This window comes from Balaenoptera borealis (assembly GCF_965194805.1).
Source record: "Balaenoptera borealis genome assembly, chromosome: 3".
Classification (NCBI taxonomy): domain Eukaryota; kingdom Metazoa; phylum Chordata; class Mammalia; order Artiodactyla; family Balaenopteridae; genus Balaenoptera; species Balaenoptera borealis.
In genome coordinates, this window is record NC_138866.1 from 120,201,309 (window position 1) to 120,328,512 (window position 127,204).

The window sequence follows — 127,204 nt, forward strand, 5'->3', positions numbered from 1 at the left end:
CATGTGAAAGAGTGAAATTAGAACATTCTCTAACACAAACAAAAATAAACTCAAAATGGGTAAAGACCTAAATGTAAGACTGGATACTATAAAACTCCTAGAGGAAAACGTAAGCACAACACTCTTCGCAATAAATTGCAGCAGTATCTTTTTGGATCTGTCTCCTAGAGTAATGGAAATAAAAATAAACAAATGGGACCTAATTAAACTTCAAAGGTTCCGCACAGCAAAGGAAACCATAAACAAAATGAAAAGACAACCTACAGAATGGGAGAAAGTATTTGCAAATGATGCAACTGACAAGGGGTTAATTTCCAAAATATACAAACATCTCATAACAGCTCAATATAAAAAAAAAAACCCCAAACAACCCAATCAAAAAATGGGCAAAAGATCTAAAAAAGACATTTTTCCAAACAAGACATACAGATGGCCAAAAGGCATGTGAAAAGATGCTCAACATCGCTAATTAGAAAAATTCAAATCAAAACTACAATGAGGTATCACCTAACAACAGTCAAAATGGCCAACATCAAAAAGTCTACAAATAACAAACGCTGGAGAGGGTGTGCAGAAAAAGGAACCCTCCTACACTGTTGGTGGGAATGTAAATTGGTACAGCCACTATGGAGAACAGTATGGAGGTTCCTTAAAAAACTAAAAGTAGAGCTACCATATGATCCTGCAATCCCACTCCTGGGCATATATCCAGAGAAAACCATAATTTGAAAAGGTACATGCACCTCAGTGTTCATTGCAGCATGATTTACAATAGCCAAGATACAGAAGCAACCTAAATGTCCATCGACAGATGAATGGATAATGAAGATGTGGTACATATACACAATGGAATATTACTCAGTCATTAAAAAGAATGAAATAATGCCATTTGCAGCAACATGGATGGACCTAGAGATTATCATACTAAGTGAAGCAAGCCAGACAGAGACAAATATATGATACCGCTTATATGGGGAATCTAAAAAAATGATACAAATGAACTTATTTACAAAACAGAAAGACTCACAAACATAGAAAACAAACTTATGGTTACCAAAGGGGAAGGGGGGGGGAGATAAATTAGGAGTTTGGGATTAAAATATACACACTACTAAATATAAAATAGATAATCAACAAGGACCTACTGTATAGCACAGGGAACTCTACTCAGTATTCTGTAATAACCTATAATGGAAGAGAATGTATCACTCTGCTGTATACCTGAAACGAACACAACATTGTAAATTTCAACAAAAATTTTTATAAAAATCAGTGAGGAAACAAAAAATAAAGAAAAGAGCTTTATACAAAAGGACTAAATACTGTATGATTCCATATCTATGAAGTTCCAGAACAGGCAAAACTAATTTATGGTGAAGAAGATTATAGTGGGTGCTTCAGGGGTCTGGGGTTGAGGGTGAGGCTGAGGATAACTTGGAAGTGGCCTGAGGGACCTATCTGAGAGGATGGAAACATTCTGTATCTGGATAGGCACTTGGGTTAGATTAGGTATATACATTTCTCAAAACTTACCAAATGGACTTAAAATTTGTAGTTTCACTGTTTGAAAATCTTTACCTAAAAAAAGACCAAAAAATAAAATGTTAAATTATCATTGTGGTAGCTTTTCAATGATTTTCAGTAGTCCTAAAGAGACCCAGAAAATTGCCTGTTCAGTTTAGTAAAAGTAACTGACAATTATTAAACTTTTATATACATGCCACATACTGTGCTAATACTTTGCTCCGCATTCCTCTTTCATTAAGAACCCTACGAAGGTAAGGACCGTTACTAGCCCTGTTTTAGGGATGAGGAAAAATGAGGCTCAGGAAAGGTACCTTGTCCAATGTCATACAATACTCACCACCTCAAACCCTGTACAGAATTTGGATTTCTTCTGCTGATGAATAATTACCTCTGTCCCACTCAAACTTGACAGAGTTAAGAGAATAAAATGCAAACTGAATCTGCGCAATAAATATTACTGAGTTTTGGCTGAATTCTTATCTTCTGACAGTGTTTTGTGTGCTGCAGCTTTTCCCTGGGTGTTAAATCAATTTCAAGGGAAGGCAAGAGTGAGTGTTAGAACATTTTTAGGAAGGATCATTTTTCACCGGACACCCTTTCCAGGCCAGGGGATTTTCAAGCTTTTCTTCTTCATATAAAATCATACATGGAAATCTCTGTAAAATATAGTTCAAAGCAAAAGGGCCTGAAGCTCCACCTCTTGTTTCTCCTGCCTTTCCAACTCACTTCTGGCTCCACCTGTCTGTCCTGGGTGATACAGCCCAGTTAATCCTACTTCCAAAGCTTAGCCTACTTCTCAACAAGGTGGGACGTTCACAGAGGGGTGCATGTATATTCATATCCACACACACACACATTCAGGAATACAGAAAGTTTTTACAAAACAATACTTAAAATAATTATCCCTGTAATGTATGATGCTCTTTGATACCTTCTATAAACACCAAGTTGATTTAGTAATGATTAATTGTTCAAAACCCACCTTTTGAAAAACACTGCTCTGAGGTACATGCTGCCCACGTCTCCTGAACGTCTTCCTCGACATCACCAGTGAAAACTGGAGAAATGTTGAGAATATGCTAAGGACAGGGGCTGCCTGTAAGAAAAAGGTCACATGGAGAACACTGCTGCTTAGGTTTAGAACGTAAGTGATGAGTTATTCTAACTCTTCTTGGGAAAATAGAAATCTCTTCTCACTTAAGCTTTTCTAAAAATAGACTAGAAGGTGGTTTAATTACTTTTAATTGAGCTTCAAGGCAGACTGATGAGGTAGCAGCCGGAGATTTTAATAAGCTACTTGCTTTGAATTTCAAGCTGCATAATTCTCTAGGCTTAAGTTGTCTTTGAAGGAGTAATCAAGCCTTTCCTTCTCATGCAAGGCAGGGGGAAGGTCATAAATGGAGAACCTGAGGTAGCTTTGAGATTCCAGAAGCTGCTGCTGTGAGCCCAGTGTGAATGATTACCTGTGACCTAAGCTGGCCTGCCACCAGATGACACGTGTCTATACTGCTCTTTGAACACACTAAGAAGGCTCACCACACTCTTTCCAACTGCTGGGTCATACTGGCTTGACTACTTGATACTAGTATCTTCTGTCACTTTATTTTTTAAATTTTTTTGGCCGCACCGCACAGCATGTGGGATCTTAGTTCCCAGACCAGGGATCAAACCCATGCCTCCTGCATTGGAAACACGGAGTCTTAACCACTGGACTGCCAGGGAAGTCCCTCTTCTGTCACTTTAAACCAGAGGACAGACCTACAGCTCAGACTCAGTGTGAGGGGCTGCCTAACCTAGTGATGGGGAAGACAAGATAATCAAACACCTCAAGAGCAGAGGGACATGTAAGTCACAAGTCAAGATCAAAATGATTTACATTTTATATGGCTCCAGAGTCGTGGTAGAAATGAAATCAATCACAAACTGACTTAGGATTCCTGAAATGTAAATTGTTTTTAATATTTAAAAGCACGCTGAAGTTTCCTTGATTTATAAAAAATACATAACATGACATTTATTCATGATCCTGGGACTCTTATGAGGTCAAACTCTTTAATGGATGTGATGTGTCAATGTAAAACACACATGATCTGTTATACACCCAGAAGCATATTCCAGTTGTAAAATGCCTTCAAGGACCAGAAAGAACATAGACCAGTCTTCTACTGCAGAAAGCACGTCCAGAGCTGGGCAATGAGGTTGGGCCCAGGCACAGGAGCCTCTGACCAGCCAGCCTACAGTTAAGGAGCCAGGGCAGGAAGGCGCAGCCCTTCAGCTCACAGCGCCACCCTGCAAGCCAGCCAGGCTCCTGAACTGCAGAGTGACTGGCTCCCCCAAGGCAACCACGAGGCTCCCAGCCTCTGCTGTGTCTCTGAAGCACAGGAGGGCCTGTTTTGTCCTTACTTGTGGCTCTGCCCTAAGTTTGAGAGCAGAAGACTGAGAAGGTGTGCTCATTAAATTTTTTCATTAGAACACTGAATGGAAATCATGATCCTGCCATGGGCGCTGAGCTGAGAGAATGCGAGAACTCACGCTGCACTTCACCAGAGACAGGGGAGCGGGTGAGTGAGCATGCGCTTCCGAGGTGGGCAAGGAGGAGTGCTTTCTCCAAACCGACATGCTCTCGAGGGTAAAGAAGTCAGGCCTAAAATACTTGAAGAGGGGATCTGGGAATCAAGTTTTTACCCCTGTAACACACAACATAAAAAAAACAAAAAACAAAAAACAAGAAGAAAAATCCAGTCTTGTTAGTAAATAGCTGAACTTTGATTAAAACCTGAAATGTTTCTGTGTAATCGTCAACTGGCTGGAATGTATCTGGTACAGTTTAATCTGCTGTTGTTTCTTTGGCTGTCTTTCAATTAGATCTAGAAACGGTTTTGACACTCTCAATTCTGTTTCCCAAACCACTTAATTCCTGTCATTCTTAGGTTGGCTAGTTTTCCTCCTTCAGAAAAATGACCCACAACAATCTTCCTACTAGTGAGGGTGTGCTTCTGAATAAAAGAGTCCTTCGGCTGAAATGGCATCTCCGAGGCCCACAGTTCGAACAGGATCTTTACACACCAACACTGGTGTGAAGTGGAAGGACACTCCCTCCCTGTGCCATTTGACCACTGGCTCGTTTGGGTTTAACATGACCCTGGAGCCGGCCTCCGAACGGGAGGTCATGAACTCGCGGGGCGCCTTCAGAGACACTCGGCGGGTGTCTATGGTTTCTGTCGCGCAGGCCTGCGTCCCGGCCACGCGAGCTCCTGCAGCCACGGCCGCCAGCTGGTTGGCCCAGTGTCCATCCACAGTTGCCAGGATGTGGTAGGCCAGCGTGTGGAAGTGGATCCTGGTGAGGTCTGAGGCTCTGCTTTCACTCTTCCCATGTTCCTTCAAGATCCAAAAGAGGATGTCGCTGACCACGCCCACATCAGGAACACCGGTCCAGGAAGAGAGGGAAGAGTGAGGTCCAGATGCCGACTGGCTGAGAAATAACAGCTCCTGTTCATTCAGCCCAAGGGAAGTCACAGCAGAAAAGACCTGCTAACAAAAACAAAATGCGGGTCTTTTTCTGATGGACATCTAGCTCCTAAGTATCCTAGGACACAGCCAACGACTAATGTCAGGGAAGGCAGGTAGGGCCGGCCTCTTTCTTCTTTACCACAAGACTCCCTGCCCCTGAAGTCTGCGGGGGGGGAAGTGACAGATCAAGGTCCCTGTTTTGGCTATTACACCTCTATCTCCACGCTCATCATCACTTGCGGTAAACTGGAAAGTTGCAGTAACTCTGTATTAGAGCCAGTCTTCTGTTTATATGCTGGGAGACAAAGGCAGAGGTGTACGCTCTGTATTGCTTTCCACGGTGCCCAGTTTTTGCCTCTGCACACACAGCAGAGGCTCTCACCACTGACGGAGCCTGACTCTCGGTTCCTGAATGTCAGCAGGTGTCACACCAGTACAGTGGAGAAGCCCACAGGCAGGGTTGTAAGGGTTCCTCGCACACAACACCAAGAAGCAAGGAGAGTGGCTTCACGTCTGATCTAAGCTTTCTAGGCAGGTGTGGGTTAGGAAGACTGAATTTAGTAATAACACTGTGTGTGAAAGGGCACCAAACAAGAGCCATGGTTTTCTATCTTGAGGGGTACCACTATGTCCACCTTACTATCTTTCTTACTTAGCACTTCCTTCCTTAGAGCCAGGGACCTGCATATGGTGAATGTTTGTGCAAGAGAGATGAGCCCTGTGGGTATGTAGGGGTGTGTGTGCACGTGCATATATTTTTTAAAAAATCAAGGGCCTGGGAATTCCCTGGCGGTCCAGTGTTTAGGACCCCACGCTTTCACTGCCGAGGGCGTGGGTTCAATCCCTGGTCTGGGAACTAAGATCCCGCAAGCTGCGTGGTGTGGCAAAAAAAAAAAAAAAAAAAAATAATCAAGGGCCTGTCCCTTTGCTAACGTAACACCACTTCCGTTTACTGCATGTTCTGTGTTAAGACATTGAGCTACTGGCTCTATTTCATTCACTTCTTACTGTAACGCTCTGAGGGAAGGAGGTATTGCCTCCATCTTACAGATAAGGGTACCGAGGCTTAGAAAGGTTAAGTAGACAGTTACACAGAAAATGAAATAAAAATGGCTTTTTAAAGAAGTGAAAAAATAACCTCAAAAAGAGAAATACGAGAATAAAAATTATACCGAATGGGACTTCCCTGGCAGTCCAGCAGTTAAGACTCCGCGTTTCCACTGCAGGGGGTGCGGGTTCGATCCCTGGTCAGGGAACTAAGACCCCACATGCTGCAAGTTGTGGCCAAAAAGTAAAAAAAAAAAAGATACTGAAAAACACCAGGAGTGAACCCTAATGTAAACGATGGACTCTGCGTGATGATGACATGTGAATGTAGGCTCACTGACTGTTGCAAACGCCCCACTCTGGGGCAGGGGATGTTGACGGGGGAGGCTCTGGGTGTGGAGGGCAGGGGCTACATGGGGCTCTACATTCTGCTCACCTGTGCTGTGAGCCTAAAACTGCCCTAAAAAGTAGTCTATTAAAAAAAAATTATTCTGAAATACCACTTTTTACCTGTCAGATTGGCAAGAAAGCATGTTTTTAATCACATTCCAGTGGCAAGGATATGAGGAAACAAGCACTTGTAGAGAATTCTAGTGAAAGTAAACTGGTACAGTGCTCATGGATGAGAATACTGCAATACCAAACTTACAAATGCTTTTTGTGCCCCAATCTAGCAATTCTACTTCTGAGAACTTATCATACACATGTACCTGCTCATGGGCAAAATAAACTCATGTACAAAGTTACTTGCTGCAGCGCTGTATGGTACAGCAAAGGGCAGAGAGCCAAATGCCCAGCTTTGGTTGGAGTTAAAGACACGGGATGCACCACACGCTTCTTCTAACCATGTGATGACAAAGAGGAGATCTCCAAAACGCATCCAGTGAAAAAAAGCAAAGTGTACAACAGTGTATGCAGTATGCTATGCTATCTTTGGAGGTAAAAAGGGATGAAAAAATAAGGCTATATTCCCATATTTGCTTATATATGTACACAATAACTCTGGAGGGATCAGGTGAAACTAGTAAAGAGGTTACTAACAGTGGATACAGGGGGCAGGAGGAAGCGAGACTTCACTGTATATCTTTTAATATTCTTTGAGTTTTGAACCACATGAATATATTACCCATTAAAGAGGTTAAATAACAATAAAATGAAAGGTTAACTAACCTGCCTAAGTTCACAAAGCTAGCGAGCGGCAAAGCTGGCATTCCAACCCTGGTTTCCAAAGTCCGTGCTCTTAAGCGTCACACTCTTGGATTTATCTGATCATTGCTACTGTCCAAAGGCTGAACACCTCAGGGCCTGATGGTGAGGGAGTGAAGCATCCCCCCAAACTTCCTTTCTCTGAACTTCTTGAAGTTCAACTGAAAGCACCCAAGTTGGGCTTTCAGTTTTCTCCTTTGAGTTCTGCTGCAAAAGGCATTCACTTCCAACTTCCCCATTCCAGAAGGAGAAACACACCCCAAGAACCCATCAGTAACACCGCCATATTCCTAATCTAGTAGGAGATCCTGTTCCAGCACAGTCCTGGCTCCTGGACTTGGATCTCATGGACCCAGGTCTGAGTGAGACAACACCCACACCTCAGTGACCCCTGCGTGCTGCCCGTGGGTTACCTGATGCACAATGCTGCTCATGAGCTCCCTGTTGGTCATGCTGGCCAGCTCCAGGTGAACTGGAATACCCGTGGGGATGTCAGAAATGGAGGTCATGACCTGCAGAGACAAGAGGAGAGCACTGCCATCAGAAACAGAAGGAAGTCAGGCAAGAGGGAAGGAACAGGTCCCGAGAGGCAGTGCATCCTCATGAAAGCTCCCGGCCACGTGGGCGGCCACAGACACTGTGGACAAGGGAGGCTTTTCCCACCAGGGAAAACCAGGCTCTGCAGAGAGGCACTGGGGTTAAGGACTCAGAGTGCACAAGGAACTGCCCCTGCACGTTCACGCAGCCAGCCTCTTCCTGGGGACCTAAACCGAGCAGTCAGCTTCAACTGCTGTGTGAATCTGCAGCACAGCTGATGTGAATGAGATGATACAGAAAACATAAAGGACACAAACTACAAACACTGCAGTTTGCAGCCACGTTCAGTTTAGCACGGGAAGCAGAGGCTCAGGCAAGACGATGTTCTGATCTGTCCTACGCAAGATGCTGCCCGTGCCTGAGAGAACCCCATGAGGAGCCTCGCTGGAGCGGGAGGCAGGCTTCTCGGCTGCCACGACACGTCCCAGGAGGCCAGGACCCAGGGCAAGGCAGCGCAAGCTGCAGAGGCCAAGGGAGGCAGGGATCTGAAGGAAAACACTAGCTGCAATCTGTGAAATTCCGTAACAGTGCTATTACCTCCAAGAGTCTCTTCCTCTGGAACTCCTTGCTTTGTCCCTCCATCATGTGCAATCCAGAGAGGACCACCAGGTCTGGCTGAAACTCCTCCAGGCTAGACACAAACACCTCCAGCATATTCATGGCCCCGTTGGAGAGGTCGTGGGAGAAGATGAATCGGTTGGCATGGGGAGCTTTTAACTGGCCCCACTCCTCCCCTAGAAAAGCCCAGTCAACACAATGGGAAGAAAAGGAAGAGGCTTTAAGTCTCCTAGCTGTGCGGGGGCTGGCGGGGGCCTCACTGGAGCCTTGGCTCTGGGCAGGCTGGCCTCTGGCTGAGGGGACCCTGGCTGCCATGGCCTAAGGGAAGCATGGTGCCGCAGCCAGGAGGATGGTGGTCAGAAAGAAACAAACCCAAAACCCCCAACCCCAGCCCCACAAAAACACAGAAACACAGCACGGGTGCTGTGTGCCTCTGTCAAGGAGCTGGCAAGTAGCTCCCCTTGAGTCCCAGGGAAGCTCTCCTGTCCAAACACAGGGTGCCCGTGTCCCCCCCAGTCGCAGAGCACAACTTCCAAACACCGGTGCACAGTGGGCACCATGTGGGTCCCTGAACGTAGGACATGCTGCCTTTCCCAAAGCACCTTCCACCTCACAATAACGCCCCAGCACCTGTCATTTAGGTGGGATCTAAGGAGGCTGGAATGACTGTACCTCCTCCTCCCTGCTGCCCACTGGTGGTTCCTGGGCACTTGATCCGGAAGCTAAGAGTATCTGGCTGCTCTAGCCTCCCGTGAGCGAGCTGCTTGGGAATAACAATTGGAATAATGAATAATGAATAATGAATAAAAGACTAAGTTCAAGTGTTACTACTTCCCGAAAGGGTTGCCAACCGCTCCAGCCTGAGGTGCACTCTCGCTGCTTTGAGGGTCCACAGAGATTTTCCTTTACATGGTTTGGTGATTCATCACTTTGCTTTGAGTCCTCTCTCCTACTATGTTAACTAGTACTCAAACCTGTGTCATTACTTCACTTTTCGCAGGTTTGTGCCCCATCCCACCCAACACCGTACGTCCCTGATTCCCACAGCCTGGTCACAGTCCCCTGCACAGAGTGCCCACTCAGCGTTCACTAATCTGATTCAAGCAGAGGGAGGCCAGACCCTCCCCGGTGGCGTCTTGGGTGGGGGGAGGAGCTGGGAGTCTGTGTGCAGCTACAGGAGTGCCCCTCGGCACCGGCCAGGAGGCCGCATCTCGGGTGGAACCTAGTTTTTAATGTGCAGGTGACAGGGCCCCACCCCTGGAGACCCGGATGTGCAGTCAGGTGGGGAACTACCAACTGAGAGCCCCCAGCTGCCAAGCACTTGAGGGGAGTGCGCTAGTGCCCGAGTCCTAGGAGAGGGGGGCAGTGGGGGGTGGAGAGGCCTCCCCAAGCTCACTCGGTGCCATCCCATGCGCATCCCACATTCCTCTCCTTAAAGTCTTGAAAATCTCAAAACTCAGCCTGAGGCAGTGTCTTCGAGGCCACATCCCCCGAGCACCAGGAGGAGCAGTCACCCCCAGCCTGGTGCGCTGCCCGAGACTGGGGGGGGCAAGGATTTGTGACCTAGGGTTACACAGCTCTCCCTCCACGCAAAGGACCGGTCCCATTTACAAAATCAAAGTCCATATGCTGAAACCTAGTCTTCCGTTGGTTTTATCATTTACTGGTTATTCCTTCAGAAAATTTTTCCCCACGGCAGCCACCCCAGCAGAGGTTCTCCTCACGCTGCCGGCTGATGTGCCCCCGGTCAGCGCCCTGCTTCCTGCTTCCTCCGCTGGGCCTCTGCCAACAGCAGCCCCGCCTCCCTGCAGAGTGCGCGTGGGGGGAGGGGCGGGGCTGACTCTAGAGCGGGTGTCAAGGTGGGGAAAACCCATCCTTCCTTTGCTCTGAGTTAGTTCACCTTTACCGAATCCATTCCTCTGAAAAACACTTCATACGTGGGTCATCTGTATAACAGGAAAGAAAACATCACCTATTTCCTAAAACCTGATGCAATGGTTATACTTGTTAAAACACCATGTTCCTTTCTTAACTCCTGGCCCATGCTTTATTATTTGTCCAAAGAAAATACCCAATGGTGATCCACAGAGCTGACAGCAGCATTCCAACTCTGCTTCATCTCTGAAGACCCAACGCAGGGACGGCCTCCCCTAGGAAGCCTTTCCGAACTCTGCCACCTCCAAGCAGACTCGATTACAGTACGTCCTTCCCTGGGCCACCAGTGGGCCTTACTATAGGGCTTGGCACGTAACTGTGCAATCATTTATTCAAGACTCCACCTCCTGTAGGGAAATGTGGACTGAGGGTAGGGCCTGTGTCTTCTTCTATCATCATATTTCTACTGCTTCACACCACACGCAGCATATAGCCACGTGACCGAATCAGCAAAAGAACGCACGAGGAAGAGAACAGAACGATGACTCCAATGTCCATGACACAAAAGATGCGGGTATGAATTCTAAACGAACACTTCCCCAACTAACAAGACGCTGTACAATGGGAAAAACACACAACATGAGTGTTCTCCACGAGGAGAGACCTGGAACTGCCACTCAGAGTGAAACTGCAAAGAAGCACTATCTAACTCAACCTAGGAGAGAAGAGCCACATGGCATTCAAAACAAAATAATTTCCTCAGGGAACAAGTGAGAGAGGCAAAAATAAACAGGCTTCTGCAAGGCAAAGACAAGGAGGGATGTGAGAGCTGTTCGTTGGCGGTTTCCACAGGACGCAGGACTGACTGATGGAGCGGCCCGAAAAGCAAAATGACTGAAACGTAGACAGGGTGAGCCCGTAATAATATTCAACGCCCCTCTTTTCTCACTAAGCTTTGAATTTATTCCCTTAAGTGATCCCTTCTCTCAATTTATGATCTTGCCCTTCAGTCAGTAAGTCAGCAAAACCTATTCAATGACTCACTGGATCCCCAGCCCAAAGCCTGAAAATAAGCTTCTCTGGAAAGGTCTGGTAGGAGAGAAGGAAAAAAAAGTTGACAAATCCCCTCTGGGAATTTATTCATTTAGGTTAGAGAGAAGCAGCGGATGGATTTCTGTTAAGAGAGCTGACCTGAGGGCTGCTAGACTAGGTTTCCTCCAGGGGCCGATGAAAATGTAACTTTACCTAAAGTTGAATGGAAGGCCACTGCTTTGTACTAAGAAATAAGGCATTGAAAAGAAAAACTGAAATGGGAAGCTTGTAAACCCAAGGATGGAGACAATCTCCTTTCAAGATAAGCTGTGCTGTCTTCTGAACCACATACAAGGCACAGCTGTCAAATACAACAGCAAAGTCTTGGTGAAGAAACTAGTCTCTCTACTCTGTAGTCACCAGGGAAAATGACAGGCACAGGGACCAGAAAGGTCCCAAGTTCATGATGTGAGCGCCAGCAGAGCGGACGTGAGATGAATCTGGAACTGGCAGCGGCAGCAGCGCCTCAAAGGCATACCTTCAGCTCTTCTAGATCCTTCCAGTCAACAGACTTGCTCACGCCTTTCATTTGAGCAGCTCGCTCCATACCACTACCTTCAGGCAGTAAGAGCCATCATTCTGATTTCCCACTGAGAGAAACTCAAAAACTGTGCAAATGGGAACTGCTCACTCCAACATCTTGTCTCTAATATTCTGACCCTGCCCTTCCTAACTCCCTCATTCTAGTAAGCACCCAAAAGAGAACCAGAAACAAGAAACAATTCTTTTTTTTTTTGTACTTGGCGGAAGGCATAATTTTTAAGATACACTATATTTTGTGTCTTATATTAAAGTCAATTACTCTAGTAGGTGAGGTTCTCTTAATCGTCTGACTTGGAAGCAGTTCACTGATGCATATTAAGCAAGTACTGCTTTAAGGTACCAATTAGTCTGTTTAGATGCTTGAATCTTTAACGTGAATTAATAATGTGTTGAATCAGAAATTCAAGAGTCTGAGTTTTGAGCAGGGAAAATACACGGAATCAAATAAACAAAATCAGAATACGTTCAGGTATTTAGGATTCTCTCAGAAATCAGATCTGTAGTCTGTATAACACACAAAATCTACTGGGGGTGGGTAGGGTGGGATGGGGTGGATTTGGAGTTATAAACATTGGAACATTATGTAATGGGAAATAATATGTGTTGTTATATACAAAACACTTCCACTTACACACCCAAGGGAAAATAAAATGCTTCACAGGAAGTTTGCCAGAGGCCTGGTATTAACCCTAAGCAGCTTGGAACAGCTGGCCAGAAAGCGCTAGGGCAGAACCCAGCACAGAGCTCAGCCGATGTTACCTGCCCTTCTCTCTTCTTAGTAATAAAGAAGAACTTTATATATATGTGTTTAACACATTTTCATTTTTATTCAAGATGCTTGCTTTCCTACAGCCTGATATCTCTTGGGTTCATATCAATTACATTTGCAGACCTGGGAATTTTCTTCAGTGCTGTAATACTCTATATCACTCTCCCTTGAGACAATGGTCAGTATCAACTCAGTAGAACCAGGGGCCAGGAAGCTTTTGGTAAGGCAAGAACAGGATCCTGCCAATTTACAAAGATAAATGTCTAGCACAGTGATACCCCCATCTGACAACACACAGCCCTCTGACCAGGTTTACACCATTACTTACTCATTTCCTCTTACCTGCCTGATACTCTAAAATGAGGTGGAACTCATCCACTTCCTGCAGTGACTCTGGTGGAACAAATACATTGTCATCAAGAAGTTCATGCAGCTTTGGACCAACCGGACCACAAAGAAGAATCTGGAGACAAGCAATACGAAGTCTATCAGGAGATCTGTCCCTTGTCCCATGGAATCTGTTCAGTAAGGTACATCCAGAAATTCTATGCATTTCAACAAAACACTGGATTCCAAATCCAATTTTGAAAGCTTTTGGTTTGGAGGTACGGACTAGAAGGGCTACTACCAGGGCCTGGGGGCTATAGACACAACGTACCCAGAAATGAGAGGCTGACAAAAGACCCACGTCACACATGTTACACAGGTACCTATGCTGCTGCTGAATCCCATGCACCCTATTAGGGACTGAATGTGTCTGGCCTCCCCATCCCCACCCCAAGTTCCCATGTCGAAGTCTAATTGCCAATGTGATGATATCTGGATAGGGTTTTCAGGAGGTAAATGAGGTCATATGGGTGGGTTCCTAATTCAGTAGGATTGGTGGCCTTATAAGAAAAGGAAAAGAGAGAGAGAGATCTCTCTCCACCACACCTGTTAAAGAAAGGCCATGTGAGGACACACAAGTCGGTGGCTGTCTGCAAGCCAGAAAGAGAGCTCTCATCAGAAACCAAACCCTGCTGGAACTGTGATCTTGGGTTTTCCAGCCTCCAGAACTGTGAGAAAATAATTTCTGTTGTTTAAGCAACCCGGTCTATGGCATTTTGTCATCAGGGCAGCCTGAGCAGACTAAGACACACTGTACCTCACTTTCTCTCTTTTCTTAACTGACTCACATCCTGTGTAGGCAAACAGATACAGGATGTTGTCTGCTCAAAACTGCCAGATGAAAACAACTGTTTGAATTTACACAGTATAGAAAAGAACCACAATAATCAACCAGCTGACCTAATTTGTGGGATCAGGCTCCCTACTATACTTAGCTGCTTTGTGAACAAGATAGCCTTCCAAATAGAAGAATTAAAGAGCACCTCGATTGGGCTTCCCTGGTGGTGCAGTGTTGAGAATCTGCCTACTGATGCAGGGGGCACGGGTTCGAGCCCTGGTCTGAGAAGATCCCACATGCCACAGAGCAACTGGGCCCGTGAGCCACAATTACTGAGCCTGCGCGTCTGGAGCCTGTTCTCCGCAACAAGAGAGGCCGCGATAGTGAGAGGCCCACGTACCACGATGAAGAGTGGCCCCCGCTTGCCGCAGCTGGGGGAAGCCCTCGCACAGAAACGGAGACCCAACACAGACAAAAATAAATAAATAAATAAATAAAATAAAATTAAAAAAAGATAGCATCATGTAATGGCAATTCTATAAATCTGGGTTTTTGTAAGTGATTTCAATGGAAGACCTGTCTCAAAAGAAATTAAGAAATAAAAGTCTGGAATAAATCTCTTCAAAACTCATTGCAAATAAAATCCTCTTAACCTACAACAGTAACATATTAAAGCTCAGAGTATCCTATAAAAAAAAAAAAAAAAAAAAAAAAAAAGAGCACCTCGATTCAGAAAGTATGGGGGGAGGTGCGCTGCAACTTTTTAAAAACCTTTTCTTCAACTCCAACCTGGGCCTCTTCCTGGGCCTCTTCCTGGCTTTTCCTTCTAGAAGCCACGTCACACCTGCTGCTGTTTCTGCCATGCCAGCTCTGGCCCCACTCATGACCAGGTTAACAGACTCAAAGCCCCTGAACCATGAGGGCCTGGACCAGGATTCGAAGGAAAGTCCTCAAAGATGATTGTCACCATTTCAGATTTGGTATGCCCCATCCAGAAGCTTCCAAAGGCATTTTTACTTGCTAATTAACTGCTTGTTTGTACACAGGCATTTTCATGCATCTAAGAAATCCCAGCTTCTGGGTGAAAATACACTTCCCTCTCGACACATGCTCGCTATTTGCCAATTCTGAAAAGTCTTGCCCCTATAATTTTATTTCTTTTCTCTAATTCTTGGCTAGAACTTCAGCTTCCAAGATGAGATAACAAGGGCCAGGTTTACCCTCCTGCCTGAAACAACAACAAAACAGATAAAATTTATGAAACAATGGTTTTCAAAACATTTAGGCACTGGGCAACAAAGGACAGTGATCCCTAACAAACAGAAAAAAACTGAGTAAGCCCTACAGATCCTGCTGCAATTTAGCCTGAAAGAGTTTCCAGATATACAAAATCTGAAGGAATTAATCACCAGCAGATCTGCACTACAGGAAATAGGAAATCCTTTAGGCAGAAGGAAAATGATACCAGATGGAAATACTGATGTAAACAAAGGAATGAAGAACGCCAGGAATGGTAACTCTGGATAAGTATATAAGATCTTTTTCTTATTATTTAAATGTCTTTAAAAGATAATTAACTGTTTGAAGAAAAATATTAACAGCATAGAATGAGATTTATAGCCTATCTAGAAGTAAATATATGGCAATAATAGTATAAAGACTGGAGGGGAGAAATGGAAGTACACTATTTTAAAGTTCTTACGTTCTATCTGGTGGTTTAATAATATCACTTGAAAGCAGACTGTGATAAACTAAAAATGTACATTATAAACCCTAAAGCAACCACTAAAGAAGACAAGTAGCAAGGTGTCAGATTTAAACCTATCTGATATAGCAACAATCATATTAAATGTAAATGGTCTAAACACCCCAAATAAAAGACAGAGAATGTCAAAGTGTATTAAAAAGCAAGCCCCAACTATATGCTGCCTACAAGAAACACATTTTAAATATAAAGACACAAATAGGTTAAAAGCAGAAGGATGGAAAAAGATATATCATAACACGATTCAAAGCTGGAATGGCTATTTTAATCAAAATAAATTACACAGCAAAGAATATTATGAAATTATTTTCTTTATCCCTGGTAATGATAAAAGGGTCAATTTGTGGAGGGATGTAACAATTCTAAAGAGTTATGCATCTAATAACACCTTAAAAATACATGAAGCAAAAAGTTACAGAACTGCAAGGGAAATAGACAAGTCCATAAGTATAGCTGAAGATGTCAATACCCCTCTCTCAATAGTATTAGATAAATCAAGTGGACTGAAAATCATTAAGAATATAGAAGACTTGAACAACATTATCAACCAACTTGGCCTAACTGACATTTATATATAGAACACTCCACTCCAAAACAGAAAAATATGTACTTTTCAAGTGTACATTGAACTTCACCAAGATAGACTATATTCTAGGTCATAAAAAAGTCTCAATAAATTTAATAGGAATCAGAGAAGCACATTCTCTGATCACAATGGAATTAAAATAGAAATCAATAACAGAAAGATATCTGGAAACCCTCCCAATATTTAGAAACTAAATAACACACTTCTAAGTAGTCCATAGACAGTCCATTAAATACCTCATCTCAAGAAATCAAAGGGAAATCAGAAAGCATTTGAACTGAATGAAAATAAAAACAAAAAGTATCAAAATCTGTGGGATACAGCTAAAACAGTACTTAAGGGGAAGTTTATAGCACTAAACACCCTGTACCAGAAAACAAAGGTCTCAAATCTGTGACCTCAGCTACTACCTTAATAAACCAGAAAAAGAAAGTTAAATTCAAAGCAAACAGAAACCAATGAAATAGAAAAGAGAAAAATACAGGAAAAAAAAAAATCAGTAGAACTGAAAGCTCATTGTTTATTGAAAAGATCAATAAAATTGATAAACCTATAGCCAAACTTATCAAGGAAAAGAAAAAATGAAAAAGACATAAATTACCAGTATCAGGAAAGAGAGAGAACATCACTACAGATTCTACAGATCTTAAAGGAATAAGGGAACATTATGACTAACTTTATGCCAATAAATTCAACAACTTAGATGAAATGGACAAATTTCTTGAAAGGTAAAACTACCAAAGCTCACTCAAGAAATAAAAAATCAGAATTTCTCTTTATCTATTAAATCGAAATTGTTAAAAACCTTCCCGTATCAAAAACTTCAGGCCTAGAGGGCTTCACTGGTGAACTCTACAAACATGTAAGGAGGATGTGATACCAATTCTACACAAACTCTTTTTTAAAAAAATTGAAATACTTCCCGATTCATTCTATAAGGTCAGTATTACTCTGATACTAAAACCAGACAGATATACAAGAAGAGAAAAATACAGACCAATATCCCTCAGGGAAATTGATATAAAAATTTTAAACAAAATTTTAGTAAATTGAATCCAACAATATATAAAAAGGGTAATACATCAGAAGCAAGTGAGGTTTATTCTGGGGATACATGGTTGGTTTAACATTTGAAAATCAATGTAATAACCATATACCAAAGTAAAAAACAAAAACCACACGATCGTCTCAAAAGATGCAGAAGCAGCATTTGACAAGATCCAACATCTACTTCTAATTCTTGGCTACATTCCAAAATATATTCCATAAAGACACTGCTCTCTTCTGCAATCTGGCTTCTATTTCACCATTCCACTGAATTTACCTTTACTATATTCACCAGGGTCTATTTCTGAGACAACATAGCTTGGCTGTAAAGAGCATGGACGCTGGAGCTGGACTACTTGGGTTCAAATCCCAGCTCTACTCCTTACTAGGTATGTGACCTTGAACAGTTTTAACTTCTCCATGCCTCATTTTTTCTATCTACAAAATGGGGATAATAATAGACTTCCCTTATGGGGCACTGTGAGGATCAAATGAGTTAATTTAATGTAAAGCACTTAAGACAGTGCCTGGCATACAGTAAGAACTACGCAAGTGTTAACGATTATTATTGCCTTTGGAAAATATCTAATCCTTAATCTGCGGTCGTTCTCAGATGATCACTTGGTCCATGTCGAGAAGCATTTCAGCAAGTTAAATTGAATCTCTCTGAGAGAGCAGTATAGGGTGGTGAGGTCATGGCAGAGCCTGAGTGTTTGTATCCTGGCTCCATCATTTACTAGCTAGGTAAGCCTACGCACATTACTTAATCTCTTACATTACTTAACGTCTCTGGATCGCCTATCTTTTAAACAGTGATACCTTAACTTCATCAGATTGTTGTGAGGACTGAGTAAGAGATATCCCTTTTCTTTCCTCAATCTTTTACCAAGGCCAGACTTTTTTTTTTTTCTTTTTTTTAAATTAATTTTATTTTTGGCTGTGTTGGGTCTTCGTTTCTGTGCCAGGGCTTTCTCTAGTTGCGGCAAGCGGGGGCCACTCTTCATCGTGGTGCGCAGGCCTCTCACTATCGCAGCCTCTCTTGCTGCGGAGCACAGGCTCCAGACGCGCAGGCTCAGTAATTGTGGCGCACAGGCTCAGTTGCTCCGCGGCACGTGGGATCTTCCCAGACCAGGGCTCGAACCCGTGTCCCCTGCATTGGCAGGCAGACTCTCAACCACTGCGCCACCAGGGAAGCCCTTTTTTCTTTTTTTAAAAATCAGAATGCTTTCCAGTCGGGCTGGTCTCAGGCCCAGCTTCTCCAGAGACCAACAGCAAATACTGGTCCCAGACGAGGGCAATATTGAAAGGTCAATCTAACCCAGGACTTCCCGGGCCAGAATTACTTCTCAGGGTCAAGAGAGCGGCCTTTTATGGACCCATACAAATGCCCAGGATTCTGATGGAAAGGGCCTGGGTTCTCTCTAATTAGTTTATGACTGATCTTTTCTTCTCTGGTAATACTTCTGAAAGTCAGCCCTGTAATTTCTAATTTTCTCTGTTTGGGAGTTAATTACTATCTATAAAGATAATGACTATTTAAAAAAAAATTTCCCACACCCTAATATTTTATGAAAACTTTAATTCTTACTAAAATGTGAATGTTCACACTTCAATATGCTCTCCACATCTAAGCACATCCATCCCTCGGTGTACAGTGTGGCTCCATATGAATTTTTTCCCCTCAAACTGTTGAACATTTATCTGAATTTTTGGGCCCATCTCTGGGCTTCTGATTCTGTGCCCCTGAGAACTGTTTATGGTTTCCTTTCTCTGTCGTCAGTAGCCACGTCTATTCTGCACTTCTCAAGTTCACTTACTCTAGAATCATCTTTGTTAAACCTATCTTCTTTGTCCCCATATACGATCTAGCATCAAGTGATCCCATTTTAGTAGGCTTTAGATAGGCTTCTCCTCTTCTGGCTACCCTATCCAAACCTCAATCATTTTACAGCAAGACAGCAGCAATAACCTCCTTGCTGTCTTTCCCCCTCAGACCTATTCCACTTGTAGCAAAAGAACTTCTTACTCAGATGTTATTTTGAACATAGCAGTAATTTTTAATTCTACTTAAACCAAATGGCTTAAGACTTGAAGACATGTCCCTACTGACCCCCATCTAGTGGCCTTCATTTTTCAACACTCTGGATCCAGGCTCACAGAACAGCCAATTAAGTCTTCTCTCATCACTGTACAATTCCCAGCCTCAGGCACTGACTCCAGAGCCCATGTGCTCTTAACCATTACATGATAAGGTACTCAAGAACATGGACTCTGGGGTCCTAGGTTAGAACTGTTCTATTTCTTTTCTTTCTTTTTTAAAATATTAATTAATTAATTTATTTTTGGCTGCATTGGGTCTTTGTTGCTGCACGCGGGCTCTCTCTAGTTGTGGCGAGCGGGGGCTACTCTTCGTTGCGGTGTGCGGGCTTCTCATCATGGTGGCTTCTGTTGTTGCGGAGCACAGGCTCTAGGCGTGTGGGCTTCACTAGTTGTGGCATGCGGGCTCAGTAGTTGTGGCGCACGGGCTTAGCTGCTCCGTGGCATGTGGGATCTTCCCAGACCAGGGATTGAACCCATGTCCCCTGCATTGGCAGGCGGATTCTTAACCACTGCGCCACCAGGGAAGTCCCTGTTCTATTTCTTATTAGCTATGAACTTCCCTATGCCTCAAGCTTCATGTGGAAAGCAAGACAATAGCAGTACCAGCACGAGTACCAACTAGCCTTACAGGTTGTTGCAGGGATTAAATGAGGTAATCCACATCAAACACTAGAAACAACGTCAGGCACACAGTAAGCACTCAGAAAGCATTAGCTACCACTCCTCTCCTTCCACTAGTATATTCCTAACAAGAGCCCCAGGGTCTGGCACAAGTTGAATCAAGGAACAGACAGAGACTCATTCTTACTCCTAAAATTACTTAAACACTAGTGAAGGACACAGGTTTTAATCTGGGAATTTGACTTACCTTTAAATCTGCGTTGGCTGCAAATTTCTGTCCAATTAAAGCTGCATTTCCTCCTACGTAGTGCTATAAGACAGTTCAAGGTTATTAGACAGTATTTTAGCATAACTATGTTACCCAAGCTTAATAATGTTTTGATTTATTGAATTAATTTACAGTCCATTTTTTTCCAAAAAAAAATTCATGGTGACTTTGTAAGTACACACAGATGAGGTTAATAAAAACATTAAGCCCATAGGTTAATAGACAATGAGTTATAAGGAAAGGTGGAAAAAACAAATTGCTACGCCTGGAAATTAGTATAATTGCCTTAACTGTAGATCAAATTTGGCCTTGAGCTTCCAGGCAACTGGAACAGATAAGGAAACAAAAGGAAATATGACAAGCATGGATAGAGCTTATCTTCAGCACTGCAACCCTTCTAAAATGAGTATATGACTATGACAGTCTCCTCCTGAAAATCAATCAATAAATACTACAGTGAACTAAAATCCAACTCAATTTTTTTTAATCAAAGCATAGTTGATATATAATATTATTTAAATTACAAGTGTACAATATAGTGGTTCACAATTTTTGGAAGTTATACCCCATTTATAGTTATTATAAAATATTTTCTAGGGCTTCCCTGGTGGCGCAGTGGTTGAGAATCTGCCTGCCAATGCAGGGGACACGGGTTCGAGCTCTGGTCTGGGAGGATCCCACATGCCGCGGAGCAGCTGGGCCCGTGAGCCACAATTTCTGAGCCTGCGCGTCTGGAGCCTGTGCTCCGCAACAAGAGAGGCCGCGATAGTGAGAGGCCCGCGCATTGCGATGAAGGGTGGCCCCCGCTTGCCACAACTAGAGAAAGCCCTTGCACAGAAACGAAGACCCAACACAGCCATAAAAATAAATAAAATAAAATAAAATAAAATAAAATAAAATAAAATAAAGAGAAATAAGACATCCATCATTGGAAGCCTAGCAAATATACCCTATCCTAAGGATCCTGTTACAACGCTTAGCAACTTTGTGGCTTTCAATATCCCAACTTTAGAAAAAAAAAAAAAAAAATTTCTATATTCCCCATGTTGTACAATATATCCTTGCAGCTTATTTTATACCTAATAGTTTGTACCTATTAATCCCTTACCCCTTTACTGCCCCTTCCCCATTTCCCTCTCCCCACTGGTAACCACTAGTTTGTTGTCTTTATCTGTGAGTCTGTTTTTTTTGTTATATTCACTAGTTTGTTGTATTTTTTGATTCCACATATAAGTGATATCATACAGTATTTGTCTTTCTCTGTCTGACTTTATTTCATTTAGCATAATACCCTCCAAGTCCATTCATGTTTCTGCAAATAGCAAAACTGCATTCTTTTTTATGGCTGAGTAATATTCCATCTCTCTCACACTCACACACACACTATATCTTCATCTGTTCATCTACTGATGGACACTAAGGTTGCTTCCTTATCTTGGCCATTGTAAATAATGCTGCTATGAACATTGGGGTGCATGTGTCTTTCCGAATCAGTTTTAAAATCCAACTCTTAAGTGAGACACACACGCCTTTCTTTATCTGTCCCCTGCTTTCCTTTCTACTTGCATCTCCCGCCCTCCCTTCCGTACCATGCCTGCAGCTCTCCAAGTCTGCCTTCCTCCCTGTCTCTGTGCCTTTGGCACATGTTGCTTTCTTTGACTAGGATGCCTCCCCATTCTCATTCATTGGTAAGTCCCTGATCACTTTTCAAGTATCAGCTGCAGCATCACCTCTTCTGCAATACCTTGTCTCCCTTTTCCCATGGCCACCTCCGCCTCCACAACCCCCCTTCCAGACAGGATTACAGATCCCTTGCTACTCGCCACTCCTATACTCAGAACAAACCTCCATTACAGCCCTTGTCCGCTTGGGCTAATGTCATCTGGGGACATGTCTAGCTCTTTCAGGGCAAGGACTGTCTTCTTCTACAATAAGTGCTCAGTAAACGTTTGTTGCTAGATTTTGAGAAAGGAAGAAACACACTGATGCATCAGGAAACATAAGAGCTTTCCTGGGAGTAAATTCTAAAGGTAACAGACTCTAATAGAGGACAATGTTTTCTCCTAAAACACCACACCTCTCAGCTGAGGACCTAGAGCAGGAGAGCAGATAATTCAAGGCTAGTATTCCATTGTGCCGAGGACGGATTCGTGTGTTTTGGAAACCTGACAAGTAGGAGATACAGCGGATGCTCTATTATGGAAGTTGAGAAACCTCATCCACAGCCTTGCCTGGGAGGAATGCTACCACCTCACCTTCCTAGCCCCCAGTCCCACGCAGAGGCACAGAATAAGTAACTCAACTCTGCGTGCTAGACATCACTTTCAGCCCAACCAAGGTTTGTGGTGACCGATCACTGGATTCAGGTGGGACAGTAATGGCTTACTATAGATAAATTTAAAACTTTCTGTGATATACAGGCTGAAATTTGGCCTTTTAACATGTTAACCTTAATTTTTTATTTACTATGGTGGCTAGAAGAATTTACTAAAAATCTTGGGTGAAACATTAAGATTCCATGAAGTGGATTTTAGAGTTTTCATGTAATAGTTATCATTAACTGCTGTTTATCAGTCAATCTGCCTTATAGTTTAAGGGAGTTTGACAAGGCACCAAATGAAGTGTCACACTAGTGGAAGATAAATAACACATTTTAGGTTTTACAATGTTAAGAAATAATTTAGATGATGTAAAAGCTAGATAAAATTTCTGTAGAAAAAAATGTTTGCATTATGAAACAAAAGGCAGAAGAAACTAGAATAGAAAGCAAATTGGTGGTTTAAATACTACAATCTCAAAGACTTTTAAGCAGTAGACTTGCCATCTTTTTAGAACTATCAATATTCTTTCATAAAAGAATCTCGGGAGTTCCCTGGTGGTCTAGTGGTGAGGATTCGGTTGGGGAACACTGAGATCCCCCAAGCTGCACTGTGCAGACAGAAAGGGGAAAAAAAAAAAAAAGAGCAGACTCTCACTACCAAACTCAGCTGTCAAATTGATTGTAACTGAAGTTTTAATAGCTTGCTGTTTTCTTTAGAAACTCAGCTGGGTAATGCCCATGCCCATTTCTAATGTTCAAATGGGTGGCTTTAAAGGGAAAAAAAACTTTAAAATCTTAATAGTTATCAAAATAAGTGGTCATAAAGAATGGTCTATGAAAGGTACAAATCAAAAATGGCATTAAGAGCTCCCCCTGTGAGAAGTACACCCAGACTGGGGTGATGGGCCAAAGGAAGATTTTAGGTAAGAAAATTTGGGCTTGAGATGCGGTGGGGTGGAGAGATGCTTAAACAAACAACCAACCAAAACTTGCCGGTAAGAGGTGTGAGGGCAGGTGTAGCAGCAGGTGTGCGAGCCTTGAGGAAGTGTCTGGACCATGCAGGCCCCAGGGCTTTGTTTATGATCACCAGGTGGGCTTGGGGAGCTCTAAGTTCTATCTCTGAGAGGCTCTACCCTGTAGAACAATGGCTCTCAGAACAAGGTGTTCAGAACCACAGCATCAACACAACTAGGAAACTAGCTGGAAGGGTAAATTCTTGGGTCCACCCCACAGACACTGAATCAGAACTCTGGAAGTGCGGCCCAGGAATCTGTGTTTCAATATCCCTCCAAGTGATTCTGATGCACACTCAGGTCGGAGAGCCACTGAACTAGGCCAGTGGTTCTCAACCAGGGTGATTTTGCATCCCTCCTCTCCCTGACCCTGGAAACATTTGACCATGTCAGGAGACATTTTTAACTGTCACAACTGGGGAAGAGGAGGAGTGAGACTGTCATCTACTGGGTGGAGGCCAGAGATGCTGCTGAACACCTTACAATGTGCAGGACAAACCCCACAAGGGAGAATTCTCTAACCCTAAACGTCAACAGTGCTGAGGATGAGAAAACTTGCTCTGGACCAGCAGAGCAGAGGTAAGGACCCAGCTCCCTCGTTCCCAGGCAAAGGCTAGAACTCTTTCTCTGTGGGTTTGGCCTTGTTTTGCTTAGGAAGGACTCAGCCATATTAAGATTACTGCAAGTTATCAACCAAGCGACACCCAGACAAGTTTGGAGTAGATATCTTTCCTACCTTAAACCTGAATAACACGAAAAAAGAGCAATTTAATGGATAACCCAGAACCAAAATTTCAGTAAATATGCTTCATAAACGCTGGCTGAATTGAACTGACTAGAAACAGCAGAGTTAAAGGAAGGTCAGATACAGTTTTCAAAAAAGAGAAAAACATTGTAGAACTGGATTCCTAACAATTACCCTCTTAGGGCAAACTGGAGAAAAAAGTTGCTTGGTTGCTTTTAGAAACCACACAAACAAGGTGTCTTTCCCCACCCTAACTTAATTTACCACTGGCAAACAGACCTGGGCTCCTGGGAACTCTGATGCAATCTGGGCGATGTTATGGAAAGTTTCCTTATCACTGAAGAAGCGTTCAGCAGCTGCTCCCTTCCCCATGAAGTGAACGAAGGCTTCTTCTAGATCATTCCTCGAACGCAGCTCAGTGTGATCTTTCCCATTCCCAGGATTCAGGCCAAGTGCCTGCAAGAGCTTCACCCCTGACAGCACTACATCCACACATGCATTGACTCTGGAAGGAAGGAAGAAAGAGACAGTGTGTAAGAAACAGAAGCACTGGGGCAACTACTTTGCATTTAACAACAGGGAAATGTTTCAGAGGCCTGTATTCAAACAAAAAAACAGATGAAGTGGATTTGAAACCTGAATTGGAAAGTAAATAGCATATGGCAGAAGGAGGATTACTTTATCTGGATGTATGTCTTAGGATCAGAACACAGGACTCTTGGCAACAGTTTGGCAAACTTTTACACTAGTTACAAAGAGAGAAGACAGGTGCTCAGCATTTCAGAACAAAGTATCATGATAACACAAATTTAGCATTTTTGAGAAAATGGTGGCAGAACCAAACTGTCTGGATTCACCTTGGCTGTGTGATGTGGGCAAGTCACTTTTAATTTCTCTTTGTCTCAGTTTCCTCATCTATAAAATGGTGTAATATGAGTATTTAACTCATAGAGCTGTTGTGAAGATTAAGTTAATAAATGCTTAGGAACACTGCTTGCTGCAGAGTAAGCAAAATAAAAGTTTTGGTCAAAATCCACCTTCCCCCGAAAGATATATTAGGATGGTGGTAAAATACACTAAATACCTAAATGTCTAAATACTCCCAGTTGAAATTCTTAGAGCTGAGTGGTGCCTTAAAGACTGAAGTGCACCTGCAGCCTGTAACAAATCATCACTTGGCAGGTGTTCACTGGACCCACCCATGAACTTTAAAGGCTGATAAGAAGCCAGTGCGACATCACTTGGTTGGTGCTACAGAAATTATAAAGTACATATAAGGCTATCTGGCATGGCCCCTCCTATGTGTGCATGGAAAAGTTCTGGCTTACATTTTCAGTGTTTCTTTGCTAAAAGTCATCCCTTAAAAGAGAAGTTCCAGGGCTTCCCTGGTGGCGCAGTGGTTGAGAAACTGCCTGCTAATGCAGGGGACACGGGTTCGAGCCCTGGTCTGGGAGGATCCCACATGCCGCGGAGCAGCTGGGCCCGTATGCCACAGCTTCTGAGCCTGCGCGTCTGGAGCCTGTGCTCCGCAGCAAGAGAGGCCACGATAGTGAGAGGCCCGCCCACCGCGATGAAGAGTGGCCCCCACTTGCCGCAACTAGAGGAAGCCCTCGCACAGAAACGAAGACCCAACACCACCAAAAATAAATAAATAAATAAATAAATAAATTTAAAATATTTAAAAAAAAAAAAAAAAGAGAAGTTCCAAACACTTTGGGTAGCTAAATGAGGTCTTCCTGCCCCACCACAGGCACCTTTATTCCTGCCTCTGCCATCCCTGCCAGTGGGGTTGGATGACCAACTGAAACAGCTTCTGGTGACAAGGCTGTGCTTCCAGGTTAATTCCGAGTAGCTTTGAAACCAGAAGGTAAACTCATCACTAAAGAAGGCCCGATGGATTGGATTTTAGTGTATAATATATAACTACAGTGTTTCCCTTCCAGTCTCCTTTAAAAATCTGTTGATCAAATCATTAATGGTGGCCAACTCTAAGATGAGGAACGAGATGGTGGTAAGGGAGAGGAATTTTCTTTTTCATCAGATATATTTCTAATTTTTACAAGCATACATTACTCTTAGAACCTAATAACAATTTTTAAAAGGTTCTCACGTGGGCTAGATATTATTTACATCACTCAAGGAAGGTTTACAAGGGCAAGGAAGAAACACATCCGTCCTCACGACGCAAAACTGATTGCATACTCATCATAAAGATTCTTTTATTAATTCTTCCCCTATGAATCCCATGTTTTTGAAAAGGTTTTTGCCTACCGCACAGCATTTAAATACTCAAATGTTTTTATTCCTTTAAAGTCAAACACACATATAATTACTCTGTTCAACTGGAAAAGCATAATCTAAAAGTGAGTATACTTTTCAGCACATAAAACACATTGACATGCATGTGGCAGGTTCTTAATGATACATTTAAAACATAATCCTTTCACTGCCTCACATAATAATGAACCAACACACCTTGTAAACTGGTCTCAACCCCACCTCACACGAAGTGTCCTTTATTTCTACTGGATGCAATGTTAGATGTCTGAAGGGTAGAATCTTAACAGGAATATAGGCATCCCTGGCTCTCAGACTCCAATAGGCTCCCAACGTTCAGACAGTGAGAGTTTGGATAGCGTGAGACACCCATTCCCACCAAGCAGTCCTACCTAGAAAATGTATCCAAATGGATTTGGGTCCTGAGTCTGGACAGCAAAAGTTCAGATACTGAGGGATATGCCCATATTTGGAAATAACGACTTCAAAATCAACTTCAATAAACACATCACCTCCGTACCTAGTTGTGCTGAGACTTTAAATAGAGTTTGATTCTTTAAAGGTGAGAATGGAGGAAGCTGCACTTACAGGAAAACAAAACTGAAAGGAACAATGTTCAGCACATTTTGCAGCACAACACAAAACCCAACTGAACAAATTTTGAGTTAAAACAATGTAACTATCATAGGAACATTTTCTATCCCCCACCTAATCATGTCATGAATACTAAAGGAAAGAATCTTAGAGAGGAAAAAATTTACTTGGTAGCTTTTTAAAGTAAAAAAATCACTGAACACTACTATGTGCCAGATAGTAAACAGAGTACGTTTAGGTGTGCTTTCTAGTTATATTTTATAATACTTAACCAGAACAAGAATCTTTCTCTGCACTTCAACAGCATACTAAAATGTAAACAAGCACGTTACCTAAGGTGCTTTCTTATCGGGGAAAATTAAAGGGCGGGGGGGAGGTAAAAAAAACCAGAAGACAAAATTATGCTCATTTGACACTTAGGCAGAATTTCACAGCTCAATAAGAAATGTATAAAAGATTACAATCTGAGTTTTGAGAAAACACAGACACAGATGAAACAACTGGAAGATAAAGTGAGGCAACAGATGCTGAATGCCTGAACAAGTGGCTGTGCTAGCAGAGAGGATGCTGGGAGCCAGGGCTGCCAGGCATAGTATCAGAGACTTGGGGGTGGGGTGGGAATGAGGGACAGTTTCTTCTGGATCATAAATTCCTTAAAGACAAGGATGGTGGTCCTTACCACCTCTCTTCTGTTTTACTGTCTGTAAATCGTTTCCTAAGGTTCTTTCTAGCTTTCACACTCTACCTGAGATATTATGAGAGTTAATCATAATCGCTCTAAGATACAGAACCGTAGAGAAGAGAAATTCAAGACGCAGGAACAGTGGTCCTTGGGCCACACCCTGGATGGTGCTCTGGACAGAGAAAGAAGGCAGGCATTTTCAGACAGACCACGCCAATCCGCAAAACGTTCTAAGATAGGGAAGTAGTCATCACTGCTTGCAGCTGAGAAAAGTGAGGCTGGGGGTCAACTAACATTCCAAAGGCCATGACTGGAGAAGCCTAAATTCAAACCCAGATTTATCTGATACTGAAACCCACAGGGAGCGTACACAAGCAAAGATGTAGGTAGACAAAGGGATTAACCTTGTGTCTGGACACAACAGGAATGCTGATCCAGTTAGGAGAGTTTCAACAGGGGAGAAGAGCTAGACAGGTTTCAAAGGTCAGGGTGAAGCCAGGAAAGGGAGAGTGAATGCTAGGATGAGGGGTTCATCATTCACCCAATGAACCTTAGGACCAGGGCCCGATTCTGAAGCAGGGGAGGGAGCACATGCTTTATAAAGATGTGGCAGTGGGCTCGCCATTGACCATCTTCTTGAAACCTCTCCTATCATTTATTTCCCTGGTCCCTTCCCACCTGCCCCTTACATGGATGGCAGGGCCTCCCCGAATCCCACCCTTGCCATTTACCTTCCCTTCTTTCTCTTCCTGGGTGATGTGGTCCAGTCTCTGGCCCCAGCCTAAGTGCTGGAGTCTCCAAGGTCTGCAACCCTGCTCCTCAACTACAGCCTCTGGCTGTCAGCAGCTGAGGGCCCAGGTTCCTCTAAAATTCCACAGGAATGTACATTTCCCCTCCTCTGAAATCAAAATGGTTACCTTCCACCACAAACTTGTTCCTTTTTCTTAATCTCTTCGTGGCAACAACGTGGCACGAATGTGGAGCCAGGAATGGGTTTAGGCTGCACCTCGGGCATTTGACAGTTGTGTGATCCTGGGCAAATCAGTATTTCCAAGCCCCAGTTTACTCCCTGTGAAAGCTGGATGACAATCTCTGTATCTGCCTGCATAAGGTTGTTGTAAGATCCCCAGTATTAAGATCCTGTCATTTTTGATGTCTCTATTTACTGTACAACACCCAAACTCTTCTCAAATCTCACCTGTTGAAAACCATTGCCAAACAAGAAAAAGCTCTATGGACTCTTAACTAGCGTCAGAGTCTCAAGACTTTCCTTTCTATGAGTCATATCAAATTGTGTGTCTTGACTGAGTATGTGAAAGAGAGTGAATATGTGTGTGTGTGTGTTTGTGTGTGTGTGTATTCTCCTGAAAGATCAAACTACAACACACACACACCTGCCAAATGAGATTCTGGTACCAGTACTGCACCCACCTACTCCTTGTACATTCCCATCTTTAGGCTGAAAATCTGGGTAATGAGAAATGCTGGTAACAATGGATGTCTGTTACCCACAAAAATAGCGTGAAGCAGTCAAATAGGTTACAACCACAGCTCAAATTCACATTCCACTGGTTAGTCTCTGCAAAGAACTTAGCATCATTTACCTGCTTATAAGCCTTTATGGCTTTCCCATCACCTACCCTGATACAAAAGGCTCCTTTCAGCATCATCGCTTGACATCCTTCTACCATAAGGTCCTTGCCCTAAATACAGGGCCAACTTGCTGTTCACAAACAAGCCAAATACCTTTTCACATTTGGTCCTCTCTGCCTAGGTGGGCTTATTCTCCCATCTTTTTGTGGAGAAATTCCATTTTTTCTCCAGGGCCTGGCCCTTGCAAGTCACTGTAACAGAATACGTTTTCCAAGATGGCCACAAGATGTCCCATCCAACATGTTCTTTTTACAATGTGACGCTCACATTCCCCCCATCCAGGTGTGTTCTATGTCCCCTCCCCTTAAAACCATTTGGACCTGAGACTATGATAGAAGCAACACTATGTGCTTCTAAGATTAGGTCACAAAAGGCATTAATGCTTCTGCCTGGTCCTCTTGGGGAACTCCCTCCCCTAACCCAGTCACCCTGCTGTGAAAAAGCTAAACAGCTAAACAGAGAAACCACCTGTAGGTGTTCAGGTGAAACCACAGCTGAGGCTGTAGCCGACAACAACAATCAACCCTTGAGATGATCCCAGTCTCAGCCATCATCTGCCTGAAACTGCACAAAACCCCAAATGAGAATTGCCTAGCCGAACCCAATCAAACCTCAGAATCATGAGAATAAAATGACCATTGTTTTAAGCTACTAAGTTTTGGGGTGATTTGTGATGTAGCAATAGTAAATGGATTGTCACCTTCTCAGATGGAGCTTTTCCTGAAACCCCATCCTGGGAAGAATCAGTAATTCTTCTTTGGGACACAAGGCTACCTTGTTTCCACCACTAGTTCAGCAAAGTACTTTTCGTAATCATTACAAACAGCATTGTGTCACCTCACCGCCCCCCGCCCCCCATTCATATTGAAGCCCTAACCACAGATCGGACTGTATTTGGAGGTAGGAACTATTTAAGGAGGTAACTGAGGTTAAATGAGGCCATTATCCAACAGGACTAGTGTCTGTTTAAAAAGAGGAAGAGACACCAGAAGTGCTCATGAATGGAGCAAAGGTCTAATGAGTACACAGCGAGAAGGCAGCCATCTGCAAATCCTTAAGAGAGGACTCGCTCTTGGGCTATCAGCCTCTAGCACTGTGAGAAAATAAATGTCTGTTGTTTAAGCTACCCAGTCTGTGGTATCCTGTTACGGTAGCCCGAGCAGACTAACACAATAACGAATATATTTGTTTCCAACAAACGAGGCTGGGACCTTGCCTCATTCATCCCTGTATCCTCAGAACCTAGCACAGACCTGACACATACCATGCAGCTGACAAATATTTGTTGAATGAATGCTCACAAAACCAGGGAGGACAATTAAGAAGCTGAAAAGGATGCAGGTGAAAGGCCCTGAACTTGAAAGAAGAGGTAAAAGGGGATACATCTGAAGAAACGATAAATATGCTGATATAAAAAAATAGTAGCTAACGTTAGGTGTCTGCTCGTTAAAGCAGACACTATGCTAAATAACATGGATTATTTAATTGAATCTTCAGGATAACTCTGCTTTACCTTAACCTTTCTGGTCCCAATACTCACAGGAACTAGTAGAGCAGTAGAAGGCCTGTTTTTGTGGTGAGGGCAAGATATTAAAGTCGAACTGAGACAAGAACTAAAATTCGTGTAAAGGGAATAATTACTTACACGCGGGAGGGGAATACAAAGAAAGGAGGCTCTGTGATTTGGGAGAACCCTAAATATGCAGTGTCACTGAAATCAGGGGAAGAAAAGAGTTTCAAGGAGAAGGGTGTGCTTAACGCGTGGAAGGCTGCAAACAGTCGACAGAGAAGGTTAAAAGAAGCAGTTGAATGTGAAAATCAACATGGTTCCGGTGAGCTTTGAGAGAGAAGTTTCAGTAGAATGGTGGTCTCCAGACTACGGCATTTAAGGAAGCAGAAACAAGGCGTGAAGAAATAAACTCGGTAGCTAATGGCAGCGACCACACCTTCAAGTAGTTCAGAAGCAAGAGGGTGCCGCCAAAGTGCTAAGACCAACCATTGCTGACTACCAAAGAGCAGCTGCCAGAGAAGGAGGGCTTGGAATGGAGGAGGCTCGAATTATAAGGAGTCAGGCTGAGCGGGATTTGCAAGAGGCTATTCGGCTGGTTCTATGGAGATGAGAGAAGGGGGCTGGTCCTACCGAGACGAGAAGGGCGCAGGGGCCAGCCGACAGGAAAAAGCAGTCTGGTGAGTCCCTGCAGCAGTGACGAACGGGGCTCGTCCCAGACGTCCGACGCTTCTCGCCAAGGAGGCAGCGTGGACACCAGTGCCGAAGGGCCTCCCGGGGACCTCTGGGAACCCGTTTCCGCGCCGGCTCTACCTCCCAGCTCCCAAGCCGGCTGACCTCCGCCAAGGCGGCCCTCGGAGGCCCGGAGCGCCCGCACCTCCTGGAGAGGTCCAGAGAGGCAGGCTCCGCAGGCACTCACCCCACAGCCACGCGGCGCCAACGCCGGGCAGGCCGCACGATGAGCGCGTCCCAGGCAGCAGACAACCGGCCTTCAGGGGAGCCGGGTCCTGGGGGTGCGGGCGCGGGCGCAGGCCCCAGCTGCAGCGAGCTCCACAGCGTGCGCAGCGCCGACCCCGGCAGCTGCGGCTCCAGCAGGAAGACGCAGCCCACCGCTAGCGCCAGGAAGCCGGCGTACGCGGAGCCGCGCCACAGCGCCATACACACAGAGGTGTGCGAGCCGCTGAGCACAGCTCCTTTCGCGGTCCGCGCCTCTTCCGGGCTTAGCTCGTGCCGACGTCAACACGCGCGTCACGTCACGCCGGCGCGCCGCGGTCCCCGGGAGGGGCGGGGCGATGGACGTGGGAGAGGGGCGGAGAGCCCTCTTGCTTTGTCCAAGTCCTGGCTCTTGGGGGCGCTCGCGGTTCGGAGGCCCTGAGGGAGGTTGGACAAAGGCCGTAGGGCCTGTCCAGGCGCTGTACCCCTTCCGGGAACTCCATCCGTACCCCGAAATAGAGCGGCACGGATACGTTTGTTTTCCCAGTAGGATGAACCGGACGGATTTTGAAGAAGCGGGCAAACCTCATGTCAATCTTTGATCCAGTCGGTGTCCCCATTTGAGCTGGGCCTGCAGTTCCTCAGAGGGGCACAAATCACACTCCCCCTGTTTTAATCTGTCCCTCTGCCCGTCTGTCCATCCTCCACTGTTTTTTTTTTTTTTAAAGTAGAGGGAAGGATTTTTAATTAATTAATTAATTAATTTTTGGCCGTGTTGGGTCTTCGTTTCGTGCGAGGGCTTTCTCTAGTTGCGGCAAGCAGGGGCCACTCTTCATCGCGGTGCGCGGGCCTTTCACTATCGCGGCCTCTCTTGTTGCGGGGCACAGGCTCCAGACGCGCAGGCTCAGTAGTTGTGGCTCACGGGCCTAGTTGCTCCGCGGCATGTGGGATCTTCCCAGACCGGGGCTCGAACCCGTGTCTCCTGCATTGGCAGGCAGATTCTCAACGACTGCGCCACCAGGGAAGCCCCCCATCCTCCACTGTTAACTAAGCTCATCCTCTTTCACGCCCGGGGCTAGGCGCTCCCCCGAGGAATCAGATGGCAGCAGCGCTGCTGTGAGCCCTTGGGGCACCCGTGGCAAGAGGAATTCTATCCCTTTGGAGCGTGGCCGAGACCCGCAGCTGCTCGGGGCATTTGCCGAGACTGGGAGAGCCCGCAGTGATCGTCCTTGCTGGATGATCAGATTCAAACCTTAAAATAACCCTTTTGGGGGCGCTGTTCCCTTTAACAATCTCAGAAAATGCACAAATGCACACATTCTTGTGTACCACATAGGGAGGTTTTGGACCTGGGTTAAGAAACCCTCGTTTCAACTCTTCTCCCTTGGTAATATGACTTAAACCCAGCAGGTCCTGTCTTCATTGTGACTCTTCTGTGTGTGAGCCTAGGTTGAGAGCCAGTGAAGCTAGACTTGCTGCCCACTCATTCTCAGCAGCCATCATGCCGGGTCTGGTCTTGTTCCTGGCCAGTTTCCATTTTTCCAGATCTGCAGGCTCCTGACTTTGGCTCTGTGTCTGATTTTCCACACTGTCCCTGACCTTTGGACTTGGCAGTGGATCTTATTTCTCTAGCTTTGATCTTGGGCATTAGGCTTCATTTCCCCCAGCCCCATATCACCAGCACTTCCCTATCCTGGTCATCTATCCTCTCCGGCTCACCCCACCCAGCCCACCCGACCATAGCATCGCTTTCAAAGGAGATGTTCACACAGGAAGAGATTTGGGCTACCACAGAAAAGAAAGAAAGCCAAGGAGCCAGTGAGATCTGTGTGAAGCTGTCTTCACTAGAGTTGCCTATCCCTTCTCTCTCCTCAGGGAGACGTGTCATTTAGTTCCCAGAGAAACTGCTCCCCCAGATGACCCCCAGTGAGCAGGTTTTCCTACCACCCCAGAAGTGACTGAAGCAGTACTTATCTCAAAAGCAGTGAATTCACTGGCTGGCCAGAGACCATTTCTCTCTACTGAGAATTTGAACCAAGAGTCTGTAGCTAGTTGGTTTTGGTTGTGGACCTGCAAGATCACACAAGGTTGAAGGTCAGATAGGGCCAATTAAATATATTTCCAAGGTGAAGATTTGGGGGAGCAGAGGAAGCTGAATTGTGGGAAGACCATGGAGCAGACAGGCTTAGAGGAGCAGGGAAGTGCTCCACGCCAAGTGATGTGGAGAGAAAGCCACTTGGGGCCTTCCCTTCTGGCTCCCAGGACACCTGCTGAACTGCCAGCACTTTGTACTGAATTCTGCTGCTTCATTCTAGCCTTGCCAGAACTTTTCCCCCCTCCAGTTTTATTGAGATATAATTGACATATAACATTGTATAAGTTTAAGGTGTACAACATAATGATTTTCTATACATATACATTTTGTGCAATAAAATGGGGATTACCACAATAAATTTAGTGAACATTCATCACCTATATAGTTACTATTTTTTTTCTTGTGATGAGGACTTTTAAGATCTACTCTATTAGCAACTATCAAATATACTAGAATTTGGGGTTTACCCACAGAGGCAAAACAGAGGCAGGCTGGAACCTGGGACCTGGGACCCTTTACTGCAGTGCTTGCACCTGGACAAGCATCTCCTCCTCTCCTCCTGGAGCAAGAGTACAAAGAAACTATGAGGCACTAAAAATAACTGCAGGCATGGGCAGTCACAGAGAATTATGAACAAGATACAAAAAGGCCAAAACCCAACTGCCGCTTCTTTGTTTCTTTGAATCTATTTTTAAAATTTATTTTTATTGAAGCATAGTTGAATTACAATGTTGTGTTAATTACTGCTGTACAGCAAAGTGACTCATTTATACATATATATACATTCTTTTTCATATTCTTTTCCATTATGGCTTATCTCAGGATATTGAATATAGTTCCCTGTGCTATACAGTAGGATCTTGCTGTTTATCCATTCTGTATATACCAGTTTGCATCTGCTAATCCCAAACTCCCACTCCAACCCTCTCCCACCCTCCTGCTCCCTTGCCAACCACCACTTCTGGGGTGCTGGAAGCAAAAGCAGAGTACTGCGCATGCCCCCTGCACACAGCACCAGCAAGGGGGTGGGCACACCACCTAAGCCACCCCTCCAGCCCGACCCACCGATCCACCCCTACCCTCACTCCACTTAAGGGACCAGCTTGCCCCCCTGCCCCCCAACCTCGGGGAGCCAGAAAGAGCACCTGTTACTTGTTTTCACTCCCTTGTGCTGCATCATGTGTCCCAATAAAGCCTTGCCTGAATTTCTCATCTGGCCTCTTATTAATTTCTATCGATTAAAGAGTCCAAGAACCCAGGTTGGTAACAAACAACAGCAGCTTGAACAAAATGGAAGTTCATTTCTCATGTAAAAGTCTAAATAGGCTGCTGGTACTCTGTGGGCGACAGCAGCAAGCGTGCCCCATCTGGTCATTATGGGGGTACTCTGGGGCTCCTGTTTGTTGTTCACTCAGCATCTGTTTGCATTGTGGGTGGTGGTGAGGCTGGATAACGGGCCCAGCACCAACTTCAATTTCAACAGACAATTAAAGGTAGGAGCTGCGGGAATTGAAGAACATGAGTGACAGTTGCCAGTCATGCTGGAGCCTGATGTGGCTTCTGGTCTCATACACAATCATAGGGGCCTTGATTCCTTCTACTCCTCACTAGAGGCTCAGGGGCTGGCATTCAGCTCTCTTGGTAGTATGGTCCCTCTTGAAAGATTTCCTTAGTGAACAATAGTCATTTCAGATTCTGATCATCTATCTATTTAATGAGTTTGGAATGCTCCGCAAGCCAATTGTTTTTCTAGAAGTTAGATTTCTGGGGCAATTATACAAAACAGCCCTGAGTGGGCAGCTGTGGCTCCCCTGCCTAGTCTGAACAAAGAGAAAAGGACTCGACAAGCCTCAAGTCACCCCTCCCCCAACCCAAATTGCTTCCAGACATGGTCTTTGTTATTGGTTCTCTCTCGCAGGACCTTGAAATGAGAGAAAAAAGCAACTTTATTCCAGAAAATTCAGAGGCAAACGAAGGCTACAGGTGTCCCACCCAAGATCCTGACCTGGAAGGTCAAGGAGCAGATCCCATATTTATATAAGGGATTAGCAGAGTCCTGTCAGTCCCAAATTAGCTTAAGGCTTTGGCTTTGACATAAATGCCAGTCAACACAACCCATGTGATCTCAAGTGTTTTAAGGAGCATGTTTGTTCCCACATTTGGAACAGAAACTAAAATAGGACCAAACATCCTCATGAAACCTGGGCTAACCCACTCTTCCCGTAGCTCCAAGCCTCTGGGGTTTTATCCAAGCTGCTCGCTGAAGTCTTCTCTGTGTCAAGGCCTTTGCTGACGCCAGGGACACCACAGGCTACACCCAAAGGCCAGTGTCAGAGCACAGCTTTGAAGGTTATAGAAAACTCCCAGGAGACAAAAAAGAAGGAATAAAGGATCCCAGGATCTGAAAAGAGAAGGCTTTGTGTCTGCAGCCACAGCTCTGGGCAATTTGACATCCTCCTCCCTGACCTGCCATCAGGAGGGCGCTAGCAGAGTGCAAAGGATGGGCTGCTGAATGGGGAGAGGCAGGGCCATTGAAGGCACAGGAGCTGGGTGACAAGAATGTTAGCAGCAAAGCAGTGAGGAGGGCATGACGGCTCCTTGACAGTGACAGAACTTCCTACACAGGTTGGGAGCAGGGACCTTCTTAGTTTGTGGGGATGTAACAGTGTGGTGGCTCTGGATTTCCACTTTGGGACGAACTGCTTGGACTGAGAGGGAGTGCTGAGCAGGGGAAAGTGGAAGGTGCAGAGCTGTTTGAGCTTCTGTGTGGCAGGGACCCAAGAGCTTCACAGGGCAAATGAGTCAGGGGGTGGGGGGGGGGCAGGTGGTGGGGAAGCACAGGCTGGTCCCACAGTGCTCTCGTGGAATGGCTCAGCCTCCCTGGAATGCTGCTATCACACTGCCTATTGCAGCCCTTTTGCACGTACAGGCCCTTCTGCTTGACGTTCCTCTGCAGGCTGTGTCGACCAGCCCTGTTGGAGGCCATGCAGCATATGTTATAGTTCGGATTTGGGTTCTGTAACACTTGCTATGTACGTTTGGAAGGCAATGGAAAGTGTGCCTTCCAACTGCCTTTCCTTCTTCATTCAAGAACCTTAACGGTTCTCGAACCACTTAGCCTAAGAGTTGTTTTCTAAACTAAAATAAAGGAAAAAATAAATGAAAGGAAGCAAAAACGTTCAACTGGTCTGGCAGGATGTCACTGCTCTCCAGTCGTCAGGGGCCCAGGCTTGTTCTGTCTTTGGCTCTGCCATCCCTAGGGTGACAGCACAGAGGAGGGGGTACATCATGACAAAATCAGGGTTCTGGAAGAAAGGAGAGCTGGTGAATGGCTGTTGCCAGGCAATCACCACTTTCTACTTAAATGGAGAGAATGTGGGATTTGATGCCTGGTTTTAAAACTCCACTTCTGCCGTCCACTATCTGTGTGACCTCAGGCAAGTCAGTTAACGTTTTCTGTCCCTCAGTTTCTTTACCTGCAGAATAATTCCTACTTCACTGAATGGTTGTGGGAGCTAGAGTTATCTTAAAAGAGCCTAGCACATGTCTGCTACATGTTGACACATGCCAAAACACTCCCTGCCATTGCTGTGATTGCTTCCTGAGAACTATATTTAATTTTCTTCTCAGGCCTCCTGGGCTGCCACTCTCTCACTATAAGGAGGACAGGCATCTCTTCATAGATCACTGTACAGTGACCTTTTCTAAGTTTTAGCTGCTCAGCACCTAAACAATATTCCATTGAATGAAAAATACTACAATTTATTTATCCACTTTACTGTGTATAGAACATTTGGAGTTTTCCCAGTGCTTTACTATTATATATAATATTGCTCTGCACACACTACTGATACACAGGTATAGAAGTTCCTTTAGGGTATAAACTAAGCGTGAAATTTCTGAGTCATATGATAGCGGCTTGTTCTCCTCAACTTTATTAGATAATATCAGACATCTTTCCAAGTGGTACATCAGTTTACCCTCCCACTGGCAGCATATGAGGGTTTCTGTTGCTCCATGTACACACCAACAGATTCTTAAAATTTTGCCATTCTATAGGATGTTAGCAGCAAAGAATGGTGTCTCACTGTGGTTTTGACAAGGTTTTTATCTGTGTCTCACTGTGGTTTTGACAGGGTTTTTATGTTAGTTAGTTGCGAATATCTTGTCTTCCACCCACGTTGCTTGTCTTTTCATTCTCTTTATACTATCTTTAGTGAATAAAGTTCTTAATTCTAATGTAGTTAATAGTTTCTTCCTTTTTATTGCTGCCTTTTCCTTTATCATTGGTAATTTTGTTACTTGTCTTTTCATTCTCTTTATACTATCTTTAGTGAATAAAGTTCTTAATTCTAATGTAGTTAATAGTTTCTTCCTTTTTATTGCTGCCTTTTCCTTTATCATTGGTACTTTTTGTTACTTGTTTAAAAACATATTTCCCTACTTGGGGTCACGAAGATATTCTCCTATACTACCTTTTCAGGGCTGTATGGTTTTACGTTTCATGTTTATGTGTTTAATCCACTTTGAAATTGATTTTTGTGTACTGTGGGAGGAATTTTTATAGATACGCAATTGACGCAGTGCCTTTTATCGGTCATTTCTCAATGACTCTGCTTTCCCACCTCTGTCCAATATCAATTGTCTACATATGTGTGGATCTGTTTTGGGGCTCTTTATTCTGTTCCATTGGTCTGTCCTCATACCAGCACCTCACTATTCTGATGTGATAATGTAAATGTTTTACCTTATTTTTCAAGAGTGTCTTGGCTGTCCTTGGCCTTTTTCCATTCCTGTATACATTTTCAAATTGACTTGTCAAAAAAAAAAAAAAAATCCAGTTAGGATTTTCATCAGTTTCAGTTTGGGGAGGACTGACATCTTTTCAATGTTGAGTTGTACCATCTAAGACTACAATACATCCATTTATTTATTTAGATCTACCTAAATGTCTTGCAATAACATATTAGACTTTTATGTGTAGAAGCTTTGCACATCTTTAGCATGATTTATTTCTAGGTACGTAATATTTTTTAGTACCTTAAGATCAAATTAACATACAGTAAACTTCACAATAGAGTATACAATTTAATAAGTTTACCCTATATACACACCCTGAAACCATCACTACAATCGAGATAATAAGCATATCCATTACCCCAAAAGCTTCCTCATGTCTCTTTGTAATCCCTCTCTCCCACCATTTCCTGTCCAGACATCCTTGCTTCCTACTCTGTACCCAGGCAATTGATGAAATACTTTCTGTTGCTATGGATCAGTTTCCACGTTCCAGAAGTTTATATAAATAAAATCATACAGTATGTGCTCTTTTTGATCTGGCTTTTTTCACTCAGCATAATTGTTTTGAGATCATCTAGGCTGTAGTGTGTATCAATAGCTAATTGCGTTTTAAAAACCTTTTTACTTTGAAATAGTTATAGATTCACAGGATGCTGCAAAAATAGTACAGAGAAGTCCTCTGGACCCTTTATCCAGTTTCTCCCCTGGATCTCTGCATGCCCGCCATTCATATCTCTGCTCAAATACAATCTGCTCACACAGAGTTTCCCTGACCAACCAATATAATAGCATGAGCCTGTAGGGCTCTATCACCTCTCCCTCCTTTACTTTCTGTCTAGAACTTATTCATATCTGATTTTCTCATTTGCTTATTGTGATCTCATCCAATTAGAATATGAATTCTATGAAAACAGGGAGCTTGTCTGTCCTAGTCAGTGACTAGAAGAGTGCCTGGCATTCAATAAATACTTGTTGAATAATAACAAATCTTCCAGCTACTGCACAATATGAATATTGTTCTTTCCATGTCATGGATGAGAAACTGGGAAAGATTAAGCAACTTGCCCAAAAGCACACAGTTAGTGATAGTGGTGGTGGGGACATTGGGTGCTGAGATTTGAATCTCTGATTTCTAAAGACATGCTACACTCTCTTTTAAAAATTTCTGAGACTGAAAGAAAAAAATTCTTCTGAGAATGAAGCCGGTTGCATCTATCTCCTTCTACGGCAGTAGCCCTTCTTTATACCACAGACTTAGACCATAGTGCTCAGCCCAGGGGCAGCAAACATCCCAAGTGGTCGGCTCTTGGGGTCACTGGCCTCAGCAGCAGTGGCAGGGCCTGCAGGTTCCAGTGTGGATGTTACTTCCCTACCTCCCAGAAAGAGCAGGCAATTCATTTCCCGCCATCCTCATTCATGTTTATGTTTTTCTTTCTTTTTTTTTAGTTGTTAATGAATTAATACTTCTAGCAATTTATTTCTAAATCTTTCTTTAAAGGGTCATCTAAATCTTTCTTTAGAGGGTCATTACAGTTCATTACAATTTATTGCAAACAGATTCCTTTAAACAAGTCATTCCTGATGTTAAAACTATCATACATGTTTTTCTTAGTTTTTGGCACTATGTACTGTTTAGCACAATAAAGAATAACTTTCAAAACAAAAAGTGGCTACTACTTCACTGGAAAAATATGCTAACAATTAGATTTTATTTTCACACATAAAAATTCTACATATCTTTAGTTAAGGTTTACGAAAAAGTTAACTTCCAAAAAAGATACAAGCTTAGTATGTCATGATGAAAGTTAGCTGGCTTTCTTGAGAAATGAAATTAAAAACAGACTGCACTGCTTACTTTTCAGCAAATTCCGCTTTGCCAAGTTTCAAAAGGAAAAAGCCTAAAGTAGTTTTCAGTGTTGTCTCCTTGCCTGGGAGAATATGGACGACTTGCTCCTTTCTGACAGCCTACTTTGTCACCACCGTTCCCAATCACAACTGAATCCATCAACAGGATGGCTTCACATGCTCACCATGAACAGCCTAGAGCTACAAGCCCAGGTTGGTGCAGATAAATCCCCTCCTTCTTCAATGGATTTCAGATGTTGCTCTATGTGCTCCAGTCAATTTGCATGGAGCTAGTATATGAAAGGAACCGCATTACTTACTGCATGTTTGTCAACTTTCTGGAATCTGGCACATTGGTCAGTTACTTTATCCATTTCAACTTGAGTGGGTATCCAGTAGCGATTTTTCTTCCAGAGCTCCTGATTTGTGGCCAAATGCGTGATCCACCAATTGAGTCATGTTGCAAACTGTGTTATAATCAACACTTTGGAAAATGTATCATCACTGTCACGTTCTTCAGAAGGAGCAGCTCTTGGTGACCACGATTCCTGTGGCTGTCCTGGGATGGGGGAAGGAAATGCCCCAGTAATCCTCTTTCTTACTTCCTTGATGCAACTCTTTAGGCTGCTCTTCTTGGGGTAAGTGAATACTGGGCTTTTTCTGCTTAAAAAAATAAATCATAAAACAATACATATTCAGTATATATCATTTAGAAAATACAGAAAGGATAAGTACTTTAAAAAAAAAATTATTTGTTTATTTATTTATTTATTTATGGCTGTGTTGGGTCTTCGTTTCTGTGCGAGGGCTTTCTCTAGTTGTGGCAAGCAGGGGCCACTCTTCATTGCGGTGCGCGGGCCTCTCACTATCGCGGCCTCTCTTGTTGCGGAGCACAGGCTCCAGACGCGCAGGCTCAGTAGTTGTGGCTGACAGGCCTAGTTGCTCCGCGGCATGTGGGATCTTCCCAGACCAGGGCTCGAATCCGTGTCCCCTGCATTGGCAGGCAGATTGTCAACCACTGCGCCACCAGGGAAGCCCCGAGAAAGGTATAAGTACTTTAAAATTCACACTTAATCCCACTGATCAATGTTAATTTTTTGCTGTATATCTTTGCAGACTTTTTAATTTAATGAGTGCACACGGATACGTCCATCTTCACAAAAGTGGAATTTTATTATTGTATATGTTGTTTTGTAATGATTTTTTCTTAACAATATAATGAACATTTTGATATATCACCAAAATTTTTTATCCAATATGATTTTTCATGGCTGCATAGACGAGTAGTTATTCAACCTACTGGTAGAGAGTTAGACTTCTCACAAGTTTTTGCTATTACAAACAATGAGGGATGAACATTCTCACAGCAAAATCTGCTGAGTTTCTTAAACGTCTCTTAAGGATAGAGTCACACCTATGTCCAAGGGCACAACCGATGATGTTCTCAGATTTGCCTCCAGTAAAGTTACTCCACGTCCCTTCTGTAGTAGATAGGAATAACCCCACTCCACACGCACTGCTGTCCACACTGCAGCCTTGCCAGCCCGTTCCATGAAGGATGCTCCAGGCGACCTCTCCGGCTCCAAAAAACCCTACAGAGAGGGAACGTAGAGTGCACCTCAAACCATCGAGTCTGTGGCCACACTAGGCTCTCTAGGGCAAAGGAAGTTGTCCCTAGGTGGAGAAAGACGAACGCGAGTGAGGATGGGCCTTGGGGTCCCACAGACTCCACCTGGTGCCCTGGATGCATCAGGCTCCGACTTGGAACCTCGGCTTCCTCATCTGCGGAATGGGGATGGAATTCCCTAGGTGATGGAGATGCGTGGATGCGGCACCTTCGGGGATGCATCAGAACCAAGCCCCGCCTGCAGGAGCGCCCCCGGCTCCTCGAGGGGACCGAGGACCCAACAACCTGGCCGGCATCCTGGGGGCGCCCCTCAGGCTCCGGCCGACGCCTCCCCCGGCTGGCCCGCGCCAGGAGGGAGAGCCATTCGGAGCCCGCAGGGGGCGCCGAGAGCCCATGGCAAGAGCGTCAGACTCGCGGGGCGGGGACCGCGCGGGCCACGGGGAGGGGTGTCTCGAGCCGAGCCGCTCCCGGCTCAGGGGCCAGGCCAAGCGCCGGGTCTTCTTCTCGTGGGATTTCTTTTTCCGCGCAACAAAAACGCCATCAGCTCAACCGGTCCGCGCTCGGAGCCTCGGCTTTTTTCATCCCCTGCTCAGTCCAGCAGCCGCCGTGCTCCTGGGCTTGAAGTCTCGGCTTCAGGGTTTTCAAACCTCAGTGCGGAGGCCACCGGCTCCGGGCAGCCTTACTGGACTCCCCAGGACTCCGGGGTGTGGCGCCTGGGGCGGTGCCTGGTTCTCCAGGGGGCGGCCCACTTCCCAGGTTGCGCTGTCTCTGAGGATGGGGCTGGGCCTGCCTCCCCGGACTCGAGCCCCTGTCGCAGCACCCGAGCAACACGCCGCCTCTGGCCCACGGTTATAAGTGAGGGGGCCACCTCTTCTCCCTGCGTGGCACAATCGAGGGTCTGCGGGAAGGGACCACGCTCCACCCCCAGCCCTTCAGCCGCTTTGTAGAAGAGAACCCGTGTTCCAGTGGTGCGCGCGCGCGTGGGGGGGAGGGGGGAGGGGGAGGGGGGAGGGGGAGGGGAGGGGGGAGGGGAGGGGTCCTGCATCTGTGTGGGAGTTTGTACATGTCAGCAGGGTGTTTGTGCGTGTGTAACTGTGTGTATACATATTTGTGAGAAAGCATCTTGTAAATTAACGATATTCTATACGGAGTAAGTATTCAAGTCAAATTGGGAAGGATTTAAATCCTTGTTACTTGATGATGTAGGTAAAATAGACAAATTTGAGAACACCTAACCTTCGTCAACTGGTCCTCACTGTCTCCACTTTCTTAAAAGATCATTGTTTAAACGGAAAAATCGTAACTCATAAAAATATAAAATGAACACGCGTCAGATTTTATTTAATTAATGAGGGAACCAGTGATGTGTTAAACATCAGTTCAAAGGACAATAGAATGACCAGATACACAGGACTTCCCTAGTGGCGTAGTGGTTGAGAATCCGCCTGCCAATGCAGCGGACACGGGTTCGAGCCCTGGTCTGGCAAGATCCCATGTGCCACGCAGCAACTAAGGCCATGTGCCACAACTACTGAGCCTGCGCCCTAGAGCCCTCGTGCTGCAACTACTGAGCCCACGGTTGCCACAACTAGAGAAATCCTGTGCACAACAACCAAGACCCAACGCAGCCAATAAATAAATAAAATAAAATAAAAGTTAAAAAAATAGACCAGATACGCATACTGGCAATGAAGAATAATGAAATGAATTTGTTAATTGATCCAAAATTGACTTCTTCCACAGTGGGGGGAAATCAATTGTACCTTCACCCGACAAAATGCATGTACTGCTATGGACAAGACTCATTTGTATTATTTTCATTTTTCTACAATTTACAGACTCAAAGACAATGGCAGGTGGAGACTACTATAGAGTCAGATAACCTGGAAGATTACACTAGCCCACTACTCTATACAGTACTTTTCCTCCTCACTTGCAAAGGCTTTCACAATTTCACCTGGCAATTTGTACAGTAGGGTTGGGTGGCATAAAGGTTCTTCAAAATTTTTGTGGTAGAGCTCTTTTTCTAAGTGACATCTTACAGGAAACCTTAATATATTTAAAAAAATCTTAGTTAAAATAATTTATTATACAGTTAACACATGCTCATTGTGAAAATGTCAAATAGTACAGAAGGTTATTAAGTAAAAAAAGCAGCCTCCCTTCTCTTCCCCTCCCTCCTACTCCCCTTTCAACTCCAGAGCTACCTACTATAACAGTTTCTTGTATACCTTATAGATACCGTCTATACATATACAAACATGTTTTTAAAAACACAAATGGGATAAAAAAAATATGCTCTTCTGTACTTTACTTTTTCTTCAAGTAAAAAACATATTGTGGGAAAGCAGTATGGAAGTTCCTCAAAAAACTGAAAATAGAGACTTCCCTGGTCGTCCAGTGGTTAAGACTCCATTCTCCCAATGCAGGAGGTCTGGGTTTGATCCCTGGTCGGGGAACTGAGAACCCACAGACCGCAACTAAGCCCGCATGCCACAACTACTGAGCCCGCATGCCGCAGCAAAGGCCCAGCACAGCCTAAATAAATAAATAACTTAAAAAAACCCCTGAAAACAGAAATACAATGATCCAGCAATTCCACTCCTGAAAAAATACATGCACCCCAATGTTCATAGCAGCACTATTTACAATAGCCAAGACATGGAAACAACCTAAGTGTCCATGAACAGATGAACAGATAAAGAAGATGTGGTACATACAATGTAATATATATATATATATATATATATATATATATATATATATATATATATATATACACACAATGGAATACTACTCAGCCATAAAAAAGAGTGAAATTTTGCCATTTGCAACAGTGTGGATGAACGTGGAGGGTATTATGCTTAGTGAAATGAGTCAGACACAGACAAAATTGTATGTTATTACCTCTATGTGGAATCTAAAAAAATACAACAAACTAGTGAATATAACAAAAAAGAAACAGACTCAGATAAAGAGAACAAACTAGTGGTTACCAGTAGGATGAGGGAAGGGGAGAGGGGCAAGGTAGGGGTAGGAGATTAAGAGGTACAAACTACTATGTATCGAATAAATAAGCTACAGGGATAAATTGTACAGCACAGGGAATACAGCCAATATTTTATGATAACTATAAATGGAGTATAACCTTTAAAAATTGTGAATCACTATGTGGTACACCTGAAACTTATATAATATTCTAAACAACTATCCCTCAATAAAAAATATATTATGGACATATTTCCATGTCGGAACCATAGAGGTCCACCTCAGCATTTTAATGGCTAAGTAGTATTCCATGATATGTATACTTAACTTGTTTAAATTTAATTTTTATTGGAGTATAGTTGATTTACAATGTTGTGTTAGTTTCTGCTGTACAGCAAAGCGAATCAGTTACACACACACACATACACACACACATATATATATATCGCCACTCTTTTTTAGATTCTTTTCCCATTTAGGTCATTACAGAGTACTGAGTAGAATTCCCTGTGCTATACAGTAGGTTCTTATTAGTTATTTATTTTATATATAGTAGTTGTATACCATTAACTTATTTGGCCAGTTTTTTATTAATGGATTTTTTTAGATGTTTCCAATTTTCTGGTTTGTAAACAAATACTGCAGTGAACTTCCTTAATCAGTATGTTTGTGTGGTGTTATCTATCTCTATATATGTAAAATTTTATGAGTGGAATCACTGTGATTAAGGGCAGCTGCATTTAACGTTTTGACATATATTGCCAAGTTACCCACCCCAGAAGTTGTAATTCTTTATTTTTTTCTGCCAAATGGCCTATCTTTACACACCCACCAACACCGGATATTATCAAGCTTTTAAATCTTTGCCAATCTGATAGAGGGAAATGGCACCTCATAATTTCAGTGTACTTTTCTACAATTATCTCTAGCAGTTATAGTCTTCCCTTTGGTGGGAAATTGCTTCATTATTTGTGTGACTTCCTTCTGCAGGATAATTCACATGGCATGATTTGAAAATGCTTGAGCTAGACTGATTCTCTGGGATCTCATATTCCAGGAGGCAGTTTCTCTGTAAGTGGGGATTGGGCTCTGCTGTGCCAGCGTGGAGCTTGTGTGTCACCTGCGTGTGTCTGGGAGTCTGATGTGTGTCTGAGTGCCAGTGTGTTCTTGTCAATGAGTGTCCGTGTCTCCCTGGCAGTAGGGGAACAGAGATAGTGCAGGTTACAGGGGGTGGGGGGCAGTTATTGTAGGGCACAGAGATCTCTCCCAGGTGGGAAAAGAACAGCTGGGTCTTCTGTGACCTAGAACTGCAAATTGGAAGGGGGCGGAGGACAGAGGCAACCTGGCGCTCTCTGTCTCTCTCACCGCATTCTGCTTCTCCTGGAGTGTGCTCCCTTCTCTCCGTGGACTCATAAACTTGCACATATGGGCCCAGAGTAGCCACCTCAGTATGACCCTGCTTGCTTTTCAGCTGAAGAGGCCATTGCTGTCTGGAACAGCAACTCAGTTTCCCAAGAAATCAACCACTCAGTGTGACTGGGGAAGAGAAAGCAGCCACCAACAAGGTCTGTTTGCAGGGGCTTGAAGGAATGATTATAAATCCCTGCTTCATCACATGCTCCATTGTTTGGAAAGTGGCTGGAAGCTCAAGTCTCCGTCCACTGGCAGTGCCAACAGCGTGTCTGGAAGAAAGAGTAGGAACTCAGGAGGGAGACAGATCTGGGCTGCTCTAATCTCAGCTCTTACTAGCTGTGTGACTGAGGGCAGGCTGCTTGATTTCTCTGAGCCTCCAGCCTTCATCTGTTAAGTCGAGGTTAATAGTGCCCCCATCATGAAGTCATTGTGAGGATTAAATGAAATAATAAATGTCATAGATCATAATAAGTACCTCAGTTAGCACTCCCCTAAAAGTGACATAATCACACTTTTCAAAATGAGAATCTCAAAGAAGATCCCCAGACATCAGAAATGGAGGGGATCCTTCCTTCTTTGGTGCATCCATTCAACAGCAGCCTCGTGCCTGTGGACTCTTGCGAGAAAGACAAGAGCTGGCTCTGCCTCCCCTCCTGTGCCTCTTGCTGCCACACTTTTAATTTTACCCACATCATGCCACTTCATGCTTCTGTGCCTTTGCTCCTGCAGCCCCGTCAGCCTGGAGTGCTGTCCCCGACCTCACTCCACCTGGCAGATGCCTACTTATACTCAAGACAAAGCCAGGCAAAAATATATATTATTTAGTCTGGCACATCTGGCTCTTTGTCTGAAATAGAGTCAGGGTGGACTCCTATCTTATCATATACAAACATAAAATTCCAGCTGAATTAAGGGCTTAAAATGTAAAAAAGAAAATATTAAAAATCTGGCAGGATAAACCACAGTACAACAGTAGCTTATACCCACCTAATGAAAAAGTCAGATGATAACCAAGTTCTGGGGTGGATATAGAGCAACTAAGCCATCTCTTACATTACTGGTGAGGGTGTAATTGGAATCACCACTTTGGAAAACTGGCCATACCTACAAAAGCTGAATGTACACCTCTCCCGTGATCCAGAAATTACACTCTTGGGTAAATATACAACAGAAATGCAAACATAAATTCACCAAAATTATGTACAAGAGTGTTCATAGCAGCACTATTTGTAAAAGACCCAAATTGGAAGCAACCCAACAATAAGACAGATAAACAAAGTGTGGTATATTTATGTAAGGAATACTGCACAGCAATGAGAATGAGTGGACTGCATGAATGAATCTCGCAAACACATTGCTGAGTTAAAGAAGCTAGGCACAAAAGAGTACATATGGATAATTCGTTTCAATAAACTTTTGACACTAACTTATTATGTTCGAAGTCAAGGTAGAGGTTAATCTTTCTTTGGGGAGGGTAATGACTGAAAGGAGACACGAACGAGCTTCTAGGGTGCTGGGAATGTTCTGTTTCTTGAGCTGGGACCCAGTTACATGAGTGTTTTCACTTGTGAAAATTTATGGATCCACAAAAATATGTGCAGTATTTCATATGTATGTTATACTTCAATAAAAATTTGGCAAGGAGGCCTCATATAAACTAGGGGTTCGAAGACCTTCCCAACCAAAGTTGGAAATCTAGGAGATCAAAAAAGATAGACATTTTTGCATATAGATATTTTTAAAGCACGTTTATGGCAAAAGATACTGTAAGCAATGTCAAGAACAAACATTAGATTTGGAAAAAATATGTGTAATGCAGCTGATAGTCAAAGCTGTAATATGTAAAGAGCTTTTACCCATTGGTAAGACAACCCAATGGAGAAATAAATAAAATGATAGTAATGCAAATCAGAGAAGAAAATTATCCAACTATGTGGAAAGATGCTGAAATTCATTAGAATTCTGGGTAATGTAAATTAAAGTAGTAATAAGATACCAGTTTGCACCTTTCAGGCTGGCAAAATTAAAAAGGGCTTCTATACCTATTGCATATGGGGGAAAAGTGTGCACTTAATCATTGCTGGTGGAGGGGGGCGGTGGTGGTGGTGGGATGAATTGGGAGATTGGGATTGACATATATACACTAATATGTATAAAATAGATAACTAATAAGAACCTGCTGTATAAAAAAATAAATAAAATTAAGTTTAAAAAAATCATTGCTGGTGGAGATATAAATTATTACAGCCTTCTTGGAAATCAATCTGGAAAAATCCATTAAAATTAAAAATACATATGCCCTTTGACCTAGTAATCCCACTCCAGGGAATCTATTCCAGAGAAATGAAAGCCTCCACCTAAGGGTCCATGTACAAGGGTGTTTTATTGCAGCTTTGATCGTAGAGGTGCATGCACGATGCCTGTGTGTGTGGAGACACACACACCCTGGGAACAAAGCAAATGCCTCTCAGCAGAGAAATGGTGTAAATGACAGTGCTTTCCCTCAGGGCTCACGGTCCAGAGGCCCCGGGGTAAACTGTGATCTTTTCTGTCCATAGGAGATCTCCACCTCTAGTTTGGGGCAAGGTGGACAGTTGTGGATGTTTGGAAGCTCACTTCCTCCTGTCCTTAACCAGCAGCATTGATTCCAGAGCAGGGCTTGGAGGAGTGACCATCTAGGACAGAGGCATCCTCTCTCAGCAGGGCTCAGATCCTGTCTCTCCAGGATCAAAGAAGGGACACCCACAAAGGAAGATCACGGAGGTGGCTCTTACAGACATCCACTGTCAGTCACACCTACAGTGACTTTCTTAAGCCAAAGTCAGACAAAAATCTCTACTAACTGAAGAATAAATGAGACGTGAGATCAGTTGCAAATAATTATTATCTAAAAGCCATGTTTCCCTTCGGATATTTGTGTTCAAGTCACGTCTCCATCCACCTGATGCACCCTCTCTTAAGTGAATTAAAGTGTGCAGTGAACTCACTAACCTCCAGTCAACTGCTGGGCGGTCCTAGCCTAGCTCAGGAAGACAACTCTAAGCAGGTCTATATACTAAATGGAGGCCCATGTAGTACACGGGTAAATATTTAAAATTATAAACAAAGCCAATAAACTATTAGATAAAAAATTCTATCCCCCTATCCTGAAAAATATACCTTCATAAGATCAAAAAAATTATTTACAGTGTAACACAGTGTAACACTGTGGTTTTTATAGGAATGAAAGTTGGCAAGCCAGTTAAGATAACAGAATTTAATTATTTTTGCACGTATTTGGACATTCTGTGGACCGGCTGGTGATGTTTAGATAAGTAATAAGATCAACATCTACATAAATCATAAATTGTTGTGTATCTTTTCATAAAGTTTATTTTTCTTGCTTTCCTAATTGCAATATTACTTAATGACCTTGATTACTTAATTACCAAAAATCAACATTTTTGCACAATTTATGTTCTATTGAAAATGATGATAGGGGCTTCCCTGGTGGCGCAGTGGTTGAGAATCTGCCTGCCAACGTAGGGGACACGGGTTCGAGCCCTGGTCTGGGAAGATCCCACATGCCGCGGAGCAACTAGGCCCGTGAGCCACAATTACTGAGCCTGCACGTCTGGAGCTTGTGCTCCGCAATAAGAGAGGCCACGATAGTGAGAGGCCCGTGCACTGCGATGAAGAGTGGCCCCTGCTCGCCGCAACTAGAGAAAGCCCTCGCACAGAAACAAAGACCCAACAAACACAGCCAAAAATAAATAAATAAATAAATTAAAATGTTTAAAAAAAAAAAAAAAAAAAGGAAATGATAAATTAGACTATCTTTTTTGAATCAATGTAATTCTTAGATAATTAAAAAAATTCATTTTGATTTGGAGAAAGTTTCAATAATAAGTGAGATGGTCATCAAAATTTTAAAAACCATATTTAAATTTGCAAGTGAACCATGAATTGTACACATTCCATTCAAATATTTTAACGGAGTTAAGATAAGTTATCATTATTACAGAAAATACTACAAAATATTTTAATTTCACAGTATAAATTTCTACCTCTTACATTGTAAATTTCACCGTCTCTTAAAGTAATATCTAGATTCGTTCAATGATAGGAAGAATTAGTGTCATGTATCTATACTTAACATATATATGGTTTTAAAGGTAAAATAAAGTGTGAACATTGCAAAATGTTCCTCAGCCACCATGTGAAACTGTCAGTACCACACTATTTCATGAGTATCCCCTGGACCACGAACTGGAGCACAAAGAAAAGCATGAAAATGGATGTATGGCCTTCCTGGGAAATGGCGCTTCACCCTGCAAGAAACTACTGCATTCATGCTATCTGAGAAAAAGGATTTGACAAGCTAATTAATTTGTCTTTTTTTTTTTTTCTTACCTAAGTGCTTCTGCCACTCAAATCTTCCTCTTACTCTGAAGCACTGTCTGCCTCCGATGTGGGTAGATGCACAGCCAAGAAATCTTTGTGACGTTCAGACACAGTTGTTTTTTGTGTCTAGGGCATAGGGCAGTGGTGTTTCCTGGGGCCTGAACCATGTTACCTGCATACCTGCGCTATGCCCGTGCTGAGCACCAGATCCCAAGTGCTCCTTAATCAATTTATTTTTTGTGTATTTGTGATGTGTGGGATCTTCTAAAGCAGGGCTTTGCAAATTCTCTGTGGTGCAGGATCGGTTTTTAATTTTCCAATCCAATCCAAACCAATTCTTCTGTAAAAATCCAATAAAAGTAAATCACTAGAAAAATGAAATTTAAAAAATCCATACAAAATACAAGGCTAAAGTTTTACAAATTCAACAGACATGAAATTAGTCTCGGTTTTTGTGCGAACTCATCAAGAACCAGTAACAGACTGTTTGTGGATTGGCACTGGTCCATGCACCACACTACTCAGAAAGTCAAGAGACCCTCGGTAGGGGCTACTCTTGCCTCTGTCTAAGGGTGGCACCAGAAGCCAGCAGGATGAGTCCTACCCCACAGTCTTCTTCAGTCTCTGTTTGAGCTTTACCCTATGTCATGCGGCTCTCATTTCAGGCCACCAAGACCTCTGTTCTCTCATTGTCCTGACATAGGTGCAGACCCCTAAGTTCCCATCATTTCCACAAGCCTCTGCAGCCCCCGCTTCTCTCTGAGTCACCCCACATCTGTGTACGATGAGGGGGGCCTTGAGTGTCATGCCTGGAGAGGAAGCTTCTGAGCCAAGGACCACACCGAGAGTGTGATGTTGCCTTCAACACAGCCAGGACCTCTCCTGGGCCTGATGGTCAGCTCCACACATTGTTGGGATAGGGGGTCAGGCTCAAGAGGGCTTCTTTGTCCCTTGAACTCAGGGAATGTGGCTACTTCTGTGGCAGGGCCAGAGGGCAGGTGCATTTCTGGAGCTGAGAGTAAACTATTTACCTGTCTTTACTCTTAGGGGCTGATGCTAAAACCTGAGACTGAATTGTTTCAGTTGCTGTGTCTGCTGGAGGAGTTGGGACCCTACATCCAGGGCAAATGGTCACGCCTGACGTAGGAAGCAGGAGATGTTTGCATCTGAGGTGTTAACGAAGATGAGACCAGAAAGCCTATGGTCAGTCCCCAGACAGGCAGCTGGTGAAAGAAGGCCACGAGAGCTGGTCAGAGCTGATGCCCCCCTATGTTGGGGAGAGTAAACAGGAGAGAAAGAAGATTCCCAGAATGCTTTCGGTTTTCTTAGTGGAGGTAGGAACTTCCATTTCGCCTGGGGTCTGCAGTAATTCCAGAGCTCACAACCTGCTTCCAGAAATCCCACATGGGACAGATACATGCCTCTAAAATCATCCACATATTTTTTTATCCCCACATATTTTTTATGACCCAATTCAAATTTTCTATGCTTGTCACTTCTCCTTCTCATAGATATTTTTGCAGTTTTATTCATTACCAACTACTGGCAATTCATTTAAGCTTTCTCCTTTAATGTTTTAAAATTACAGAAGGAATTTAGAAGCATACAAAGTGGAAGTCTATCTTCATCATTCCCACCGTCCTGTGCTCCTCAATCCCACTCCCAAGAGTTAAGGATTTTTACCAACTGTTAACAGTATGTCCTTCCCCGTTCCTGCCTACACATTTGCAAATACGTCTCTTTCAACACTCTCTATGGGGGAAGCAATGTCATGAACAACCCTGTGGAGAAGCCCAAGTGGAGAGGAATTGAAGCCTCTGGCCAGCAGCCATGTGAGTGGGTTTAGGAGCAGATCCTCCAGCCGTCACCAAGCCTTCAGATGGGACTGCAGCCCTGGCTGACATCTTGACTGCAACCTTGTGAGAGACTCTGAACCAGGACCACCTTGAGGAATTCCTGACCCTCAGAAACTGTGTGAGATAATAAATGTTTGTTGTTTCAAGTTGTTAAGTTTTGAAGTTATGGGTTATACAGCAATGTAATTAACACAACTTTCATTTCTCTCCAATTCCTGCATCATTGTTTAGTTCCCCTCGATAGCAAAGCCCTTCAAAAGAGTTGTCTATGCTCATCGCCTTCTTTTCCTCCCCAGGCCTTTTATCCCCCCAATGCTCTCTGTTCTAATATGTTAGCCAATAACTACTACCTGTGGGACTAGGACGGGATAGGGCAGTGCCACGTTCTGATTAGTTGAAATGTTCTCATGTGAGGTACCTGTTGCAGATCCTGAGATGAGGGGTCACCTAAAAGGGATTTATTAGGGAAGAGCTCGTAAGAAAAGTTGGAAAGGGAGTGGGGAAAGCAGGACAGGGAAGAGGAGGAGGTGAAGCAAGAGTGAAATCTCAGGCAAAGTCCGAGTCTTAGACTGATCCTATTGGCTCTGGAGAAGATTACCCTTTAGTTTGTTCCACCTCGAGGCAAGAGAGCTAGGCTTTCATACTGCCATACTAGTTGGTCATTGTGTGGGCTACCCCAGGGGACATAAACTCCCAGACACTTCTGGCTGTCTGCATGTACAGAAAGAACAGCTCCAGTAAAGATCCAAGGGGGAGCTGGGCAGGGTATAGTCAATATTTTCTTCTGCAGTGCTTCTTAAACTTTAACGTGCACTCAACTCATCAGGGGTTCTTGTTAAAATGCAAACTCTGGCTCAGTAAGTTTGAGATGGGGCTGAAATTCTGCATTTGTAACAAGTTTCCAGGTGGTCCTCAAGCTTTGAGTAGCAAGGAGCTACAGTACCATTCGTGGGAATTTAACGTTATGGGAACTGATCCTTCGGTGAAAGAACATCATGCATGCTCTGGGTATCTACTGCTGTGTATCAAACCACCCCCCAGACAGAGTGGTTTACAGCACAATGTATTATTCTGCGAGTTGATTGGGCTTAGCTCAGTGGAGCTCACTGGGCATCTCTCAAGCAGTTGCCGTCAGAAGTTGGTTAGAGCTGTGTGGTTTTCTGTGCTGAATGTCCAGGAGGGCTCACTCATGTGGTTGGCAGCTGACACAAGGTGTTGTCGGGGAGCTCAAGTGGGGCTACTGACTGTCATGCCTCCCTGTGGCCTCTCCATGTGGCTTGGGCTTCTCATAGCATTGTGGCTGTTCTAAAGTATATCCAGGACTTGTTTTGATCAGGTATGGTAAGACATGCAGACACGGAAATGATTGACACGGAGGAAGACGTTTACACTCACAGATCCCTAGAAACAGGAGGCATTGCGTGTCATGCAGGGCCACACAAGGAAGCACTGGGGTCACCAGGAGGCAGAAATAGGGGAGAGGAGAGCATGTTCCAGAGCCTTTATCAGGGTTTTTGCGGGAAGGCATGGGCGAGGCAGGGTAGGCACAGTGAGTAAGTTTAGGCCCTGGCTATGGGGGTGGTCCTTAGTTGTCTGGCACATGGCCCTGGCGTGAGATAAGGCACGGGGGATATTGGCTTAGTGTGTAAGAATATGATAAAAGAGATGGTGGAAGTGTGGGCTCTAGATTTGTTGGTTTGTATATCAAAGGCACACACATAAGGGAGGGTCTAGGAATGAACTAACCCTGGGAGGGGCATTCTCTCCAGATCAAGGCCTCAAATGCCAGAGCATTAAGAATACAGAAAAGAAAAAAATATAGTCAATAGCTCGGTTCTGAAAGGGACCCAAGAGAGAGCATTCCCAGAGGCAGGAAGAAGAAGCTACTAGGCCAGTTAAAAGCTATGCCCAGAACTGATGCAATATCCCTTTTGCTGTATTCTATTGGTTGAAGCAAATGTTGGAAAACTTAGATACAAAGGGGAAATAAACTCAACCTCCTGATAGGGGTGTGGTAGGTTTACATCATAGAAGGATATGTGGGATGGGTGATATTGCTGTGGCCATCTTTGGAAAGTACAATCTGTCAGATGCCTATCTTAATCAATGTAAATATCTGTATAAATATCTGACAATAGCCAACTTGGTGGATTCTGCAGGTAAAATGCTCCCAAACAAAATATCTCAATGTATGAAGGCTCTACATCCCCACCAATCTGAATAACAGGAAGTCCAATCCTTCCAAGTGTTTCCCTCCTCAGTATTTCCAAAGTTTCCAGTAATGCAGAAGTCAGCCTACAAACTACTTCTGGATCTTGCTCCTTGCTGCCCCCTGCTGGTGAATCAGATATTCAGACACTCCACACCAGCCAGGACTCCAAACCACTGCTCCCATCCTCATCCCAGCCTACAGGTAACTCTAAGTCACAGGTTTAAATTCAAGTGCCATTAAGTTGAACCCTTCCTAGGGGTTCAGCAATGAGACATCTATCTGGGGCTGCCCCAGTCCATTAGATATGTTTTTCTATCCTCCTCTATTGAGTAAGAGTTATAATTTTTTTTCCCCCAGGGCAACATGTGGGTACAAACAGATACTAAAGACTCAGCTGGATTCTCCTGCCAGCAGCTTTCAGGCCCACCCCTGTGGAAACAGCTGTATTCGGTTACCTGAGTCAGATCGGCATGGCAACCCCAGCTTTCCCAGGTGGAAATAGGTGGGCAAGGCTTGAAGAAGAGAGGAAGGCTGTGGTTGTCTCCTTTTCTCAAGGCATGCGGGAACCCAGCAACCACCCAATCGGAATGTCCCGTGACTTGAGATTTTATAGTTTATAGAAGCTGCCCTCAGGCAGCTGAAGCATGGGCATCTTTTCCTGTAAAGATCCATTCTTCCACTTTCTTGCTTTAGTCTGGGTCTCTTTTTCCTGTGGTCTGGTGAGGCCTTTGCAGCCCACTTCCAGGTGGAACAGCCCCTGCTAGGCTCTTCAGAAGGATCACAGGAAGGCCCAGGTGGTTCCGGGGAGGTCCCGCAGCCAGAGTGACCACTAAAGCTGCTCACTCATCCTCAGCCAGGCCTCGAACTGTGCTTCCCATGGAGTTCTGGCACTCATTCACAAGCGAAAAAGGTCTGACGTGGAAAAATATTGTTTGTTATTTACAACTTCCCACTGCCTTCTAAAGAAGATGGAACTCAAAGACTGTTGAGTGGGGTCATGGGAGGGAGACTCTAAAATTGGAAGCAAGACAAGGAAAAGTTAAACTTCTCTTCAGAAAGAGAGAGAAATATATGGGAGAGGGTGGCAGGAGTAGAGGCTGAAGCTTCCTGGAAGGGTCAAGGGGGAGGGGAATTGTGTGGCTGACGAGAAACTTTGCAGGGAGAGTGACATGTCTAATTGGAATTTCTGTTGAGTTTGCTGTGTGCTCTGCAATGTGACCCTCTACTGTGTCTTCCCCGTTGAAACTTCAGAACAAAATCAATTTCTGACTCTAATGCATTGTGTGGTGGATTTTCTTTGGAGGAACAAGGAGGAATGCTTGAGGGTTGGTGAGGGGGGATCAGAGGCTTGCACTGCAAGAGCACGAGGCCCGGGTTCAGGGCTACATGGAGCACTGGGTACCTTTACCCTGTGTTCTCCAGTCTGACAGCTCCCTTCTTTATTTATTTATTTATTTTTGTTTATTTATTTATTTTTGGCTGTGCTGGGTCTTCGGTTCGTGCGAGGGCTTTCTCTAGTTGCGGCAAGTGGGGGCCACTCTTCATCGCGGTGCGGGGACCGCTCTTCATCGCGGTGCGCGGGCCTTTCACTATCGCGGCCCCTCCCGTTGCGGGGCACAGGCTCCAGACGCGCAGGCTCAGTAGTTGTGGCTCACGGGCCCAGCTGCTCCGTGGCATGTGGGATCTTCCCAGACCAGGGCTCGAACCCGTGTCCCCTGCATTAGCAGGCAGATTCTCAACCACTGCGCCACCAGGGAAGCCCTCCCTTCTTTAAGGAAAAGAACATTTAAAACAGAGGGCACAACTGGGGCAAAAGGTGAGTTTGGAGAAAGATGAAGAGACTCGTGTGGTTGGGGAATGTGAGCGGGCAAGGAACACAGAGGCAATAGGTGAGATAGGGCTCTGGGTAGGACCTTGCTTACCTTCCACATCAAGGATTCTCCCAGATGTCCCACTCGTCAAAATCTAAGGGTACTCTAAATTAATCTCAGCGCTCCATGTGTTACCGACTCGGGTACTTGGACTCTTTTAATCAGTAGAAATTGATAAGAGGCCAGATGAGGAATTCAGGCAAGGCTTTATTAGGACTCATGCTGCAGCATGAGGGAGTGAAAACAAGCAACCCTTGCTCACTTCCTGAGAAGGGCGGCTGGTTCCTTTAACGGGATGAGGGTGTGGGCAGATCGGTGGGTCTCGGGCCGGAGGGGTAGCTTAGGTGGTCTGCCCCTGCCCTTGGTGGTGCTGTGTGCAGAGATCATGCGCAGTACTCTGCTTTTGCTCCCGGCACCTCAGAAATGGCAGTTGGTTTGGCCTTTTTGTATCTTATTGTTCATAATTGCCCCGACTGCGCATGCGTGCAGTTGTGTTTCGTCCCTCATAGGTTCTTTGTATTCTGTTGCTCGAGGAGATGAAATGTTTGTCCAGGTGCCAGCACTTTGGTGAAGGGTCGCAGGTCCCAGCCTATCTCACTTGTGGCCCAGGCTTGATTCAGTATCACAATCAAAGTAACACAGTCCGGGGCTTCTCTGGTGGCGCAGTGGTTGAGAATCTGCCTGCCAATGCAGGGGACACGGGTTCGAGCCCTGGTCTGGGAAGATCCCACATGCCGCGGAGCAACTGGGCCCGTGAGCCACAATTACTGAGCCCGTGCATCTGGAGCCTGTGCTCCGCAACAAGAGAGGCCGCGATAATGAGAGGCCCGCGCACCGCGATGAAGAGTGGCCCCCGCTTGCCACAACTAGAGGAAGCCCTGGCACGAAACGAAGACCCAACACAGCCAAAAAAAAAAAAAAAAAAAGTAACACAGTCCGTCTCCGCTGTGTGAGCCCTATCAGCTCTAATCATCCATTAGCTTCCTCCAGATGAAACCTTCAGTTCTACGGTGAGGGAGGCTCCCATGCTTGCTCTGTCCCTCCAGCTGGGGCAACCACCATGTTAGGACTTGACCAAGGCATTGCACAACCCTAGGCTGCTTGAGAAGGTTTGTAACGCATGTCCCAGTGGGAGATGAACTAGCACTGAGAGGCAGGGTCCTGTTGGCTGCAGGGAGGTGTTTCGGATACCTTTCTCCTCTCTGTATGTTACCAAAAAGGTCCCCAAAGAGCTTCCTGGCAAAGACATTTCACACTTTTTAATTACTTGGCGAGTGGCTTACAAATCCTTCTAAATGCCTGCAGATTAGTCTGTGGAAATCCAAAACTTTAGAAAAAATTAATTGAAAGAGCTATTGAATTGAGGAGGTTTTGCCTGAGTAAATATTTTCTCTATGGAATTCTGATCTATTCATTTAGTAATCCTAATTATGGTTTTGCTAATTTGGGGGTAGTTTCAGAGAAAGTGCTTTATTCCATCAGGAGCCCGTCACTAGGTTAAGAGGATTTTGTTTTTCATTTGTGATGTTTCAAAGGAAATTCTTTCTTGGAACGGCTTTAGCTATTCTTTGCTTACGTCTGCTGCTTTGCTGCTCAAGGTTGACAAGAAGATACCTCTGGCTTTTGTTAGTTGCCGTGGCTGGTCCCTTGTGTGCTGGCCACATTCTCTCTCTACCAGCCCTCCTGGGGGCTCACAGGAGATACAGGCAGAGGTGGATGTGCTGCATTTTCCAGGAATCTCCATTTTCTTTATTATTTTCAAAATGAAGGGTCAGACTGTCGGAGCAGAGGCCAACTTCTCTCAGGCCTTGGGGTCTTCATGTACGCAGTGCCTCCTACCTGAAGCTCTCCCCCTTTCTCTTCACCTAGCTCTCTCTGAGTCATTCTCGGGTTCTCAGCTCAGCTATCACTTCTTCTGGGAAGTCTTCTCTCACCCTATGTCTATATCTATAGCCATGGACCTGTCTTCTTTTTTTTTTTCTTTCGCTTTTTCTTAGATGATTTTAAGTATTAATACAGATGAAATAATTTTTAAAGATGTGGACTATCTTTGTTAGAATAATAATTGAAGGCCTGCTTTTATATCCATTATTAATTGAGAGTCAAAGAGAAGTAAAGAGATAAAACGTTTTTGTTTTTTTTTTTATAAAACGGTTTTTATACTGTTTTCATTACATTTTTATAAAATTGAGTTGTCATTATTTGTGCACATATGTGTTTGTGTGTGAAAACATAGCCAGATTCTACTTAACTTTCACATCTTCTCTGACAAAATAAAGCAAAAAAAAAAGCCACTTAGTTTTTTTTGTAATGTGTTAGTGAGAACAGGAAATGAAAGAATCATATTATCTTATCCCATCATAGTATGTTGTATCATAATCATATTATATTATATTGTTAGGCCATGGACCTGTCTTCTAAACTCCAGACCTGTGGACCCATTATTGGACATTTCAGTGGATGTCTCATAGGCACCTAAAACTCAACATGTCTCAGACTGAACACATCACTGCCCTTTCCTTCTCACCTCCATCTCTTCCCTCTCCTCTGCTATAAACCTGTGTCTTCTGCAGTGTTCTCTGTCTCCACATAGGGCACTGTGGCCCATAAAGTTACCAATACCAGAAACCCAAGAGTTATTCCAGAATCTTCCCTTTCCCTTATCCCCATGTCTCTCTCAATTCTACTCCATTCCTGAATCCAATGGATCCCACCTCTTAAGTTTCTCTTAAGTCCATTCTTTCCTTTCCTTCTGTTACAGACTTAATGTTTGTATCCCTTCAAAGTTCATATGTTAAAATCCTAAGCCCCAATGTGGTTATATTTGGTGATGGGGCCTTTGGGACTTCCTTATAAGAAGGGAAACAAGACAGCTTGCTTCTCTCTCTGCTCTCCACCATGTGACGGTACAATGAGAAGATGGCCATCTGTAAACCAGGAAGGTGGCCTTTACCAAGAACCCAACCATGCTGGTATCCTGATCTTGGACCTCCAGACTTCAGAACTATGAGAAATAAATGTTGGTTTAGCCAGCCAGTCTATGGTAATTTGTTATAACATACTAAGCTAAGACTCCTTCCTCTTCCTAGCTTGGGATGCTATCTTTGTTTACTTGCATTACTGCATTAGGCTCCTAACTTGCTTCTCTGCCTCTGGTCTCATCTTCCACCCTGGCCACCATACTAATCTCTGGTGTGAATCATGCAAATCATGTAATTTTACTCCTTGCTCTGGATTCTTCAGTTTCTACAATGTTTATCCCATTGGATAGAATCTAAATTCCCATCTGGCCCTTGCCTACTTGTCTAATTTCATGTTTTGTCATTTTGGACCAGTCAAGACTCTTTGAATTGCAAGGAACAGAAAATCCAATTCAAATCGACTTAAGCAAAAAGGAAATTTATTGGTTCACGTAACTGAATGTCCAGGGGTAGATCTGGCTCAGCTTCAGGTGTGGCTGGGTCCAAGGGCTCAAGCAGTGTCACCACATCATCTATCTCTCAGCTCTGCTTTTTCCCTTCTTGGTTCCTTTCTCCTATAGGCTTGTCTTCACATCATGGCAAGATAACTGCCACAGCTCCAGACGACTACATCCTCACAGGAACAAATCCAGCAGAAAGAGTGTCCCTCTCACATGGGTACCCAAGCCAAGTACTGGATTAGCTCTGGTTGCATCTGATTGGCCTGCCTTGCGTCAGGTGCCCACTTATTAACCAATCACAGTGGTGAGAGGAAGGTGATGCTCTGATGGTCCAGGTCTTGAGCCCATCCCTGGAGCAGGGGTTGGAATCAGCTTTTCCAGGGTGGGACAGCTTTCCAGAGGAAAAATGGAGAACTGACTCTGGGAGAAGCTGGAATGGAGATTGGGCAGGCCAACAGAGACATGCATGCTCACTCCCTTCCTTGAAGGACCATTCCTCCTGCTACTCTCTTTCCAGCTTTCCCTCCCAGCTGATTCCTTTCCTGTCAAGTTGCAGCCTAAATTCTTCCCCCTCTGGGGCATTCTCTAATCCCCAGAGAGACCTGGTTGCCCTTCCTCCCTCTGTTTCCATGTCCCTTGCTTTGCAGCAAGGATGTTGCTACATTGTAACCTTGGGTTCTCATGTCTCTCTCTCTTCTAGACTGTGAGCTCCTTGAGGACAGGGACCCATTCTTTATTTATATTTTGGCTGCGTTGGGTCTTCATTGCTACGTGCGGGATTTCTCTAGTTGCGGTGAGTGGGGGCTACTCTTTGTTGCGGTGTGTGGGCTTCTCTTTGTGGTGGCTTTTCTTGTTGCGGATCATGGGCTCTAGGTGTGCGGGCTTCAGTAGTTGTGGCATGTGGGCTCAGTAGTTGTGGCTCGCGGGCTCTAGAGCACAGGCTCAATAGTTGTGGCACACGGGCTTAGTTGCTCCATGGCATGTGGGATCTTCCCGGACAAGGGCCCAGTGTCCCCGACATTGGCAGGCAGATTCTTAACCACTGTGCCAGCAGGGAAGCCCTCATTCTTTACATTTTGGTATTACCTGTACCTGGTACAGGGTCTGAGCTACAGTGGATGCCTACCAAGTGTTAAATGGGAGAGGATTTAAAGAGCCTGCATACTACTCAGCCATAAAAAAGAATGAAATAATGCCATTTGCAGCAACGAGGACGCAGCTAGAGATTATCATACTAAGTGAAGTAAGTCAGAAAGAGAAAGACAAAGAACATATGATATCACTTATATGTGGAATCTAAAACGTGACACAAATGAACCTATCTATGAAACAGAAACAGAATCAGGGACATAGAGAACAGACTGGTGGTTACCAAGGGGGAGGGGATGGGAGAGGGTTGGATTGGGAGTTTGGGATTAGCAGATACAAACTGGTATATATAGAATAGAAAAACAACAAAGTCCTACGGTATAGCACCAGGAACTACAGTCAGTATTTAATATATATATATATATATATATGTTAACTGAGTCACTTTTCTGTACAGCAGTAATTAACACAACATTGTGATTAACTATAATTCAATTTAAAAAAATTAAAAAAAATAAAGAGACTGAAGAGGTCACATAGACTTTAATACTGAATGCCACCAAGATAGGAAGAGTAGCAGCATCATGGATAACAGAATCAGGATCCATACAGAGCTCAATAACCTGGAAAAATGGACCAAATCTGCCAAGATAAGCTGAAATAGGACTAAGTGAGTAGTTCTGTATTTAGCTCTAAAAAAGCATTTATTTAGGTGGGGGTGGTAGGAATATCTGGCATAGAAACCTGGTAGTCTTTGTGTAGCTACTTAAAAATGCTAATATGATCTTAGGCCACATTAATGGAAATATGCTATTTATTCAACCTCTGATTCTTGGCATATCACTATCAGTCCACACAAGCCCCTTTCCTTGTTTCATTTGTTTTTTAATTTGTTCTTTTTTCTCTCCATTCCTTGCCTGCCTAGAATACACTCTTCTTTTTTTTTTTTTTTTTAACATCTTTATTGGAGTATAATTGCTTTACAATGGTGTGTTAGTTTCTGCTTTATAACAAAGTGAATCAGTTATACATATACATATGTTCCCATATCTCTTCCCTCTTGCGTCTCCCTCCCTCCCACCCTCCCTATCCCACCCCTCTAGGTGGTCACAAAGCACCGAGCTGATCTCCCTGTGCTATGCGGCTGCTTCCCACTAGCTATCTATTTTACGTTTGGTAGTGTATATATGTCCATGCCACTCTCTCACTTTGTCACAGCTTACCCTTCCCCCTCCCCATATCCTCAAGTCCATTCTCTAGTAGGTCTGTGTCTTTATTGCCGTCTTACCCCTAGGTTCTTATGACCTTTTTTTTTTTCTTAGATTCCATATATATGTGTTAGCATACGGTATTTGTTTTTCTCTTTCTGACTTACTTCACTCTGTATGACAGACTCTAGGTCCATCCATCTCACTACAAATATCTCAATTTCGTTTCTTTTTATGGCTGAGTAATATTCCATTGTATACATGTGCCACATCTTCTTTATCCATTCATCCGATGATGGACACTTAGGTTGCTTCCATGTCCTGGCTATTGTAAATAGAGCTGCAATGAACATTTTGGTACATGACTCTTTTTGAATTATGGTTTTCTCAGGGTATATGCCCAGTAGTGGGATTGCTGGGTCCTATGGTAGTTCTATTTGTAGTTTTTTAAGGAACCTCCATACTGTTCTCCATAGTGGCTGTATCAATTTACATTCCCACCAACAGTGCAAGAGTGTTCCCTTTTCTCCACACCCTCTCCAGCATTTATTGTTTCTAGATTTTTTGATGATGGCCATTCTGACCGGGGTGAGATGATATCTCATTGTAGTTTTGATTTGCATTTCTCTAATGATTAATCAACATTGTGAAAATGACTCTACTACCCAAAGCAATCTACAGATTCAATGCAATCCCTATCAAACTACCACTGGCATTTTTCACAGAACTAGAACAAAAAATTTCACAATTTGTATGGAAACACAAAAGACCCTGAATAGCCAAAGCAATCTTGAAAAGGAAAAATGGAGCTGGAGGAATCAGGTTCCCTGACTTCAGACTATACTACAAAGCTACAGTAATCAAGACAGTATGGTACTGGCACAAAAACAGAAATATAGATCAATGGAACAGGAGAGAAAGCCCAGAGATAAACCCACACACATATGGTCACCTTATCTTCGATAAAGGAGGCAAGAATATACAGTGGAGAAAAGACAGCCTGTTCAATAAGTGGTGCTGGGAAAACTGGACAGCTGCATGTAAAAGAATGAAATTAGAACACTCCATAACACCGTACACAAAAATAAACTCAAAATGGATTAAAGACCTAAATGTAAGGCCAGACACTATCAAACTCTTAGAGGAAAACATAGGCAGAACACTCTATGACATAAATCACAGCAAGATCCTTTTTGACCCACCTCCTAGAGAAATGGAGATAAAAACAAAAATAAACAAATGGGACCTAGTGAAACAAAAGCTTTTGCACAGCAAAGGAAACCATAAACAAGACCAAAAGACAACCTTCAGAATGGGAGAAAATATTTGCAAATGAAGCAACTGACAAAGGATTAATCTCCAAGATTTACAAGCAGCACATGCAGCTCAATAACAAAAAAACAAACAACCCAATCCAAAAATGGACAGAAGACCTAAATAGACATTTCTCCAAAGAAGATATACAGATTGCCAACAAACACATGAAAGAATGCTCAACATCATTAATCATTAGAGAAATGCAAATCAAAACTACAATGAGATATCATCTCACTCTTCTTATTTGTATATCTTCTTGTAAAGTGTGTATTTCTGTCATTCAAAATTTATATAAATGTATCATATCATAGAGCTCATTCTGTGTTTTATTTTTCCCAAGCAGCACTTTGTTGTAAATTTCCATCCATGTTGCCACAAGTACATCAAGTTCATTTCTTCTAAATGCTTCAAAAATGCTGAATCCTCCCATATTTACCTACTCCCCTGGTGATGGATGCTCAGATTGCTTTCAAGTTCCTGCAATTACAAACAACTGTATGAACATCCTTGGACATGTCCTTATGGACCTGTATGAAAATGCCTCTGGGCATTTATATACCCAGGCAAGGATCTACTGAGTCAGAGGGTAGTGCCTCCTTATTTTACCTGGGCAGTCCAGGCTGCTGTCCCAAGTTGTTGCATCATTTGACACTCTCACCAGTGGTGAGAGTTCCACCACCCATATCTCTGCCAATAGTTGGTATTACTTAGCTTCTCTTTTTGCCAGTCTAACACATATAAAGTAATCTTTCATTGTTGTTTTAACTTGCATTTCTTTGATTGCTATACAGTTTGAGCATCTTTTCAGACACTCCTCAGCCTTTTGAGTTTCCTACTCCATAAATTGTCTGGTTGCTATCCTTTGCCAATTTTCGTGGTGCCTGTCTTTTTTACATTGATTTGTAGGAGACCTCAGAATTTTCTAGATATCAGTCCCTATCCCTACCTTGTTTTGGATATGGCAAATACTTTTTAACCGTCCTGCCTACTCTGATCTGACTGAGTCTGGAGAATCATGTTGAGTCCTGGGGGTCATATTTCAAGAGACCATGACAAAGCTGGCACAGGGAAGAGAAACTTGGTTTGTGAAACCTGTCGGATAGAACCTGTGTCAGCAAGTGGAATCTGCAGGGATACTGATTTCAGGTAATATAAGGAAGGTATTTCCAGTGATCAGAACTACCTGATAAAGAGATGTACTCCCTGGAGTGGCAGTGAACACCCTAGGCCCCATCAGGAGTGTTTAAACAGAAGAAGACAGCTACTTGTTGGAGGTCCTGCCAAAGGGTTTCAAGCATTAGATGATTCCGTCCAACTCTGAGATTTTTTCAGAATGTTTCTGAGTCACCATGTGCTGAAAGTCATAGAAGGTATACAGAAGAAGAGGAGAAGGGAGAAACACAATTTTACTTCCTTTAGTTCCTGTCTTAGCTTGGGCTGCTGTAACAAAATACCATACACTGAGTGGCTTAACCAACATTTATCTCTCACAGTTCTAGAGGCTGGGAAGCCCATGATGAAGGCGCTGGCAGATTTGGTGTCTGTTGAGAACCCTATTCCTGGTTTATAGACAACCATCTTTTTGCTGTGTCCTCACATAGTGGAAAGGGAGAGAGGGCTCTCTGGTGTCTCTTTTATGAGGGCACTAATCCCATTCATGAGGGGTCCACTCTCATGTCCTGATCACCCCCAAAGACTCCATCTCCTAATAGTATCACATTGGTGGGTTAGGATTTCAACATGTGGATTTTGGGGGGAGACACAAACTTTCAGTCCATAACAATTTCTTTTTCTACTTTCCTTATGAGCCTTTCATATTCTTCATTTATCATAGTATGGCACCCCTCACTTCCTTGTCCTTTGTAAGAGTTGTGCACATACATGCACACACCACTTGTGCCCAATCATGTTCATACAAACACTTACACATTAGCAGACCCACATATACACATGTCCCACCCACAAGCACACAGGCACACACACATGTTGCAATGAATATTCCATGCTGCCCAAACCCACATGACTGGACACATGTGCCTCTGCCCTCACACAATGCCTCACACATATTGTGTGTGTTCCCAACGTGTGGGGGAATGGTTTGGAGTTCAATGTGGAAGGCCACAGTCCCACAATGTCTTTGGTGTGGAAGCTCCATCTATGAAGGTTCAATGTCCTCAGCACATATGAAGGAGGTGTGGCCCGTGTTCTACAGGGAGGTTAATATTCTTCCATAACTCACTTCACTCCATAGGCCAGAGGCCTGAGCAGGCACAAGGAGCCCTTGGTAATCAGGGCTTCGCTCCAGCCCTCTCCACTCCCAACTTGGCGTCTGCCGGAACAATCGTTTAGCCTTTCCCGACAGGGGCTAAAAAAAAAACCTCTGGAATTTGGCCTTTTTCCTCCCAGGAAGCCCGCCCACCAGATAAACTGCTCCCCAGTGTAGCATCTTGGTCACTGAGCTTCTGGGGTCTTGCACATTCTTCACCCTGGTTTAGGACTGCTCATTTATTTAAGCATGTGTGGGTAAGGCAGTTCAGGAGAGAGCATGTCCAGGGAGGGCTGCAGCTCCAAACCGTGGAAGCTGTTTCTGCGGTGGAGATAACTCTGAGTCCAGACTGATTCTTTCCCTCCCAAGAGCCTCTGGGCAGAGCCAAGCAGCTGAGAAACACGCATAGAACCATGGGCAAAGGGTAACGACCAATTTATGGAGGAGGGAACTCAAAATGCTAAGGAGTATTTAAGAAGATGCTCAAACCGCATTAGTAATCAAAGAAATGCCAATTACAACAACAAAGACTGTTATGTGATAGACTGGCAAAAAGAGAGGTTGAGTACTACCAAGTGCTGGCAGGGATGTGCAGATGCCGGAGTGTCGCATGGTGCAGCCACCTGGCTCTGTGCTCGCTCTCTGCCTGCACACACACAGAGGCGCTGGCCACGAGTTCCCTCCCAGTGACCTTGGGGCACAGGGGCCTGAACACCTGAGAGCTCTGAAGGCCCAGGACAGTGCTGCAGAAATGTCCTTGCTGATTGTGGGGGAGAGAGAAGGGAACAGATGTGGCTGCACATCTTGACTGGGAGAAGCCTTCTTAAAAGACATGATGGGAAACCTAGGATAGATGTGCCACCAGGAGCCCTGCCCTAAGTGGTCGCCCACTGAGCCTCCATCTGACCTGGGGAAGGGAGAGAGGTTCGTAGGTGGCTCTGTGTAATTTCAGGTCCCCTTGAGCTCCAGCTCTGGCTGATTCACAGCCTCTCCAAGGCCCGCAGGAGGCAGCCACGTGCTTAACAGGCTACCTGGACAGGTTGCATGCAGGTCCAGATGACACTTTGAGAAGCACTGGCATGGAGAGGGAAGAGGACCATGGGTAGAGCATGGAGGAAGAGCTTCATCTGGGAGTGGTCAGAGAGGAAGGAGATCCTGGGAGGAGGCATGGGTGCAGGAGCCTGGGGAGGTGGAGACCTTATGTAGGATAAGGGGTGAGAAAGGGCCACGGCACTTCAGGACAAGGAAAAAGGCTACGAGATGCCATGAAAAGGCTTTTCCCCTCATGATGTATAATAAAGACTAAACGGTATTTAAGCATGATTGAGGAGATGAAAAATTCTGATACTGGGAACTGAACATCAGATGAAAATACATGCGCCTCTAAGTCTGATGCTTATTCAGAAAAACACCAAGAAGTTTGCCCAAGGACATGAAGTGTCCATAAAACTTTCATCTGTTGCCTGTAAAGGCTGGTTTCATTGTTTCAAAGATTGTGCTGGCCTTCCTGATGCTACAGAGAATAGTAACGCTGCACACGGTAACGCAGAAGCAGCAAAAAGCTTTATGAAAGGGAGAGCCACTCTCCTCACAAGGGTCCCTGCATTTCTGGCCTCAGTAAGATTCATGTGAGGTGCAGGACTGTCAGTGTGGCTTTATGTCCGACTCTGGGATTTCAAGAACCAGTAAGAAAGGTTTTTTTTTTTTTTAAAGGGAGGTAAACTTTAAATGGAGTATAACCTATAAAAATATTGAATCACTATGTTGTACACCTGAAACTAAGGTAGTCAATCGACTAGACTTTTAAAAAAAATAAATAAAAAGGGAGGCAATACTAAGTTGAAATTTTTATTTTGTCAAGTAAGTATGTGAAAAATAAATCTCATCATATCATAAAAAATAGGAAGGACAGAACCTGAGAATTAAGGACAGCGCTTTGAATGGAACACGTTCAGTTCAGGTGGAGCCCAGGTGTGACCGAGTGTCTGCTATCACCCGTGCCCATGCTGGGGCAGGACTTAGCATAATCACATCCCTCCAAGGTCAGATAGGACTCCACAAATCATTAGCAAGTGATGCAGATTTTACTGATGATTTGATGAAGCAATGGGACAGAGGGTGACCTCGCAAAGCACAAAACAGAACTAAAGTCAGATACCCCTGGGTGATCTCTGTTCAATCCCTGAATCTCTCTTTGGTGGCCAGTTGCCTCGTCTCCAACTCACTGTTCCCCACGCTGCTTCCACCCTTTCCCGACTCCCAGAAAAGCAGAGATAGACACCAAAAAGCCAACTTATTGCTTTATAATAAAAATCTGCAACCCAAGGAGCGAAATAGTTGAAATCTGTAATCCAGACGCCTCAGCATTCCAGCTTTCTAGGCCACCCTTTTCATTAACATCTAGGTAAAGTGACTCCAGTGTGGTGGGGAGGAAACCAATGCTGTCCCCTAGGGTGTCAGGGCTGGAAGGGCTGTCGGCACAGGGAGCTCCTTGTGGCAGCTGCCTTTTTCCTTAGGCCCCTGACTTTTCCCTTCTTGCTGGAGACCCCTTTTCTAAGGCGACCTCCTGGAATGGTTCCAAAATTCCTGTGAGTTTTTACGTAGTGCAATTTAGCTTCTTCTTTGTCTCATCCTCAGGTGCAGAGCGGCTCTAGCGCCTCTCTTTGCATAATTAAGAGATCCATTAAGGTGTTTTCCCAAGAAAAAGAGCAGCTCTCTCCCTCTGAGGAATTCTATCATCCTCTTAGGACCACATCTCCGACTGCAGTCAGATTAAAAAATAATAATAATAGTAATCACACACATGATACACACACACACACACAATGTATGTAGAGAGAGATATTAGGGCTTCTTTTCCCTATGGTCAATGTACACATAAAACAGATCATACCAGAAGCCTGGAGTGAATTTCGCAGAACTGACCTGGAAGGCACCTGTGGCCAGCACCATGTCTCTGTGTCCCAGACAGAGAGGGCACGTGGAGTCAGGAGAGCGGAAGGCTGGGTGCTTGCACTTCAGGATTAGAGATGTCTCACCTCCAGGACTGGAAGGGCTCCTTGATCTGCTTCTCCCAACCCCTGTGTTCATCTTCACAAATGTCCCCAAGGCCGTGGGCAGTATGCCTTTCTCCTAACACAGTTTGCATCACCTCCCTCTACACCCTTCTTGGTTCCTGTATTCTCTTTTGGAACCCTTTCCTAGTTCCCCTGTGGGACTAACCCAAAGGCAGGCTGGTGCCTGGACACTGGTTATAGTGGGTTACACTGCAGGATCCTGCCCTGGGTGTCATCTCTCACATCTAGGGGACCCTTCACATGCCTCGTGCAGCTGGTGTCAAGAGATGAACTAAGTTGTTGTTGGCGTCTCACCATAGCACCCAAGTGCCAACAACCTGATACCCTGCGTTACAGCAAGAGGCATCAGTATTGGCCTAAGGAATGACAGAAATGTTGGAGTTTTTGAAGTCTGAAGCATTTATTAAAGTTTGGGGGCAATTAAATCATCAGCACACCTTGCACATCTCCTCAGACTGCTAGGTTCTAAGATGCTTCTGTAGAGGAGGAAAAGCTTCCTTCTGCCCTCTTAGGTTCTGTGGCTGGCCTAAGAATTAAGCAGGCACAAGTCTGGTTAACAGTATAATCTATCTGTTAGATTTGTATACTGAAAAGTATAAAAATTTATTTAATATTTTTATGTGCACATGGGAGTCTTGAGAAGGAAAATGAAGACCTGAAGAAGCCGTTAGGCCCAGAAGCTTCTATCCCCTTTTGTACAAAGAACGATAAATTGTGGGGATGTGTCAAGACAAAGGGGACCGGGCAGTACATTGTGGGGCAGCAACTAGAGAATATATGGGGGAAACGAATGGAAGATAAGGGTTATTTTAGTAGGTTTGCTTTTACAGGCTCATTTAGGCATCGGCTCCCAGGCTCTGCTGATAAGAATGTTCTTCTCTTCCTGGTGCAGGGAGATCAACTTTCTCAGGGAAGATTTTATGACCTGCTTTTAGGTAGAAAGGGGGAGGGCAGAGAGCCCTTCCTGCACCTGCTGTCTCTCAAGTGCCTTCAGCTCAAGATATTCAACATGCCAAAGCAGTATATTTGGGGTTGGCATGTTCTGAACCACTTCACACCCTTTGCTGCCCCCCAAGGGGGATCACAGCCCCAAACAGGTCCCCTAGTCCTCAGAGCCAACTGTGAGACCTTCCTCTCACTTTGTGCCAGCTGAGACACAGATCTGCTCTTCTAGAGGTCTCTTCTCTCCCAAGAACCCTCTTCGGGCTGCTTGAGCCCAAGAACAACACACTTGGGGATGCTGTTAGCATCGTCTTTGAGAAGATTGTGGATATTTGGGTGATGTCCAGCCAGAGATTGATACTACACTCAAACTTTCCTGTAAATACAGAAGCCAAAGGTAACAGGTTACAGCTTTTCAGAATAGAGTCACTCAGGGTCAGACTGAAGGTGAAATGAAGTTGGGACGTGAGCAGGGTCTCTGGTGAGGCTGGTTATCAAGACTGCAGTGTCATGGGTCCTCAGGGCCTGTCTCAGAGCAGCAGGGTAGAGGTTGCAAAACTGAGCTAGGGTACTAAGGCCAGAACTGGAGGCGTGAGGTGGGGTGAGCTCTTGGAAGAACATTGGTTTTTAGCTTGGGTCAGTAATCCATCCTTTCTTCAACACCAGCAGTCTTTATTTTGTATGGAACAGAAGCAAGTAGAGCGAGGAGTGTGGGAGTCTAGATCCTCTGCCCACTATACTAGGGGGCAGGTGGTGGTCAGGTCTCAGAGCAGAGCGCAAGGATCCGCCCCTGGGAGACAATGTTCTTGTCTGTTGGGCAGTTTCAGGTGGAGTTACTGGTGGGTGGCTCCAAGCCGGGGCCTTGCTTCTGACATTACTAGGGTGCTGTCATTACTTCTGTAGGCTCAAAAGGTGTCTGCATGTAATGGGACTCCTTGCTTGAGCCAAACCAACGTCCATCTCCAGAATTCAGATGAGGCTAGATATTTCTGGCAACCGGTGAGACAGCACCCTCTTTTGTGTAGACCATCAGTCCTTTGGGAAGAGGTGACCAGGCCAATGAGTTTTTCCAATGGAGGCATTAGGGGCAAAGTAGTTCTGGGTCCAGCCTTGCCTCTGTCTCCATTACCAGCGCCCACGGGCTCATGTCTGGATGCTAAGGCATAGGAGGGGAGAATGGCTGGGATGGTCAGAATGGCAAAACTCATTTCTCTAAAATTCTGTAAGGCAGTGGGCCCCAAGCAGCCCTGCTCTGGATGCCTCTGACTGAGCATGGCAAGGGAGGAGAGAGGTTTTGCCCCACTTTGCCTGGCTTGGGAACAGGCTCTGGCCCCATAGAGGTGTCAGAGGGACCCAGAACTACCCAGCAGAAGTGGCAGTGTCAGGCGGACACAGTCCCTAGCAGAAGAGGAATAAATCTGCAGCTGTTGTATAGCAACTGACCAGCTTCATCCATGAGCACATGTGGGTCACCTTCTGGGACCCCTAGAAACACTTGGGGGGATTTAGCAGGTGGTCAGGGTCCTGCATGAGCCAGGGATCTTGTGTGCCTACTGGTTTCTTCCTTTCTCGAGTTTGTCAGCAGCCTTGGAGTTATGTGAGATGAGAAAGAAACCAGATTTTCTGTTTAAGAAAACAAAACCCCATTTTTGTCCACAGACAGATCCTTCCAAGCAGCTGCTTTCTAAGAGGATGGGCCCCCAGGTTCCGGTCTCACGTGTGCCCAGGGCTGAGAGGCTGCCTGGGAGAAATGTCGGTGGCTGTGGCTTGGGCTGTTGGGGTCTTGGGGCCTGGATGCTGTGTGATCTGACCCTGGGCTGCACAGACAGCCCTGCCGGGGCTCACTGCAGCCAGAAGCCGCCAGCAGTCCCTCAAGGTGGAAGCACTCACTAGTTTGGTCATTCTGGCCGCGTCTGAGTGGTTTTCTATTCGCGGAATCATTTATTTCTGATGTCAGAGAGGCCCAGGGCAGCTTTTCCCACTGGCTGTAAATGCTCCGAGCCTCATCGATTCCTTTGCTCCCGCCCCTGGAAATCTGCTGGAACAGCAGGTCTGCTTCGGGATTCCTAGTGAGGGTGGAGGGAGGGCAAGGGCCGGGAGGTTTTGCTTCCCTCCCTCTCAGGCCCGGATAGCAGCCCCTCATTTTGGACACTGGGTTGGAGTTTCCTGGCCTGCAGCGTGGGGAGCGTGGCTAGCTGTACACCCCCAGACTTGCAATCGCCTGGCACTTCTTTTGGAGCCTCCCCTGTCCCAGGGCCACTGGATGCATCCCTCAGCCTGGCTAAGGACTTCCTCAGAATGCATCTTCCTCCCTTCTGCATTTCCCCTCTTCCCGTCAGAGGCTTCAGACTACCCGGGTAGGGGCTGTGCTATACCCCAGGCTGTAGGGAGCACTGCCCAGCCCCGGGGTAGAGCCAGTGTGATGCACATGCCCACTGTGATTATGAGATTCGGGCAACCTCATGCGAACTAGTCTACGTGCAAGTGTCTGTGTGCCGCGGCTGCAGCATGTGTGTATCTCATATTATTTTTGTGTTTGTACATGACCCTGCGTGATGATGGGAGTGCCTTATGTCAGTAGGTACGTTTATGTGTGCACTTACCTGGGTGTGACTCTGTGCAGGCATTTGTGTGTCTAAGTACGTGTGTGTGTTGTTATGCTTGTGTGTGTGTGTGTGTGTGTGTGCATGCACGCGTGCGAGCGTGCGCCTGGTGTTTGTGTCTCTGTGTGCATGTACCTTGTGGCATGTGTGTGCCCCTGTCTGAGCGGGATGTGCAGGCCTGAGTCTGTGTGTGCACGAGGATGCCTGTGACATGCACCTCTCTCCAGTCCTCCCTCACTCTTCTTCGTCCTTTTCTCCCTGTCACCCAAGGATTTATGGAAGATCCCAGGGAGGAGGTGGTGGCTGGGGAGAGGGACCTCAGCTCCGGGTCTCTTTGCCCTCAGAGCTGCTCTGGACGCAGAGGGGGAACATTTCCCAGGCTCTAAGAGCCTCTCCTGAGAGGAAAGCATCAATCTGCTTGTCAGAGGGAAATGGCTATTTGTCCATGTCTGGAAGGACCTGAGGGCAGGGCTGGCTCTGCATCATTGCTGTCTCCCGGGCCCAGCGCAGAGCAGGGGCTGGAAGGTGACTGACTGATGAGCTCAGGGCTGTGCACTCTGGGGGCTGACACAGGTGGGCGTCCTGGAGGGGGTGGGAGGGTCAGGGGAGGTGGGGGCTGAGGGAATGGGGCTGGTGAAGTCTGTGTCAGGGCTGTCCCAGTTGGCAGCTGGGGCAAGAGGCTGGGGGTACTGGGTGAGCACTGAGGGTTGGTGGGGGGAGGCAACATTCCCCTTTGATGGACCAGGAAGAACACGGCAAGTTCCGGACCAAGAGACACTCCCAAGACCTGGCCCTGCTTCGTGGGGTTCCTGCTGACAGGAGGCCTCAGGTGGAGAGAGGGTTCTGTTGGGGGGAATCCCTGGGGAAGGGACGGCCTCCTTTCTCTTTGCTCACTCTATTTCCCCTGCACCCTCTCCTGAGTGCCAGAGGCAAGTCCTGGCAAGCCTTCAGATCCAGGTCAGTGTCTGCTGAGTGACCCTCTAAGAGAATAAATGGACTACTAAAGGTCAGACCCCCAGGCCTGAGGCATGGCTCTGCCACTGGCCGCTGACCAGAGGCTCCTCTCCGGGCCTCCACTTCCACCTGTGCAGTGGCTCAGGCCCTCCATGGTCTATGGTTCTGTGGCTGGTGAGGTCATGCCGTGGTGGGGACGTTCCCGGCATCCTCTTGCCCACCCCCTCCTTTCTGTTCTTTGCCATCATTCTGGGTCTCTGGCCCCAAGCTGCTGTGCTGCTGGACTTCAGGGGAGAGCCCATTGCCATCATGGTAACCCAGGCATCATGACTCCAAGCGGTGAGCGGGCGGGAACCTGTGGCTACGAGGGTTACCCTTCCGGTCTTGGCTCCACATCTATGAGTGAGAGTGGAGAGGAGGGGGCCAAAGCCAGAGCTTACAGTGAGGGGATGGCGATGCAGCAAAGGGCAGGACTGGGGGATTTCTCTCTCCTGGGGCAAGTTACTCTCTCAGTCAGTGAGGAGGGCAGGTCGCACATGTTCATTTGCTCATTTGTCAGCACTGACTGAGTACTTACTCTGGACCAGAGCCTCTCCTTTGGCCTAGAAGGGCCCAGACCACTTCCAGTCTTTTAGGCTACTGATATATTATTGAGAACCAAAGGTGCTGAATTTGTGCCTTTCTGTAGTTCTCTCCCATGATGAATCTGGGCTGGGCTTGTGACTTGCTTGGCCAAAGAGAATGCAGAGAAAGGGATGTGCAAGTTCTGAGCCTGGTCCTTAAGGAGTCTTTCCTGTTTCCTGAGACTCCCTGTAAAGGAGCACATGATCGCTTCCTTGAAGATAATAATCCTTGTGCAGAGAGTGAGGCCCAGGCCATCTTCAATCATGTCAGTCATCCCAGCTGAGTCTAGGCATGTAAGCGAGGCCATCTTTGTTCCTCCATCCCCAGCTGAGGTACCAGCTGGCTGCAAATGCTTGAGTGAGTCAGCTGAAACAATCTGCTGCAGAGACAAATTGTCCAACTGAGCATAGACCAGATTGCTGACTTTAGGCCACTAAGTTTTGGGGTAGCTTTTTTTAATGTATCAGAGACTAATTGAAACAGAACTTTGTACTTAGGAGTAGAGGTGCTATCAACAAAAACTTAAAACGTGGGTAGACTTTGGGGCTGAGTGGCAGCTAGAGGCTGGAAGGATGATGAGGATGTGGTTAATGGAAAGGCAGTGAGAAAACTATTCTTTGGATCTGGAGAAAGGGCAACCTGTGTTATATTGTGGAGGAACAATTAGTGTTACCTTTGAGAACAAAAAATGTAGTTAATGAACCTGTGGATCTGGCTAAGGAGATTTCCAGGAAGAATATTGAAAGTGCCCATTGGCTTCTTTTAGCAGCACATGATAAGGTATTGTAAGAGAAGAAGAAACTCAAGACTCTTCAGTTTGCAGGAAGAATTTAGAGGCAATATGGAGATTCCAGGACACTCTCGCCAGCAAAAGATTCTCAAAGTAAGAAATGGTCTCAGGTAAAGAATGAATCATGATTATGACTGTAAGACTCTTTGTTTAGATCTCAGAAAGATTTAAGGTGGTGCTTAATAGATCCTCTTAGACACGTGAGCTTCTAACACAACCCTGACACCAACCTAAAGTAGAAAGACACATAGTTTGGAAAGTATGAATGTGGCTTTTGAAGCATGCAGTGATTTTCAATCAGATTCACGGGAAACCCACACCATTTTAAAGAGAATTGTACCAGCAAAAACATTACTAGTTTGGATTAAAAGGAACAGAAACAGCAAAATGAAAAGAGGTCTCTGGGCTTTTAAATTTTTGTAGGCAGGAAGCAGGTAGAGAGAGCTACCCAGCTGTAAATATGATCCACTAATTATTGAAAAGGAAAGAAGTCTCAGATGGTGGAGCAAAGAAACAAAGAGAGCAATAACTAGGGAACTACTCCCAGGAAGCAGAAAATAGACCCCCAATAAAGGAACACTCTTTGACCCTAGAGTTGGGGGAACTGCTGACATGTGCCCAGCTAGATTTCAAAAATGCTATGAAACAGTTACTATTATGTGTCTCCCATTTACCCTCTTTTTAAATGGAGGTGTCTCTTGGGGGATAGCCTATTCCTGTCTTGCCACTTTCTGTTAATTGTGTTGAGGTCAAATAACTTGTTTTTTTAATTCATAGGTCTCTGGATCAACATGAGCACTATCCAAGGAGCTGTTCCCAAGAAGCCCCATCGACAGTTGACTCTGATTTAGATGATGAGCTCTTGGACTTGGAAACTGATGCTGTAATTGTTTGAAAATTTGTGGGTCTCATGAGAGGGTGAGTGTATTTTGCATGTGGGAGGGATGTGAATCATTGGGACCAGAGGGCGGTTTGTGGTAGATCATTATAACAATGGACCCCAGTGGACCCTGCCTTCCCATGGTCACACATCTTTATAAGCGATGTTGCCTCTTCCTTCATCATGAGGTAGAGTCAATCCTCTACCCCCTTGACTCTGGGCTGGCTTAATAACTTGCTTTTCTCAATAGAATGCGGCACAAGTGAGCTTGTGTGAGCTCTAGAGCCAGGCTTTCAGAGGCCCTGCAGTATCTAATCTCCCTCTCTTGGAATGCTGCCCTGAGCCCATCATGTATAGAAGTCAATGCTGGGAGATGAGAGTCCATATGGAGGAGAACCAAAGTGCCCCAGCTGACATACAGCACTAGGCATGTGAATGAGGCTATCTTGAACCTTCCAGCCCAGCTAAACCTCCATCTGAATGCAGCCAAATGAGTAAGCCCAGGAGAAACCAGGAGAAGAATTTCCTAGCCAATCAATATAATCATGAAAAATAATAAATCATTGTTGTTTTAAGCCACTAAATTGTGGGGAGATTTCTTCCATGGCAATAGATAACAGATACATCTACTGTTCATGCAACTAAGGAAACAGCTCCATTCATAATTGCTTATAAGAGTATTCATTGGTTTAATCTTTTTTTATAAGGACAATTTGGAAACATTCGGGTAGACATAAATTTTAGTCTCTTCACTCAGGTGTATAAGAAATACACATGTTCTTCATTTCCTGTAAAGTAACCTAATAATGATGTTGTAGCTTTATCCCACAAGGGGAATGGACAATTCCATTAGAGTAATTGCTGAGCCTCCTTTTCCTCTTCAGGATCTCACCAGCATATCGAGGCTGATGTGGTACCTGGAAAATAGGGATAGGGTGTCTAATTGCCAATCTGTCAGGATTGCTGCTGATACCCAAGCACCTCAGCCTCTTCCTCTACTGTTCTCTGATGTTCCTCTGCTTCTGTACTGTGTGTGGAGAACGAGAATTGCTGCTCAGGGGCCCTGGTGTCTTGGGTGCCACTTTCTCTAGGGAAACAAGTAGCCCTGCTGACCTCCGAGCCCCCTCAAAGTCATTCTTTTCTTCTCTTGAAGGGTAACACATGTTCACAGTTGAGTAGCTCTACTGTCTGGCTTCCTGCCTGTAGAATCCCAGCAGTCAGTAGTGTTCCTTCATTTTGTTCCATCTCTGCTCTCTTCGGCCCAAGCTGGTAGTGTTTCTGGTGGCATAACATCCTCAAAATCCTTGTGGGATCCATGTCATGAGACATGAGAATTCTCTCTAGGTCCTTCCTGGATAACCCCAACTCTCCTCCTGACTTCTGCTGAGATGGTTAGTTGGATCAACGAATTACACACGAACTCTCTTGAGTAGAAGGTCTGGCCACACCCTTGGGGTTATCTCCAGAGTGTGCCTTAGCATCTTTTATGATATAGATAAGCTGAGAATTTCCCAAATCATCAAGTTCTGGTTCTTTTTTGCTTAATAGTTCCTTCTCAATTTATCTCTTTCCTCTCACAGTTTGCTATAAGCAGCAAGAAGAAACCAGGCTGCACCTTCCATATTTTGCTTGGAAGTATCCTTAGCTAACTATCCTTACTAAGGATATCCTTATCTAATACCCTTAGTAAGTAGAAGAACTACTTTCCACCCAACACTAGAACACAATTCAGCCCAGTTCGCTGCCACTTTATAACAGGGGCCACCTTTCTTCCAGTTTCCAATACTGGAAGAAAGGTGACCTCATTTTCATCTGAGATCTCACCAGACACATCATTAATGTTCGTATTTCTATCAGTTTCCTGTACGTGACACTATATGTTTTCTCCAAGATAATAGAAGTGTTCTCTATTATCCTCTTAACTTCCTTCTGAGCTCTCAACAAAATCTCTTTTAATGTCCATATTTCTACTAACGCTCTCTTCAAGGCAGTCTAGGCTTTTTCTATCATTCACCTCAAAATTCTTCCGGCCTCTACCTGTTACCCAATTCCAGAGCACTTCCACATTTTTGGTATTTGTTATAGCGGCACCACTTCCAGCTACCAAAATCTGTCTTGGTTTCCTATGACTGTTGTAACAAATTACCACAAACTGGGTGGTTTAAAACAACAGAAATGTATTCTTTCACAGCTCAGGAGAACAGAAGTCCAAAATCAAGGTATTGGCAGGGTTGGTTCCTTCTAGAGGCTCTCAGGGAAAATTTACCTTTCTCTTAGCTTCTGGAGGTTGCTGGCAACCCTTGGCATTCCTTGGCTTGTAGCTCCATCACTCCAATTTCTGCTTCCATCTTCACATGGCTGTCTTCCCATGTGTGTTCTCTGTGTCTCTGTATGGCTTTCTTATAAGGGCACCAGTCATTGAATTTAGGGCCCACTATAATCCAGTATGACCTCATTTTAACTAATTACATCTATAAAGACCCTATTTCCAATAAGGTTATATTCTGAGGTTATAGGTGGATGTAAATTTGGGGGGGACCTATTCAACTCAGTACAGATATTAATTAATTTCTTAACTTCTATAGAGGATAGATATCAGCCACATTCGCAAATGCATAAGCAGGAGGAATAAATTTACTTCAAAGGAAACTATAGAAAACATCTAGTCTCTGTTCCACACAAGGGTGTGTTACCCTCCACAGCATTCAATGTGGTCTCCCACCTCTTCCGGGTTCTTTCAACGCAGTGTTTTCTGGTCATTCCAACTAAAAATACACCCCCTCATGCACCTTAACATTTTAAATCCCACCTCCCTACTTTATTTTCTTCCTAACATTTATCACCATTTAACAAACTTTATATTTTGCTTATTTATCTTGTTTACTGTTTCTCTTCCCCGCTAGAACAACCTCTGTGAAAGCAAAGATTTTCGTTCATTTTATTATTTCTCTATCTGCAGTGCCCAGAATAGTATCTGACATATAACAGCTGCTCAATAAAATTTGGTCAAATAACTGAATGCATACATGATTCAGGATATTCCTGAAAGTGAGCATCTAGCTGCTATGGACAGGGAGCTGATTCCTTCATTGGACAAATTTTGCCCTTTCATGTCACTTCAAGTCACTTAGAGTGAATCATTAGAAGGGGCAGTGTCAGGCCTCCAGAGTTCTCACTTAGAGCCCCATGGTTCTGTTTGACAATATTAGACTGTGGGGAGACAATTGGGATTGTTGGTTAGCTGGGAGTAAGGAATAAAATAGAGTTGGGATGCTCCAGGGCTGCCACTGACCCACTGGGTCATCTTGAAAACTTTGTTCTATGTGCACCTGGCTCCCTGACCTCAGCTTCCTTTACTTGACGGTCAGGAAAGCAGTTGCTTTCTCTCTTGGCCCCTATTTCTCCTGTCTGGGATGTGAGAATTGAAGACAAAAAGTCTCAAAATCACTTTGAACTCCATGGAGAAAGATGCCAACTAAGCTGAGGACATTATTAGTAAAAAGAAAAATCCTTCTGAAAGGGAAGTTGCCGTATCACACAATCTCCCAACCATGGGGTGGAATTAATGAGGAATTTGTTCAGGATTCACAGCTTCAGAATGATCTTCCAGGTGACCAAAGGAAATTCACATTTACACTTCAATCAGAAATTCCTTTGTAGAATGTAAGAGGGGAAGGCTTAATTTTCTGAGATCACAAATGGCCATCCTCTTCCAGAGAAGAAGAGAGCCTGAGATAAAGACCACCCTGGTATCTGTGAACTCTTCAGCTAATTAGAAAAGTGAATCTAATTTCACGGATTTCAGCTCCAATTAATTTATTCTGAGCTTGTTGGTAATGAAGCTGTGTGTTTGTTTCTTAAGAAGAAAGCATCAGAGAGGAAAAGAATGGGTGTGAGGCTGTGCTGTTTATTCCCCTGACTTCGTTACGTTAATTGAGGAAATAACATATGATTTAATATATATTAAAATGTCATCAACACAGCTCTTGGTTTAGCTACTAAAAGAGCCCTGTGTGGTTAGCCCAAATGGGGAATCTATTTTAACAAGACTAAAACACAGACCTTCTGGGGTCACTGAACATGTGACCCCATGAGAACACCTTTGGTGTAGATCAATATGGATGTAATTGTTTCCAGACACGTAGTCCAATCACGGTTACCTCATCCCATTGTCAGCACCCACATTTCCCTGGAATAACTGGCAGATTTTCCTTGGGAGCTTAAGTTCCATTTCTCAGGGCTGATGTTGAGGAAATCTAATGTTTACATCTCCTGAAACAAGTAGTTAATGTCGGCCTTGGCACTGGAATTTCACATTTCTGTCTTGAGATAGACCCCACTGCCTACTCTTGTCAGTATTGGGATTATACCTGGAATTGAACTTTTCTCATCTTTGAGGCCAAAGCCTTTATTTTTCTTTGGTTAGTGCCAAGTTTGTCCAGATACTGTTGATACTAGCCTGTTACAGAATTTTACATTTATTTAAACACTTACTTACCTTTACTCATCTTTACTGCTTAACTCTGAATAGTTAATACACTAAGTAATATCTGAGCACCTAGATGAGCTTTGTCCTGTAATGACTACAGAGGATTTATGGAAGGCTCAGGGCCGTCTCTAATGTCTGAAGTTTCCTATCAGGCTGGCTGGCAAGATATATATGTGGGAATAGGAAGGACAGAATACACTACTTCTTTGTAAAGCCTTTACAGTAATTGTAAATACATAGTTATTTATAATGGTTCTCTGTCTAAGACTGTCTTTCATAGATTCTAAAATCCTTATCTGTCTTGTTTAGTCTAGCTTGCTTGGAACACGGGAGACGCTCAATAGATACTTGTTGATGTTACAGGAAAGAGTTAAACAGTAGAGATTAGAAAAGGTACGGATCTGTAGCAGACCCCACGAGCCACTTCCCAATTATTTATTTACTCCCTCTTTCTTCTTTCTTAGCTGTGGCAGACACTGTAAGCTGTTTCATTCATTACCTATTCTGACCTGCTTCAGCTTACCTTCCTGCCCTGTAGAGGCTGGAAAGCTCCAAACAACATTTCCCAGACTCCCTTGCAGTAGGGTTCTGCAGGTGATCTAGATCATGCCAGGTAAGACCTGGATATGGAAGTGATCAGTGAGGGGGTGGTGGGAAAGGGGAGGCTATGTAGAGAGTGACAGGATCTTCTGATGCAACAGATTGTATTTTCCCAAAGCGGCCATAATGTATCAGTTCTCATATGCTCTTCCAGAACTTGTTACTGCCTCATCAAGAGTTAGATTCCATTTCCCTTCTCCTTAAATCTGGGTGAGACTTTGTGACCATCTCCATGAGTAGAATGTGGTAAAAGTGACACTACAGGACTTCTGAGGCTAGGTCATGACAAGAGATATGGCTTCCATCTGGTTCTGTTTCTCTCTATCCTGATTTTGCCCTTGGAACCCAGCCTCCATAGTGTGAGGAAGCCCAGGCCATGTGGAGAGACCACAGGAGACATGAAGAAAAATTTGCAGGGGGCTTTTGGGAAAGATTTTCTCACTTCTAATAAATATCCCAGGAAGAGATGGTCTCTCTTCTTCATCCAGCTGTGATGCCTGGAAACTTCTGTGACCATCTTGCTACCAGCCAACACATAGAGTGGGGCAGCTCTCAGAAAACCAGAGAGAGAAAAACTGGAGTGCTGAAGTACCCTGTCTGGAGTCCTTTCCTCTCATCTCTGGGTTTCCTGATATGTGAGATGATAAACTCTGTCAGAGATATTGTACTTTGAGTTGAAGTTTTCTGTTACCTGTAGCTGAAAACATCATAACTGACCCAGAATTTGCTCCCTGATGTTTGTGGTCAATTCCTGCCTTCTCTGTGTGTTCTGGGGACTAGGGGGTCTCCCAGAGGAGCCATCAAGACACAGAAAGCCCAGTGGGTCAGATGGGGGCAGAGCTTGTGCTCTGAAAGTCAAGTCTGAAATTTCTGGGGTTTGGATCCATCTTCTAGAACCTTCGTAATTTCAGCATGACCTGCTTTGTCCTTTCTTATGCGGGTACATGTGTGAGCTGAGCCTCCTTTGAAATTTAGAGATCATTTCCTGGGATGAGAAGTGGAGAAGGAGGCAGGGGAAGGGGGTGACAGAGCAAAGAAGCCTTGCTAAACACCAAACAAAATTAAAATTTACATTTCCCAGCCCGGTTCTGGCCACTAAGACATAAGTTAAAGGTTTCCAAGAAAGATTTGCTTTCCTTTCTTCCTGCCTAGATCATGAGGATTAGAGCTACAACAGCCATTTTGTGACCATGAGGAGAAACAGAGACTGCAAACCTGGCATCTTTGAACCACTAACACAGCACCACTACCTACTTTTCATAATAAACTCTTATGTTTTTAAGTTCCATCTTTGTTTTCCTTAACTGAATGTAAGTCCTAACTGATAAACTATCCTGAAACCTGGGACCTGGAGCTGGGGCAGGTAGCTGAAGACATGCCTGTTTGATATCTTCCTCCCTCCCTCTCTCATTTTCTTTTCCCTTTGTCTCTCCTCTCCTCCATTTCTTCTTTTCCCATTGAGCCTGTCCTCTGAGCCAAGCTCTGGGCCATGCATTGAGAGAAGGGAGTGAAACTTTGGGTGGTCCTGGGGAAAGCCTGCCACCTTTTCGATGGGATGATCTTATCCCCAGAGATAAGCCTGGGTATCATAGGTGCTTTCTAGGGCTCCCACCTCTGCATGTGGATCTTTCTCTTCTTAGGGAGACAGGAGGTAGAGAGGAAAGAGGATACATCTCTGCGTCAGACAGACCTCGGTTTGAAACCCAGCTCTGCCACCTGTTGGCTGTGAGATCTCAGGTAAATCACTGAGCGTAGGCACAAACTCTTCTGCACAGTGAGTTTATGTGTGCCTTAAATAATACAGCAGTAGTTCACCCATAGTACGTGCTTACTCTGAGGCAGGTGAGGCTCAAATGAGGGTTATATTAATAAGAAAGAACGAGGAGGGGATGGATATTGAGTAGACATTTGGCAGTATCACCCACGAATGGGAAAATAGGACCTAATTCCTGATTCCTTGTTGAACCCGAGCGGTGCTCCCGGATCTGGGGATAACTCCCACACTCTCCTGGCCTCTGCTTTGCTCTGGGAATGAGAAGCCTCCCCTGCCTTTGCCCCTCCCCCTGCCATGACCCCGAGAGGGTTATCTTCCCTCAGTGAGTGTGCTCAGGGCCCCATGATTCCAGCAAGACGGTTGGAGAGAATCCATGTGTCTGGGGACAGCTGGACCACAGCCTCCCTGCCCTGGCTGCACACCTGTTAGAAACTATAGTTAGAACAGTCAATCTTGGGACAAGGAAAAGAGAGAAGCCAAAGGAGAAAAGAAAAAAGTAAAGACACAGCCCAGAAAATAGGATGTTATTCCTGTGCAACAAAGCCACAGTGTCCTCTGGGCACTCCTTGGGAAGAGGGAATGGCCTGTGGACACTTGTGAGCTAGCCTGGAATTAGGAAAACCACAGCTGACATGATTTGGGAAATGTAAACTTGACCTGTGCCGGCACAAATCCTTGTCCTGAGAAGCCCTAAAAAGCCCTCTACAATCAGGGGCTCCTGAATCTTTTGACTGCGGCACCTACAGGGAGAATATAAAGCTTTGTGTTCTCCCATCTCCTTGAGTTTCCACTAGGAAAAAACTCCAGGATTACAAAGAAAGAGAAGAAACACAACAAGTTGGATATATCATGTTGCCAGCAATATAAATGATTCACTTATTAGTTACCTTAGAAGAATATGAACATACTACTAAATTTTGTGCTATAAAACAATTTCCCAAAAACTTAAAAATAACTCAATAATTTGATTTTACTTATTAAAGTAGCCGATAGTCACAATCAGTCCAACACACATGACACCTTCCCCTACAGTCAACAGAGAGGTGAATGATTCACATTTGAACATCAGACTCACAGGGTCTTTAAGTCTATTATAGGAATATTATCGGTTAAAAATTATTGATGCAAATCTGAATCACTATAGACTCTGACATTAACCTAACAACCTACAAAAAGCTAAATGGATACTGATAAAGCTAAACGAAAAGAGACTTCTATAATAAAAATGGCAAGACCGTTAGCAATGAAAAAAAACACAGCCAGTTCAGGGTAACACTGATGAAATACTGACAATGTATCCTTCCCCCAAATTGTGAAATTCTAACCATAAGCAAGTGTGCGTGCAGGGTAAGAGTTTGACAACATTGCTAAAGATTGGGTCACAGACAGATTTCTTAGCAAAGGACACAATCAAAGTATGGGGTCATTTTCGTTGATGAATAGCACATTTAGTAACATTTCATGACTTATTCATTAGCTGACTAGTAAGTAACCCTGAATTGACTCAAAATATGAGAGTCTATAGAAGATTGAGTCACTTGGATCTAAGAACTGAAGAGAGAACTTGTACTTTTGGGTCCTTTGACCCATTTGGGAGCCCCTGTGGCCTGGCAGGGAGCCTTAGGACACTTGAGGAAACTGCCTTTAACAAGTAGTTCTCACCTACTGGAGGCCTTTTCTCCTGCAAGTATCTCTTCTCAGTATTATAAAAAAATTTCTCTCTACTAGATTACTTCACTTAGCACACAAACAGACTGTAATGACTTCCATCTTAAAACTTACTTCCTTGACTTCACACTCGCTCCAGCTCTTCCCACCATTTTCTTCTCACTACAGCAACAAAGCTCTTCAGAAGAGTTGACTATATGCAGTGCCCCCAATTCTTCTTCCCATCATCCCGCTGAGACAACTTTTGACAAAGTTGCCATTGACTTCCTCAATGGATGCCCCTATTACTCTTGTTAGTGTCGTCAGCAGGGTAACCAGCTCATCCATATGTGCCTGGGACTTTCTCAATTTTTAAAATAGAATGTCTTACACTCACCTCAGTCCCTGGCAAATACAGACAGTAAGTCACTCTAGATTGTTAACCTCCATGTTACTGAATCCATTGATGAAGTCCTTTCCTTACCTGACTTTTCAGCAAACTTCTTAAAAAACAGCTTCATAGAGATATAACTTACATGCAGTAAACTACACATATTTAAAGTGTATAAATTAGTAAGGTTTGACATATGTATACACCCATGAGACCACAGCAATTAAGATAATGAACGTATCCATCACCCCCAAAACTTTCTTCATGCTCATTTGCAATCCCTCTCTCCCACCTGTCACACCTGCCCCTACCCCCAATCTACAGGTGTATTAGTTAGCTATTGCTGTGTAAGGAATAATCCCAAAATGTATCAGCTTAAAACAACAAACAATTATCATTTTCTGTGGGGCAGGGATCTGGGCACAACTTACCTGAGTGCCTCTGCCTCAAGGTCTCTCTCAAAGTTGTAACCAATGTGTTGGCCAGGGCTGTGGTCTCCTCTTACAGTTTGACCAAGGGAAGAGCTGCATCCAAGCTTACTTATATGGATGTTGGCAGGATTCAGTTCCTCACAAGCTGTTGAGTGCATGACTTCCGTTTCCCATCAGCCTGTCCTTAGGGCAGCTTACAACATGGCAGCTGTTTTCCTAAGAGAGAGAAAGAGAGAGAAGTCATCATCTCTTTATGACCTAATCTCAGAAGTGAAATATCATCATTTTTGCCACATTCTATTCATTAGAGTAGCTACATCCAGCTCACTCTCAAGGGAAAGGAATTATACAAGGGAGGTGGCAAGTATAAGGAGCCATTTTAGAGATTGCCTATCACACCAGAGAATCATTCATCTGCTTTCTGTCAATATAGATTAGTTTGCATTTTCTAGAATTTTATATAAATGGAATCACTCAGTATGGACCCTTTTTTGTCTATATTCTTTCAATCAGCATAATTATTTTAAGATTCACTTATGTCGTTGCATCTATCAACAGTTCATTCTTTTCCTTGCTGAGTAGTATTCCCTTGTATGGTTACACTGAAATTTGTTTATCTATTCATCTGCTGATGGACATTTGAATCATTTATAGTTTTTGCCTATTACAAATAAATCTGCTGTGAACATTCATCTATAAGTCTTTGTTGGGATATGTGCTTTCATTCTCTTGAGTAAATATTCAGAAGTGGAAAGGCTGAAACACGTGGTAGGTCTATATTTGTCTTTTTAAAAAACTGACAAACTATTTCCCAAAGTCGTTGCACTATTTTATATTCCCACTGGCAGTGTTCCAGTTTCTTTGCATCCTTGCCAATGCTTGCTGGGGTCATTCTTTTTTATTTTAGTCATTTTAATAACTGTGTAGTAATATCTCATTGTGGTTTTAATTTGTATTTCCCTAATGATTAACTACATTGAAAATCTTCATATGCTTATCTACTATCCATATGTATTCTTTGGTCTTTTAAAATCTTTTGCCCATTTTTAATTAGGTTGTTTGTTTTCTTACTTAATTTTGTGAGTCCTCTGTATATTCTGTATACATATCCTTTAACAGGTAAATGATTTACAGGTATTTTCTTCCAGTCTGTGATTTGTCTTTGTTCTCTTAACAGTATTTTTAAAAGAGCAGAAATTTTTAATCTTTAAACATTTTAACCTAATTTATCAATTTTTCTTTTATAGAGTGTACTTTCAGGGTTATATCTAAGAAATCTTTGCTTCACCTAAGGTCACAAAGATTTTGTCCTATGCTTTCTTCTAAAAGTTTTATAGTTTTACAGACTTATAGACATAGAGAACAGACTTGTGGCTGCCTATGGGGAGTGAAGGTGGGGGAGGGAAGGATTGGGAGTTTGGGATTAGCAGGTGCAAACTCTTATATATCGGATGGATAAACAACAAGGTCCTACTGTATAGCATAGGGAAGTATATTCAATACCCTATGATAAACCATAATGGAAAAGAACATGAAAAAGAAAAAAAATATATAACTGCATCATTTTGCTGTACAGCAGAAATTAAACACAACATTGTAAATCAACTACACTTCAATAAGATTAAAAAAAGTTTATAGTTTTAGTTTACATTTGGATCCATGATTCATTTTGAGTTAATATCTGTAAATAGTGCAAGGTATGAATCAAAGTTCATTTTCCTGCCTATGGAGAGCCAATTGTCCCTGTATCATTGAAAAGAATATCTTTTCTCCATTAAATTGCCTTTGCACCATTGCTGAAAATCAATTGTCCATGTGTGGATCTATTTCTAGATTCTATTTTCTGTTTTATTGATTTGTCTGCATTTACAGCAATATTTATCTTGATAACTGTAGCTTTATAGTAAGTTTTAAAATTAGGCAGTTAGTCCTCCCACTTTTTTCTTCTCTGCCAACTTTGTTTTGGCTCCTCTAGGTCTTTTGTATTTCAATATGAACTTTAGAATCAGTTTATCAATTTCTACAAAAAAGCCTGCTGGTATTTTGGTTGGGATGGCTTTGAATCTGTATATCGATTTGGGGAGAAATAACATCTTACTAAGTCTTCTGGCCCATGAACACAATTTATTATCTATCTATCTATCTATCTATCTATCTATTTATTTATTTATTTATGGCTGCATTGGTTCTTCGTTACTGCACGCGGGCTTTTCTTTAGTTGCGGCGAGCGGGAGCTTCTCTTCATTTCGGTGTGAGGCTTCCCATTGTGGTGGCTTTTCTTGTTGTGGAGCACAGGCTCTAGGTGCGTGGGCTTCAGCAGTTGTGGCATGCAGGCTCAGTAGTTGTGGCTCGTGGGCTCTAGAGCGCAGGCTCAGCCATTGTGGCACACGGGCTCAGTTGCTCCGTGGCATGTGGGATCTTCCTGGACCAGGGCTCGAACCTGTGTCCCCTGCATTGGCAGGCAGATTCCTAACCACTGTGCCACCAGGGAAGTCCCAACACAATATATTTAGATCTTTAATTTTTCTCGGCAATGTTTTATAGTTTTCAGTGTTTAGATCTTTCACATCTTTTGTTAGATTTGTCCCTAAGTATTTCATATTTGTGTATGCTATTTTAATTGGTATTTAAAAAAATTTCAACTTCTCATTGTTCATTGCTGATATCTAGAAATATAATTGATTTTTGTATATTGATCTTATATCCTGCAATAGTGCAAACTTATTTATTCTAGCAGCTTTTTTGGTAAATTTCATTAGATTTTCTACATAGGTGATAGTCATCTACAAATAATGACTAGATGTCTTTCATTTCTTTTCCTTGCCTAATTGCACTGTTGAATTATGCTCCAATATAATGTTGAATAAAGTAGGTAGAGAGAGCAGGCATCCTTGCCTTGTTCCTGATCTTAGGGGGAGAGCTTTTTGTCTACCACCATTATGTGATATTAGCTGTAGAGATTTCATTGATTTTTCTGAAGCCCTGTTTTTACCATTTTATCTTTGGGATGTACTCCTAGAAGTGGGATTGCTGGGTTGAAGACTGAATGCCTAGATAATTTTGCTAAATTTCTTTCCATAGGCGTTGTAAGATTTTGCATTCCCATCCTCAAATTATGAAAGTGTCTATTTCCCAGAGCTTCACTGACAGAGTAGGTTGTCAAAAATTGAATTTTTGGATTTCCCTGGTGGTGCAGTGGTTAAGAATCTGCCTACCAATGCAGGGGACACGGGTTCGAGCCCTGGTCCAGGAAGATCCCACATGCCACGGAGCAACTAAGCCCGTGTGCCACAACTACTGAGCCTGCGTTCTGGAGCCCACGAGCCACAACTACTGAGCCCATGTGCTGCAACTACTGAAACCCGCGTGGCCTAGAGCCTGTGCTCTGCAACAAGAGAAGCCACCATAATGATGAGCCCACGCACCACAACGAAGAGTAGCCCCTACTCGCCACAACTAGAGAAAGCCCACGCGCAGCAACAAAGACCCAACACAGCCAAAAGTAAAATATAAACAAATAAATAAATTTAAAATTTGAATTTTTGCCTTCGTAATAGAGGAGGATGAAATCCCTGTTTGTATTTCTCTTATTATGAGCAAGGTTGAGCATCTTTTCATATAGTGAAGAGGCATGCATTTGCATTTCTTTTCTGTTAATGGTCTGTTCATGTCTCTTGCTTATTTTTCTAAATAGTTGTTGATTTCTTTATTTTAGAAACTCTATTAAATATTAGGGATGTTCACTCTTTGTAATATAAATTGACAATGTTTTTCCCCAGTGCGTTGGTTCAGACTTTTTTCCTAACACAACAAGAAGTCCAAAGGTAGGTGGTTGTCAGCATTGGCTCAGTGACCCAACAGTGTCAAGGCCAGCCTCTCTGAGATTCTCTAGGCATTTCTCTTAGAGTCACATTATAACTGTGTTAAAGGCAGGTAGGACCAGGAAAGGATGGCTCCAGAGACATCTGTCCCTATTATTAGGAAGGTGAAAGCTTTCTCAGAAGCTCCCAACAGATTTGCATTCATATTTAATTGACCAGAACTAGGTTCAGAGAAAGCTGGGAAAGAATTTCATTTTTCTCTCCTCTAGGGTGGAGGTGGGAAAGGAGAAGGGGATTGGAATGCATCTTGAGCTGTCCAACCAATTACCACGGACAAGAATGGGCAAGTTTAGCTCAGATGGAAGACTCATCCTTTCTCCCATTCTGTGACATGTCTGCAAATCCACAGTGAACCAGTAGTTGGGCTCACAGCTCCAAAAGGGAATTCAGTCTTGGGTGCATCAGCAGAGGTTTAATGTCTGCAGCAAGGAGGTGGGATGATATCTAGAGACCTGCGTTCCACCCTAGGAGCCTGTCTTGAAGGAACACTGCTAAATGGGAGCTTGTCCAGAGGAGAGCAACCAGGTCAGGAGAGTGAGGGCCCCAGAAACCTTGCCCCATCAAGAATAAGTGGAAAGATTTGGATATGTCTCAGTAGAGAAGATATGGAAGGGAGCAAGATATATCTCACTGAAAACCTAAAAGACTGGCATGTGGAAAAAATGAGATGTGATCTATGGTAACAACTGGTGCATGTTAGAGTGAGGCAGATTGCAATTAATGTTAAACAAGTATTTTTCACTAATTTGGGATGGGTTGCTTCATGAGTAGTGAGCTTCCTATCCACTGTGTAGTCAATCTTGCTGCTCTCATGGTTCCATCCTTCAGTGTTCCTAGGTTTTATCCTCCACCACTATGTCAATGACTCTCCCACATGGGTCTCTAATCCAGTCCTCTCCCCTATGCTCCCAAGGCTCCAGACTCCTGTCTTCACCTCACAGTGAAGCTCTTTCTTATTTAGAGTTGGATCAGTCAAGATCTAACCAAGAAATAGAAACCACTTGAATATTTAAAATGAGGGACGTTAATGAAAGGAATTTGTTAAACAACAGGTGATAGAAGGGCCAAGAAGTCAAACAGAAGACAGTGAGACAACTCAGAGATTAACAGTAGCAGGAAGAACTATCACCCCTAGGCTGGAAGGCGCTCAGTAAGCGTTTGAACCAAGTGGGATTGTCTGCCAGGAACTGGAGGGATGGAAAAGACACAGCAACTGCCAGAGATGCAATTAAAGCAGAGGCAGAGGGAGAAATAACCTGGCTCCCCAACCCTGACTCAATTTCCTGCCAGTGCTCCCCAAGGGCCAAACACCATCAGAAGCCAGATGACACGTGAACCTGGGAAACACAGCCCAAGAGAGCAGGAGAAAGGTGAGGGAAAATGGGTGGAGGACAGGGACACAAGTGAAGGAGGGGTAGAAGATCCCTTAGATTTGTGTTCTTTCCTCCCTCTGTGCCCTGGAACTGAGGCTACAGAGGGAGCTGGGAAAGTTAGATAAAGTAAGCATGTGGGCCAGAGTCCAGCAGTTGGTGTCCAGTGTTTCAAAGGAGCAGCAGGTTCTGCTGGGGATGATGGAAGATGCTTCCCAAGAAGGACAGTAGTTGGGTTGGGTTTTGGAGGATGACGTAGGAAGAAGCATTCCAAGGAGAGGTTAAGAATGCATATTAAAGTCCAGAGGTGGGGAAAAGTCATGGTGTATCTCAGGCACTACAAATGATTCAGTGTGGCTGAAGCCCTGGGTGCGAAGATATTAGATTTATTGAATATAAAATAAAATAACCTGTTAACAGATTTTATGTGGGGTGAGGGAGATGGAGGGTCTGAGGATACTTTTAGTTTTCTGCTTAAGAACTGGAGAGGATGGTGGTGTCATTAAGCATAACGATGATAGGGACTCCCTGAGTTGTAGGTCTCTGGTGGTTGTGAAGTTGGGGGTAGGGTGGGGAAAATTAATTACATTTTAGACACATCAAATTTGAGATTCCTATGGAATATCAAGGTCGAGATGTCTAGGAAGTGTACGAGCTGGAATCTTGGGGAACAGGTCTAGTCTGAAGATGTCAACTTGGGAATCTTTGGAGGTTTAAACCTTGGGAATCTATGCGATCATCCAAGGGAACTGTGATGATGAAGGAGGCATTACAGCAGAAGGTAGATCCCTGGGAAACCCTTAAGGGGTGACAGGGGAAATAGAGGCAGGACACATCCTGAGAAGGAACAGTCAGAGAAGCTGGAGGAGACCCAAGAGAAAGCTACGTAAAAGCTGTGACCAACACAAGGATTAAATGAATCTACTGTGTTCGGCAATGAGGAATTAATAGGTTATCCTGATGAGGGCTGTGTCCAGGAGAGTGATGGTGTGGAAACCAGCCTATAATGGACAAAAGAGGTGAGGAAACAGGGTGAGGGAGAATAGTCTGGTTTTCAGAGGAGGTTGGCTGTGAAGGATGGAGAAGGTATCAGGAGAGCTTGAGGAGACCTGGGTCCAAGAATGACCAGAGACTCTGTGTTTTAAAATACAGAGGGTCTTGACGGAGACAGGAAAAGGGGGTAATTAATAAAAGGAGGCCCTCAAGAGGATAGACTGGTATGAGGGCAATTACAGGTGTACAGGTGTATTTGGGGTGGGAGAAAAGGTAACTCTTCCTCTGAGACTGAGAGCAAGAGAGTGCAAGGCATTTGGAGCAACATATTGATATATGAATTATGTGCACAGCCTGTCCTTAAGAAATTCACAGTCTAATAGGGAGAAGAGACATGGTGTCTTTAGGAATACTTGGCATCAGGATACAGAAACCCACTCAGAAGTTTAAGGCTAGTGTGAAACAATAGACAAAATATATATTGGTCTCTGCACCCAGTTCCTGACACAGAGCTCCTAAAACTCTTCGAATTTCCTGGGTGATAGGAGTGTCTTTTGTTCTAATGGGGCAATGCTCGGTTGGCTCCTGGGTGAGGTCTGTTCACCAGAAACAGCAAGCCATGATTAGAAGCTTGGAACTTTCAACCCTACCCTCATCCTCCATGAAGGGGAAGGACAAAAGGGCTGCAGATTTTGTTAGTGATCGATCATGCCTACTTGATGAAGCCTCCATAAAGATCCCCAAATTGTGGGGTTCAGGGAGCTTCACAGGTGTGTGAATACATCCATGTGCTGGGAAGGTGACACATCCCAACTCCATGGGGACAGATGCTCCTGTGCTTGGGACTCTTCTGGACCTCACCCCATGTATCTCTTCATCTGGCTCTTCATCTGCATCCTTTATCATATCATTTATAATAAATTGGTAAGCATAAGTAAGTGTTTCCCTGAGTTCTGGGAGCTGTTCTAGCAAATGATTGAACCCAAGGGCGGGGTTATGGGAAGCTGATTTATAGCTGGTTGCTCAGAAGCACAGGTGACAACCTAGATTTGTGACTGGAGTCTGAGGTGAAGGCGGGGGCAGTCTTGTGGGATGAAGCCCTTAACCTGTGGGGGTCTAACTAACTAACTGTGATTAGTGTCAAACTGCATTGAATTGTAGGACACCCAGCTGGTGTTGCAAAGAATTGCTTGGTGTGGAAAACCTCCACACATGTGGTGTCATAAGTGTTGTGAATGTGGTTGTGAGGAAGTAGTAAAGGAGAAACGCAGGAGGAGGAGGAGCCCGTTTATCAGGAAGATACAAAGAAATATCCAGTGGACCCAACTATGAGGCTTTATTTTTAAATAGCTTTACTGAGATATGTTTCCTATGCCATGAAATTTACCTATTTTAAGTTCAGTGTTTTTTTAAAAAATTTATTTATTTTATTTATTTTTTGCTGCCCTGGGACTTGGTTGCTGCGTGCGGGCTTTCTCTAGTTGCAGCGAGCGGGGGCTACTCTTCGTTGCGGTGTGCAGGCTTCTCATTGCGGTGGCTTCTCTTGTTGTGGAGCACAGGCTCTAGGCACATGGGCTTCAGTAGTTGTGGCTCCCGGGCTTCAGTAGTTGTGGCTCGTGGGTTCAGTAGTTGTGGCTCGTGGGCTCTAGAGCACAGGCTCAGTAGTTGTGGCGCACGGGCTTAGTTACTCCGCGGCATGTGGGATCTTCCCAGACTAGGGCTTGAACCGATGTCCCCTATGTTGGCAGGGAGATTCTTAACCACTGCACCACCACCACCACTAGGGAAGCCCCTAGTTCAGTGGTTTTTAAAAATATATATATATATAGGGTTGTGAAACCATCATTGCCATCTAATTTTAGAACAGTCGCAACACCCCCAGAAGAAATCCTGGATGTATTAGCAGTCATGCCCCCTCCCCACCACCTCCCTGCACCACAACACCTCCAGACAACCACAAATCTATCCTCTGTCTCTCTGCCTATTCTGGACATTTCACATAAATGAAGTCAAACAATATGTAATATTTTAGGTCTGGCTTCTTTCACTTAGTATAACATGTTCAAGGTTCATCCATGTCAGAGCATGTATCAGTACTTCATTCTTTTTTTATTGCTGAATAATATTCCATTGTATAGATATACCACATTTAGTTTATCCACTCATCAGTTGAGAGGCACTTGGGTTGTGTCTACTTTTTGGTTACTGTAAATAATGCTGCTATGAACATTTGTGTACATGTTTTCATGTGGATATGTTTCATTTCTCTTGGGTATATACCTAGGAGTGGAACTGCTGAATCACGGTAGCTCTAGGTTTAACAATTTGAGAAACTGTCAAAATGTTTTCCAAAGTGGCAGTGCCATTTTACATTCCCACCAGCAGTGTATAAAGGTTCTCGTTCCTCTACATCCTTGATGATGTTTGTGACTGTCTGACTTTTGGACACCTACTGGCCATCCTAGTGACTGTGAGGTGGTATCTTGTTGTGGTTTTGATTTGCATTTCTCTAATGATTAATGATGCTGAGCATTTTCTCATGTGCTTATTGACACACAAATCGTGCTCCCCCAAATAAGTATGTTGAAGAACCAACCCCCAATGTGATGGTATTTGGAGATGGGGTATTTAGGAGATAAGGTCATGAGGGTAGGGTTCTCAAGATGGGATTAGTGCCCTTACAAGAAGACACTCCAGACAATTTGCTCTCTCTCTCTCTGCCACATGAGGACACCACGAGAAATCAAGAAATCTGCTGTCTGCAAGCCAGAAAGAAGGCTCTCAGCAGGAACCAAATCAGCCGGTACCTTGCTCTTAGACTTCCTAGCTTCCAGATCTGTGAGAAATAAAAGTCTGTTGTTTATGTCACCCAGTCTATGATATTTTCTTATAGCAGTCCAAGCAAACTGTGTATTTAAGAAACCATTGTCTAACCCAAGGTTGACAAAATTTACTCCTGTCTTCTTCTAAGAGATTTATAGTTTTAGTTCTCACATGTAGAATGATTATCCATTTTGAGAATTTAACTGGCTCTGCATTGATAAGGAATCCACCTGGTCTAATTAGCTGTGGCCAAGGAGGTGAAGTCCTATGGTATGTAGAATTGCCTTTTTGGGGGCTGTGGGCAGAGTTAGGACACTAGGAAGAAGATTCTCTGAGAAGCAGCCTCTGAGGCAAGGATTTGAGCTCAAGGGACTTGCTAAGAAAGTGTTCCAAGGAGAAATCAATAAGGGAGTGGAGGAAGCACTATCAGAAGGGGAAGGTCAGTGAAAGGAAGGATTTCAGTTGAAGTCAAAACCTCTGCCTGGCCCCTGGGGAGCTCTGGAGTACAAATTGCATCTGAGAGTTTGCATCTACTCAGGCAAGAGAGGTGGGCTTTTTAACCCTGTACCAGCTAGTCATTGCTGGAAAGTGGTGGGGAGGGGATGGGGAGTAAACTCCTAGGCACTCCCAGACCTATAACTCTGGATATGTGGATATGTTTGCAGCAGCCCCAGGAGCCCAACGGCAAACCTCTGAAGGAGGTCACAGCTGCAAACAATTAGTAGCAAAGTACACAGAAGCTGGGGGATGAGCACTGCAAAAGGGGATCTGAGGGGGATCTAGGTGAGGGGCTGAGGGTGTCCTCCAAAGAGCTTGTAGATGAGAATGTACATGATACGACATGAGATAGAAAGTAACACATGACATCAGAGAGATACAGATAAAGTGCTGGGTCGGGGGGGGGGTCTATGGGAAGGAGAGGTTTTCTCTTCTTTGCTCTGTTGTGTAATGAAAAATTAATTGTGGTGCCTATCAGAGATGTAGAAGTGCTCTTAGGATGCTGCAAGAGTCTCATGAAGGTAGATAAAAATCATCCTGTTGAGACAGTACCAGAACTCTTCTTCTGATCACTGAGTGAACTCTCAACCCCTTGGGGACTTCTCACCAGGCACGTTGTGTCCTTGTTATCTCCTGGTTCTCAGGCCGCATTCTCACACCATGCAGACTGAACCTGCTGCTTGCTGGGGATGTCTGGGGATAGACCCTACAGACTCCTGGTGTCTGTCTCTGCCCAGCCCCAGGTATTCTGAGCAGCAACCCTTATTACCTTTTACCTTTCCAAATGGTATCCCCTCCTCACCATGCCCCAATAGCAGGGCTCTCTGTTCTATCTCTTTAAGAAGCTCATTTCTAAATATGATCTGGTGTATTATGAGTAGATGTAGTGATATAGTTAATGAGTCTCTAATGTGGACAATTATAACCTAGAATGCAGCTTGGCTTCGTTCTCTCCCACTCATGTGCACAGACTGATTCAGTAACACACACCGACTCACAATTATACTCTTGTCTCTGAGAAAATACCATACCCAGGGCTCACAGGCAGCAGACCAGAGCTGGGCACATGCATGCACACACAGGCAGACAAACGCCCACGGGCCCTTAGGCCCTCTCAGAAAATTCTCCTGTGGTAAATGTGTTTGGGGTGTCTTCCCAGACAACACTCCTTCTTAGAAAGGACCTGCTATTGTACCTGTCAGAGAGGTGGGTCAAGATGGCCATTTGTAGCAAGTGGTCCTGCCCCCTCTCCTACCAGCTATGGCTAATGGGACCAGATGTTCACATACCCTTGGGTTCCATAAGCACAAATGCTTTTAGGAATTCTTTGGTAGCAGGAAACAGAAACCAACTTAGAGAATCTTACGAATCAAAGTTATCCACAAAAAACAAGGACAGGAAAGACAAAAGGGCCTTATGAAGGACTGGAACTGAAAAAGGAAGCCATCGTCAACCAAAGCAGCTACTTTCGCTTCTTTCTTTTTCTCTCTGGGGCAGTGAAATTCTTTCATTGCTCATCTGCTTTCCTTTCTCTTCTTGCTGAAGTACCTGCATTCAAATCATTTGAAGCATTTATTAAAAATTCAGAGCCCTGCATCTCTGGAGATGCAGCCAAGGAAACCACATTTTTAGCAAACATCCTACATGATCCTGTGGCATGCAAAAGGTTGAGAGCCACTGTGCTAAGGCGCTACATAATTCAAACACTGACACATGTCTTTGAGACATGTCCTCCTGGGTACACTACCATGAACTAACTCACATGTCTGTGTCCCAGTCTCAAATTTCTGGGAGTGAGAAGCCAACTAATGCCACGTGGGTCAGATGTCCCAGTCCAATGTGCTGTGGCTGTCAGTGAGGGGGTGGTCTGGTCCAATCAGAAGGTGCAGACTCTGACAGGGTAGGGAAACTGACCAACTTGTCTGTTACAGCGAGATGTTCCCAGTTCCTTATAATAAATGCCTTTTTACTTAAGCTGGCTTAGGTGGGCTTTTTGTAGTAAATGACTCCTTAGCCACAAGTTCGCAGAAACACTTAGGCATACACGCTCACTTGCACATGCACACATATGCACGTATCAGCTCACAAGTACACAGCCGTCATCTGGGGCACTGTGGGAGTAGTTTGTTCCGGTAACGATCTCTTTGCAGTCCAGTAAGACTATAAAAAAGCTGGGGTACCTTTATTAATTATATATCTTACATTCATTGAAACATAATATTTAATTTAAATAATTGCAGGAGGCGGCTTTGATACTTTGATTCACTTTTCAGAACAAATGGCTTCTCTCCCTCCCTGGCCTGCTGCGCTGATCTCTTATGATGAAAGACCAGCCTGGTCTGTCTCTTTCATAGGATTTTTGTCCTAGAAAATGATGAAATGCTTCCCTGACTGAGTATAAAGCAGGGGTTGCAGCCACTTTGCCAGCTTTGAAAGGGAAATGCCAGGGAAATCGATCTATTTTATCTTTTCTAAACAACAGGTTGGGGAGATGATGCTTAGGACAGGATGCTGCTGAGTCACAACCCGAGAAGCTGATTGCAGGAGGCAGGTGTTCTGTGCAGATGGCCCCACAAGTGTGCTAATGCTGGACACTGCCTGTCAATCCACTCCCCCACCCACCATCGGCCGTGTCTCCTGATCTTGGCCACACTTTCCTTTGTGCTGGGGACTGTCGATCTCTGTGGGCTCTCAGCAGTCAAACGAGAAACCATCTTCTCCTGTAAGTTCTCTGGAGGTGAAAGTTTGGTGCCCTGCTGACAATTCTAGCCAACCCCACAGTCCACGATACTACAAAACCCCCTACAAAACTAGAACTCTGACAAAATGGGCTAGGAATTCCTGTTTTGACAAAAGCTTCCAGAGTTCAGGAGGTCAGAGGGCTCATGCCAGGATCTAATTGGAAGAAGGAATCTCAGGATCCTTCCTTCGCTGGGAGCTTCCAAAACAACACATCTGGCCAAGTCTGGGCCAGCTGGCTAAGTGCATCCCTGGAATTGCCTCTCTTCCAAAGGCAACAGACTTGAGACTCAAAGACAAGAGACTTGGCACTGAATGTAGGTCAAGTTTGTGTCCTAGATTCTTTTCTCTTTTTTCCAAGACAAAGTCTGAGAAGTAGCTGGGCTGGGAGTGGTTTGGGACAGGGAGGAGGGAATCTAACGTTTGTTGAGTGTCTCCCATGTGTTAGAGACAGTGGCTGGTGCATGAACGCTATCACACTTGATCCTCACCAGTCTTGTGAACTAGGGAGGCTTAGCCCCACTTTACAGATGAGGAAACTGAGACTCCAAGTAGTCACTTGCCAAGGTCACACAGAGGCAGAGCCAGGATTTTAAGTTACATTGTCTGCATCCAGAGGGCCTCCCTTTTCCACTGCACTTGCCATAGGGGGCGGGGGCTCCCCTTGTCTGAGCTTATTTCTCCAACTTCTAAGGGCTCATGGCGGTAGAGGAGGGGCCCAGGCAGGGCTTCTGCCAGTGAGTTTCCACAGGGCCAGGCCACTTTGTTCTGTCCGTGGCTGTTCTCTCTCCTGTGTCTTCGTTCTCTCCCTTTGCCAATCAAATACCCTCCAATCAATCAGATGTTAAAACAAACAACAATGACCAACAATGAAACCTCCTTGACTTTCCTCCACTTCTAGACACCATTTTATCTCTATGGGCTGATGCAGTCCCCTTCTCAGCTGAGCTTCTTGAAAAAGTTATCCTCATATCACATCCCCATTCCTCACCATCCTCTCTTCATCCCATTCCAGTCTGGCCTCCTCTCTCTGTGCTTCACTGAAATTTTCCCACTATGGCTACTAATTACCTTCTTGTTGCTAAATTCATTAGATACTTTCCATTCTCATGATATTTGACTTCTCAGCAGCGTTGATCTTTGACCTCTTGGTCTGCCCACTTTTTCTTTTTTTCCATGACAACATAGTCTCTGGATTTTCCTCCAACCTCTTGGCTACTGCTTCTTCATCTCCTTTCTAGCCTCTTTCTCCTCCATCCAACTTTCAAATATCCAAGTTTTTCAGGGCCTGACCTCATCCTCTTCCCTTCTCAAACTCCGATCTCATCGCCATCCATGGCTTAAATACCTCTGGATGCTAACGACACCCACATCATCGGCCTCCATGATCCTCCTGAGCTCCAGATCCATGCATCCAATCGTCTATGCAAGGGCTGAGCAAATTTCTTTGTGTGACAGGCCAGACAGTAAATATTTTCGGCTTTGTAGGCTAAATGGTGTCTGTTCCAACTACTCAACTCTGCCATTATAGTGCAAACTCAACCATGGAAAATGTGACAATGAATGGGTGTGGCTGTGTTCCAATACATTTTGTTTATAGACCCTGTAATTAGAATTTTGCATAATTTTCATGTGTTAGGAAATATTCTCTTCTCAGTTTTTTCTGACCATTTAAAAATTAGAATTTAACATAATTTTTACATGTCAGGAAATATTATTCTCATTTGGATTTTTTCCAATAATTAAAAAATTTAAAAACCAGATGGCAAGCCAGATGTGGTCCACAGGCTGAGATTGGTCGCCCCCAGGTCTACGTTTTGGTTCACTTAGATGTCTTGTAGATGCCTCATACCAGAATGTCTGAAATGTAATTTTGGACTTTCACCTCCAGATCTCAGTGTCCCCAGCTCAGTGAAGGACACTTGGTAAGAAATCTGAGGGTCATCCCTAAGGGATTCTTATTACTTACCACAACGTTCAATCATCAAGTCCTTCTGGTCCTCCCTTCTACATACAGGTAGCTGGATAATATTGTGAAATATCCACCATGGTTCTTATTCTGGGAATTTGCTTTGGCTCACTCTCTCACCTCCTTCAAGTCTTTTCTCAAATGTCACCTTTTCCATAAGGTCTAGCTTGATTGATGAGCTTTCTCCCTCTCGGATCCTTTCACCCTGTTTTTTTCCCCTCTCCTTTAGCCCTTTTCCCTTGAGAATGTACTATGAAATTTACTACACATTATTGTTATTGTTTCTAGCCTGTCTCTCTCCTGGTTAGAATGTCACCTCTCCAAGGGTAGGGATTTTTGTCTGTTTTGTTCTCTGCTGTGTCCCAAGCACCTAGAACAGTGCACATAGAAGGGGCCCAACTAACACGTGTTGAATCAATGAATGATGCTGAGGCTTAGGTTTCTTCACGGGGAGGACAGGATTAGTGGAGACAAAAGACATCATTGCTGGGGCTTCCTTGGTGGCACAGTGGTTAAGAATCCGCCTGCCAATGCAGGGGACACGGGTTCGAGCCCTGGTCCGGGAAGATCCCACATGCCGCAGAGCAACTAAGCCCGTGCACCACAACTCCTGAGCCTGCGCCTAGAGCCCATGCTCTGCAACAAGAGAAGCCACTGCAATGAGAAGCCCGCACACCGCAGCGAAGAGTAGCCCCCCTCACCGCAACTAGAGAAAGCCCACACACACAGCAACAAACACTCAGTGCAGACAAAAATAAATAAATTAAATAAATAAATTAAAAAAAAAAAGAAGACATCATTGCTATTCATAAATGGGACTCTTTAAAGCAGTGGTTCCTGACCCTAGCTGCACACTAGAATCATCTGGGAGCTTTAAGAATCCTGCCGCCCAGGCTAAGCCCCAGACCAATTAAATCAGAAGTTCCTGGAATGGAAACTTTTCAGGTCCCTACAAAGTGCAGCTAAGGTTAAGAACCACTGCTTTAAAATGATGGAAATTATAATGGGCATAAAAGCAAGATTTTCATTTGTTAAAGTCAGACTTTGTGGTGGAGAAAAAAGCATTTGTGGGCTCTGAAGATCCCAAGCTCAGAGGACTGGGTGTTTGAACAAGGAAGAAAGAAGAGTAGGACACAGAAAGAGATAAAAATTCAGGCTGTGGGACAAGTGATGAGGACCAGGGAGAAACATGGTGGGGCTGGTACCTCAGTCCCCACATCATGGTTCATGATGGGTTCGGGGATGTAAAGATGGAGGAGACTTTGTCTCATTTCTTCTAGGATATAAATGGCAGAACTTTTTGTCACAGAGAACCTGAATTAGCCTCTCATTTCACCCCACCCAGAGACTCTTTCACTTCCAGTGGTTTGTGAAGGGGATAAGAAAATGTTCCTGGGCCCTGGAGAGGCGCCAAGCAGATGGCTGGCTATGGGGAGCTCCCATGGCTGCCAGGGGTCCATTTTGTTGTAGGGCAAGGGGACCCTGGAGCAGAGACAGTGGGAAGGGCAGCCCCAGGCCAGCACAGTATAGCGATGGGTCAGAGGATTGACAGGGCCGGCCATTGTAAAAATGGGTGGTGGGTCAGAAGGGAGTAGACCACCGTATTCTTAATCTGCTGGGAAAATGGACCACATGTCACGCCAGCAATGGACACTCTTGCAGGAATGTCGTGGGGACCAAGGCTGACACCTGGACAGGCCAGGTCACCTCTGCAGGGCTCAGCAAGGACCAGAAGACAACATATAGACCAGGAGCCCCTTCCCTGACACCATAATGTCTTCCAAACCGTGCTAGCTCTCACTTGTGTTTTTCCTTCATGTCACTTTCACAACTGTCATTACACGGTGAGTGAAAAATCGTTCAGTGATTACTTGCTATTTGAGCTGGAGAGTCTATGAAGGCAGGAACCACATCTGTGTCTCCAGAGCCTAATGCAGTGCCTGGCACACAGGAGTGGGTATTTACTGAATGAATGAAGACATGAATGAATGGGAGTCACACCCTTACTGCTGGACTGAGGGATTGGGGCAGGATTCCAGACACAGGGACTGCTTGCATAGCTTACCAAGGTGCTGCTGGGAAGAGGGAAGTCCTCCTCAGGTGCCTAGAGGACAGGGATCCTGTAGGCTTTTGCTCAGTTCTGCTGGTTAGCATAGGTCTGGACTTGTCTCCGAGTGACCAGGCAGTGTGTGGGATTCGTCAGCCTCACACAGTTGTGTGGGGCTGGGCCACATGTCATGCTGCATCCTGCCTCAGCACCAGCCTCCTCCACATCTGACTCCATTGACACCCAGAGGGGCCTTGTCCTGACCAGGGGCTCTCCCAGCTCCCTTCCCACCCCGTGCTCTGTCCTTCCTACTGGCTGCAGAACAGCCCCCCACCTCCTTCCTACAGGGGGCCCTGCCTTCCTGTCTTTGGACCCATAAAAAGTCACTTTGGCCTCAATCAATAGGCCGTCTCTTTAACAAGGGAGATGCCAGTTTGCCGAATGGAGCTTCCCCTCTGGGGCAGGAGCAGGCGCAGGGGCAGAGCTAGTTCCCCCAGACAGCTCTGCTTTTCAGGATAATGCATTAGGCTGCATCAGCAGATTTTTGCTTTTTATGAGGACACAGAAGACTCTCCAAAGAAACCTTCCAGGGAGGGCATGGAGAGGGCGGAAGAGCAGGGAGAAGAGTGAAGAAACATAATTCTGGATGTTTAGAGAGAGTGCTGCTCAGATTCTGTCCCCTGCCACCTCCTATCCCTTCCTTAGAGTCTTTTAAGTGTACTGGTAGTGCTGTTTCCCCACGATGTCCACACACACGGTGTAGATACCCATATCCACCCAGGAACAGAACACACGCCCACACGGGCTCTTGGCTTACACACACCACAGTTGAACATAGATGATGCTGTTCCTTTGGCCGGCTGGGTGCCCCCTGCCATTCTCACCTCTTCTCATCACTCAGCTAACGCCTGGTCTTCCCTCATCTGTTAGCTCATTCTTCAATCATCCCTTCCTCAGGGTGCCCCCTGGCCCGGTCCCCTGGTGAAATGCTCTCATAGCACAATGTGCTGCCCCCCCACCACTGCCCACTGCCTTTTTGGGGCATTTTCTGTAGTAGATTTTGATATTCATTTGCGTGTTTCTTTAGTTACTATGTGCCTCACCTTCCAGATTGTAATCTTCAAGTGACAGTCACCGTTTTGTTCTATCATCCATACTCAGCATGGTGACTGGTACATAGAGGGTCCTCATTAAATAATTGCTGAATGAATTAATGGACATGGTAGGCAGCTTCCAAAACAGCCCCCAATGATCCCACTTCCTGGTAGTCATGTCCCTGTGTAATCCCCTCCCCTGAGTGTGGGCTGGACCTAGTGACTCACCTCCAATGAGTAGAATATGGCAGAAGTGATGGATGTCACTTCTTTATTTTTTTAATTTATATTTATTCATTTATTTGGCTGTGCCAGATCTTTAGTTGCTGCACGCGGGATCTTTTTTTTTTTTAGTTGCGGCATGCGGGATATTTTAGTTGTGGCATGTGGGCTCTAAGTTGTGGCATGTGGGCTCTTAGTTGCGGCATGTGGCATCTAGTTCCCTGACCAGGGATCAGACCCGGGCCCCCTGCATTGGGAGCGCAGGGTCTTAACTGCTGGACCACCAAGGAAGTCCCTGGATGTCACTTCTGAGATTAGGTTATACAAGATCATGACTCCATCTCCCTCTCTCTCTCTCTCTTATTGACTTTCTGGCTCTGATGAAGCCAGCTGCCACGTTGTGAGCTGCCCCATGGAGAGGTCTGCATGGCTAGGACTTGAGAGTGGCTTCCAGTTGACAGCCAGTGAGAAACTGACTCCTGCCAACAGCCAGAAGAATTGGGCTTTGAGGTGACTGCAGACCAGGCTGACACCTTGATTGCAGCTTCATGAGGTTCTCATGCCAGAGAACCCAATTCAGCTGTGCTTGGATTCCTGACCCACAGAAACAGTGAGATGAGGAATGTTGTTCATTGAAGCCACTAAGTTTCGGAGTCATTTGTTATGCAGCAGTAGATAACTAATACAACAAATGGATGACTGAGAAACACACAATAACCACCAGCCCATCCTGCACCAAAGCATCCCCTTGTCAGAGCCTCCACTGTACACTCAAATTTTCCCTCCACATAAGCCAGTCCTCTTTTGTCACACAGGAGCAATGTTTTCACACACACACACACGCACACACACACATGCATGCATGCACACACACACACACCATATGCACACAAACCTGAGCCCTGAGAGGCACTCTCCCTTTCTCTCTTTTCACTACCTTCCAACCCCACTCAGGTGGACATATTCCACCAGTTCCACTGTGTCAGGCCAGAGGGCCAGGCCCACGAGGAAGCCACCCCTTGCCCTGCTGCCGAGACTCTCATCTCTACAGACCTCTCACCCAGCTCTGCATCACTGCCAAGGCCAGAGTCATCAATCACCCAGCATTCTTGTGGGAGGGGCTCAGTGAAGGCCCAGGCCAGCTCCGGCACAAGGAGCAGTAGCAAGGAGTGGGCAATCGCAGGGGGAGTTGTCCCTCAAGCACCCCCAGCTGCCCGCCTCTGCCCCACATGGGCCTGCCCTGCTCCTGCAGCGGCTCAGCCCCTCTCCTGCTGTCAGCTTCAGGCCCGACCCAGCCAGCATGGAGGGAGTAAAAGGGAGCCATTCTCAGCCTGGAGCCCCGCACCTGGGGAGCTGTGGGCAGTGGGTAGCACACACTCCCTCCCAGGCCGGTGGCTGGCAGGGCGGCAGGCACAGAAAATGCCCTTTCTCCTTGCTTACTCCTTCCCAGCTTCCCGGAGGCCTGGGAGGGAAGCCTCTCCTAGCCCAGGACTCAAAACGTCCTTCTCTGGGAGTTGTTTCTCTAAGTCGCATCACCGTTAGAAACTGTCAAGAGAAGAAGCTCAGGGGACCGACTTTGAGATTCCTCTAACCTAGGCAGATTTGCTGGCAATAGCATGAGTATTCCTGGTTGGTTGGCAAGAAGAGGTCCAGAAAGCCCGCATTTCCTGCTCCTCTTTCCTTATCATCCTACCATCGACTCAGAGGCGCCTGCCTTGCTCCGGGTCTAATGAGGTTACTCGCAGCCCAGTGCTGATTTCTCTGGGAAGGACGGTCGAGGACAATCTGTAGGCATTTGCTTCTTGCTGTCTCAGACCCTATTCTCCCCTCAGCCCTGCTTTCTTTGGGCAAAATATGGGGGCAACTGGAGCTCTTCCATCAGGGAAAACGAGCAGCACAGGCAGGTTGAAGAACGGAATCATCTGGATGCGCTGGCCGTCAGGACCCTCAGGGGCTCCCGGGGCCGCTCTGCTTAGCTTAGTCCTCAGGCCGTGGGCGAGGCCAGCTGGCGCCCTCGGTCATTCTCCCTGTAGGGGGGCCAGGGGCAGCTGGCTCTGTGGACCCTGCTTCATCAGTCCCAGAGTATGGGTGGGAGGCCGGCTTCTGGTCTGATAGGCTGTTACTGGCCCCATCAGTCTTTGGCCTTGACCAGAGAGGGGAGCCCGGTGCGGCTGGAGTGTTGGTTGAAAAACAAGGTGGAGATGGCTTTAGCATTATTCGCGGTGAATCTTTGCATTGGCCTCAGTCCCTGTGCCCCCAGAGGCCTGCACTCTGCACCCTGTGTTTGCCTATGTCTGTGTGTGCTTGTGTGATGGCCATAAAAGTGGGGACCCCTACCTGGCAACTGCTCATGGGTAAAGGAACTGAAAATTTTCCCTGATGCAAAATCTATCTATCTATCTATCTATCTATCTATCTATCTATCTATCTATCTATCTATCATCTATCTATCTATCCCTCTATCTATCTATCTATCTTTCTATCTATCTATCTATCTATCTATCTATCTATCTATCTATCATCTATCTATCTATCCCTCTATCTATCTATCTATCTTTCTATCTATCTATCTATCTATCTATCTATCTATCTATCTATCTATCTATCCTCATCTGTCATCAATGGCCAAGTAGCCCTGCATATCATGGAACTCATAACCTAGTTAAGGAGACCCAAATCGCGAATGGGTGTTGGGGGCAGGCGGTGGCCTTTGGTTGGTGTCAGGTAGGGGCTGCATGAGTGTCTGTGCCCAAACACACCCTCTGCACCTGTTCTCCAGCCTCCCACTTCCAGGTCCTCAACCTTCCACTTCTAGCCTCTCTCTCAGCCTCCTCCTCTCTTCCCTTCCCTTCCCTCCTTATCCTGCTTTCCAAGGACCTCTACTCCGCTGTTCCTCAGTCCTGTAAAATCCCAACCCCGTGTGGGCTCAACCATTTGCCTTCTTCACACCTGTACTGACACTGCTGAGAGCGGCTCCACACGTCGGGTCATCCCTTTAGGTTTCCTCTGGGGTTCTGTTTCCTGTTCTCCACATGTGCCATTCCAATCCTTCTCCTCAAACCTCCACCCTGACCATTCCCTGGCCCATTACCTCTTAGCCCCCTGCTGCCATCAGCAATAACCTTGCTGCTACTTCACAGATAAAATTCCTTCATTTTTCTGCCATCAAACCTCAAACCTTTCTGAACTTGCTCCTATATTCCCCTCGTACCCTCCTGTTACTATGTGAAGGCTTATGCTCTAGATTCCAGCCCCTCTCACCTTCCCTGGGACTGCTCTGTCTCCTCCTTCACTTATAGCTGCAATTTTTTAAATTATTATTTATTTATTTATTTGCCTGCCCCAGCTCTTAGCTGTGGCACACGGGATTTTCGTTGCGGTGTGCAGGATCTTTAGTTGCACCATGCGGGTTCTTAGTTGTGGCATGCTGGATGTAGTTCCCTGAGCAGGGATTGAACCTGGGCCCCCTGCATTGGGAACGTGGAGTCTTAACTGCTGGACCACCAGGGAAGTCCCAATATAGCTGTAATCTTTACCTTCCTATTGCTATCTTCCCATCAACATTTAAATGTGTTCACATCTTTGTTATCTTAAAAAAAAACTTCATTGACACCACCATGTCCTCTCCAGCTGTCATCCTGTCCCTTTCCTCCTTTTACAACCAAATTTCTTGAGTGTTTTCTACACTCGTTGTGTCTACTTTCTTCCTTGCTTACCCCTCAACACTTGACCATCAAAATTCTACCCCCTTTTGTCCATTGAGACCATTTTCATCATGATCACCAGGGGTGTCCCACTGCTAAACCCAATGAAATTTTCCATTTCTGTTTTGTTTGATTTCTCAGTAGCACTTGATGATACTGACCAAGCCTTCTTACAAGTCTCACTCCCTTTGTCTTCCATGACCTCACTCTCCTTGTTTTCTTCCTACCTCTCTGGCTGCTAGTCTTCAGTCTCTTTTACCTAAATGTGAGACCAGATACTATATAACTCTTAGAGGAAAACAGAGGCAGAACACTCTTTGACATAAATCGTAGCAATATCTTTTTTGATCCTTCTCCTAGAATAATGGAAATAAAAACAAAAATAAACAAATGCGACCTAACTAAACTCAAAAGATTTTGCACAGCAAGGGAAACCATAAACAAACCAAAAGACAACCCATGGAATGGGAGAAAATGTTTGCAAACAATGTGACCGACAAGGGATTAGTCTCCAAAATTTACAAAGAGCTCATGCGGCTCAATCTCAAAAAAACAAACAACCTAATAAAAAAATGGGCAGAAGACCTAAAGAGACATTTCTCCAAAGAAGACATACAGATGGCCAAGAGGCACATAAAAAGATACTCAACATTGCTAATTATTAGAGAAAAGCAAATCAAAACTACAATGAGATATCATCTCACACCAGTCAGAATGGCCATCATCAAAAAATCTACAAATAATAAATACTGGAGAGGGTGTGGAGAAAAGGGATCCCTCTTGCACTGCTGGTGGGAATGTAAATTGATACAGCCACTATGGAGAACAGTATGGAGGTTCCTTAAAAAACTAAAAATAGAGCTACCATATGATCCTGCAATCCCACTCCTGGGCATATATCCGGAGGAAAACATGGTTTGAAAGGATACACGCACCCCAATGTTCATTGCAACGCTGTCTACAATAGCCAAGACATGGAAGCAACTTAATGTCCATCAACAGAGGAATTGATAAAAAAATGTGGTACATATATACAATGGAATATTACTAAGCCATTAAAAAGAATGAAATAATGCCATTTGCAGCAACATGGATGGACCTGGAGATTATCATACTAAGTGAAGTAAGTCAGACAGAGACAAATATCATATGATATCGCTTATATGTGGAATCTTAAAAAATGATACAAATGAACTTATTTACAAAACAGAAGCAGACTCACAGACTTAGAGAATGAACTTATGGTTACTGGGGGAAAGGGTAATAGGGAGGGATAGATTGGGTGTTTGGGATTGACATGTACACACTGCTATATTTAAAATAGATAACCAGCAAGGACCTACTATATAGCACAGGGAACTCTGCTCAACATTCTGTAATAACCTAAATGGGAAAAGAATCTGAAAAAGAATAGAGACATTATATGTATAACTGAATCACTTTGTTGTACACCTGAAACTAACACAACATTGTTAATCAACTATACTCCAATATAAAATAAAAAATTTTTAAAAAGCTATCAAAATACCAAATTAAAAAAAATACACACACACACAAAACTTTCTCTGACTGTTGCTCAAATGTTCCTGCTCTGTGGGTCTCTGCCCTAGTTCTTCTGCTCTTGTCGGGCTACATATTTAGCATCTAACCTATTCTGTTAGTATCTAATCATGATGCCATTCATATAGTGAGGACTTTTGGTTGCAAATGATAGAAACTCAATTCACACTAGCTCAAGCAAAAATAAAGAGAAATTTTTGGCTAGTATGACAGACTAGTTGAGAGACAGCATGGACCTCAGATATTTCTGGTTCTGGGGACTCAAATAATGTTGTCAGGCCTCTCTATCCCTCCATTCTCTTCTCTGGTTCTTTTTCTATCACTGTATTGGCCTCATTCTCTTCTATTGCAGACTGGTTTCCTCATGCAGTGTGGGTGGGGGCAGAGGAATGGTTGTAGATAGCTCAAGGTTTTATCACCCTAGAGAACCACTCTGGAGGAAAGAAAGAACTTCTCTCTCCCGATATCATTATTTCATTCCCTGGCTCTGGTTATCCAGCTGGAGTCACAGGCCTACTCAATGGAATATGTAATGAGTCTGGGGTGGTGGTGGTGGCTTGTAATTGCCAACCCCTCCAGGACCACAATGAATTGTGTGGAAGGATGGCTTTCTAAAGTAAAGGTGAGGTCCTGTTACCAGAAGAAAAGAGAAGAATACAGAGTGAACAAAACAGATACTATAATTTATTCCTCCAGTCCAGACCTTTCCCCTGTGCTTCAGTTTTAATCACCTGATAGATATCTCTACTTGGATGTCCCAAACTCAATAAGTCTTGGCATGGATATCCTAGGAAATATATTCTGAATCAAATATTAGGGTGAACCTTAAATCCAGTATGTTTGGGGTCTTTATTAGAAAAGGAAAGGACACACAGAGACACAGACACAGAGGGGAGAAGTCCTGTGAAAACAGAGGCAGAGACCGGACTGATGCTGCCACAAACCAAGGAACACTTGGGACCACTACATGCTGGAAGAGGCAAGGAAGGATTCTCTGCTAGAGCCTTTGGAGATAGCACAGCCCTGTAAACACTTTGATTTCAGACTTCTGGCTTCCAGAACTGTGAGAGAATAAATTTCCTTTGCTTTAAGCCATCTATTTCTGCTACTTTTTTATGGCGGCCCTGGAAACTAATACACCAAAGTAGCCACAGCTTCATTAAAAAATGTTATTTGGACATGGAAACAACCTAAATGTCCATCTACAGATGAATGGATAAAGAAGATGTGGTGTATATATATATATAATGGAATACTACTCAGCCATAAAAAAGAACGAAGTAATGCCATTTGCAGCAACATGGATACAACTAGAGATTATCATACTAAGTGAAGTTATTCAGAAAGAGAAAGACAAATACCATATGATATCACTTATATGTGGAATCTAAAATATGACACAAATGAACCTGTTTATGAAACAGACCCATGGACATAGAGAACAGACTTGTGGTTGCTAAGGGGGAGGGGGTTGAGGGAAGGATGGAGTGGAAGATTGGGGTTAGCTGATGTAAGCTATTACATATAGAATGGATAAACAACAAGGTCCTACTGTACAGCACAGAGAGCTATATTCACTGTCCTATGATAAACAATAATGGAAAAGAATATTTAAAAAGAATGTATATTTATGTATAACTGACTCACTTTGCTGTACAGCAGAAATTAACACAAGATTGTAAATCAACTATACTTCAATTAAAAAAAAATGTTGCTTAGGCACATGGAATGTCCTCTAGACAGGATTTATAGAAGAACCATGCCTTGGAGAACACTCTTTTAGTGTAGGAGGCATAGAGAGAAAGATTCACCTGGTGGCTTCTTCTTTTCTCCTGTACCTCATGGGTCAGGTCTGTTTCATGATTATTAATTCTCATGCATTTCTGGGTTGTGTTGGAGAAACCAGATCACAAGCTTCCAGTTTGGTGAGCCTAAAATCGATCAGAGAAGCCATAGCTCCAGTGGGTCCAAGCCAAGTCCAAGAAGGGCTGGAGCTTGAAGGAACTATTGATGCAGAGAGAGTGGGCAGAGATGCTGCAGTGCATTACGGTGAACAAAGAAGTGGAGATGGAGCTTCACCTGGGAACCTGCTGGTCAAACTGCAGGACCTGGGATGGAATAGAATTAACCATTTGTGACAGCTGCCTGTGGAACATGTGGAGAAGGTGCTGGTGGCACACTTACCCAAGTCCTGTCTACTACATCTGTCTACTACATGAAGAGCCCTAAGAAGCAGTTCAAATAGCTAAAGAGAATCACTCCAAGTCCAACCTGATGAGGGATGAGGTGAGTGGGCACTAGTGATTGCAGCTGAGGATCCTCATTGAAATGGTAACTAAACGCTGAGGGGCAGGTGAGGATGAGAAGATCATGGGGTGTGGGCATAACATAACAGGGTTTGGTATAACGTCCAAACTGCATTCATCATCACCCTGCTCCAAACCCAAACCTGCTATGTCTATGCTTCCTGATTCAATGAGTGGTAGCACCATAGACTCAGTAACCTAAGTCAGAAATTTTGAATCTATCCCTTGACTTTTCTCCTTTCTCCCATGTTCAGCCCATTGTCATGTGCAGCCCAAATATCTCTAGGCTCTGACCATGTCTTTCCATCCTGATTACCACAGTACTCTCTGGGCTACCATTTTCTCTAGCTTGGATTTTGCAATAGTCTCCAAATGGACTCTTTACCTTTTGACTACCTCCAAAATGTGCCCCTCCCTGCAGCCAGCATGTTCTTCCTGAAACACAAATCTAACCCAGTGATAACCCTGCAGACAATTCTTCAAAGACTCTTCATTAATCATAGGATAAAGATCCAAACACAAGGCCCTGTGTGTTCTGGTTCCCACTTAATCCTCTTGCCTCTCGTCTGGCTGCTTCCTCTCTCACATGCCATAATACAGCCACTCTGAATTTCTTGTAGCTCTTCTTTTTTTAAAAAATTTATTTATTTTAGTTTTGGCTGTGTTGGGTCTTCGTTGCTGTGAGTGGGCTTTCTCTAGTTGCAGAGAGCGGGTTTCTCACTGCGGTGGCTTCTCTTGTTGCAGAGCACGGGCTCTAGGCGTGCGGGCTTCAGTAGTTGTGCCTCGCAGGATCTAGAGCGCAAGCTCAGTAGTTGTAGCACACAGGCTTAGTTGCTCTGCGGCATGTGGGATCTTCCCGGACCAGGGCTCAAACCCGTGTCCCCTGCATCGGCAGGTGGATTCTTAACCACTGCGCCACCAGGGAAGCCCCTCTTGTAGCTTTTTTTACCATGCTATGCTCTCACCTCATCTCTACATTCATTCATCCAGCAGGTGTCTGGTGAGTGCTTCTATGTCCCAGCACTGTTGTAGCCCTGGGAATGCAGCAGGGATGCTCTTACTCTCAAGTTTTGCACATGCTGTGTCCCCTGCCTGAAGCACTCTCCCCTTGTGGAAGACAATGGGACTTGGCTACTCAAAATCTTCTTCCTTACCTTCCTATAATAGAGCTTGGAAAATGAAAAGACTATTACCCAGGCTTCCTTATGAGTAGAGGATATAGGATATAGGATATACACAGTTCTGGCCAATGAGATCAAGGCAAAACTCCATATGAAAGGTGTCCTTTCCTGAATAAAAATCTCACCAAGAGCCTTTTGCCTTTCTCTCTTTTTTCCACCCGGAACATGGATGTAATGCCTAGGGGTATAGCAGCTATTCTGTAACCATGAGGAGCCAAGAATGTGGACAAGGGCCTCCATGCTAAGGGGAGATAGTGGAAATAGGGAAAGAGCCTGGTGCTAAGGTGACTCTGCACACTCATGTAGATTGTGTGTTGCACAACTTTAACAGCACCATTATCATAGACTGCGATATTGTTAAGCTGCTGCACTGGTCCTGGGTCTGGTCTAATCTCTGAAGGTGGGAATTGGAGGGAACGATAGGAAGCTTCAATTTCTGTGAATTGTGAATTCCCCCCAGTCTTCCCAGCAACCAAACTGTTTCCATAACCCTTTGTGACCAGGCTATTGAAACTCAAAATCTGAGAATTGACTCCATCTTTTGCTCTGTCAACCTCTCCCTAAGGCAGTGAAGGATGACTCAGTTCAGATGGGGAAAGGAATCTGGGCTGAAGGAAAGTATGAGAAGGGGTTAGAACTCATTGGCTAATATTTCAAACCATTACCCTGCAACAAGTGTACATAAGGGAGGTCTGGGCCAAGCAATATAAATATTCTTAAAGGCAAAGCAATGATTCTGCTCAAGTTGCAGTAGGAAATGAGGAAAAGTTGGAGAAGACTCCCCAGAGAGGATGACGAGGGGACTGGACTTTGAATTTATTTTCATGAGACTGGGAAGAGCGTTCTAGACAAAGGTCTGGCTACAGAAAGTCAGAGAGGCCTAAGTGTGCATGGCACATGGGAGGAAGTGATTCAGTGCGGCAGGGAGTGGCAAGAGAATGGCTGGGAGGGAGTCTGGGGACAGAGTAAGAAGGTCCTTGAATGTGCAACTTTCAGAGAGCTGAGAAAATGGTGAAGCCCTATCTTCTTACAGACGTGCCCACCCTGGTCTCAGGTGTCTGTGCAGTCCCTTCACCTGTTGGATAAGTGGCTGCACAGTGCTGGCCCATCTGGGAGGGATCATGGGAGCTTGAGCTGGCTTGGGGAGTGTGTGCACTCCAGGCAGTGGGGCTGCCCCTTGGCTCAGGGGCTCCTGGCCTCCTGAGAGCTTGGCCAAGACTCCTGGTATCTCCTGGGAAAGCCCTTCCCCCTCAGGCCCTTAGGCACATACCTGAGGAGATAGAGAGGTGCTATTAGCAGATCTGGCTGCAGCAACCCCTGGCCTCCACCAGCCTGTAGTTGGGGAGAAGGAGCTTCCCTGGGTGCTCTGCAGCTGCCCACTGTGGGCCCATCGTGTTTCTCCTGCACTGTCTTGGCACTCAGCGTTCTGTGTGCCCAACCCAGAGATGTAAATTGGGCTCCATCCTACGTTTAGCCCCAGTGTAGGGATTCCTTCCCCTGCCCACCCCACCCCCACCCTTGGAAACAAGTGATTGGGAGACTTTCACATCTCTGGGGGTGGATAAAGACACGACACCTCCCCCCCCCCCAATAGGTAGGAAGAATGCTGAGGCTGGGGAAGTCCTCTGGGGTGCATCCCTCCCCATGCCTCCCTACTTGCATCAGTGGATGGCAGATTCCAGTCCCCTGTCCCAGCCAGGGCTGCTTCCAGAGAGCTGAGGGAGAACCCTGTGGGCATGGGATCATTGCAGGCTTCAGTGAGGAGCTTGAGCTAGTCAGAAATAGAGAAAGACCAGCTGGCCACCCATGAAATCAGGGAACACTTTTCTGAACCCCTTTTACCCTGTTTGGGATAGAAAGTAAAGATGGTGATCTTTTTCTGATTCTACTCTCACCTTGCCCAAACCCCCATCTTCTAGGGTCTAGCGAGCCAACCCCTTCATGGGTGTAGACCTTCACACAACCTACTCCAGTCAGCTACAAGCCCATAAGGCCCAGGCTGGCTCCTGCTTAGTTCCCAGCACCCACTGGGATAGGTCTACGGAGGGAGATGTATTAGTTTTCTATTGGTGCTATAACAAATAGCTACAAATTTAGCAGCTAAAATGACACCTGCTTATTATTTCACAGTTCTATAGGGCAGAAGTCCAATACTTGTCTTACTGGGTCAAAATCAAGATATCTGCAGGCTGCATTCCGTTCTGGAGGCTCCAGGGAAGAATCCACTCCTTTGCTCATTCAGGCTGTTGGCAGAATTCTATTCCTTGCAGTTGTAGGACTGAAGTCCCTGTTTTTTGTTGGCTGTCACTGGAAGACCATTCACAGCTTCTTGAGGCTGCCAGCATTCCTTGGCTGTGGCCCTCTTCCTCCATGCTCCATCTTTAACCAGCAGTGGTGGGTCAAGTCCACTCATTTAAGTCCTCTTTAAATTTCTCTTGCCTCTTCTTCCATGGTACCTATTTGAGTTCAGCCTGGAAAGGTTCTCAGTTTTTAAGGGCTCCTGTGATTAACTTGGGGCCACCCAGATAATCCAGAATAATCTTCCTGTCTCGAGATCTGTAACCTTAATCACACATGCAAAGATACTTTTGCCATGTTACGTAACACATTCACAGGTCCTGGGGATTAGAGTGTAGACATCCTTAGGAGTCACTATTCAGCCTATCACAGTGTGACCTGGGAGCTTTGTCTCTATACCCTCTTTCCCATTCCCCCTCACAAACTTTGGTCCCTTTACCTCAGGGTGGTGGAGAAGCACAGGGCTCAAGAGAAGAGCCCAGGTGTCTTCTTGGCTTACAGGTTAAGGCTGCCCTTCTCTGAGGTTATCTGCATGACTTCTCCAAAGGCAGGCTGGCCTGTGAGCTGGAATCTCACTTATGATGTGACCTTAGGAAAGGGTAAGTAAGTAGGAAAGTAGGAACGAGTAAGTAAGAACTGGGGCCTACCTGCCATCCCTGATCCCTTCTTTCTTGCCCTGCCCCAGATCTTAGCCTTTACCCATTTACTGGCAACATGGAAACAAACATTGATATTACATAGGCTTCTCTCACCAGCTTTTAACTTTAAGCACACCCTAGACTCCCTCTCCTTGCCAAGGAGCCCAGGCCAGACAAGCAGGCTCTAAGAAAGCACTTAAGTTTATTTATTAAAGTTTTTCATATGTTGACCTCCTGCACTCTGCGAGGGGCTATTAGTCTCACTGGCCAGATGGCAAACCTATAGGATGCAGAGCAATCTGTGGATACTCTTAAGGACCAAATCCTTAGCCACAGACAGCATCTGCCCCTCGGAGAACTGGTGTCTGTCCCTCAGGGCTGACTACTACTTCTACCCCAGCCACTTGGAGGCCTGGGGTGACTCTGGCTACTGGATTGGCTTCCTCCCTGGCTCTTGAGCTCTCAGCCCTTGGGCTGTGCTATCACGTCTCATATTCTCAGTGATGTAAACACACTTTGTGATCAAGAGGCAGGAGAAGTGTCAAGGTGGTACCTTAGTGGGTACAGGGCTAGGAGAATAAGAACCTCATGTTATAACAGTACCCTAAACATCTTCTCCACCACCAAGGAGAACTGGTGATTGAAAAGCACTTATCAGTCCTTTCAGAGCTGTTTACTTCAGGAGCCTAACCTTCATCTTTTGACTTTCCCAGTATCCACTGCCATCCTCATCTCATTTGTCCTGGTTCTCATCCTCTTTACAGCGTCACTGTAAATAATGCCACTAACATTTCATGATAAAAAAAATCACTAGATGTATTTTGCCATAGTAAAACTGTCACTATATTAGTGACCCTCAAACTTTGGTGTGCTTGGGAGTTGCTTAATAGCAACCTTCAGGTGGCTTGAGCCACATCCTGAAAATTCTGATCTGGGCCTAGGGTGGGTCTGAACTTCTCTATCTTTAACAAGCTCCATTTTTAACAACTCCCCAAGTTACTGATTCAACTCACTGTCCGTGACCTGGATGACCAATCAATGCTGCAGCCTGACCTCCTTTCCTTGGGGTGGGTATTTTTAAGCTCTGTTAATTTTATTTTAGTTTCTTTCCTTCATAAGTTAGAAGTATCTTTGACTTGGACCAAGTCCAATCCAGTATTTGGTACAGGTATACTGGTAATTTTCAGTCAGTACTTACTACCCAAGATATTTTTGTTTGAAACTAGATTTTCAACTTGTGAATCAAGTCGCTATTGGATACAAATTCAGTTTGAAAAGATAAATATATAAATTTTTTTTTTTGCGTACTTGGCAAAAGCAAAAGTACTCTTGGTGTGATCTCAGTGGATGATGGTCAATTTTCATTCATTAATTCATTGGTTAAGCAGGAACATAAAGATGAATAATGACCAAACAACTTCACAAGTCCTGTGCGCTGTGTACTATGACACTTACCTGTATCTCAGCCTCATTTTGAAAGTACAGGCACTTCCAGCCCTGCACCAGCCACACTTGACTTCTTCCAGGTCCTTGAACTTGCTAAGCTCACTCTCACCACTGGGTCATTGCTTATGTTATCCCCTTTGCCTGGAATACGCTTTCCTCTTCTTTCTGGTTAATTTCTACTATATTCTTCCACCCTCAGCTCAAAGGACACCATATCTTCAGGGAACTTCCTCTTGTTTCCCAGATCTGGGTTAAGCTGTGTTCTCACATTATAAGATATCTTAGTTGTGTGTGCTTCTCCTTAGCTGTTCTTACATGCCTAATGCATATCAGGCTCTCGGTAAATATTTGTTGAATGAATGGAGGCATGTGAGCATGCGGATCTCTGAATCCTTAGGTTGTTCATGGCCTAAGTAGGAGAAATGGATGTGTGAAGTGATAATTGTAATAGGTGCTATAATAGAAGAACATACAAGATTTTGTTGGAGAAAGAGAAACACAAAGATGGTTTGATCAGTATCCCTTGTGGAGTTGGGCCAGGGAAGATCTTATAAAGAAGGAGATTCTTGAGATGGATTTTGAAGAATAACTAGGAATTTTCCAGGCATATGAGAGGAGGGCATTCTTGGCTAGAAAAGACTGTATACATTGGCAAAGGGTCGAAGGGTAGTGATGCTGTGGTGTGCCCTGCACTGGGGGAATGGAGTTTGGGCTCAGGGTCAGGACTTCACCCAATGCCATTTGGGGGCCAGATTCTACTCTGTAGGGGTTGAATTGTGGCCACCCAAAGATGTCCAAGTTCTAACTCATCACACCTATGAATGTGAACTTATTTGGAAAATGGGTCTTTGCGGATGTACCTGAGTTAAGGATGTAGAGATGAGATCATCCTGGGTTAACTGGGTGGGCCCTAAATCCATTGACAAGTGTCCTTATGAGAAGTGGAGAATACACATACAGAGGAAGAGAAACAGGGGAGAAGGCCATGTGAAGATGGAAGCAGAGGCTGGAGTTATGCAGCCACCGGCCAAGGAATGCCAAGGATTACTGACAGCCATCAGAAGCTAGAAGAAAGGCATGGAACAATTTCTCCCCAGAGCCTCCAGAAAGAACCAGCCCTGCTCACACCTTGATTTTAAACTTCTGACCTCCTGAACTGTGAGAAAATACATTCTGTCCCTTTAGGTTGGTGATAAATTGTTATGACAGCTACTGGTTACTAATACACATCATCAGGTGCCCAGCCTGGATCAAGCACAGCTCTAAGGCTGGCAGCATGTGTTATTGGAATCCAGAGAGGGGCTCTAATGAGTGTTTGACTCCAGGTCTGGCTTTTAGTTGCTTAACACAGAGGAAACTACGGCCATGATAGACGTTAACTTGTAAACAGACAACAAATTGGCTGCCCAAAGGGGGGCAACCTTTTCAGAATTAAGAAAGGGCAGTCTCTCTGGCTGGGAAGAATTTTCTAAAATCCCTTTGTCAGGACTAGCTCCTTATTCTGACTATTGGGTGATATCCTGGGGGTTTGGCATCATTCCCTTCATGAAGTTGGAGAACTGTAAGTACCTTTATAAAGACAAGCATTTACCTGAGTGGCTTCCAAGATCTTTTCATCAGGGAGAGAGCAGTGGGGTATCATTGGTGATTTTTTTTTTTTTATGCCATGAATTAAAGCCACATTTCTCCTGTTCACCAATCTTGTCCAAAGCAAATTCGAAGAAGCTGCTAGGATTCACCTTTGTCCCCCACTTCTTGGAAACATAAGATTTGTTTAATCCTTGTAATTAACTAGACATATGAATTTTTTTGTGTATGAGGGGGAGGGGTGGTAGGCAGAATAATAACTCCCCAAAGATGTCTTTGTCCTGATCCCTGGAACCTGTGAATATGCCAGATGATAGGGAGGAAGAGACTTAAGGTTGCAGACGGAATTAAAGTTGCTAATCAGTTGACCTTAACATAGAGAGATTATGCTGCATTATCCAGGTGAGCCCAGTGTAATCACAAGAGTCATTGTAAGAGAAAGAGAGAGGTGGAAGAGTCAGAATCAGAGTGATGTGATGTGAGAAAGATGTTTCATTAGGCAAAATGCTGGCTTTGAAGGTGGAAGGGTCATGAGACAAGGAATGTGGGTGGCCTCTAGAAGCTGGAAAAGGCAAAAAAGTATATTTACCCCTGGAGCCTTGGAAAGGAAAGCAGCCTTGCCAACGCCTTGAGAGAGCCATTTCAGACTTCTGACCTCAGACTGTAAAATAATAAATTTTTGTTTTTTTAAGCTACTAAGTTTGTGGTAGTTTGTTACAGCAGCCATAGGAAACTGACAGAGTAGGGTAGGCGGAGATTGGAAAGGGGGAGGTTGGTAGGAATTCCCTTCCGTTTTTCCATTGCTGCTACCCTAAGGGGAATTGTTGAGGAAATACAGGCCTGAGCTACTGTCAGCGGCAGAAGGAGACAGTGATACAGTGTCACAATCCCCTGACTCATGTCAAGAACACTGACAGGACCCCTTCGCCAGCTTCCCCTGGAGTGTGACTGTCTCAGATGCTTTGATTGCAGCCGGATCCCATGGGGTTCCAGGCTAGGAATGGCAGCATCCTGACGGTAGCTGCAAAACGTAGGGATATGTGAGATTCTCTCACATATCTCACTCATAGGCCGAGAGCCAGTTTTGGAGGAGGGCGTGGCCTTGCCAGCCCCTCTGACCTAATCAAACCGTCAGCCCTCTGCGGTGTCTGGTTCCTCTGGCAAAACCCCCCGAGGCTTCACTGTGTCTGCTGCTCTCTCTTCTGGTTCTTCCAAGGCCCTCCCAGGCCTAGTGAGACATCCTAGAGCACCTGTCATGACTGGCCCCAGTACCCACCCCCGCCCCTCCCCCGACTCCGGGAGGATTCAGAGAAGCGGCTGAACCTGCAGATATTCCAAGCATGCCTTCATGTGTCACATTTCCCGACAGCTTTCGTCTTCATCTTCTCAAATGTCTCTTGGAGCACTGGCTCCCAGCATCCTGGCTTGGAATTCGTGAGGCCAGTGCTGCCGGAATTGAAAGTTGTCGAGGATGACTGTGCCTGCCTGGCCTCAGATCATCCGGAGCAGAAACAGGAGGGGACGGGCTCGTGGGGCTGGGCAGCTCCGAGTCTGCATCGCCCAGCAGAGTCTGGCGGGCTGGAAACTGCTCTGATTGGACTCACGCTAGCACCTCCCTAATGTTGGAGGAAACCCAGGGCTCCCTGTGGTCTCTTCTGCAAACCCTCCAGTGATCTGGTTGAGTGTATGGGCTCTGGATCCAATCACTATCCCACCGCTCACTGACTCCGTGACCTTGCACAAATGCTTAGCTTTTCTGAGCTTCAGTTTCCCCCCATATATAAATACAAGACAGTAAGCAGACAATAAACATTAGCTATAATAACAATAATAATTATTATTATTTCTAATATTATCAGTTGGATCCTTCTCTTCAAGAATCATGAATCCCAAAGTATTCTCCAGTGACCTTCCCCAAACATCTCAGGCCTTCCTTTCCTACTTCTCCTTGTCTGTCTAACAATTTTATTGAAGTATAATTGACTTCATATTAAAGTGTATAATATGCACACTCAGGAAACCATCACTACAATCAAGAAGATGAAAATATTCGGGACTTCCCTGGTGATGCAGTGGTTAAGAATCCGCCTGCCAATGCAGGGGACACGGGTTCGAGCCCTGGTCCGGGAAGATCCCACATGTTTCAGAGTAACTATGCCTGTGCGCCACAACTACTGAGCCTGCACTCTAGAGCCTGCGAGCCACAACTACTGAACCTGTGAGCCACAACGACTGAGCCCGCAGTCCACAACAAGAGAAGCCACCACAATGAGAAGCCCGTGCACCGCAACAGAGTAGCCCCTGCTCACCGCAACTAGAGAAAGCCCACATGCAGCAATGAAGACCCAACACAGCCAAAAATAAATTTAAAAAATAATAATAAATAAATTTATTTAAAAAACAAAGAAGATGAAAATATTCACTGTCCCCAAAAGTTCCCCTTGGCAATCCTTCTTTTCCATGCCTCTCTGGCCCACATTCTCTGCCCCCAGTCCTCAAACAACCACTGATTTGTATTCTGTCCATATAGATTAGTTTGTATTTTGTAGCATTTTATGTAAATAGAACCATATAGTATGTACTATTTTTTTGTCTGGCTTATTTCACTTAGTATAATTTTTTTGAGGTTTATCCATGTTGTTGTATGTATCAAGGTTTATTTTTTTTTATTGCTGAGAACTATTCTATATCATAATTTGTTTAGCCATTCACCTGTTGATGGACATTTGGGTTGTTTCCAGTTTTTGGCTAGTTTGAATAAAGTTGCTATGAACAACATTCATGTATAAGTCTTTGCATGAACATATGCTTTCACTTATTTTGGTAAAACGTATAGTAGTGGAATGGATAGGTCACATGGTCGGTATAAGTTTAATGTGTTAGGAAACTGCCAGACTGTTTTCCAAAGTGGTTGTGTGATCTACATTCCTACTAGCAGTGTATGAGACTTCCAATTGCTTTACTTCCTCACTAATGCTTGGTATGATCAGTCTGTTTAATTTTAGACATTCCAGTGGGATATAGTGGTTTTACTTTGAATTTCCTAGATAATTAATGATCAGTGATGTCAAGCATGTTTTCTTGTGCCATCTGTTTATCTTCTTTGGTGAAATGTCTCTTCAAATCTTTTGCCTATCTTAGTAATTGCGTTGTATGTTTTCTTCTTACTGAGTTTTGACAGTTCTTTGTATATTGTCGACATAAATCCTTATCTGATATGTTTCTTTAGAATACTGTCTCTGAGTCTGTGACTTTTTTTCTCTCTCTCTTAACAATGTCTATCAAAGAACAGAAGTTCTTAGTTTTGATGATGTCCAGTTTGTCAATTTTATCTTTTTATGGATTGTGTTCTCTTTTGAGTTCGTTCTTGTAGATAGTGTGAGGTAAGGATGAAGTAGGTTTTGTTTTGTTTTGTATTTTACACATGGATATTCAATTGTTTGAGCATCATTCGTTTAAAAGGCTATAATTTCCACACTAAATTGCCTTTGCACCTTTCTTAAAAATCAATTGATCATACGTGGGTCTATTTCTGGACTCTATTTTGCTTCACTGATCTATTTGTCTATCTTTACATCAATACCACAACTTCTTGCTTATTGTAGCTTTAGAAGTCTTGAAATCTGGTAGTGTAAATTAAGAATTCGCCTGCCAATGCAGGGGACACAAGTTCGAGCCCTGGTCCGGGAAGATCCCACATGCCACAGAGCAACCAAGCCCGTGCATCACAACTACTGAAGCCTGTGCACCACAACTACTGAGCTTGCGCACCTCAACTAGAGAGCCCACGTGCTGCAAACTACAGAGCCCACGTGCCCTGGAGCCTGCCTGCCACAACTAGAGAAGAGAAAAAACCTGCATGCCACAACTAGAGAGAAGCCTGTGCGCTGCAAGGAAAGATCCTGCATGCCTCAACGAAGAATCCACGTGCTGCAACTAAGACCCGACGCAGCCAAAATAAATAAATAAATAAACAAATAAAATATTGGAAAAAAAAAAAAAGAGAAAACAATCCCATTTACAATTGCATCAAAAAGAATAAAATAACTAGGAGTAAATTTAGCCAAGGAGGTGAAAGACCTGTACACTGAAAACTGTAAGATATTAATGAAAGAAAGTGGAGAAGACACAAATAAATGGAAAGATATTCCCTGCTCTTGGATTGGAAGAACTGATATTGTTAAAATGCCCATACTATCCAAAGCAATCTACAGATTCAATGAAATCCTTATCAATATTCCAGTGGAAAAAATTTCCATTTTTTCACAGAAATAAAACAAATAATCCTAAAATTTGTATGTACCCACAAAAGACCCTGAATAGCCAAAGCAGTCTTGAGAAAGAAAAAAGAAGCTGGAAGCATCATGCTCCCTGATTTCAAACTACATTGCAAAGCTATAGTAATCAAAACAATATGGTATTAGCATAAAAACAGACATATTGATAATGGAACAGAAGAGAGAGCCCCAAAATAAACCCACGCCTATATGGTCAACTAATTTATGACAAAGGAGCCAAGAATATACAATGGGGAAAGGACACCCTTTTCAATAAATGGTGTTGAGAAAACTGGACAGCCACATGCAAAAGAATAAAACTGGACCACTATCTTACACCATAGACAAAAATTAACTCAAAATGGATTAAAGACTTGAATATAACACCTGAAACCATAAAACTCCTAAAAGAAAACATAGGCAGTAAGCTCCTTGACATAGGTCTTGGCAATGATTTTTTTTTAATCTGACACTAAAAGCAAAAGCAACAAAAGAAAAACAAGTGGGACTACATCAAACTAAAAATCTTCTGCACAGCAAAGGAAACCATCAATAGAATGAAACGACAACCTACTGAGAGAAAATACTTACAAATCATATGTCTGATAAGGGTTTAATACCTAAAATATATAAAAAACGCATACAACTCAATAGCAAAAAACAATCCAATTAAAACATGGGCAGAATATCTGACTAGATATTTTTCCAAAGAAGACCCACAGATGGTCAATAGGTACATGAAAAGATGTTCAACATCACTAATCATCAGGGAAATGCAAATCAAAACCACAATGAGCTATCACCTCACACCTGTTAGAATACTATTTTCAAAAAGATAAGTAATAATGAGTATTAGCAAGGAGGTAAAGAATACATAACCCTTGTACACTGTGAATGGGAATGTAAATTGGTGCAGCCACTATGGAAAATAGTATGAAGATTCCTTAAAAAATTAAAAATAAAACTACCATATGATCCAGCAATTCCACACCTGGGTATTTTTCCAAAGAAAACAAAAACGCCAACTCAAAAAGATACATGCACCCCCATGTGCATTGCAGTATTATTTACAATAACCAAGATATGGAAACAACTTGACTGTCCATTGACTGATGAAAATGTGGTATATATATACAATGGAATATTATCCAGCCATAAAAAAAGAATGATACCTTGCCATTTGTGACAACATGGATGGACCTCGAGGGCATTATGCTAAGTGAAATAATTCAGACAAAGAAAGACAAATACTGTATGATCTCACTTATATGTGGAATCCAAAAAAAAAAGAGAAGAGAACAGACTGGTGGTTGCCAGAGGTAGTGGGTGAGGGGTGGGTGAAGGGTGTCAAAAGGTATAAATTTTCAGTTATAAAATAAATGTCATGGGGATGTAATGTACAGCATGGTGGCTATAGTTAATAATACTTTATTACATATTTGAAAGTTGCTAAGAGAGTAGACCTTAAATGTTCTCATCACAAGAAAAATTTTTTTTTTAATATGTATGGTGATGGACATTAACTAGGCTTATTGTGGTGATCATTTCTCAATGTGTATACAAACATCAATCATTATGTTGTACACCTGAAATAATGTTATATGTCAATTATACCTCAATAAAAAAAAGAAATAGATTTTTGTTTATTGATTTTTGTCCTGCAACATTGCTAAATTAATTTGTTTGTTCTAGTAACTTTCATAGATTGCATGGAGTTTTCTATATAGGTGACTTGCAGATGTCTGCAAATAAAGAAAGTTTTACCTTTTTCTTTTCAATCTATCCCTTTTCTTTCTTTTTATTGCCTTATTTCACTGGCTAGACTCTCCAGTACATTGTTAAATATAAATGATGAGAACTGACAACTTAGCTTTTTCTGATTTTAGGAGGAAAGCGTTCAGTCTTTCACAGTTAAGTATGAGGTTGCCTGTAGGTTTTTGCTGATATTCCCTGTTGAGTTGAGAAACTTCTATCCCTAGTTTTCTGAAAAGTTTTATCAGAAATGGATGTTGGGTTTTGCCAAATAATTTTTATGCATTTATGGAAATGACCATATTTCACTTGATGATTTTTAAATGTTCAACCGATATTACATTATTGGAATAAACCCCACTGCATTGTGATATACTTTTTATATATTTTAGATACAATTTCCTGTAATTTTGTTTTTTTATTAATGTTTATTAGGGATGTGGGTTGGTAGTTCTCTTTTCTTCTGTCTTTTTCTGATTTTGGTATCAGTGTAATAATAACTTCCTCATAGAATGAGTTAGAAAGTACTCCCTCTTTTTCAGTATTCTGGAAGAGTTTGTGCAGCATTGGTATTATCACCTTTTGTTAAAGTTTGATAGAATTCACCAGTAAAGTTGTCTAGGCCTAGAATTTGTTTTGTGTGTGTGGGAATGTTTTTAACTACAAATTAAATTTCTTTAACAGTTATTGGGCTACCCAGATTAATGGTCCCTTATTCTTTTAATATCTTTAGAATCTGTAGTGATGTCTCTCTCATTCTTGATAATGGCGGCTTGTGTATTCTGTTTTCTTGATCAGTCTGTCTGGGGGGTTATTAATTTTATTGATCTTTTCAATAAATATTGAGCTTTTGGTTTCACTGATTTTTCTCTTGTTTTTTCTGTTACCGATTTAATTGACTTCTGCATTCTTTGGGTTCATGTTGCTCTTCTTTTTCTAGTTTCTTAAGGTGGAAGATCAGGTCATTGACTTGAGATCCTTCTTTTTTTATATAGGCATTTAGTATTATAAATTTCTAAGTATTGCTTTTAATTATACCCCACAAATTCTGATATGTTGTGGTTTCATTTTCATTCAGTTCAAAATACTTTCTAATTCCCTTTGATTTCTTCTTTGACCTGTGGGCTATTTAGAAGTGTGTTATTTAGTTACCGAATATTTGGAGACTTTTCCAGAGATGTTTCTGTTATTGTCGTATAATTCAATTCCATTGCAATCAGGGAACATCCTTGTATGAACTGACTCCTTCTAAAGTGTTTGAAACTTGGTACATGGCCCAGAATATGGTCTATCTTGGTAAATATTCTGTGTGCACTTGAGAATAATGTACATGCTGCTGTTGTTGTGTGGAATGGTCTATAAATATCAATTAAGTCAATTTTTTGGATAGTGCTTTTAGGTCTTCTATGTTTTACAGGTTATTTTTCTACTCATCCTGTCAATTATTGAGACAGGGGTGTTGAAATCTCCAACTATAATTGTGAATTTTTGTCTATTTATCATAGTAGATCTATCAGTTTTTGCTTCATGTATTTTGAAGTTCTGTTATTAGCTGCATAAACATTTAGAATTATTATGTCTTGAGTAATTGATCCCTTTATCAATATGAAATGATATTATTATCCCTGGATATATTTGTTGCTCTGAAATCGACTTTGTCTGGTATTATGATAACTACCCCAGGTTTTTAAAATTAGTGTTAGAATGTGTAGTGGCTTGAAAAGTGTCTCCCCCCCAAATTCATGTCTACTTGGAACCTCAGAATGGGATCTTATTTGGAATAGGGTCTTTGCAGATGCAATTAAGGATCAAGATGTGATCATACTGGATTAGGGTGGGCCAATGAGAGTGTCCTTTCGAGACATAAAAAGACACACAGAGGCAAAGGGGAGGCCAGGTAAAGATGGAGACGATATTGGAATGATGCTGCCATAAGCCAAGGAACACCAGGAGCCACCAGAAAGCTGGAAGAGGCAAAGAAGAACTCTTCATTAGAGCCTCCAGAGGGATCATGACCCTGCCAACACCTTGATTTCAGACTTCTAGCCTCCAGAACTGTGAGAGAATAAATTTCTGTTGTTTTCAGTCAACAAGTTAGTGATAATTTGTTATGGCAGCCCTGGGGATCTAATGCACTGTGGTATATCTTTTACCATCCCTTTCCTTCAAATCTATTTGTGTCTTTATATTTAAAGTGGGTTTCCTATAGTTTGAGTTTGCTTTATTTATCCAATCTTATAAATTTTTTTTCTGGGGTAGTTTAGAACATATACCTTAATTTGATTTTTTAAAAAAATTTGGTTGGGTTTAAATCTAACATTTTGCTGTTTGTTTTCTGTATTCTTTTCCTGCCTTCTTTAGAATTAATTGTGTATTTTTATTATTTCATTTTATGTCCTTTGTAGGGTTCCTAACTATACTGTTTTCAGCAATTGGTTGTGATATTTTTTGTACTTGGATCTTGTTGAGCATTTTGGATATGTGAATATATAGTTTTCATCAAGTTTGGAAAATTTACAGCCATTATCTCTTCAACATTATTTCTTTTGGTCCTGTCCTCCTTTGGGGATTTCAATTACCCATGTATTTGGCTTACTAAAATTGTTGCACAGCTCACTGTTGCTTTGTTTATTTTTTTCAGTCTTTTTTTCTCTATTTTATTTTGGATAGTTCCTATTGCTGTGTCATCAAGTTCGCTATTCCTTTCTCTGTGCTGTCTAATCCCATCCAGCTTATTTTTCATCTCAGATATTGCAGTTTTTTTTATCTCTAGACATATGATTTGGATCTTTTTTATACCTTTTATGTCTCTACTAAACATGCTCAATCTTCCCTTTAGCTTCTTGAACATATGGAATGCAGTTATAATAACTTTTAATATCCTTGTCTATTAATTCCATCATCTGTGTCATTTCTGGGTCAGTTTCAATTGGTTGGTTTTCTCCTCATTACGTGCCTTATTCTTCCACTATTTTTCAATCCTAATTTTTTATTAGATGTCAGGCATTGTGAATTTTACCTTGTTGGGTGCTGGATATTTTTTTTCTTCCTATATGATTCTTTAGTTTTATTCTGGGATGCAGCTAAATTACTTGGAAACAGTTTGATTTTTTTTTTTTTTTTCAGATCTTACTTTTAAGCCTTGTTAGACAGAACCAGAACAGAATTTTTTCTAGGGTTAATTCTGCCTCACAAATGAGGCAAAACCCTTCCTGGTACTTTTCCC

The 127,204-nt window shown here is 44.1% G+C and overlaps 1 protein-coding gene and 1 long non-coding RNA gene across 7 annotated transcripts; one reads left to right on the forward strand and one right to left on the reverse strand.

Moving 5' to 3' along the window:
• Nucleotides 1-3,461: 3,461 nt before the first annotated feature.
• ADPGK (ADP dependent glucokinase) lies at nt 3,462-32,318 on the reverse strand. 6 transcript variants are annotated; one of them, XM_082383590.1, is made up of 7 exons: nt 31,987-32,313; nt 24,634-24,859; nt 20,256-20,318; nt 13,067-13,187; nt 8,425-8,621; nt 7,704-7,802; nt 3,462-5,055 (listed from the first exon to the last, which is right to left on the reverse strand). In XM_082383590.1, exons 1-7 carry the CDS (start codon nt 32,223-32,225, stop codon nt 4,507-4,509), a joined length of 1,494 nt encoding a protein of 497 aa, XP_082239716.1. In that variant the 5' UTR covers nt 32,226-32,313; the 3' UTR covers nt 3,462-4,506. The 6 variants fall into 6 exon arrangements, with proteins under 6 accessions (XP_082239716.1, XP_082239715.1, XP_082239720.1 ...); XM_082383589.1 differs by having other exon boundaries at nt 3,462-5,058; XM_082383594.1 differs by lacking the exon at nt 31,987-32,313 and adding an exon at nt 31,701-31,856 and having other exon boundaries at nt 3,462-5,058.
• Nucleotides 32,319-38,398: 6,080 nt separating this feature from the next.
• Nucleotides 38,399-50,239, forward strand: LOC309624908. The gene is made up of 3 exons (XR_014242202.1): nt 38,399-41,378; nt 46,346-46,426; nt 46,827-50,239. It is a non-coding gene; the product is annotated as an uncharacterized lncRNA (long non-coding RNA).
• The last annotated feature ends 76,965 nt before the right edge of the window (nt 50,240-127,204 follow it).

What these genes read in the sequence shown, in the direction of transcription:
- ADPGK (XM_082383589.1), bottom strand. Translation starts at nt 32,225, where the DNA reads ATGGCGCTGTGGCGCGGCTCCGCGTACGCCGGCTTCCTGGCGCTAGCG. An exon ending in CATTTTAGAGTATCAGGCAG is followed by an intron (nt 8,622 to 13,066) that starts GTAAGAGGAAAT and finishes GGGCTTTTCTAG; the next exon opens with GGGAGGAGTGGGGCCAGTTA. An exon ending in AGAGGAAGAGACTCTTGGAG is followed by an intron (nt 7,803 to 8,424) that starts GTAATAGCACTG and finishes TTGTCTCTGCAG; the next exon opens with GTCATGACCTCCATTTCTGA.